The sequence below is a fragment of the Acinonyx jubatus genome, chromosome E2 (genome assembly GCF_027475565.1).
Source record: "Acinonyx jubatus isolate Ajub_Pintada_27869175 chromosome E2, VMU_Ajub_asm_v1.0, whole genome shotgun sequence".
NCBI lineage: Eukaryota > Metazoa > Chordata > Mammalia > Carnivora > Felidae > Acinonyx > Acinonyx jubatus.
The window spans coordinates 13,073,347-13,214,924 of NC_069396.1; the positions used below are offsets into that span (position 1 = coordinate 13,073,347).

Genomic DNA, 141,578 nt, shown 5'->3' on the forward strand with positions numbered 1-141,578 from the left:
GTTGTTATGTCTATTACTGACACATTGCACTGAGGGCTACATCTTATTAAAAATGTTCCTTGAGTATCGTTGCTACTCAGCCCAAGGGATTCTACAGTAACTTTGGAGCTTCCCCTTCATCATGCCTGCCCTAGGAGGTAGGGTGAAACCCTTTGCCTCTGAGCTCCTTGGGGCACATTGTTTTCCTTGAGCCCCTGCCAAAGCTGCAGTTGTAGGCATCCCTGCCTTCCACTCCACTGCAGAGCAGGGATCTGCATTGCTGAGCAGCAGTGGGAGACAGCTCATCACCCCCCTGGAGGCCTCCTGGGTTCACAGAAGAAAGAGCAGGCAGTGAAGTGGGGTTGGGGGATCAGACCTGGGCCAAGTGAAGAGGGGAGAGTGACTCCAGGGGGAGAGGACCAAGGGAAGGAGAGAGATTTGGGGGAGGAGGCAGGGTAGTGGGAGCTGAGTAGGGAACTGCTGGTTATTCATTCACTCGACAAAGTGTTTTAACCATCTACAATGTCTTAGGCACCGTTTTGGGGGCTGACAAATCAAAGACCATGCTTTAATGAGGCAACATGGGAAGAACAATAAAAATAATCATAGTTATGGTTAATATTTTTTGAGTATTTACTATGGAGTCAACATTTATCTTATCCTCACAAAAATCTCAGGCATTTGATGCTATTATTAACCTGTTGTATAGATGGTGAGAAGACAAAGAGTAGCCAAGTGACTGGCCAAGGTTACACAGAGTTTGAGCAGGGTCCCTCATCTCCTTAGAGATTGATGCCAAGGCCTCTCAGTCTTCTTACTGACGACAGTGATTTGGAAGGCACATTCTTGTAAGAAAAATTCAGACAATAGCAATGAAACTCAATTTTTCTTTGCCCATGCCCATACCTAGCAGTCTTCACCCCAGGCTGTGTTCCCTTCCAATCCAGTTACGAAAACTATGAGTCCATATACATTATTTTTGATATGAGTGGGCTTCTTGTACATAAGGTTCTACAACTTGCTTTTTCTCCCCTTAACAAAATGTCTTGAACACAGTTTCCTATTGTAAACACAGTTCTACTTCCCTCTTCCTAATTGCTGCATAGTATTCCATGGCATGGATGTACCCTAGAGAAAAGGTGTTTCCAGTTTTCCGCTATTACAAACAATGCTGCCATTCACAACTTTTCCAAAGCTCCGCAGATCTTCTTCCTACTGCAGAGTTGGAAAGTTTCTTCCGGAAGAACCCATGTGATGAATCCCGCGAAAGCACTAACCAACTGCCAATCCAACAGTAGCTGCTTATGCTTAGGCAACAATCTGTTATTATTCCGCCTACTCCCCCCTACCCCCCTGGATTTTATTGTCTTGCGAGAAAAGCAGCTGCCTCAGGTCCTGGCTAGTGGGTTAAACAGACCCCAAACGTGGAACCTTCAGCCACAGAAAACGAGCCTGTGTCTTAAAGGCATATTCGTTCCTCTGGGAGTTGTAGTTTTGCTGGGCAACGGAACCACCTTCTCGCCTCACCTCCCATCTAGATCTGAAGACTCGCCCTTTAGGAAAGCGCTGCCCTAACCAGATTTGCGTACCTGTGCAACAAATAGCTCGGGGTTAGTTTTTTGGGGGAGAACAAACCAGGACCGGCGGAAGGACGAAACTACATTTCCCAGGGTGCGCCGCGAAGGAACGAGCAGCCACGCCTTAAAGAGCCCACTGCGTCCGACAGAGGCAGATACCTCGGCCCGCGCTGGTCCCGGCCTCGCACACCCCAGTGATCCCACAGTTTTTCGGCCCACGCTCTCGGATCGGTAGGACGGAGCTAGGCCAGTGGCCTCCCTGTTCCCGACAGGGAGGAGTTTCCGGGAACTCTGCCGGCGTCCCTGGGCGCCCACGTCTATAGGGGGCATCTGCAGGTCCTCCTCCTCCTCCTTGGCCTGGGTCTTTTCAGTGGGAGCTCCGGGACGTGGCAAGTGCTGGGGCACTTGGGGACACCTGGGACAGGGAGGGATACGGGCCCCAGAGGCCCCTCACCCCTGAGACAAGTGGGACGCTGGATGCCGGCGCTGCTGACTTTGCTTTGAGGCCGCGTCTCCTGCCTCCGTTTACCCGACCTGGGCTAGTCAGTATGCACAAATCTCAATTAGAGGACGTCTGTATAATTTGCAAAGTGGTTTTATTACTAGTCATCTTCTTTCTGCCTTTTTATTTTCTAGAAGGCAAATTAGATCCCTTCATAAGACCGTCCCACCACACCCCCCCCGACTCCCCCCTCCCCCACCTTTAAAGTTCTAAAATGCAAAATCCCTGTTCCACCTATCTTCAAAAAGCATAACTGGAAGAGGTTATTCTGTCCCTGGCTCCCCTTCCTTATCCAATTTTGGAATGAGGAAAACTGGCTGAAGACATTAAACTTGGCCTTAATAGATGAAGTTTTATCACAGTGGGCAGAATATTGGAATAGAGGTCTAAGTTTTCTGTAAATGTTAGGTATGGCAGAGGGCATAGACTCTAGACTCCAGGAGAGATGTCTTGTTTTCGACAGGGTGGTTAAGAACATGAACCTTGGTGTTGGACACACCTGGCCTGCCTGTGCTATTGGTGTATGGCTTTGAGCAGGCTATTCTTGTCTTTCAGCTAGTTTCCTTATCTCTGTCACGGGTGTGGTAAGATGCAATTCAGAGGGCTATTGAGTGAGTCACGTGAGCTGATTCTGCAATGCCTTTGGCCTTGGTCCCTAAAAAAAAAAAGTTGATGTGTTATCATAAAATACTCTTTTGGCTGATCTGGCAAGGCACGCTCCTCCGCCTGGCTTGATTTCCCTAGGCCCTCCCTGGTCTTTACTTCTTCATGGGCATCTTTGACTAGGAGATTATTTCAGAGCCATCACTCCCCCCTGCCACCAGCTTCAGGGTCAAGTTAAACTGCTGTTTCCTTTCCCTGCTGGAGAGAACTACCCCTTCAGCGTGCCACTTCGTTTACATTTTATTTAATACTGGTAACATTCCTAGGAGGTTGGTATCTTTGGCTTACAAAGGTTAGGTAACCTGCTCAAATCACACAGGAAGAGACACAGTTGGGAACAGAGCCCTGAGGGCTGATTCCCAGTCCTAGAAGGCTCTTCTGCCTAGTAGAGTGCAGTCCAGATAGGGCTACCCTCCTCCCTCTGGCCATGATCTGTCACCTGTCCGTGTCTCCCAGTCATTATGCTGAGACCAACACGGGGCTCAGACTTCCTGGGTCATTGGACTCTCCTTGGGGCGTTTCTTCCTTGCTCTCTTTCAGCCCCTTTGCTTGGGACCAAATATCATTACCACCATCACCTGCATATAAATTGGAGCAACCCAGGCCCCAATCGTGGCTGCAGCATCCATTAGCCTCTGTAAAGTGGAAGTGATAATAATTATCCTGCGGGGGTGTTGTGAGAATGAAAAGTCATAATGTCTTAACCGTGGACCAGAGTGAGGAGCTCAGTCCCAGTGCTTGTTATCATTAACATCCTCCTCATTCCATTATCACCTTGTATTTAGACTTTATCGTAATAGCTAATATACACTGAGCACTTTACTCATATTTGTTCTTTCCTTGTCCCTACAAAGTGGGTTCAGTGTAGTGTTTAAGAGAATGGACTCTGGAGAAAGTATCAGGTTCAAATTTGGCTGTGCTACTTGCTAGCCGTGTGACCTTGGACAGGTTACTTCATCTCTCTTTGCCTCAGTTCCTTAATCTTTGAGGATAGAGTGTACTTGCCTGACATTAAGTTAGAAGTTCTTACGGTGATTTTTCTTTTTCCTTTGAGAGAGATGATATTATATTCCCCATGTTGGTTCAGGTCCTTGGAGAAGCAGAGACCGCAATGGGACTAGACTTACAAGAGATTTATTGGGGAAGGGCACAAAGGGGAGGTAGCTAGAGGATGCAGGAAGAGCTGTTAGGCTGCTTCGTGTGAAGAAGCACCAGAAGGGAGGAAGGGAGGGTGGGAGGGAGGGAGGGAGGAAGGAAGGAAGGAAAGAAAGAAGGAAGGAAGGACGGATGGACAGAGGGAGGGGCAGGGTTGGAAGGATCTCTGATTGCCTTGCAGTGTCTGTCGGATTGATGGGGACTCCAGGAACTACGGTTGCCTGTCGGAGGATCCTCATCTTGCAGGAATGAGTCTGTGTTCATGTCCCTGCTGCGCGGAGTCACTGGTTGGGAGCAATTGGTAGGAAGTGTGGCCTCCATGTGAACAAGCTGGGGAGCATTTGTCAGTTCTCTCTGCTGCAGGAGGCCTGCGAGGATTAGGGGTGCCAAAGATCACACAGTGAGTGCCAAGCTGGAATCCCTCGAGGCTCCTTTATTGGAAAGGCCAGATGGACATCTTAGAGAATGCCTTTTCCTCAGGTGGCTGGCCAAGATCTCTACCTCAGATTTCCCTTCTGGATTCCCTCCCGGACTTAGCAGGGAACAGAGAAATTTCTGTTAGCGGTGGAGGCTTTCCCTGAAAGCTGGTGGGAGCGTGTCAAGTGGTGGTGTTTGTCAGCCCTAACCATAGGCTTGAGGGTCTGGCTTACGTAAGAGGGTGCTGTTGCTGTTGGCTCTTAGTTGGTGCTTGGGCTGACTAGTGGACACACACTCTGGGCACCCCCATCATTCCCATTCCGAGCTTTGGAGGTTGGAGGCAGGAGGAGGGGATGGGCTGCCTTGTGGGACAGCAGCTGGATCCCTGCCAGAGGTGGATGGCAAGGTACTTTTGAGCACTTGTCTACAGGTAGTCTTGGGTCCTCTGAAGTCAAATTAATTTCCCAACTGGTAGGAGAGGAATTTTGAGGAGGATAGTAGAGGGTGAAGCCATAACTTTGGCCCACCTTCCCCTCTCTTGCTCAGAGTGCCCTGGAGAAAGATGGCTGACCGGTGGGTGGTAGCCCCCTTCTGGCTCGGAGCTTCTGGGGAGGGGGTCTCCTCTGAGGTCCTTGTAGTGGGCACTGTAGGCACCCTGCCCTCTGCCCTTGAACAGGCTGGTGCACCCCTCCCACAGGTGCCCTCTTCTCCAGGGAATTGCCCTTGGCTTCAGGAGCCTGGGAGGCTAGAACCTCCCTCTCTTCCCTCCTCCTAGCTCACAGCCAATAATTGAATGTTGAGGGGCAGCCCTTTGCTTTAAGGTGGGACCCACTGTCAATCCCATCTTGCTTCCCTCACTTCCTCTGCTGAGGAAATCACATGCATCCACAGTGACAAAGTCAAATGTAATATAACGTAGCAATCCCATTCCCGGGTGTACGTTGGCAGAGGTGAAGTCTTATGTTCACACTAAACCTGCGTACAACTTTTTTTTTTTTTTTAAGAGAGAGCACGAGCAGGAGAGGGGCAGAGAGAGAGGGAGACAGGATCTGAAGTGGGCTCCACACTGTCAGCAGTGAGCCCGATGTGAGGCTCGACCTCACAAAACTGTGAGACCATGACCTGAGCCGAAGTCGGATGCTCAACCAACTGAGCCACCCAGGTGCCATACAAATGTTTATAGCGGCTTTGTTCATGATTCCTCAAAGCTGGGGATAGCCCCAAATGTCCTTGGATGGATGGAGAAACAGACCATGGAGGTCACTTCCTGCAACGGACTGTTGTTTGGCAAATAAAGAGAAAGGAGTAGTGATATGCACAGTCAACTTAGATGAATTCTAAAGGCATTATGTTGAGTGAAAGAAGCCAATCTCAAAAGATTACATTCCAGCCAAGGCTGTGAAGAACAGAGTGTGGTTGTCAACGGTGAGGGATGGAGGAGGGCGTGACCAAGGGGATAGCATGCCGGAGGTTTTTCTGGGTGTGGAAAGTGGTGGTGGCCACAAGAATCTATACATGTGTTAAAAGTTCATTGAACTATCAATTTCAGGGTAAGATAAATGTTTTGAGATGTCCACACACACCTGTATCTCTGCCGCAGGGAACCCCCTCAAGTTTGGCCAGAATGACGCAGCCGAAGGGGGTTGATTGGACGGTCATCATCCTGACGTGCCAGTACAAGGATAGTGTCCAGGTCTTCCAGAGAGGTAGGGACCCCCTCCTTCCCACTTTACCCCTGATGGAGAACCCCCACGATATCCCCACAGCCTCAGGAGCCAGGAAACCTGGGTTCAGGCCCAGATTCTGCTGCTTTCTAGCCATGAGACCTTAAGACACATTGTATCGTTTCACTGAGACTCAAATTTTTTCATCTGTTAAATGGGATTGGTTGTACTTACCTCACAGAGTTGGGCGAAGATCTAAGGAGCTACTCCATGAAAAGCTACTGAGTGCTCACTCTGGCAGCACAGGTACTGAAAATAGAACCACACAGAGAAGGTCAGCATGACCGCTGCTCAAGGGTGCCATGCAAATTTGTGAAGATTCCATATTTTTTACAAATATCAAATCATTGTGTTGCACGGCTAAAACAAATGTAATGTTGTGTGTCAATTATACCTCAATTAAAAAGAAGCCCCTAGGTCAAAGAAAATAAAATAATGGCTATCAGTAGATTTGCTCTAGGTGCTTTGGACCAGGGTGGGGAGGCTGGGGGCCAGTCTCAGCTTGTGTTCTGACCACAGAGCTGGAGGTGCGGCAGAAGCGGGAGCAGATCCCGGCCGGGACACTGTTACTGGCTGTGGAGGACCCTGAGATGCGCGTGGGCAGTGGAGGAGCCACCCTCAATGCCCTGCTGGTGGCTGCGGAACACCTGAGTGCCCGGGCAGGCTTCACCGTGAGTGCTCATGAAGTGCCATCCTCTGGCACATGTCCCGGTCAGAACGGGGATGCGGGCTTCAAACAGATTGTTTCCGAGGTCACATGCTCCTGGGGCTCCATTGCCTGGCCAGTTCAGCATTTGGTATTAGTTTCTGTGCATGTAGATTGGGTAGATTTATCAGGAGGGGGGAGAAGGCAGGGCCAGGCTTTTTAGTGGTTTTAGAACATCGGAGCCAGTATCTCAGAATTGGGCTTTCTGGCGTCTCTTGAAAACTTCCTGGCTCTCCTTTCCACATGGCATCTCTTTGCTGGAACTGGGATAAGGCTGCCTGCTTTGTGCAGGGCCCAGGGGTCAGTGTTCCCACCAGGTTCACCTTCCAGACACACACAGCCACTTCACTCAGTCACCTGGCCCTCATGGCACCCTGACGTAGGGAGTGAGGGTGGTCATAGGAATGGACATGCTCTGATGATGGAGGTGGCCCTGGCAGGGGAGGCCACCACTGTGTGGTTGCCGTGGAGCTTGACTTACTGTGAGTCACCCAGTCAGCCCCACATCCTTGCTTGTAGCTTTTCCCAAAAAGCAGGGGCAGAGAAGTGGCCCAGGTAGAGGGCCACTAGGCTTCTTTATCCAGGAGGGGCCAGAGCTGCCCCTTGCTTGCCTATGGCCATTGGTCTTGACCTTGTCTTTTCTTCCTTTGGTACCTGAGGGGATTTGTGTTGGGGTCTCTCCCTGGACAAGAGGACAACATCCTTGGGTACCATCTGCCCAAGCTTCTGTCAACGGGGCTCTTCCACTTCTGACAGGTGGTGACATCTGATGTCCTGCACTCGGCCCGGATCCTTATCCTGCACATGGTTAGTAGAGGGCCTTGTAGTTCTTCAGGGGCCATGGAGAAGGCTGGAAGCATCAATCCTCGGGGTTAGAAAGTTGTTCTACCATTGTGTGTGTGCAAGGTGTTCCTTGTGCAGATACAGAAGAATCAGAATCGGAATTGATCCAAATGTCCAGAAATAGGGAACTGGCTGAATATAAGCAGTATATCCTCCTGGTGGAATGTTAGACAATGATTTAAAAGTCCAGCTGGGGCGTCTGGGTGGCTCAGTCGGTTAAGCATCTGACTCGTGATTTTGGCTCAGGTCGTGATCGTGAGGTTCATGGAATTGAGCCTTGTATTGGCTCTGCTCTGACAACACAGAACTTGCTTGGGATTCTCTCTTTCCCTGTCTCTGCCCTTCCCCCACTTGCGTGTGTGTGCGCGCATGCTCTGTCTCTCTCAAAATAAATAAACTAAAAAAAAAAAAAAAATTCCAGCTAACTCTACACATTTACCTGGAAAGAGACTTACTAGCTCTGTGACCTTGGACAAATCACTTGACCCTTTATTTCTAGGTCTTACCTTCCTCATCTGTAAAATGAAGATGGCAACAGTTTGTACTTTGTGTGGATGTGCTGAGATGATCCATGTAAATGCTGAAATGGGGCCTGGCCTGGCTCACTGTGATCATTCAATGGATGTATTTTCATTGTTAAGGGGAAAAGGCCAGCCACACAAGTTTATATAGAATGATCTCAATTTTTTTTTAATGTTTACTTATTTTTGAGAGAGAGACAAAGCATGAACAGGGGAGGGGCAGAGAGAGAGGGAGACACAGAATCTGAAGCAGGCCCCGGGCTCTGAGCTGTCAGCACAGAGCCTGACATGGGGCCCGAACCCACGAACCATGAGATCATGATCTGAGCTGAGGTCGGACACTCAACCAACTGAGCCACCCAGGCGCCCTGATCTCAATTTTATAATTGGAATTTTGTGTGTGTGTTTTTAAACTTTCTTCAGCCATTCTTTTCCTTTTTTTTTTTTTTTAAGATTTTTTTTTAAAGGCCTGAGGAGACTGGAAGTTTTATTTATTTTTTAAAGTTTACTTATTTATTTTGAGAGAGAGAAAAAAAGAGAGAGAATGAGTTGGGGAGGGACAGAGACAGAGGGAGAGAGAAAGTCCCAAGCAGGCTCCGTTCTGTCAGCACGGAACCTGATCTGGGGCTTGAACTCACAATCAAGGAGATCATGACCTGAGCCAAAATCAAGTGTCGGATGCTTAACTGACTGAGCCACCCAGGGGCCCCAAGATTTTTAAAAATAATCTCTACACCTAGCGTGAGTCTCTAACACACAGTCCTGAGATCAAGAGTCGCAGGCTCCACTGACTGAGCCAGCCAAGACCCCTTTAATTGGAATTTTGATGAAGATGAATGTCAATCCACATGCAAGAAATAATACAGAGAGAGAAGCCTTTGTAAACTTTGCCCATATCCCCCCAGTGGTAACAAATTCAACAGCTATAGTGTAACCACAGTCAGATATTGACATTGATACAATTCCTAAACTTTTCCCTTAGTTTTACTTGTAGTGTGTGTGTGTATGTATTAGTTACTGTTGTCTCTCCACCTTCTCATGATCTCATTGAAAAAAATTAAAGAAAAGTCTAAAAGGATGTACCTCAAAATGAGGGCAATGGCTGTCATCCCTGAGGAACTGTTTTCTTTGGGCACATCTGCATTTTCTAATTTTTCACCATAATCATATAATTGAAAACATTTTAAGAAAAAAATAAAACGAGAAAACGCTTTTTAAGTTACTGATTTATTAGGTAGGCTCCATGCCCAACACTCGAACTCACGACTCGGAAATCAAGAGTTGCGTGCTCCACTGACTAAGCCAGCCAGGCACCCCGAGAAAACACATTTTTAAAAGTCTTCTAGGTTGATGGCTTCCTGCCTTTGCACAGCTGATAGGCTGTCCCCAGGCTCTCTGCCCCAAGGGTTCTTTTCCTGTCCGTGCTCCCTCCTTAGGGCCGAGACTTCCCTTTTGACGACTGTGGCAGGGCCTTCACCTGCCTCCCTGTGGAGAACCCCCAGGCTCCGGTGGAGGCTGTGGTCTGCAACCTGGACTGCTTGCTGGACACCATGAGCCATCGGGTAAGGCTGGCCATAACCACAGGGCCTCATCCCAGAGACAGCCACACCCCTCCCACTGCACCAGCAGCTGTATATTCTGTGCTGGCGCAGACAGGAGACGCCAGGAAGAAAGGCTTTGGAGGTGCCCAGAGTTAGAGCTTCTGAAGGTTAGTCTCGGCCACATTGGTGGGGAGGTGTGGCCCTCAGAGGATGGGGGAGGGTTGGCATCAGCGCCATGGGTCAGGGGAGGCCCTGTTACCTCGGCAGACAGGGTCTTTCTGGACAGGATGGCTGCTGGAGTGCATAGAACAGGCCAAGACTGGGCTGTGTGGGAGCAGAGGAAGGGTTGGTCCAGGCCACCAGCTGCATTCTGTCTCTCTCCACAGCTGGGCCCAGGCTCCCCACCGGGTGTGTGGGTTTGCAGCACCGACATGCTCCTGTCTGTTCCTCCAAACCCAGGTGAGTCTGAGAAGCCTTGGGACTGCCTTCCCTGGCCACAGCCAGATACCTTTCTTCACTTGGTCTCTGGGCCTGGCCTGATGCCCTGTTCAGAAAGGAAACTGTAGGGTGTGGAGAATGAAGCCCAGACTGAGTTAGGGCTTCCCCTTCTGGGCCTCAGTCTTCTTGGCTGTAGGATGGAGACCCCCAGCCCTGCCCCTTCTGCCCTGCAGGGCTCTGTGGAAGAATTTGGGGAGGGGAGGTATTGTCATTCTCCCAGAGGAATTGAATGCCCATTTGGCTTTGGAAACGATATTCCCTTTAGAGTTGTCTGGATGCCCCTGCCCCGTGCTCTTGCCTCCACCTGGTTGGAGACCCCTGTCTTGGGTTGAGGCCCCTGGGGGAACCTCCTAACTGCCCCATTCACAGGGATCAGCTGGGACAACTTCCGGGGAGCAAAAGTGATTGCCCTTCCAGGGAACCCAGCCTATGCCCGGAACCATGGCGTTTACCTCACTGACTCCCAGGTAGGGCCCCTGGGGCAGCTGTGTGGGCAGATTGACCATCTGGGTTGGCCTCCTGGTCCTATGCTTGGGGAATCCTCTCATCCTGGACTTTCTAGCCTGGTCTGGATTTGGAGGAGGTCCCCTCTGAACAGCCCTTGTGCTCACTTAGTCTTTTGCCAAACATGAATTGCACACTGACCCTGTGCTAGGGTCTGTGCTCGAGGCTGTGAAAACATGCAAAGCCTGCCCTCTACCATCAGGGGTGGGAGTCTTCAGTGCTTGTGTCCTTGGGAGCACCCTGGTACCTGTCAGACTTCCATCCTAGGTTTTCGTTTGGAGAACACCTTGCGGTGCCCTCCTTGCTGGTCCTTTCTTGCTCCTTTCCCTAACTCTGTTTTCTCCCCACATAGGGCTTCGTTTTGGACATTTACTACCAGGGCACCGAGGCAGAGATACAACGATGTGCCAGGCCGGATGGGCGGGTGCCACTGGTACAGCTGCCAGACCCACGCTAGGTTCTTTGGAGACCTTATGGGACGAGGAAGGGAGGGTTTGCCTATCTGCACTCCTTCTGGAAGATTCTGGGGCAGGCTAGAACCAGGATCCAAGTAAGGTCTAGAACTGGCATTCAGGGGAGCTGGTGGAGCCAGAATCTGAGGCAGGTGTGGCAGAAAGGCTGGAACCAGCCTGTGAGTAATTTCAGGAACACATTTGGGAGGAAGTCTAGAATCTGATTTGGGGGATCCTTCTAGAATGAAAGGCAAGGATAGGAACATTGGGTAAGGGTCTGGGACTGGACCTTGAGGAAGATGGGGAACTATTTCTCATTCTCTGTCTCTAGTTCAGGGAGGCCTGACAATTGGGGTGGGGGTCCCAGAAGGTGGATGTTGAGGGGTCCCTTGGTGGGAGCCCACTCCCATTAAGCCTGGATCCTGGGTGCTGGAGTGGCCCAAAGACAAAAGACCCTGCCTGGTATGGCAGCCAGCCTTGCTTGGCCCATCTGCATGAGTCCTTCCCAATTCAGGGCCCAGGCTGGCCCCAGAGTCCCACAACCTGACTTGACCTCTCTAGGTCTCAGGGATCGCCTTCTTCTCTGTGGAGACTGCTGAGCACCTCCTGGCCACCCATGTGAGCCCGCCCTTGGATGCCTGCACCTACATGGGCTTAGACTCTGGAGCCCGGCCTGTCCAGGTGACTGGGGGTATGGGCTGGGGACCCCTGGCCTTGGGTAGAGGCCCTGACACTGGCAGCCTGGTGGTCCCTTTCTTCTCTGGGTCAGTGTCTCTGGGAATGGGACTGCCCCAGCTCAATCTAGGAACCTTCTCAATAGATGTGCTTCCTACCCCTGCCCCAGCTATCTCTCTTTTTCGACATCCTGCTCTGCATGGCCCGGAATGTGAACAGGGAGGACTTCCTGGTGGGGCAGCCTCCACAGATGGGCCAAGGTGACATGGACATCGGAAGTTACCTGCAGGGTGCCCGGGCTGAACTGTGGAGGGAGCTTCGTGACCAGCCCCTCACCATGGGTGGGTACTACCTCTTGGCTCTCTGGGGAGACCACGGGAGTGAGGACCCCCCCAGGATGAGGCAGCTGCCTGCCTGGCCCCCAGGCTTCTGGACCATGCAGGCCTAGTGCATGCCAGACAATTACCCGCTCCGAATCCAGAGCCTGTAGCCCTCTTCCCTTCTTCCTTTGTCTTGTTCCTGGGGTCCAGTTCCAGTCTTTCTGCTTTCTAGCTGTGTGACTTGGACAGGTTGCTGAGTCTCTCTGGATCTCAGCTTCCCCATCGGCACAATGGGCTCATTGCCATGCCTGCCTTCCCCTGGCCTGGTTAAGAGGTGTCTTCGGTGGGAGGCCTGGCCTGGCATCAGAGCTGCAGCAGGCATGGGGTTGGGGTCGGTACTTGTATCTTTACAGCTTATGTCCCTGATGGCAGCTACAGCTACATGACCAGCTCGGCCAGTGAGTTCTTACACAGCCTCACATTCCCAGGGGCTCCCAGGGCCCAGGTAGTGCACTCCCAGGTGGAGGTAAGACCTGCCTGGAGGGAGGGCCAGCAGAAGTGCCTGCTGGGTGCCTGTGGACAGGTGGGATGGGGGCTCCAGGAAAGGGAAGGAATAGCCCATCCTTGGAATAGAGTAGGTGTAGGTGTTATTATCCCCATTTCACACATGAGGCACTGGAGGCTCAGAGAGGTTAAGTAGCTTGCTTAAATCCACAGAGCCAGTAAGTGGTCATTTCAGGATTCTACATGCAGGTCTGCCTGAGAAACTAGAGAAGACTCCCTTCATGCTTTTCTGTGGGGTCTGCTGGGGGATAAGCACATTTGAGGTGATGGGCCTGGGTCATTCCCATGGGCTGAGAAAAGTGGCAGGGAGAGCTCATAGGTGGCCCTCAGGGTGGCAGGGATAGGGGTAGCTGCACAGATGGGAGAGGATTCCTGGGAGAGCTGTCATTTGGTACCTCTGTTACTGAGTTCAGATTTGTACTGGAGGAGAACACAGGCGGAGCACGCTGCTGGGGGAGCCTCTGGAAGAGCGGCGTGAACAAGAGGGGATGGGAGTTGGCTTGAGGCTGGGGTCAGGGCAGAGGGATGTGCCTGGCTGTCAGGGCACAGGGAGCAGCAGGCATTCTGGCTGGGGCCTTGGCTGTGGGGGAGCCTGGGTCCTGGGCCCTCACAACATTCTGCTTGGCTTCCCAGGAGCCACAGCTCCTGGGTGCCAAGAGCTCCGTGGTCAGCTGCCTGCTGGAAGGCCCTGTCCAACTGGGTCCTGGGAGTGTCCTGCAGCACTGCCATCTTCAGGTGAGGCCAGGGGCAAGCAGGAGGGCAGCGCTCCAGGGGCCAGGGTCCTGTGTGTGTGTGTGTGTGTGTGTGTAGGTACTTAGGGCTGTGCTAGGATGCATACCTTTTCTCCTATCAGGGCCCTGTTCATATCGGCACTGGCTGCTTGGTGAGTGGCCTGGACACGGCCCAGTGCAAGGCACTGCACGGCTTGGAGCTGCATGACCTCGTCCTTCAGGGACACCACGTGCGGCTGCACGGCGCCCCCAGCCGTGTCTTCACCCTCGTTGGCCGTCTGGACAGCTGGGAGGTTAGGTGTCCACCCTGCCTCCCCGAGGGTTCCAGCCCATCTCCTACAAGTCTCCCTGAACACTGGCCTGAGGGATAGGTGGTGAGGAGGGTGCAGCCAGTTGTCTCAACAGGCCTTCACCACCCTCCTTGTCTGCTCTATGTGGTGGGCTTGGTGGGGTGGACCGTGTTATAGGCCAGACACTGAGGCACAGAGAGGGTGGTGACCCACCTTGGACCTCAGAGCTGGTTATGATGGATTGGGCCGAGTGCCAGGCACCTGGGCAGGAACATCGAGGCTCCAGGGCTTGACACTGGTGTCTCAGAATTTCCTTGCTTATGTGCTCGTCACTCTTGCTATCTCCTCTGGCCTCAGTGTCCCTAACCCCTTTCCTGCCTCCTCCTCTTCCTCCAGAGACAGGGGACAGGAACGTATCTTAACATGTCCTGGAGTGAATTCTTCCAGAAGACAGGCGTTCGGTAAGGTTAACGGCCCAGATGGGACTCTACAGGCCTAGGCAGCTAGGGCAGGGCATCTGCTTCTCTGAGGCTCACCCCTGCCCTTGCTCCTGCCCCAGAGCAATACCCGGCCCCCTAACCATCCCTGGGGTCCAAGGTAGTTTTGGGCAGCCTGATTTGTCCCACCATCTTTCTGAGCAACTACAGATCGCTGGCTATGCTCAGGGTTTGGGATTTTGTCCAGTGGCCTGGGAAAAGAGGCAAGGCAGCCAGGCCTCTCTCTCTGAGCTGCACACTTGTGCTGCCTCTGGAGGAGTCTGTCCTGTCACCATGAATGAGCCAGCCCCCAGCTGACAGTCAGTCAGGGCTTGGTGATCAGGCAGGAGCCCTTGCTTCCCCCCTGCTAATATGTCTTTCCCCCACATCAGAGACTGGGATCTGTGGGACCCAGACACACCCCCTGCGGAACGTTGCCTTCTTAGTGCCCGCCTCTTTCCCGTGCTCCACCCCTTGAGGGCCCTGGGACCCCGGGACATGCTGTGGATGCTGGACCCCCAGGAGGATAGGGGCAAGGCCCTGCGGGCCTGGCGAGCCTGCTGGCGTCTGTCCTGGGAGCAGCTGCAGCCGTGCCTGGACCGGGCTGCCACACTGGCCTCCCGCCGGGACCTGTTCTTCCGCCAGGCCCTGCATAAGGCGAGGCGTGTGCTGGAGGCTCGGCAGGACCTCAGCCTGTGCCCGCTGATCCGGGCCGCTGTCCGAGAGGGCTGTCCTGGGCCCCTGCTGGCCACGCTGGACCAGGGTGAGTGTGCTGGAAAGCCAGTCTCAGCGTCACCTGCCCTACCTGCTCTCTGGATCATCAACCTGAGGGTACTAGGGAGCTGTGAAACTTCAAAGTGGGGGAGAGACACAGTGGAGTGTACTTGTAAGTTTGGGGGGAAGTTTCCTCCCCATCAGTGGGGAGTTTGGTGAGAGGCTGAGGCTTGGGGCTGAGCCTCTGGGTCCTATGAGCATCAGCAAACCCAGCAAAGTTTGCACCGGGTTGGGATGTGGTTGGCTCTACCCAGAGGCCCAGGCACACTGGCTGGGGGCTCAGCCGTAGCCTGCTAGGCAACACCTCATTAGCCCCAGTGAAGCTGGTTGATGGTGGGGCTGAGACCGAACTCGGGTGGTTTGACCCTGAAGCCTGAGCTCCTAACCACTGTGGACATTCTGGGTGAGGGGGTGAAGAGGGGGCTGGGGCTGATAGGTTGAGAAGAACCTTGCTTGGCGGAGGAGCAGGGAACATTCATAGGCAAGAATATATCTTGGGTCCAGGTGAAGAGGTGTGAAGGATCTGGAGTGTTTGGGGGACTGCTGAGTAGTCTCTGGGGGCAGAGGGCCCTGGGGGCAGGCCCCCTCCCCTGCCACCCTGACTCCTGGCCGTTCAGTTGCAGCCGGTGCAGAAGACCCTGGGGTGGCGGCCCGGGCTCTCGCCTGTGTGGCGGATGTACTGGGCTGCATGGCAGAGGGCCAGGGAGGCTTACGGAGCGGTCCAGCCGCCAATCCCGAGTGGATGCAGCCCTTCTCATATCTGGAGTGTGGAGACCTGGCGGCCGGGGTGCAGGCACTTGCCCAGGAGCGGGATAAGTGGCTGAGCAGGTGGGTGCTCCAAACTTTTGGAGAAGTCCTTGGCCATCCTTGGAGGTGGAAACCCACGGAGAGGTAGGCCCCTCTTACCACGGTTACCTAGGGCAGTCAGGTCCCCAAACCCAGGCAGTCCATCCCCAGCTTGGGGTTCCACGCCACCGTCTCTCCCATCCCTCTTGGCAGGCCAGCGTTGCTAGTGCGAGCTGCCCGCCACTACGAGGGAGCTGGGCAGATTCTGATCCGCCAGGCTGTGATGTCAGCCCAGCACTTTGTCTCCATGGAGCCAGTGGAGCCGCCAGCACCTGGGCGGTGGGTGGTGGCTGAGTGCCCTGCTCGCGTGGATTTCTCTGGTGAGCCCCTTGTGGCGTGGTGGGGTGAGGGTAGCCACCCCAGGGCTGGGCTGGCTGCCTTGTGACTAACTTGGTCTTGTCTAACTGCTGAAGGTGGCTGGAGTGACACGCCACCCCTTGCCTATGAGCTTGGTGGGGCAGTGCTGGGTCTGGCTGTGCGAGTGGATGGCCGCCGGCCCATCGGGGCCAGGGCACGCCGCATCCCAGAGCCTGAGCTGTGGCTGGCAGTGGGGCCTCAGCAGGACAAGATGACCATGAAGACAGTGTGCCGGAACCTAGATGACCTGCAGGATTACTGCCAGCCCCATGCCCCAGGTCAGGGCACCTGTGACATCTGCAGGTGGGAATGGCACGCATGGCCAGCTGAGGGATGGGGGCAGAACCTTGGAGACCCTGCAGGCCATGGAGGCCTGTCCTGAGGGTGAGCCAGTCTGGTGGAGGAGCCCTGAAGTCATCCTGCCCGGGTACATGCAGGCCCAAGGAGGTAGGGCTGGCACATTTGCCTGTGCTGGGGGGACCAGAGGCCCTTTTATGGCTTGGAGATAGGGCCTCCAATACTTCTGGGGTTTTATCTCCCAGTGAGCCCTGTGCTGGGCTGGGCAATAGTGGACGTAGTTTGGGGTATCTGCTTCTACCCTTGAAGATCAAATTCCTTGCTGGTCCTTCCACAGGGGCTCTGCTGAAGGCAACCTTCATCTGTGCGGGGATCGTGCATGTTGGCTCCAAGCTTTCCCTGAGAGAGCAGCTGCTGCACACCTTTGGGGGTGGCTTCGAGCTGCATACCTGGTCTGAGCTGCCCCATGGCTCTGGTCTCGGTGGGTGGGCCCTGTCTCCCTGCTGCCCACCAGTCGCATCCCTAACCTCCAGCCTCGCCTCCGGTCCCCTCCCTGGCCTCTGCCCAGCTGAGGAGTGAGCTGGGCAGAGCTGTTTCATGTCTGGCGCTTTCCTCTGCACCCTGCAGGCACTAGCAGCATCCTGGCTGGTGCAGCCCTGGCTGCCTTGCAGAGGGCCGCGGGCCGGGTAGTGGGCACAGAGGCCCTGATCCATGCAGTGCTGCACCTGGAACAGGTGCTCACCACAGGTATGGGACTGCCCTGGGGCAGGAGGGAAGTCATGGATATTTTCCCAAGGGCTTCCAGGGTCTCCCGGGACTTGCAGACAGCCACGTATACATATGCATGGTCAAAGCTTCCTTGAAGTTGGTTAGAGCTTCCTTCTTACCACTCTGACCCTTTCTGGTGGTTTTCAACTTCAAATGTTTCTATCTCTAAGGACCTGATGCTTTAGGAGTACCTACTAAGTACTAGATTCTGTGCTGCACCTTTCATGTGTTTTATTAGGTACTCGTTATACCAGGTGCTATTTCTCATGATTCTGTCCCCACCTAGGGCTGTCTCTCAGGGTGAGGCTGGGCAGAGGTGGATTTGGAATAGGGGACAGGACTTTTAGCTTGCCTTCTGGCAACTTGCCCTGCCCATGGGCTGTGGTCCTTTGTGCCCCCCCACTACCATATGGCTGTGATCATAATAGAATGCTACTAACACCTTCCACCTCTGCACCACCGTGGCCCTTTGGAATCCATGCACAATGGAGAGCAGCTAGTTTGTCTGACTCCAGATCCTAGGGTGCTCTGGTCACCTCAGGATGCAGGGCCTCATCCACAGGACGCTGGGAAGGAAGCTGCCGCAAGGACAGATAGATGCCTGATGATGGTATCTTCTCTGGTCACTTTGTAGCCCAGTCTCCTCCTTTTGTTGCCCTGATTCACATCACATAATGGGTAGTCATTAGCAAAAAGGGCAGCCTGTTAACTTTCCTTTTGAGGTGTAGCATTCAAATCATTCATTTGGTCAATTGAAGGAGGCTCAGCCCCATTGTTGAGTTCCAGGGAGTCAGCTGATCAGAGTATCCACTCTGTGCTGGGCCTTGGGGATAAAATGAGCAAAAACAGGGTCTTTGCCCTCAGAAGGTATATGGTCTGTTGGAGACAGGCCTTACTCAATAACCACTCACATGAATGTATAATCACAAGCTGTGCCAAGTGCTCTGACGAAGAGGGGTGCAGGTAAGGAGTTCTTGACATTTGGGGCCTGATGCCTAAAGTTCCAGATGCCCCCTGCCGTTGGCAATTTGTACTTTAAATCCTTGTAGGCCCCAGGTATGAAAGGCCTATCCCAGAATTATCTCAAGTTGTGACACTTTTGTATAGCTGCAAGAGGAAGAGATCCATACCTTTCATTCCTAAAGCAAGATGTGAACAAGCTCTTTCAATTTCAATAAGAAATGCTAAAAAGCTTTCCAACATCAACACCCTTTATTAGAAAAGACAGGGTGCAGGGAACCGTTAAGCTTCAGGGGAAGTCCCATGTTATCTCTCCTTGAGGGGAGCAGTTTACTGTTAGGTCTTATCCTTTGATATGGCTTACCCCAATTCCAGTTACACAGTAGGTCTGCACCCCAACTCAGGCGTTGTGAGTTTCAAGCTTGGCTCCGTAACACTTTCCACTTGCTGGGCTCGTCCTGTTCTGAAGGCTGGGGGCAGAAGCTGCACGGCTCACCTGGCTCAGCCTGGGTCGGGAGAAGCGGGCTTCCCATGCTGGTGCTTGTCAGGGGTGCAGGACTGGGAGCCTGGGCTGGGAGAGAGAAGTTGGGACAGATAGGCTCCAAAAGTGATGGGACCCTGGGCTTGCAGGAGGTGGCTGGCAGGACCAAGTGGGTGGCCTCGTGCCTGGCATCAAGGTGGGGCGCTCCCGGGCTCAGCTGCCACTGAAGGTGGAGGTGGAAGAGATCACTGTGCCTGAGGGCTTCCTCCGGAAGCTCAATGACCACCTGCTCCTGGTATACACTGGCAAGACACGCCTGGCCCGGAATCTGCTGCAGGTGAGCCCTGGCCTCAGGAGGAAGGTGGGAGGCAAATGGCTCAGCTGGGCTCAGATCCTCATTGCATTCCTCCTGCCCCATCTGCAGGATGTGCTGAGGAGCTGGTATGCCCGGCTGCCTGCCGTCGTGCAGAATGCCCACAGCCTGGTGCGGCACACCGAGGAGTGTGCAAAAGCCTTCCGCCAAGGTGAGGTGCTTCTTGCCTGGAGCTCAGGGCATCAGGAGTGAGTACCTTGTTGCCTGTGGGTCTGAGGCCAGGAGCCTTTGCAGGCCTGGCCTGGGCCCCGTGTAGGAGGCCCCTGGGGACAGAAGCCTACTGTCTGCCCTCCACAGGGTCTCACACTTAGGTGGGTGGGAGTCCTTTCTCAGGATAACACTTGCATCATGAGGGAGGCCTCCAGCCCCACCTACCAGGAAGCAGACTGGGGCGGAGGCTCAGCCTCTTGAGTTCTGGGGAGTCAGCTGATCAGGGTTCCATGTCTGTGTCTACATGATTGAACACTGTACTGGGCACTATGCCAGCTGCTCTATGCACTTTAGTCCTCAACCCTTGAGGTGGGCTTTATCACTCCTATTTCCAGCCAGCACTGGACCTAGGTTTTTCACCAGGACACTGGTTAAGTAGTGCTTCTTGGCACATTATTCAGTCCAGAAATAGGTGTTGAGTATTCCAGCTCAGGCACACCACTCCCTTCTCTGCCCCCACCCAGGGAGCCTGCCTCTGCTGGGCCAGTGCCTGACCACTTACTGGGAGCAAAAGAAGCTCATGGCTCCAGGCTGTGAGCCCCTGGCTGTGCGGCGTATGATGGATGTCCTGGCCCCTCACGTGCATGGCCAGAGCCTGGCAGGGGCAGGTGGTGGAGGCTTTCTGTATCTGTTGACCAAGGAGCCGCAGCAAAAGGAGGCTCTGGAGGCTGTGCTGGCCAAGACTGAGGTACCTGGTGGTGCTGGGGGTGGTGATTGGTGGGGGACAGGAGCCCTCAGTGTGTCTCACCACTAAGCAGGGGCTACAGCTGCAAGTCTCCCTGATCACTTGCAGCACGAGACGTGGCCTGAGACTTGCCCAGAACCCTCTAAACACCTGTCCTTTGCTCCCAGGGCCTTGGGAACTACAGCGTCCACCTGGTAGAAGTGGACACTCAGGGCCTGAGCCTGCAGCTGCTGGGGAGTGAGACCTCAACCTGATGCCCCTTCCCAGATTTGTCCTTCTGTAAGAGGAGAAAACCTGGAGCTGCAGCAGCCTCTCCCTTCTTTCCTCCATGGGAAGGTCAGCCTCTACTCTATGCCCACCCCTTTGTGAACCTTCTCCCAAAGGAAAACAGCCAACGTGAGCTTGGGCCCAGTCCTTTCTGGAGTTTGGTGAAACTGGTGGTGCCTGGGAATAGGACTGTACCTCCTGGTTGACTGTGGCCTAGGCTTGTCCTCTGGACATAGGAAAAGTCTCAAGCATAGTGTCCAATGTGGCCTTTACAGATCCATGGCCAGCCTTGGCCTTCTCGCTCTCCATGAGGGCCTGGGAAAAGGAGGACAACCAGCTTTAGCACATGGCTGGGGTCCCCTGGTAAGGCCAATCCTGAAGAGGCTCTTTGAGGCATTTCCTGTGGCCTTCCTTGGAGGTCTGGCTTCTGCCTGAGAAGAGACTTCCTGTTCCACACTCACTCCCAGGCTGATTTGATGGGGGAGTGGGAACAGGGGTGGGGGTCTCTATTCTTGTTTGTGGTCATGAGCCAGTGCAAGTCACTGCTAATAGAGGCCTTAACTATTAACACTATGGACTATGCCACATGACCCAGCGTCTATGGACATTTGATTTCCAAAATTACAACCTTCTTGGAATAAATTCACTCTGTCCTTCAAGGTTGTCTTCCTAAAGCTTTTTTTTTGATCCTGTGAGGGGCAGTTCCCACTTGCCTTGGTACTGTGGGAAACCCCCTGGGACAATCCAGCTTCTGGTGCTGAGGGCCCAAGGAGGGGATGAGGGTCCAAGATTAGATGAGGTGCCTGCTTTCATGTGGGTACTGACTGGCTGTGCGCCACTCTGGGTGCGGGAGGAGACTGAGGCTTTAGGCTTTTGTCTGCACATTTCAGTGCAACTGGTAGACCTGTCTTGCCCTATAGCATCCAACCCTCCCTGGAAATAGCACACTGGCATTATCACCAAGGAGTGTCTTTATTCAGCATGAGCATAAACATCATAGCCTCTCCTTGGGAGTAAACCTAATTCCCCAGGTCCCCAGATATACCCAAGTCCTTTAGGGCTGGCATGGAGGCAGCTCGTTTGCTGTAGTGTCTAAGGATGAGAGAATGACCACCCGTGCAGAAGGTTGGCCTGCCTTGGCTTTCCCATGTAGTTAAGAGCCCAGGGGGATTCATTTCTCCTGGTGGGGAGAGACTGCCTGCAAAGCACCACCGAGACAGGTCTGAGTGCAGACAGCAGAGTGAATTGAGCCTTGTTTCCTGCTGCCCGCAGTGGAACAGTCGGGCTGTCAGAGCTCCTCAAGCCAGACATCCTTGCTCAGCTTCTTGGCTGTGGCCACTTAGGGAATGGGCCCTGAAGTATGATGGACCAGGTGGGCTCCCCCTGGCAGCTACAGACGCAGCCTTTTGATGTCCTCGCTGCGGAAGTCCATGCGTAGAGCCAGCACCTGGCGTACTTCAGCAGGGGTGAGGCGCCATGTCAGTGGGCCAGAGTTGGCACCCCAGTAATCTAGGATCTCAGTGACCTGTGGGGAAGAACACAGAAAGTCAGCAATGAGAGGCTATCCTGAGAGAAGGCCTTGGGCTCCACCAGAGACAGAGCAGGGGTGCCCAGGAAGAAGGTGCTCTGCAGGGCTGGACTGATGGTGGAGGCTTGGTGTGAAGAGGTAGAGAGGGATCCAGATTTTGTTTCTGCCTCTTCCCAGTCACCTATCCCTTGCTAGACCCGGAGAGCTGCACATACCCGCTCCAGATTGAGGATTGTGGCCATCTGGGAGAGCCGGGCAAACTTGTCTCGGATGGTCCAGGTGGTTACTGTGGTAAGGTAGGCAATGAGTGACCTCAGCTCCTTATCAAACTGCAGACCGCCCAACTGCAAGGGAACGCAAGCTCACTCAGTGTTCAAGGCCTGGCCCTCCAGCCACATGGAACCTGCCCCTAGTTTTCCTCAGTGATGGGCTGCAAGGCAGCTGGACCTCATGTGGTGCTTCAGTCAGCTCCAAGGCCTCAGAAGCCAGGGAAGGTTCAGGTCTGGATATGCAGGGCTTGCGGATGGCAGACAGAGGGAATGCAAGTCCTAGGGTGGCAGGACTTGTCTTCCTCAGAAGAAAAACAACAGAGCTGGGGACCTGTGCTTGCTGGACCTTACCCGGTTAAAGGTGGATTTCAGCACCACTCTCTCCAACTCGACGGCAACAAGGCTGGTCATGAGGCTGGTCAGGCTGTCATAGATGACTGGGGACAGGCTTGCCTGCACACAGAGGCTAGACATTAGCGGGAGTACTACCTAAGCCGCTCTGCCTATTATAGAACTCTTCAGTAGGGGGTGGTGGGCACAGTTACAGGAGGCCATCGGGGAGTGTGTCTACAGGCTGGGGCTTGGAAGAGTTTTCAGAGTTCCCAGTAGGAGTGTGATGAGAAGACAAAGGCTGTCGATTTGTGCAGAGGTGGGTAATTCCATAACCTGGTCCCTAGAGCCTCTGCTCACCTTGAACTCTGCCATTTGTTGCTCCAGGTTAAGGATGAACTGTTGTACCCAAGGATCATTAGCCTCATAGTCATTGAATTCTTCCTGTTGTCAAGAAACAAGCTGGGTCACTGGGGGCCTCTCCAAAAAGTACCATGCACCCCACCCTGCTTTCACCCCTTTAGGAAAACAGAGGAAGAGGTCTTGTAGCTTCTGACTCATTCAGCTAAAAAGCAGCATGGACGCCCAAGCCAGCATATACTGTTGCTACTGCTTTATCATACTTCTGATCAGCAAATGGCTCTGGGCTGCCAAAAATGTTCCTGTCAAAAATGACATCATTAGGCTAGAAAATAAAGCTCCGAAGTCTATCGTAGGTGGGACAGAAAGCCTCAATAAAAGAGGACATATCAGGTCATGGCAAACTCCCTTTAGGTGTCTCTCAGAGCCCTTCCAAGTGCAGGAACAACCTGCTTACTGGGAAGAACCTAGTCTTTGAGGGTGAGGGAAGTGGGCCAGAGAAGCATGTAAGGTCTGGTCTGTTGAGACAGCTCTGCTGCCCTCCAGCTGGGGGTTGGGAGAATGAGGGGTAATCCTGGGCCTGATGGCTGACCTCCTCGATGTTGTGGGAGACAGATAAGAAGGTGTTGATCCAAGGCTGCACCTGTGGCTTGATGGCTGTGCTGTTTAACTCCGTCAGCCCTTCCTGCGGGACAAGGCAGAGATGCGTCAGTCACAAAAGGCACATGTACCTACCCCTTCCCTTCTGCTCCATCCATCCCTTGACCACCAGGGCACTCTTCCAGTTCGCAGGCTTTCCTGTGGGCCTGTCCAAAGTCTAAAAGAGATAATGCTAATAAAAGAGGTCAGAAACAACATGTTCATTTCCAGATCTGTGCCAATTCAGGTCCAGGTCATGGGACTGGTTTGGCAAACCCAAAAGAAGAGACTTCTGAGTGCCTGGTACTAGGCAGCACCTTTGGTTAAGGCCAAGCAGTGGGTCCAAGTAACCAAGTGGTTCCATTTCCTCTGAGCACCTTTCTGGGCTCTTGGCACTGTGGGGGCCAAGTGGAGACTCAAGAGGACCAGAATGCTGGCTTGTCAGCATGACAACTGCTGAAAAATCTTCAGTCTTCAAGGGACTCACATGAGTTCAGTTTCTTGCATGCTACTCTCTCATTCCTCCTTGTTTCTTTATATATATGGAGCCCATAATAAACCAGTAACAATATGCTCAGAGCCAACACTCAGGCACAGGATTCAGTCAGCAACTGATCCTGGGGCTTACCTGCAAGAGGTCTCGGAATTTGTTGGACACGGCAGCCAAGTCAGAAAGGCAGCTGTCAAATTTGGCCTGGGCCTGCTCCCCTCCAATGCCCTGGCTGAACAGCTTGGTGCAGTCACTCTAGGAGAGAACACCTAGCTATCAGGCTTCCCAGCATGGATGGGCCATGTGGGTGCCTGGAGGGTGAAGAGGATGCCCCATGTACAACCAGCCATTTCTCCAACTTCAGCTTTCTCTAAGAGCAGCTATGGTTGATCCTACGCAATAGTCCTTGAGAGGTTTCAGAAAACAAGTGGCTAGCCACTTGACTCCCATTTCCCCCTTTGTAATATGAGAGTATTGGTAACAGGGGGTGTGAATACGAAACACAAAAACCAGAAGATTTTTCATACCTTTAGAGTCAGACATTCCTAGCTTCAAATCCTGGCTTAGCTACATATTGACTGAGTGACCTTGGTCAAGTGATTTAAAGCTTCTGAGCTTCAATTTCCCTGTTTAAAAAGTGGGAACACAAATCCTTGTCCCCATGGTAGTTGGAAGAGTTGAATGCACAAAGTGCTTAGCTCAGTTCCTGTCAAGTAGTAGACACTAAGGAGATGCTAGCTTTTATTATAGGTTCTGTTTTTTAAATAATTTGGTCTGGCTGCCCAAGGGAGATCATCATGATCACAGCTAAGATTTAAATGCTTACTGTATGCCAGGCCCTGTTTAAAGCATTTAACTTTTTTTTTTTAATGTTTTTTTTAAATTTTTTTTAAACGTTTATTTATTTTTGAGACAGAGAGAGACAGAGCATGAATGGGGGAGGGTCAGAGAGAGAGAGAGACACAGAATCTGAAACAGGCCCCAGGCTCCGAGCTGTCAGCACAGAGCCTGACGAGGGGCTCGAACTCACGGACCGCGAGATCATGACCTGAGCCGAAGTCAGCCGCTTAACCGACTGGGCCACCCAGGCGCCCCTAAAGCATTTAACTTTTATTAATTAAAGTACCTATCTTATGAAGTAGGTACTATTCCTACCCCTTTGTATAGATGAGGAAACTGAGACACAGGGAAGTTAATAATTTATCTAACACCACACAACAATTAAGTCATGGAGCTAGGATTCAAGCTGGGATTCTGGCTCCAGAGTTCCTGTTCCCAATCCCCACACGATAGCCTAGGAGTAGAGAATGCACAGGGGGAGCTGCTTGAAACTCACCACGTTTTGGTTTGCCAGGAACTGCCTGAATTTCTTGTAGTCTCCTCAGAAGTTTGTGCTGTTTTGGTCACAGCAGGAGGAGCAGTGTGGAAGAGTTACAAAGGGACTGATACAGCAGGCAGAAGCCCTCAGTTACACAGCAGCTACAATATACACTATCTTTACCTAGCCTTTTAAACTCATCTGTAAAATGGACATCACACCACCTGACCTATCTCAAAGGGCTGCTAGTGGGATTCAGAAAGAATACCTGCGAATGCAAATCTAAGTTGGGTAGAATTTATGGCAATTGTTTTTTTCAGCTCTTTGCTATCCTTTTTTTACTTGGCTAATTCTACGGGCTCAGTTCTCAATTTCTAACATTTCCCAAAATATTCCTTCAAAATCCAATATTCGAACGTAAAGGATAAAGTCTGGAATACAATCTAAGGTGACATGACTTAACAATAACAGCCACTCTGCTGAACACATACCATGTGACAGATCCTGTGCTTTTGGTACTTTGTAAGTAGCACTCTTACTTTATTCCATTTTAAGGCCTTTTTGGTGTAAGTTCCTCATCTGGTCCGGTTTTCAGTACTACTGTAAACTCCCACCTGACTGCTCTCCCTGCGCCTCCTTTAGGAAGCCCGCCAGTTACAAGGCCTTCTCCCCTGTGCTGGGTCCTGGCCTCTGCAGGCTGCTCAGCCCTAGAGCTGCCACTTATCATCAGCCTGTGCCTCTGCAGCACTGTATCTTCCTTGAAATAAGAGTCTGCTGAGGCAGCAGGACCCCGGCTTCCCTCCTCTCCCAGAGGCAGAGTTTGAGACTGGAAGAGAGTTGGGCTCTTCGTTTTCTAACACTTACCAAAGTGATTGCTCCATGCTGCTATTTATAACTGTTAATACAATTATGAACTACCACCGCATGCGTCTCACATAGCTCATGTTTTATATTACTACATTCATTTTTCACAACTCTGCGAGGCAGAGATCATTCTTCCTGTTTATACATGAAGATGCTGAGGCTCAGGGAGGTAGAGAACTTGCCTCATGCCACACAGCTGGTCAGTGGTCCAGCAGAGACATGAACTTAGGGGGATCTGACTTCTAAGCCCAATCAATTTCCAACACACTATGCAGCCTTCCTTTAAAAAAATGGTAAATGCAACAGCTTTGTACAGGGTTTGGCACACCCTATTTCATCTTAATTTCCTAACATTTTTTTGAGGACTTTATCATTTTTTTAAGTGCTTTCAACCCTTTTTTAGTTAGGCCCCCCAGTAAACCCTAATTAGGGCAGGAAGAAGATCTGTTTTGTAGATGAGAGTCCCCAAGCTCAGGGAGCTAAGGGACTTATCTGAGGTCACAGGCCAAGTATGTGCCACAAGTGCTAATTTAAATCCTCATCTTCCAGCTTGTGGGTCAGAGGTCCTCCCATGCTGATCCCCTCAAGTGCTCTAAAGGAAGGCTGGCTCAATGCCAGCGAATGCACAGGCCCTACCAGAACAAGCACGTAGGAACCCCTCTCACAGGGAGGCCTGGAGAGGCTGCAGCTACTGAAAACTGATAGGCAATTTTCTTCATACCTCCAGAGTCTTCTTCAATGTGGAGATGTTCTCACTGCAGACTTCCACGTTGTTCAGGGTCACCTGGGAGGTAAGGACAGAGAATGTGACCCACTGCTGTTTGTACCCACTCCAGTGCCAGACTGGCTGACAGCTGTAATCTTGAGGCCCAGAGGAGGGCTAAGGAACACCCACAGCAATGGCATCAGGTATGGTGCTCAGGTCTTGGATTGGGCAGAATAGTGAACCGGGCTTGCCCTTTATCCTGTGCCTGACATTAAGGCAGGAGAGTCATCTGATCTTAGGGGTAGTGACCCAAGGTTTCAGATCTTTTTGCTCCATGTTTCGGCACACAGATCTGGGAGAAGTCCTGTGACTTAAAGCCCAGGTCAGTGAGGCAAAGACTGACATTCATTTAAGAAATGCTTCCTGGGGCGCCTGGGTGGCTCAGTCAGTTAAGTGTCTGACTTTGGCTCAGGTCATGACCTCATGGTTTCTGAGTTCGAGCCCGCGTCAGGCTCTGTGCTGACAAGCTCGGAGCCTGGAGCCTGCTTCAGATTCTGTGTCTCCTTCTCTCTCTGCCTCTCCCCCGCTCACGTCTGTCTCTGTCTCTGTCAAAGATAAGTAAAGATTAAAAAAAAATTAAAAAAAAAATGCTTCCTGAAATCCACCCTCTCATAGGGTCCACAATTCCAGAAGGGAAGTCAGGTAAGAAATATCAGATAAAGATAAACACCATGCAGAAAAATAAAGCAGGGTGAGTGGACAGAAAGTGACAGGCCACAGGGCTAAAGCCAGGAATAGAGTCAGGTCTCCCTCCTCTCAGCCAAGAGCTCCTTCTTTCATAACTCTAATGCCTTATAAGCTTGATACAGAAATACCAATCATAAAAAGCAGCATGTTGCAAAAGTGATGATGAAGGCACCAATTGCTATGGTCATTTAGAGGAAAGAAACATTTTGCTCTAAGGCATTCAAGGAAAGCTCCATGGCTGAATTGTAACTGAGATGAACTTTATTCAGATCAAAAAGTCTGGAGTAATTCTGACAGATGAGGGTGAGTACATTTCTCCACTCCTATCAGTCTTTCTATAGGGCACTGTCCTGTTTGCTATTTTCTTAATGGTATTTAGGATTATCCAGTATCATTTTGTTTGTTTCTTGTTTGCCTTTCCCACTAGAATGAGGGCTCCATGAAGGCAGGGATCTATTCTGTTCTCTTTAGAACTGGATCTTTAGTTTTAACACTGCCCAAAAGAACTTTCTTGATGATGGAAATATTCTAAATATTCCATCCATACTGAACTGTCCAGTATAGTAGCCCCTAGTCATCTATGGCTACTGAGCATTTGAAATGTGGTTAGTGCAACTCAGGAACTGGATTTTTGGTTTAAACTTAAATTTAAATAGCCACCTCTGCCTACTGGCTACCCTATTGGGAAATGTAGCTCCAGAACCTAGAACAGTGCCTGATATATAAAAGTTTCTCAAATAACTATCTGTTGACTGAATGAGTAAATAAATGTGTTCTGAAGAAGGGAGAACATACACAGTTGCAGAGTGGCAGAAAACCCCAAAAAGTATTTGGGAATAAGCAGAGTCAGTACACGGATATGTGCAGAAAAACAGCAAGAGTTTGTAAAGCTGCAGAGGCGAGTGCAGTCAGACTGGGACTTGGGTGCTATGCTCTCCTGTGGACAATGGGTTGGCACTGAGGGTTATGTAAAACAGGTGAATGCCATATGAGCACAGCTGTGGCTTCAGAATACTAAGTATTACTTCTAGAGGCTGTGCAGAGCAGGAATCAGAAAGTATGAGAGGATCATACTGTCTCTGAACTGGTGTGCTGGTGGCATGACCATGAAGGCAGGGATGAGGTAGGGAGGAGCCTATTTTCAAAAAGATGAGTCAGGAACTTTAGGATTTCAGAGTAAAAGAAGAATTCGAGAACCCCAGGGATTGAGACTAGGATGGCCCTCTTGTGTTCCCTAGAGTGCTTCCCTCACCAGTGTCCTGCAGCTAATCGTGAAAGATCATGCTGCTGACAGTGCTGCTAAGGCCACTTCCATCGGGGAGGGATAAGACTTAAAGCCTTTCATTAGCATGCCACAACACAAGGCTGCTAACATCACAAGCTTCCAGAGAAATAAGTGTACTGTGATGACAGCTCAAGGATGAGGGCCACAACTTAAATGTTTCCAAAGCATTTAGGGGCATAAGAAAAATCTATCATAAAGGGAAAATGGATTTGGGTTCAAGAGGTATCGATTTCAAAGCTTCCTTGTACTGACAGTCCTTGTAAGCATGGATTCACTGGGCTTATCCCCGGCTCATGGCGAATGATATGTCAACACCGTTGGGGAATTCATCTTGACAGCCAAATGAATCAAGGTGACATAAGAAATGAGTGCTGCAGTGGGAGCGATGACATTTTAAGTACTTGGCGTCAGGAAAACTAGAAATCTGTCACTAACCATTTAGCATCACCTTTCATGTTGGCCTTATCTTTTGGGCCCTCAAACAATGAAGCTGTGCATGGCAGCCGAGAATGTGCGAAAGCACAGCAGCCAGTGTAATGGGGACTTGTGGGGCCAAGTGGAGGAAAATATCCTGCGCTAGAGGGGTAGGATAAGTGAGGCTCAGAGGCTGTCAACAAACCACCAAGCAAAGATGCAAAGCTAGGAGTTGTTTCTGAGTAGAGAAATGGAAGAATAAAAGTAAGTTCCGTAGAAAATGAAATAACAGAATGCAAACAAAATGAAAAATTTAAGTCAGTTCATGATCAAATGAAGCTGGTTGCCAAACATTTTGGCAAAGGTCTCCAAAGGTGGATTTCAGAGGTAATAATTTCTTGGAGCTGATCCTCTTTTTTGGCAACAACCAGGACATTCCAGATCAACAGAACCCATGCTCAGGGAAAATATTTTCAGTGACAGGAAGTGAGTGAGGCTGCCTAAACAGCAGTCTGAGGACCAGTTCCTATGGGTTTCCTTGCACAGGTAGGTAGATATTGGTATGTTTAGGCTTCTTTCTCTGAGAACAACAGCTGTTAACACTTTTGGGATCACAGACATTTTAAGAATCTGATAAAAGCCAAGGACCCTGCTTCTAGGAAAAAAAAAAGTACACATTTAGCATCCAACCCCAAGGTGTTCAGAGACCCCCATCTGTGGACCACTGATGGAGAGCTCTGCTATTGGATGTCTCCTTCAGGCTCTGTACCCCAGGAGCCAAGATGGCTCTGGCCAATGTGGGGGTGAAGCGGAATGCCAAGACAGCACATGCCAGAAAGGGCTGAGCCAGAATACAGCTGTATTCTTTTTGGCTCATCACAAACTGGCTGTTAACCTTGTATAAATCCCTTCATCCTTTCATGTTTCTTTCTTCCCAGCTATCACACACCTGGTAAGACTCACTGCTTCATTTTGTGTCATTCTGGGTAGCTAAGGGCTTTAAAAAAGGTCATCTTTCTGAGGATGTTGAAAGCCTAAGAAGTTTGCTAGGAAAAGAGCCCTGGTAGGTCTAAATGATCAGTCCCCACCCATGTTGTGGGACTGGCCTTACAGAAGTGGTCTGGAAGCTTGGCACAGATATTACAGTTGGCTCTGTAGCAGGTGCAAACCAAGCATGATACTGAGTGGAGCCCCTCAACAGCTTCGTAGTCCTCTTGGGAATGAGCACTTGGGAGAGCTGAGTTGCAAGGTGCCCAGCCTTCTAGCAAGGAACAGTTCATGTCCTGCGTTGGGCTGCTCAGAAATAGGTCCCTAGTTAAGAAATGGTTTCAGAACCTTCTAAGAGGAGCTTTCCTTAAAGAGGAATTTTCCTTCTATACAGACACTGGAGGAAAAGTTTCCCATTGAAGGCCAATTATACTGTGGCTTAGAGGTCATAGTTTAAACTCTTGAAATATACCAACCAGCTCCTGACCTATAGGGCTACCTACCAGGAAGGACAGCTTGGCCTCGTCAGTGCTCTCAATGCCTTTTGTGTCAAATTTGCCTTGCTGGAGGCTGCTGTGCATGATGTTCACAGCACTCGTCACCCCGCGCTGGATGTCCTGTAAGGTGGTGGCCGGGAAGCCCATCCGCAGCTTGTTACACAAAACATCCCTGTGGGTGCAGAATGGCATATAGAGACTGACAGCATTCAATCTGGCTTCCAGGACCACAGGACCAGAGGGCCCATGACCCTAACCCAGCAGCATGGCCTGCTCTTTTGGGGGATTAACCAATCCTTGAGACGATAATAGGAAAACTTGAGCATCCAGGGTATGAGAGAGACCCAACAACCCATTAATGGCACTGATGTGACAAGAACATACAGAGAAGACTGGCCAATTCTTTATTCCCTGCGAGGCTCCCAGTTATTAGCATTGAGCTCCAACAGACTCAAGAGGAGGCAGTACAGCTTAGTGAAAGGCAGTACCATACAAGTAGTTAGAGAACAGGTTTGGGGAGTCAGTTCTGGACTCTATTCCATATTCCATCATTTATGAGCTGTATGATCTGAGTCCCAGTTTTCTCATGTAAAAGAGGGCTAATGGTTGTTATCAAGACTGAATAAGAGCAAGAAATTCGAATAGTGGCTGGCCTGTAGCAATGGTAACTATGATTACTTTATTACAACTATTGCCTTCAACTGAGATGCCTATTCTCTTTCCTAGGTCTGAGGGCCAGTAACCCCTCCAATCCAGTCCAGGGAGCACAGACTTGGCCTGTAAGGTATCTGGCTGCTATACAGATGTCTGAAGTCAGGGATATTGTGCTATGGATAGAAGCTCATATCCTATATAGCACTGAACTGGAATCACATGGAAAAAAGGGAAGCAACATAGGCTTAGAAATCAGTCATAACTAGGAGCTTTTTGCTTCCTAGAAAGTAGAAAGGGAGTCAACTGTACCTGAAGTCAGACTCCAGCTCTGTGGTGGCAAGGTTGATCATGGCACAGAGACAGTCGATGCTGGAGCTAGACAGAGCCCGCCCAATGCACTTCTTAACAATGTAGAAGACATCATCCACCATGCTGGATGTCAACTGGCCCTTCTCATAGGTGTCCAGAGCCACAGCCTAACCAAAAGGCAAAGCAGCCAGTAAGAGCTCCAGTTCTGCACACCACTGTTCTAGATAGTTCTGGAACATGCTCTGGCTTTGCTCCCTTTTCTATAGCCTGTCCTTGTTTCTCCCAACATGGCTTACTCTAGTTATATCTTGGTGTCAATTTTCCTTGTCAAAATAGCTTATTTCCCTACTGATGAGTATGTTAGGAAATTAAGTACTTAGGGACTTTGCCCTGGGGACATCTGTTAACTGGGATGTAAGACATCAGGAGAGGCCCTTCCCCGAGTTTCCTCACCCACATACCTCAAAGAAGGCAGGGCACAAGTAGGCTCCCTGAGGAGCTAAGGTGTTCTTTTGTGAGCCTTGGGAAACACATCCAGCTGGGTCTTTGGAGAGCATGACAACCCCAAAAATGACCTCTTAACCATACAAAGTGGTACTGCTCAGTCAGCACCCAAGGATATTCTCAAAGCAGGACTAGGAAATGCGACATGCCTTGGCCGTTTCTTTCAGCCTGACTTCTTGGACACGAAGCCCCATTTCCAAGGGATGTGTCCTCTGTCCTACCTTATTGACAGTCTCCCTCATGAAGTACTCCTCCATGGTAATATATAAACCAATTAGCTCTTGCATGGTACAGCTCAAGAGGCAGTTATTGAGGAGTTTGTCCAGACACTTCTGGTGCTCTAGGGGACAGCCAAGAAAGAAATACTCACTTTTCTTCCCTAAGGCAAAAATACCAACTGTTTTCATTTTCCCGCATTCCTTTCTAGTCTTTGTTCCCAATCTGTACATAATTTACATAGTTATAATCATGGTACAGATACAATTTTGTATTCTGCTTTAAACCATTTTATCATATACTCCTGAAACTAATGTAACATTGTGTTGTCAACTACACTGAAATACAAAAAATGAAAAAAAGATAATATCATAAATATTTTCACAGTTTCTATATAGCTTATTTTTCTTTTAGCTTATTTTTAATGGCCGTATGATATTTTATCAGGTAGATAGTCCACATTTTAATTTTTTAAATGTTTATTTATTTGGGGGAGAGAGAGAGTGAACACAAGGTGAGGAGGGGGGCAGAGAGAGAGATAGGGAGAGGATCCCAAGCAGGCTCTGTGCTGTCAGAGCAGAACCTGATGTGGGGCTTGATCTCATGAACATGAGATCATGACCTGAACCAAAATCAAGAGTCAGATGCTTAACTGAGCCACCCAGGCACTCCAGTCCACATTTTTTTTTTTAATGTTTATGCATTTATTTTTGAGAGAGAAAGAGAGAGAGCGAGTGAGTGAAAGCAAGGGAAGGAAGGGCAGAGAGAGTGGGAAACAGAATCCCAATCAGGCTCTGAGCTGTGAGCACAGAGCCCAATAAGGGGCTCTAACTCATGAACCATGAGATCATGACTGGAACCGAAATCAAGAGTTGGCCGCTGCTCAACCAACTGAGTCACCCAGGCCCCCTGCCCCAGTCCATTTTTTAAACTCTATTTTTAGGGGTGCCTGGGTGGCTCAGTTGGTTGAGCGGCCAATTCTTGATTTTAGCTCCAGTCATGATGTCATGGTTCTTGAGTTTTGAGCCCTGAGTAGGATTCCTGGCTGATGGCTTGGATGGAGCCTGCCTGGGATTCTGTCTCCTGCTCTCTCTGCCCCTCCCCCACCCATGCTTGCACTCTCTCTCAAAATAAATTAAAAAAAAATGAACTCTATTTTTAGACACATAGGTTATTTCTAAATGTTTTGTCATTATTAGAGAACATAGTAATTGGAGATTATAGTGAATTTTTTTTTAAGATTTTATTTTTTAAGTAATCTCTATACCCATTGTTGGGCTCAAACTCACAACCCCAAGTTCAAGAGTTGCATGCTCTTCTGACTGAGCCAGCCAGGCGCCGCATGTCACTGATCTAAATTAAACACCAATCCCAAACTCAGAGCTGGTGAGGCAACGTGGTGTAGAGAAAAGATTAGAAGAAAATAATTTAACCATTCTGGGTATTAGCTTTCCTCACCTGTAAAATGAGTAAAAGGCTTCAAAGATCCAGTCCATTCCTTAACATATAGTTAAGTCTAGCTTTCCTAGTTTGCCCACAGACCTCAGATGCTAAGAAGCCCTAGTTACTTCCTTGTTAACAGATCTGTGGCTTAACCAGAAAACAATGCCAATTCTGTCCCAGCCCTCCCAGAAAATATGGGAAACACGTCTTACCTTGCTTTACTTCTTCTGGGGCCATGGAGTCCCCTACCTCAAAATCAGAGCTGATCCTTTTCCTGAGGAAACGTAAATACAGCTCACTGCGGGCATTCATTAGGGTGACCTCAGTCAGGATAGGGTCCAGTTCCCTGAGATACATGGAGCAGAAGGAATAAGTAGGAAGACACTGGATTCCCTTAGATTTAAGAGATACAGGGCAAAGAGTCCCAAACTCCCTCTTCTACTGGGCCCAGAAGGGTTAGCTCTGCCAGATGGTCATCCTGGTCTGCTGGCCCAATTATAATCAGAGACAGCTGTCAACCACATATTCCACTTACCCGTTTCACCTGAACCATTCACCTGCAAAAATGCTGTCAGGGCTAAATAAGAGACTGGGAGGTATATTTTTGTCAGTGGTTTGAATAAAAATGATCTATGCCTCACATGAAAGGAACCACAACTTCCCATCCTCTTATTTAGCTGTGGTGGGATTTTAGGCTAAACCATTAAGCTGTGTCCCACACCCATTCACCTACCCAGATGAAGAGCCAAAACAATCTTTTTTTTTCCTTTTAATGTTTATTTTTGAGAAAGAGAGAGTATGAGTGGGGGAGGGGCAGAGAGAGGGAGACACAGAATCTGAAGCAGGCTCCAGGCTCTGAGCTGTCAGCACAGAGCCTAATGCAGGGCTTGAACTCACAAACCATGAAATTATGACCTGAACTGAAGTCAGACTCTTAACCGACTGAGCCACCCAGGTGCCCCGAGCCAAAATAATCTTGAATAAAATAACAAAATTGAGGGGTACCTGAGTGGCTCAGTGGGTTAAGTGTCCAACTCTTGATTTTAGCTCAGGTCATGATCTTATGGGTTTATGAGTCGAGCCTGTATTGCAAGGAGCCTGCTTGGCTCTCTCGTTCTGTTCATCCCGTTCTCGCTTGCTCTCTCTCAAAATAAACAAACTTAAAAAAATTATTTTTTTAAAGTTTCTTTTTTTTTAATGTTTATTTTTGAGAGAGAGAGAGAGAGATCAAGCATGGGTCGTGGAGGGGCAGAGAGACAGAGGATCTGAAGTGGGCTCCGTGCTGACTGCAGAGAGCCCAACACAGGGCTTGAACTCACAAACCGTGAGATCATGACCTGAGCCGAAGTTGGATGCATAACCAACCGAGCCACCCAGGTGCCCCTATTATTATTATTTTTTTGAAATAGGCTCTATGCCCCACGTGGAGCCCAACATGGGGCTTGAACTCACAACCCTGTGACTGAGACTTGAACTGAGATCAAGAGTCAGATGTTTAACCAAATGAGCCACCCAGGCACCCCTGATGAGTAATTTTTTAAAAATGTTTATTTATTTTTGACAGAGAGAGAGAGAGAGAGAGCATGAGCAGGGGAGGGGCAGAGAGGGAGACACAGAATCTGAAGCAGGCTCCAGGCTCCGAGCTGTCAACACAGAACCTGATGCGGGGCTTGAACCCACGCAGTGTGAGATCATGACCTGAGCCAAAGTCAGAGGCTTAACCGACTGAGCCACCCAGACGCCCCTGATTTTTTTTTACGTTTGTTTATTTATTTTGAGAGAGACAGCATGAGCAGGGGAGGGACAGAGAGAGAGAGAGAGAGAGAGAGAGAGAGAGGGAGAGAGAGAGAATCCCAAGTAGGCTGTCAGCACAGAGCCTGACATGGGGCTCAATCTCATGAACCAGGAGTTCACAACCTGGGCCAAAATCAAGAGTTGGATGCTTAACTGACTGAGCCACCCAAGCACTCTGAGTAACTTTTTTTAATGTTTATTTTTTCAGAGAGAGAGAGAGAGAGAGCGAGCGAGAGAGAGCACGTGTGCAAGCATGTGCCTGGGGGAGGGGCAGAGAGAGAGGAGGACAGAGGATCTGAAGTGGGCTCTGTGCTGACAGCAGAGAGCCCAATGCAGGGTTCAAATCCATGAACTATGTATGAGATCATGACTTGAGCTGAAGCCACTTAACGGACTGAGCCAACCAGGTGCCCCTAAAAAAATTATTAAAAAAAAAATAATAACAAAGTTGAAGGACTCACACTTCCCAATTTCAAAGCTTACTACAAGCCTACAGCAATGAAGACAGTGTGGTAGTGGCATAAAGATAGGCCTACAGTTTAGTTGAGAGTCCAGAAATCTTCACATTTATGATCAATTGATCTCCAACAAGAGTGCTCAGACAATTCAGTAACAATAGTCTTTTCAACAAATTGTGCTGGGATGACTGATATCCACATTAAAAAGAATGAAGTTGAACCCCTCTTTCACATCATATACATATGTTAACTCATTTTCCACACTAAACTCCAAGAGATTTTTTCAAAACATATATCTGGTCATACTGTAATCATATGATTTCCATAGTGCTTAGGATATAGGACTCTGAATGGCCCGACTCTAAGAACAACCTCTCTGGATTCATCTCATACCAGGCTCTCCCCAACTCTTTGCATTTCAACTACACTGCTCTTCTTTCCCTGCTCTACCTGGAACACTCTTCACCTCTTATTTCTATTTACCCTTTTTTGTTTTAAGTTTATTTATTTATTCTGAGAGAGAGCGTGACAAGGGCAGGGAGAGAGGGAGAGAGGGAGAGAGAGAATCCCAGCAGGCTCTACGGCGACAGTGCACAGCCTGATGCAGGGCTCAAACCTGAGAGTCTGCAAGACCATGAACTGAGCTTAGACCAAGAGTCAGATGCTTAACTGACTGAGCCACCCAGCTGCCCCTTATTTCTATTTACTCTTAAGGTCTCAGATCTAAGGTCATTTCCTCAGAGATTTTTCCTTGAATTTCATCAGCTTAGGTTACATCCCTTAATTATATGCTTTCCTGCACCATACACTTAGTATATCATATTGATTAACAACATGAACTCTAGAGTCTGCTTGGATTCTGTTCCTGACTGCCATCTTCTCACTGTATGACTGTCAGCAAGTCACTTAACCTCTTCAGGCTTCGGTCTCCTCATCTATAAAAAATGTTTATGGATTAAATCTGTGATCCTCAAATGAAGGGATTTTACCCCCCACCCTCCACCCCTGAGACATTTGGCAGTGTCTAGTGACATCGCACTATCAGTATCTCGTGGGTGGAGGCCAAGGACACTACTAAACATCTTACAGTGAAGAACACAGTCCTCTATAACAAGGTATTATCCAGCCAAAATGCCAATAGCACAGAGGCTGAGAAACCCTGGAATAAATGACTGAATATTTGTTAAGTGCTTAGAACAATGTATACCATATAGTGAATACCATATACGTGTTAGCTATTATTATCTGTCTACTTTAGACTACAGACACCACAAATAAAGAATTAAGTTGGGTTTGCTTACTTTGCTTGCTGCCACCTTCATACTACCAAACATGAGTGCATGGCACCTAATGTGTACTCAGTAAAAATTTACTGATTGAATACATTTTTATAATGTTTGGATTTTCTTTTAATGATTATATATTACTTTTATTTATTTATTTTTTTAAATGTTTATTTATTTTGAGCGGAAGAGAGAGCGAGGAGGGGGGGCAGAGGAAGAGAAAGAATCAGGCTCAGCACAGAGCGTGATGCGGGGTTCAATCTCATAAACCATGAGATCATGACTTCAGCTGAAATCAAGAGTCAGAAGCTTAACCAACTGAGCCACCCAGGTGCCCCAAGCATTTATTACTTTTATTAGAAAATACTAAAAGCTTGAATCATAGATAAAATATTTTTAAAACATAAACCATATTGTAACAGAGCAGTCTCTGAATGATACATGATTACCAGTTCAAACTTCTATGGGCTGAAGAAAAGAGGATTATTACCTTGGTTCTATTTTTTCTGTTGTAGAATTTCTCATCAAGTTGTTCTGGACATGTCGGAACTGCAATATACCAAAAAAATGAGAATGCTCTTCCCCACCCTCCTTACACCTACCTCTTGCTGGTCACTCTAAACTTCTGGCATAGAAGAATGTTTAAGTTTAGTTTGCTTAACAAGCAAGCCAAAAGTAGGCTATCAGAATGATGAGCCAAAGATTTACTTTTGATTTAGATGCTAATGCCCCCCCCACATCCATTACTGCACTTAAAAGTGGTGTTAATGGTATTACAACCAACTACTGTCTAGTAGCGTTCTAGAAATAAAATTGTATGGGCTACTCCTATTTCTAATCCTACTCTTACATCCTCTGCTCAAAGGAAAGGACAAGTAAGTTTCAAAGAAAAAAAAAAAACCAAGTATTACTGTTAGTACCTAAGGAACTAAGGAGAAATCTGAGACAAATTACTTGACACTTACTATGACCTTAAGAAGTAAAATTCTCCTTGTATCACCTGCACATTCTGTGTTAAGAGAGCTGGTCTAATGTTTCTGTTTTGTGTTTCTTTCACGAAGCCCTTTCTACTTCTTTCGCAATCTTGTACTACGTTATCATCTTGATATCACCTCAAATCCAAAGTAAGCTGGTGACAGGCAAAATGCATGCCAGTTTGCATTCCGTATTTATTTTTCTACCTTCATCTTTTTTCATCCCTTCGCCTCCCCACTCCCATTTAATGTATTCAGTACTGCTGGCTAACATTGTTTCCAAACCCACCTGTGGCTTTCCCTTCTCACCTGCTGGTGGTAGTCCCTCTGCTTGATGAACTTGTCTACCACCTTCTCTACTTGTCTGTCACATTCCACCTGCAAGTATTTTATCAGGGTGTAAAGTCTCCCTGGCCCATAATATGTCTCCACTATTGGTTGGTGGGTCTCTACAATGCGGGCAATACCTAGAATGGAGAAAATGAGAGGACTGGATTCCAAATGTTCTTCCCACAAAATAAACTCCTTTCTTCTATCCAGGACTTATCTGGGGTCTAACTCAACCCTTTTAGACCTGTTTCACCACCCAAAATGAATACAGATGGTTCTTGCCAGTGCTAGGAGTTGCTAAGCAAATTTGTCTGTTAAATATGTACAACGCTTGATAAACTAGAAGGCATTTAAGTTACATTGAGAGTTTCAGTAGAAGCATCTTTGGAAATCAGCATTACTCTCTTCCTAGTAATTCACTTAAGTACTAAATTTACTCTTAGAGTTTGGGTCTTGAGGAATAGGGAGGATCAAAACACTTGAGAGACTCTAATTTTTGCTAATCAGATACTGAATAGGAAGTTACTTCTCTGATAAATAAATACACGGCAAACTACAGGATTAAACCGAAGGTTAGCAGGGAGAGAAGAAACACTAGGATGTGGGCATTACGTAGGAACGCCTTCAGTCTCCCTCAAGTGGAGAACGAGACTTACCTTCAAACAGAAGAGTGAGTGTGTCTGCAAAGATGACTGCAGCCCTCCGGTCACGCATGTCTGTCCCCAGCACCAACAGTAGATTCTCTTCAGCTTTACTGGCCACCTGAAAAAAGTGGAAAATCCACAGGAGTTCTTGGATCAAAAGTTGGCCTCAGTTTTCCAAAAAGATCTCCCATTGACTTTCTTTTTCCCATGTTTGCTTTGATGCTTGAAAGCCTACACAGCACACAGGAACCTCCCAGTGGGCTCGGGGTTGTCTGGGCCTCAGGCAAGACAAAGAACTTGAACACAGTGGTAACTCTTCTTCAACTCAGAGTTGTAAATAATGCTTTCCTTTTCTTTGAAGATATGTACTGCCATTAGCCAAAGGCAGAGAGTCCCCAGTTTCACTAATCTTCTCCAAGTATAACAAAGTTATTAATGGTGCTTTATTGAGCAGGACAAAGAATCTGGGTACCACAGAAGGGATTTTTAAAGGATTAAAAATAAAAGCCATTTCTAGGCCCCAGATGGCAAAGTACTGATAAAAAAAAGTGCCATAAAAACGGTTACATATATGTATAATGCATTTTCTTTTTAGCCAGCTCCATCTTTCCCTTATTTTAATTAATTTTTTAGAATGTGTAAAACACACACACTTAAACATTCATAAGGAATAAAGGAGTGTTCAGTGAAAAGCCGTTCTTCCTCTCACCTACTCCTCTTGGTCTCCTAAAATCTCTTCTCCAGAAATAACTGTTGTTAACCCTTTGAAAAATATCCTATGCTTATACAAACATGTATTTTTATTGCCACTTCTGTTATTTTTTGGAAAATGTTTATTTATTTTGAGGGAGAGCCTACACACAAGTGGGGAAGGGGCAGAGAGAGAGAGAATACCAAGCAGGCTCCACATTGTCGCTGCAGAGCCTGATGCGGGGCTCAATCTCACCAACCCTGAGATCATAACCCAAGCTGAAATCAAGAGCTGGATACTTAACCGACTGAGCCACCAAGGTGCCCTACCACGTCTATCATTTTAAGCAGAAACAAAAGTATTTAGTCTAACTTAACTATACATCAGAGCATGAAGTATGTCACCATGTATGCATCTGTCTCATTTTTTGTTTTTTTTTTTTTAATTTCTAGTCGGTTTTAGTAAATGGTAGCACCCCATCCCATGCCTCACCAGTTCAGGGTGAGAATTTTCTAATAAAGCTTTTCTAACATTAAAACTGCTTCCTTTCGTATCATCCTAAGTTCTACCCCTGAATTGAGGGGAGAGACTGGATGGGCCCTAAGTTTCTGCGGGAAATCTAAAGTGGTATGTTCCCTCTTTGTAAGGAGATGGGACAGGAAGAGCAAGTTCTAGGCCCCAAAGAAAGGACTAACAAGCAATAAGTATGTTGCTCCATCCTCGTGAGGCCTGCCTGCCCTGAAAAAGGAACTACATCCTTAACCCTTAAGTGTTTCATTACTTCTTGCAGCAGAGTCCTAGGCTTCTCTTAGAGCCCCTACCCTCCCTCTACCACCAGCGGTAGTGAGGTAGTGAGCCAGTGCACGGCTGGCCTCAGCCATCTTGTGCATGTCATGCTTCTTCTTGATCACAGGGCCCTGGTTGTGAAAAGCCTCCAACAGCTCATGGGACAACTTCTCTGGCATCAGTACCTGCTGGTGCTTCTTCTCCCGGCACTCAGTAATCATCCACTGACTCATTTTTCTTAATGCAGAACAGTGTTCCATTATAGAGAACTCTGGGAGATGTGGCAGAAGGCACTCTGACATATAGTTACAAACAATAACCCTCTGCATACATGCCTGCTGAGATTTGCTTCTTTCCATCTAAGGTGAAGGGAAAGAAGCTGAGACTTTAACTGAAATCTGTTTCTTTTTCAGGATTTAATGATAAGTGACATCACTTGCTTCATCTCAATGTGGCTTATTTTGAGCCTCAAGCCTGGTTATGAAGTCTTAAAACAACTAACCAACAACTCTGAATGCTCTTAAAAGAAGCCAGTTCTTGGCTGACAGCTTAAAAAGTGTGATTCAACTTGTCAGAGAATTTGCATTTTAGTTTTCCTACATTTTCACCTAGTTGTTGGAAATGAATGTGCATCAATAGCAGTTTCAGCCATGACTAGTATGCAGCAGGCTGGCAACACGTAAGTGTTGAATGAATGTATACATCCAGTCCTGCTACACTACAGGCAAGAGAAGAAAAGGGCAAAGTGAGAAAGAATCCACAGAAACTGGATTGATACAGCGTCCAAATCTGCAGTCAGAGAACCATACCACTAACCTACCAAGCAATCGGGGTCATACCTGCTTGCAAAGGTATTCTGAGAACTTGCTTAATCCCTCCTCATGCAGACCCAGGAGTGGGAAGATCTTGAAGAAGCGCTCCACCTGAGGCAAATCCCCTTCCTTGGTAGCAATGGCAAACTTCTCTGTTACAATGGCTTTGAGACGCTGCTCAGCTTCCTGTAGCAATTTCAGGTTGGCGTCAATCATGCTGCCTGTGCAATGGGGGGAAATTGAGAATTAATATAAAGAATGGTACTGTGTCAGGTCTATGCCACTTTGTGCACCACTATTCATTAGAAGTACATAGAGAAGTTACAATCAAGTAAAAGAAATAAGATCTATGCACAAATAACTATAACAAAACCAGTGTATGGTAAGTGTAATAAGAAAAGCGTGCACAAGTTACATTTCTGATTGAATTAGAAAAGTCTTCCCAGAAATGATATCCCATCTTTTAAAGATGAGCAGGGGTTTGATATCTGAGTAAGAGGAACATAAGAGGAACATACATTCCAGACAAAGGGAATGAGAGAAGCAAAGTAACAGAAACAAAAAGATGAAGAGAAAAAAGTACATACATGTACAGTATTGCAAGTAATACATACTCTGGCATATAGAGAACTCCATATATGTGCACAATGAATGGATTCACGAGTGAATAGTACAAAACCAGGTGAGAAGGCCTAGAATACCAGGCTAAGATTTTAATTTTATGAGTAGACAATAGGGTCAAGTGGAAAGAACCCACTGATCACAGAACAGATCTGGACTCAGTTTCTTTTTCCGTAAAATGGGAATAACAACACATACCCTAAGATGGACTACAATCTTTATAGGGTCGAATACCAGACAAGGAAATTGCCTAACAGAGGTCCTTTTCATGGTTCAGTTTGCCTTATTCAGATTATAGATGCTTATGACTACAGTAGAAATCAACAGTTTGGGATAGATACTTACCTTCTTTGCCCTGTCGGCTGAGCTCAATGACTGATTTGTCCAGGCACAAGTAGCGATGAATATGGGCAGCAGCCTGCTCATAATCTTCATTCCTCAAAGCAGTCTGAACTCCATCCATGCAGAACTTCAGGTCCAAGATATCATCAGCTCTCTGAATGGCTTGATAGAGACGGTTCTGCAAAAAGACTTGGTGCTTAGAAACAATGTCCTATTCTTTCAAAGACATCTCTTCAGAAGGTATGGAGATTCAGGGACAGAATCTGGTTAACCAGAAGCCCTCAACCACTACCACTCACAAAACTGTTATTGACAGATGATCAGTAATACTGACAGGTATCATACAATTTTATTTATGTGACCAGATCAATCATTTTAATGGAAGCAGGAACAGGGATACACCATATTTACATTTGGCTTATGTTAAATTAATAATGGAACCAGAGTGTATTTGATATTTTGGCAACGGCATTGTAAACCATGTAATAAAATAAACTAAATATATGTAAAGTATTTTTCTTTTAGAATTAAGCAAGAATTTGTTCTTAATGTTTGTTATTTTTGAGAGAGAGAGAGCGAGCGAGAGAGGGAGGGGCAGAGAAAAGGGAGACACAGAATCCGAAGCAGGCTCTGACCTGTCAGCACAAAGCACGATGAGGAGCTCGAACCCACGAACCGTGAGATCATGTCCTGAGCTGAATTCGCACGCTTAACCAACTGAGCCATTCAGGCACCCAAGCAAGAATACTTTAAAGAAACTTTAATATGTGACTTGGTCGCTGTGTGACTAGTGTTTCATGGTAAGTTATTTTAGCAGGATCTAGACAGAGTGGGAGGAATTATCCTATTTCATGGGGGCAAACTGAGGCTGGGAATGACGTATTCAAGAGCCCAGATCATATGCTATTCACTACTGTAGTCATTAATGATCTGCGGCACTTGAAATGTGGCTAGACACACTTCACATGTGGCTAGTCCAAATTAAGATGTGTAAGACACACACTGGATTTCAAAGACTTAGTACAGAAATAAGGCAAAATACCTCACAAATAGCATTTTATAGTAATCATGTTATTTTGGACATAATGGGTTAAATAAAGCATATTATTATAATTATTTTTACCTATTTCTGTTCTTTTAAAAAGATGTCTACTAGTGGGGCGACTGGTTGGTTCAGCTGGTAGAGCATGCAACTTTTGATCTCAGGGTTGTGAGTTCAAGCCCCATGTTGGGCACAGAACCTACTTAAAAATAAAAAAAAATAATAATAAAGTAGAGATGGTTACTATAAAATCTAAAATTACATATGTAGTTCATATTCTTTTCCAAGCTGGATACTTTTATTTCATTTTCTTGCCTGACTGCTATGGCTAGAAACTCCAGTACAGTATTGAAGAAAATCAAGAGCTAACATCCTTGTTTTATTCTTGATTTTAAGGAGAAAGCACCCAGTCTTTTACCAGTATGATGTTAGCTGTGGGTTTTTCATAGATTGCCTTTATCAGGTTGAGGAAATTCCCTTTTATTCCAAGTTTTATGAGTTTATGCTTTTTCCGAGTTTATCAGATGATCATGTAGTTTTGTCCTTTATTCTATTGATATGGTAGATTATATTAACTGATTTTCAGATATTAAAGCAACCCTACATTCTCACTCAGTCATAGTAAAATCCTTTTTATATGTTGCTATATTTGGTTTGCTGGTTTGTGGTGTTTTGAGGATTCTGAAATCTTTACTCATAAAAGGTATGGGTCTGAAGTGTTCTCTTCCTGTGCTATCTTCAGCACAATATCAGTATCTTGCATTAGATTTCTACTGAATGGTGCTGCTCTAATTTTTAATGTCGTGGCTTTTCTACTGCCCTTTACTAATTCGAACATCAGAAGTTCAATGGGATTACCTTAGCCAGGTCAAGCTGACGGACTTTGCTGGACACATTCTCAGCTAGATTGCAGGTAAAGGTGATCATTCCAGCTAGCTGCTTTGCATCTCCTTCAATCAACTGCAGGTTGGGACTGGAGACATATGTCAGCACACACATATCCACAGGAGGAGAAGGAATGAGTAAGAGATGGAAAGTTTTTTGTAGATGGAGATCATGTCTTCTATTCTCTTTGTACCTCCCCACAACTTTTAGTTCACTCTACTCACAGCTTTTTCTTTTTCTTTCTTTTTTTAAAAGTGTATCTATTTAGCAGCGTCTGGGTGGCGCAGTTAAGTATCCAACTTCAGCTTCGATCACGATCTCATGGTTCATGAGTTTCAGCCCCGCACTGAGCTCTCTGCTGTCAGCACAGACCCTGCTTCAGATCCTCTTCCCCTCCCCCCCATTTGCGTACTTTCTCTCTCTCCAAATAAATAAATAAACTTAAAAAAAAGTTTACCTATTTATTATTTTGAGAGACAGAGAGAGCATGAGCACCCTCATGCGCATAAGTGGGGGAGGGGCAGGCAGAGAGGGAGAGAGAAGGCATCCCAAGCAGGCTTTGTACTGTCAGCACCGGGCCCAACCTGGGGTCCAAACCCATGAACTGAGAGATCATGACCTGAGCCAAAGTCAGACGTTTAACTGACTGAGACACTCAGGTACCCCTACTCACAGCTTTCTCTAAAAAGTATTTTACTGAAAACTCAGGCCAATATTAAATAAAAAATTACTCTCTATAAGTACTAAAGACACCCCTAAATAGGTACTGCTAAAGAACTAGAGAACAGATGCTTCCAATTGCTGAGTATAAAATACACTAACCAACAATCACAGAGGGTGAAGAGGTCAAAGAGCAATTTTTATGGCTAACAAATACACAAAGTTTGTAAGAACAATGGTTCTCAAACTTGAAACATACATCAGAATCACATGGTATGCTTGTTAAAAGCGTGTCAGATTCCTGGGCTTCACACCCCCCAGTTTCTGGTTCAAGAGGTTCTGAGTAGAACCTTGTAATTTGCATTTCCAATAAGTTTCCAAATGAGTTTTGGTACTTGTTGGTCCAAGGATACTTTGACCAGTTGATTATACCCTTAAGTGTTCATTTTACCTTGAAGTAATCCTCCTCTACACTTCAAAATCAACTGGCATTTTGTAACAGAAAGTTAGGAAAAACAGGAACTTATCCAGTGGTCCTTGCTGGAATTACAATGGCTCTTGTTGAGATGGAGACTCACCCCATCCGGTGTAGAGTGACCATTTTACTTTCAATGGTGTTTTGCTGTTCCAAAAGAGCATCCAGTTCTCTCTCTACCACTTTCTGAAAAACAGACAAGCATTTTGTCATCAGAATGGTCAGAAGGCACTTTAAAAAATTATCTAACCTAACCACTTAGCTGAAGGGTGAATCCCATTCCAAATGTCTTTCCTTTCACTAAGTTCCCCTAAGGCTTTAATGAACAATACTTCATTTTTGCAGTGATCACATTGCATAATGGTTGCTACCTTCTGTATATTTTCATTCCATTTAGCAGATGAATACCACAAAGGAAGGGAACTTTTATTCAGTATCATTATCTTAGTGCCTAATGCAGGAAAGCATTTAAAATATAATGGCTAAACAAATGAAATTTCTAAGTGGCAGTTACAAAGAGTCTCTTCGCAGTGTACAGTGATACAATCAGTACCCGGAAAGAATAAGTATATAATTGTCTCAGCCAAGTTATTTACTGCATCACTGCAACTAATGTAACCTTCTTATGCTTGAGTTTCTTGATCTGTAAAATGTAAGAGTATCCCACAGGACTGTTGTGTGAGCCAAACAAGATAACAAACATAAACTGCTTAACGCAGTATGGTGGCATATTGTTCAATAATAGCCATTATTATCATCTATGCATTTCTATTAAAATAATTCAGTAGGATCCAGAGGAAAACTTCCCTGGACAGTGATCAGATACAAATACAGAACTGATATTGCTCTGTCTGGAAGATGGACTTAAATTTCCCTTAAAAATGGACTAACTCAATGAATGCAAGCTTAGGAATGTTAACAGTACTGAATTTTATGGAGTGCCTGGGTGGCTCAGTCAGTTCAGAGTCCGACTCTTGGTTTTGGCTCAGGTCATGATCCCAGGGCTCTGGGTTGGAGCCCTGCATGAAGCCCGTGTTGGGCTAGGCGCCGAGTGTGGAGCCTGGTTTATTCTTTCTCTCTCTTCCTGTGCCCCTCTCCCCAACTCATGCACTCTAAAATTAAATAAATAATAAATTCTTAACACTGAATTTTATAAAGCACATCTTGCTGAAAAATGTTATCATAGGGGCGCCTGGGTGGCGCAGTCGGTTAAGCATCCGACTTCAGCCAGGTCACGATCTCGCGATTCGGGAGTTCGAGCCCCGCGTCAGGCTCTGGGCTGATGGCTCAGAGCCTGGAGCCTGTTTCCGATTCTGTGTCTCCCTCTCTCTCTGCCCCTCCCCCGTTCATGCTCTGTCTCTCTCTGTCCCAAAAATAAATAAACATTGAAAAAAAAATTTAAAAAAAAATTAAAAAAAAAAGAAAAATGTTATCATAAACTGCTCGAGTTGGTGCAAGTTAATGTTTGAAACTATTCAAAGATATCAATAATCCCCCCTTGCTCTTGCTGAAACTGTTTGTACTCACAAACTTAATTAAAAATTTAGTTTAGGGGGTGCCTGGATGGCTTAGTTGGTTAAGTCTCTGACTTCAGCTCATGTCATGATCCTGGGGTTCATGGGTTCAGAGCCCTCCATCAGGCTCTGTGCTGACAGCCTGGCACCTGCTTCACATTTTATGTCTCCCTCTCTCTCTGCCCCTCCCTCGCTCACACTCTTTCTCTTGCTCTCTCTAAAAGAAACACTAAAAGTTTGGTTTGGGGGGGGGGGTGCCTGGGTGGCTCAGTCGGTTAAGCGTCTGACTTCAGCTCAGGTCATGATCTCACCGCTTGTGGGTTCGAGCCCCGCGTGGGGCTCTGTGTTGACAGCGCAGAGCCTGGAGCCTGCTTCAGATTCTGTGTCTCCCTCTCTCTCTGCCCCTCCCTGGCTCGTGCTGTCTCTCAAAAATAAATAAACATTTAAAAAAAATTTAAAGTTTGGTTTAGAGAACAGCTACTAAATGTTTATTAATTAATTAATTTAGAGATAAAGCGCAGGGGGGCGGGGAGAGAATCTCAAGCAGGCTCCACCCTCATCCCCATGACCCTGGGATGATGACCTGAGCCAAAATCTAGAGTTGATGTTCAGCTGACTCAGCCACCCAGGCACCCGCTACTAAAACTTTAGATCAGAGCTTGGATCTCTTTTGACTGGCAAGGAACCCAAATGATATTCACAAATATACTGACAGCATCAGGTTGCCACGGAAAATGAAGGAGGCTGTAAGGAATCTTCAAGAGAATACAGTCCATCCTCCTTATTGGCCAGAAAGCAGGGGCCCGAGGGATGAAAGTCACTTGTCCAAGATTAGACAGTCGTACCTGTCTTTAAACCTCAAGCTTCCACAAAGCTGTACACTTACCGAACTACAGTTACACCCCCAAATCTTTTCTCACAAAAATAAGTCTTAAAACGCTTCAAGTTTATTTGCAATAACTTCCTCCTTAAATATTTGAGATAACACGGTGAAAACGTTTCCTAATTTTTATATTGCTAAGTCAACGCAAGGGAGCCTTTAGTCTTATTTTGAGAAGCGAGTTGACCTACGCTGTCAGTCTAACTACTCCGGCAGAAAAACCTACATTAAGGGCCAGGCAAATAAGTGGGGTGGGGACCAGGAGTGGAGCAGACCGCCCGGATAACAGGGAAAACAAGCTTAGGGGCATCAGTCCAAGTGAATAGAGACGTCAGGTCCCGCCAAATACACTCAATTACACTCCTGCTTCTTCAGTAAGTGCTGTTTTGTTTCCCTCGGCAGAGGCACAGAGAGAACTTCCCACAGCCCGATATCCCAGACTGACAAGTCCTAAGCCCATCGCCTCTGGCTAGCCCCCCACCTCCTCGCCGCAGAGCCGTTCGTATACAGCCTCCAGCTCCTGCAGCTCGGTCAGGGAGCGAATGAGCTCGGTGGAGATTTCCGAGCAGCGGCCTCCTCCCATCCCCTCAGGCGGAGAAATCCCTGACAGCTTCTGAGGGGAATCGAGGTCCGCCATCTTGCTGTCCATTTCGCGCTTCCGGCTCCGCGAGGCCCCCTCCTCGTTTGCGCGCCAGGTCTTTTGGGCTGCCCACGAAATGCCCGATAGATTTATGGTTTGTTTTGTTTTTTAAGTCCACCTTAAAAGGTCTATTTTTTATAGTCTCCTGGGAAAAGTAACGGCCATAAGGTATGTTTAACTAATTTTTAATGCGGAGTCAAAGAAAGACAGAAACATCAAAAAAAAAAAATTACTTATACATTCTTCAGGCGCCTGTTGGGGACTGTTTTACGTCGCGGGCCCGCTTTTAGGTCCCTGCTTTAAGAGCTAATGGCGGAGCCTGGAGGGTTGAAGTTGGCGGTGGCCTAGGCCTTGAAGGAGTTCAGCATCTGTCGGATATCCACGCCATCCTTCCTGAGGCAGGGTAAAGAAGCAGCCTTCCGACTTCCCCGGGCTTGGGGAGGCAGAGAACGGCTATGTAGGAGGGTTAGCTGAACGTTTGGCAGAGGTCTTTAAAGCAGCCTAGGCCCGTAAGGTCCCGGCAAAGGACGAGGAGGAGGTGGAGGGGAACGCTTGCGTACGAAAATGGCTTTCAGGAGTCGTTTCCCACTTCCTTTTACAAGGGGGGAACGAAGCCTGGGTCAAAATAAGATTTCTAGAATTCGCCCGCTTTTTGCCCCTGGAGGAGGTGTGAGCTGGGGCAAGACGGACGTAAAGGACACACTAACTGTAAGGTGGGACGACCCAGCGTGTTAAAAGCGTAAATAACGGGAACAGTTTTTGGAGCCAAGACCCTATTTTGAATTTGTGTTTTGGTAATGGGGTAACTTTCCTCCACTGATTTTCAGTTTTATCATGTATAAAGTGGGGGACAATAATATTTATTTTGAAGACATTGCGAGTTTCAATGCGGTGATGTACCTTTGGCGCAAGAAGAAATAGGGGCAGCAATCACAGGCTCAGCTTTTAATAGTCAGAGACAGGAGATAGAAGTGGGGAAAATCACAAAATTTACCACATTTTGGCTGTTAGTGTGGTTCCTCGTATATAGTTCTTGTAGTTTTAGAATGAACTTCCTTCAAAATGCAACTTCTTCTGCTACTGATGAAAGAATAATTGGGGAACCTGAATCCAACCAGGTTTGGGGGAAATGAACTTCACAGACTGTAACGGATGTCATCAGTTATAAAGGAACTGGAAACTAAATTGAGTTCTTAAGGAGTTAGAATGTAGAGTTGGCTGGGGAACTTTTCAGGGCTTTTGGAAGGGGCCTGTACTCCCCCCCTCCCCCCTTTTTTAAATAGCATTTCTTTACATTTAGTATAGTCAATCCTGCAACATGGATCTTGTTGACAACATGATAGGGTTTCATTACAAATTTTGTTGATAACTGCAGTTTATGCAGAAATGACGTTCGAAATTTTATAACCACAGAGGATGCAAGAGAATAAATTTACTTTTGTTTGAGAATCACATTCACTTTTTTTCTTGTTTCTTTTTTTTAAATATGAAATTGAGCACATTACTACTTTTCAATTGAGAACAATTATAATCTATTCTTTGCTTCTTTTCCCTCAGACTTTAAGCTGAGAACAACTTTCCCTGGAACTTTTACAGTGTATATACGCCCTTCTGGGGATGTGGGTGTATGTCTGTGTCTGTTTGTTTTCACTATTTTGCTTCTTGTAGGTCATTTCCCCACTCTCTTTTTCCACTTTCCTTCTTCACTACCATCCTAGAAGAACATTAAAAATGTTCCTTAGTTTCAAGAAGGAAAATTTACATCTCTCAGGACCCATATCCAGAGTGGAGGATTTGATCCTTTCCTCTCAACCATTTCTGGGTTGGGCAAAAACCGTTTCTGTGACTATTATTTATGAGGACGCTTACTCATAATTTTCTTTTCTCATTTAACAAAATCAAATTTTTATGTTAATTACATAGTGATTACATTGGATTTTTCAAGATCTCTTTTTGTCTGTAAATAATTGAAAAAAATAACTTTTCTAGCAATAACTGCATAGCTGTAGTTTTAGGTAATTTTATGGTAAAGAAAGGTACATCAGTTTGCTTTTGCACTCTAGTCCTGTTGAATGAAAAGAATCCTTTTTTGTGACTGTACACTCTTTTAGAGAGGTCTGAAATAACAGGAATTGAGTGTTGTTTTAGTTTTTGATGGTGAATAGATTTAAATTTTAAATTCTAATCATCAAATATTGAGCTAGATCAGAGATGCAAATGGAGACTACACTTAAGTTACCATTTTTATCTAGCCAAGGTCTGGTTGTGGGGAAATAGGGACTCAGATTTCTGGGGCTGTAGATCGGTAGAGTTTCTTTGAAAGGTAATTTGGCAATATCTATCCACATTTCAAATGTATGAATCTCTCAGTACTGCAGTTTCACTTACAGGGATTAATCTTAATTAAAAACTAAGATCGATTAAAGATTAAAGATATATGCATACACGTATAAATGACCTCTAGAGGAGGGATTTTCTGGCAGCAACGTTCATAATAGCAAGAGATTGGGAACCTGAATGTTTATCAGTAGGGTATTGTCTAAATGATCCTTATATACCCATTCAGTGGAATACTCCACAGCTGGAAAATAAAAATGAGAAAGCCTTTTGTTTATTGCTATCTCCAAGGTAAAGTAATAAAAAGTAAGTTGCAAGATAATGTGAGTGTACAATATATAGTGCCCAACCATTAGTTAGAAAGAAGAGAAAATAATAGTATTATATTCTCACTTACAAATGCAGAAAATGTCTGGAAGGACATGATACATAAGTTAGTAAAACTGATTTTCCCTGGGGGAGTACCGAACGGAGCTATTTGCTGTGCTTTTTAAGAATTTTGAACCAAGTGCTTGTATAGCCTATGCAAAATAAATAAATGTAGAGGTGCTTAGTTTCTGTGACTGTAAAGGCAAATATTGTATTAATGGTACCGATTCCAGCGTTTTGTTAGTGGCTTGTTAGTCCCACTTGTTAGTGACCTCAGGCAGGTGATTTAATTTCTTAACCTCAATTTCCTCAGCTATGTAATTAGTGTAACAATGAGTTATTTATAGATTTCTTGTGAGATTAGAGACAAAAGTTTATAGCATAGTGCCTGGAATGTAGAATGCATTCCAGTTATAAATATGTTTGTCACTAGGCCTTACTCTCTGGGTTCTACCTTCATCCATAAGTTCTTATATAGAAATTTTTTTTTATTTAGCGTTTTATTATTACTATTTTTTTTATTTTTTTAATTAAAAATTTTTTTTAACATTTATTTTTGAGAGAGAGACACAGGAGTGTGAACGGGAGAGGGTCAGAGAGAGGAGACACAGAATCCAAAGCAGGCTCTAAGCTATCAGCACAGTGCCCAGTGTGGGGCTCGAACTCATGAACTGTGAGATCAGACCTGAGCTGGTCGGACGCTTAACCGACTGAGTCACCCAGGCTCCCCTATCATTTTTATTTTTGTTTTTATTTTATTTTTTAAATTTACATCCAAGTTACTTAGCATATAGCGCAACAATGATTTCAGGAGAAGATTCCTTAATGTCCCTTACCATTTAGCCCATCTCATCTCCCAGAACCGCTTCCAGCAACCCTCAGTTTGTTCTCCATATTTAAGAGTCTCTTAGGTTTTGTCCCCCTCCGTTTTTATATTATTTTTGTTGCCCTTCCCTTATGTTCATCTGTTTTGTCTCTTAAAGTCCTCATATGAGTGAAGTCATGGGATATTTGACTTTTCTCTGAATGACTAATTTCACTTAGCATAGTACCCTCCAGTTCTACCCATGTAGTTGCAAATGGCAAGATCTCATTCTTTTTGATTGCCGAGTAATACTCCGTTGTGTGTGTGTGTGTGTGTGTGTGTGTGTGTGTGTGTGTGTATGTGTATGTGTATGTATATATATATATATATGCCAGATCTTTATCCATTCATTGATCGGTGGACATTTGGGCTCTTTCCATACTTTGGCTATTGTTGATAGTGTGGCTATAAACATTGGGGTACATGTGCCCCTTAGAAACAGCTTACCTGTATCCCTTGGGTAAATGCCTAGTAGTGCAATTGCTGGGTCATAGGGTAGTTATATTTTTAGTTTTTTGAGGAACCTCCATACTGTTTGCCAGAGTGGCTGCACCAGTTTGCATTCTGCAGAAATGTTTGTTAAAACAAGTTTTCAAGCTGATATTTTTCTACTTTTATGTTCTCTTAGCTTGTTTTACTTGGTATAACAGGCCTGATTGTGGAGTTGTGACTGTCTCAGTGTTGCTGCCACCATGTTTCTATACAACTTGACCTTGCAGCGAGCCACTGGCATCAGCTTTGCCATTCATGGCAACTTCTCTGGTAAGATTTCCAGTTATTATCTTTATGAATTTAACATTTTCAATATTAACTGGTTTCATGTTTTAAATTCCTTATTTATTTATTTTTCAAATGTTTATTTTTGATGGGGGGGGAGTTTTGGGGGAGGGGCAGAGAGAGTGGGAGACAGAGGATCCAAAGTAGGCTCTGCACTGAGAGTGGAGAACCTGACACGGGGCTTGAACTCAGAAAACATGAGCTCATGACCTGAGCTGTAGTTGGACGCTTAACTGACTGAGCCATCCAGGTACCCCTCAAATTCCTTTTTTAAATTCAAAATTTTTTCCTGAAATATATTGTAGAAAAAAAATTTCTTAAATCCTTAGACAACATCATTTATATAATGTTGATAGTCTCTAAAACAGTTTGAAGTACTTGATCTTATCCTATCCCCAAGGGACCTTTCGAAAGTAAGGTGGCCTGATAAGTGGTGTCCTTGAGCAAATGAGAATGGAGCAAACGGGATGGAAAGGAAGGCATTTAGGCATTAGATAGTGAAGACCTGTACGAGGGCAGCAGGGACAGATATAAAGAGAAGGATATGAGTTTCTAGCCTGGGTGGCACAGAAAATTACAGTAATATTGATAACAGGTTAGTTGGGACCAGACAGGAGGTTTGGGAAGAAAGAATTTATTTATTTTATATTTTGTTTATTTATTTACTTTGAGAGAGTGTGCTTGAGTTGCAGGGTGAGGACGGGCAGAGAGAGGGAGAGAGAAAATCCCAAGCAGCCTCTGTGCTATCAGAACCTGACACAAGGACACAAGGACAGTGAGATAACGACCTGAGCTGAAATCAAGAGTCGGATGCTTAACCCGCTAAGCTATCCAGACGCCCCAGGAATTTAGTTATTTTAAACGTTCAGTTAAAAGTTGATGACAATATATCCCAATAGAATTATGTAGTAGGCAGGGAGAGATGGGTGCAAATTGGTGTTTGGAGATGTTGATTATGGTTATGAAAGCAAGGGAGCTTTCTAGGGGTGAGTTTAGAAATAAATGGTATATATTAGCAGTTTTAAAAGTTCTTTGAGTTCTGGATGGACCAGTTGGTTGAGTGTCTGACTCGATTTTGGCTTGGGTCATGACCCCAAAGTCGTGTGATTGAGGCCCTCATTGGGCTATGTGACAAGCATGGAGCCTGCTCAGGATTCTCCCTCTGCCCCTGTCCTCAACTTGTATGAGCTCTCTTTGGAAAAAAAAATTTTTTTCTTTGAAACTGCTTTTGTTAAATCATACCAATTCTAGAAATGAAATTGAATAAGAAAACTTAAAATACCAAGCCCCCAACTTACTCAGTTTTTTGTCTTGAGTGGCATTTTGATCCATCCAGGTACTTTTTGGACTAGTTCTGATTGTGATCTTTATTGTTTTGGTGATCTAGGAACCAAACAACAGGAAATTGTTGTTTCCCGTGGGAAGATACTGGAGCTGCTTCGTCCCGACCCCAACACTGGCAAAGTACACACTCTACTAACTGTGGAAGTATTTGGTGTTATACGGTCACTCATGGCCTTTAGGCTGACGGGTGGCACCAAAGACTACATTGTGGTTGGCAGTGACTCAGGTCGGATTGTTATCCTGGAATACCAGCCATCTAAGAATATGTTTGAGAAAATTCACCAAGAAACCTTTGGCAAGAGTGGATGCCGCCGCATTGTTCCTGGCCAGTTCTTAGCTGTGGATCCCAAGGGGCGAGCTGTTATGATTAGTGAGTGACTTGCTCTTTTGAGTACATCTCTGATTCTTACAGATGCTCAGTTTAGGATAACAATGCTGTGCTCTTGGCATTATGCCAATAAATTCCTTACCTGGGTAAAGTTTGGATCCTATTTCAGTTAATACCATGGTTTAAAGTTGCTTTTGCTTTTAAAAGAATGGGAAAAGTCTTAACATACCTTTTCTATTTCCTGTCTGGCTGGATTAGGTGTTTTTTCCATTTCTTTGTGTGTAGCCCAAAACCTATGATGAAACTAAATGATTTTACATTATTAGGAGTGAATATGGTTGCTTTCATCAGCCTGAAGTGATGATTCACATTCATGTCTCTTCTCTGATAAATATCTTGAAGAAAATTATGTGTATCTGATCAGGCCTCCAGAGGGCAACCCCCCCTGACAAGTTACAATACTTTAGATCTAACTCAGAGAATAAAGCCAGCAATTTTTATGAACTTTTAGTTTCCCAGTATCATTAAATCTCGGGCATGCTAAAAAGTTTTGAAGAGTTAGTGGATATTAAGGTCTGTATTAGTAAGGAGGGGGTATAAAATGCTGTTACTTATTTTACTGTGGTAGCAAAATCTTACGCTAAATATACTTAGAGTTATGTTATATAACTTATATAGTTATGTTAGAGTTAGTGCTGGCTACTAATGATTTTAAAGGAATAATTGTGATGTGAGTCTGGCTGTTGTGTAAGCCCCTCTTCATTTTCTGGAAATTTTATTTGTTTTGTCTTCTTTATCTACAGGTGCTATTGAAAAACAGAAATTGGTATATATCTTGAACAGAGATGCTGCAGCCCGGCTTACCATTTCATCTCCCTTGGAAGCCCACAAAGCGAACACTTTAGTATATCATGTGGTTGGAGTAGATGTAGGATTTGAAAATCCAATGTTTGCTTGTCTGGAAATGGATTATGAGGTAATGGGGACTTTGAATTCTTCCTCTCCTTCTCTCCCTCCTTTCCTCCCTCCTACCACCCTGCTTTGGGTTTCTTCACTCACCTCAGTGCTTTCCTGATTGGTTTCTTCATTGTGCATGTTTTATAATTCTGCTAACAGATATTTTCTGTTTTCCAAATGTCTTACTAAGATTCTTTGAAATGTTTCATAGCTCACCTAACTATATAATAATACCTTACTCTGATTTGAACAGTATCCCTATAAAAATGGTATTTATTGGAAAGAGTTGTCTAAAAAAGGAAGTGAAACTGTATGTGGGATGTTTTTTGCAGGGAGGTAGTGAAAGGTGGGGCGTACCATTCTTTGCCTTGAATGGAAGGCAGTAGGGAGAACCCTTACACAGGAGACCCAGGTTCCTGTGTAAGCTCTGCCATTAACCTAGTAGTGTGAACGTTGGTAAACTGTTGTGGGCCTCTGCTTCCCCATTTGTAGATGGAGGAATCCTGATGCCATGTTTGTGCTCATGTACTTCTCTATAGGAAGCAGACAATGATCCCACAGGGGAAGCAGCAGCTAATACCCAGCAGACGCTTACTTTCTATGAGTTAGACCTTGGTTTAAATCATGTGGTCCGAAAATACAGTGAACCTTTGGAGGAACATGGCAACTTTCTTATTACAGGTATTTTTGTCTCCGAGCTTCTCTGTACCTTTTTGCTTAGCACATTTTATGTACAAACTTAGGGGAATTTACTTAATGTAAGGGTTTGGAAACTGTAATTCATTTGTAATAAGTCTAAGTGCCTTGTCTCTGTTTTGGCGAGGTTAAAAGTTCAGAGTGGTTGACTCTTCTAATGGGGGTAAGGAAGAAAGAATGAGACAGCCCTCAGCCTGGAATATCGACTACTGTTAGGTGTGCTGATATTTTTGCTGTAGGTAGTCTTTCGCTCATTAAGAAAATTAAAACCTAATTCTTTGAAAAGACAAATGGACGAATCCAACAAGTTAAAATTGTATGTATGTGCATGAATTTGAAAACTTAGGTGAAACAGGAATATTTTTGAAAACAGTTACCAAATTGACCCAAGAAGAAATTAAGACACTTGAATAGACCATCCATTAAAGAAATTGGAGCAGTTGTCAAAGATCTTCCCCAAAAGATTTAAGGTCCAGAATTTTCAGGGACCTTAAATTTCTCCAGAGATTAGGAAAAAAAGAAACATTTGTATCACTCTATGAGCCTAAATATAACAAATACCAAAACTTGGGAAGGACAATAACAAAAAAAACTATATGCTAGTTATAAATGCCAAAACCTAAGATTGTAGTAAATTGAAGTATGTGTTTTAAATGCATCATAGCTAAGTAAGATTTTTGTAGGAGTTCAGAGATACTCTGTTAGAAAATCAGTATCAGGGGTGCCTGGCTGGCTCTGTCAGTGGAGCTCTTGATCTCGAGAGTTGTAAGTTTCAGTCCCATGTTGGGTGTAGACATTACTTAAAAATAAAATCTTAAAAAAAAAAAAAAAAGAAAACATCAGTGTGCCTTTAATTCATTATATTAAAAGACTAAAGGAAACGACTATTTTTGTGGTCAGCTAAGTTTCAGTAGGCTTGGGAAAGATCGTCATCCCACTCCTTTATGTTTTGAGTCATTTGCACTTGGATTGATGTCTAATGTGATATATGTCTGTTGTTGGGGGAGGATTTTGGAGAATAATACAACATAGCACTTGTCTTTGAGCATTAAATCTTAGAGACTATATGTTAAACAGAAGAACCTTGGAAAATAGATTATGCATCTCATTACGTGCTGTAACATTACCATGTTTTTTTGACAAGGGTTTGATTTGTTCAACAATGTTTTATTGAGTCTCTACAATCAATATGTGCGTAGTCTGTCTACTGGGACCTGGGACTGCAGTGGTGAAAAATTAGATGCGTTGTCTCCTTTATGCAAAATCGAGTTTAGTGAATATGTGTAACTAACAAAAAAATTGCCCAAGTATTTGCCAAATGCCAAGACAGGGTTGAGGAGAGAGAGGTCTCTAAACCAAGGAAAGAAAAGGAGTGTGTTAGAGAAATCTTCCTAGAGAAGTGCTGAGACCTGAGGATTAGTTAGGAGTTAGCTAGGTATGAGGAAGGAGTTTCTGATGTGCACAAGATGCACAAAGGCCCACGTGCAGCAAAGAACATGGTTCATTCAAAAAACTGGAAGCTCATTGTGATTAGAGGTAGAGGTAGTTAGTGGTGGGGAGGTACCTACTAAGGATTTTTATTTTTGTTTATTTGTTTATTTTTTAATGTTTTATTTTTTAAGAAAGAGAGTGAGTGGGGGGAGGGACAGAGGATCCAAAGCAGGCTCTGTGCTGACAGGCTGACAGCAGCAAGCCCGATGAGGGGCTTAAACTCACGAACTGTGAGATCACGACCTGAGCCAAAGTTGGACGCTCAACTGACTGAGCCAATCAGGTGCCCCTTATTTTATTTATTTTTGTGCTACTGAAGGATTTAAAGCCGGGGAATAATAACCTGTTAAAGGTGAGCATTTTGTAAAGATAACTTGCTGATGTTTTGGCTAATCAAATGGAGGATAAGACCGTAAGCTACATTAGGAAGCTGTTTCACTAACCCGAGAGATCGACAGCATGAGCAGCATGAACACTGCTAAGGAGGTAGAATCAATAGAGCTGTGGTTGGGAGAAAATGGAAGGGTGATGCCCAGGTTTCTGGTTCTATTGGTCAATAGTGGTATTCTCTTAAGATGGAGAACCCAGGAGGTGGAACAGATTTGGGAAGGAATGCGAGTTTGTTTATGAATACGATGCATTTTTAAGCTGTTGTGGAATATCCATGTAAGAGTATACAGTTGGATTATAGGTCTGAAGATGAGAACTGAGTTTTGGGCTCCAAGCAAAAAATTTTAGATTCATTATCTGATACCTGGACAGGCTGAGATTGTCGAAACTGTGCTCCATCCTTGTCTTAGGCTAGTATCAGGGAAAACAAACCATTGAATGTTTCTCAGTCTCAGCTACTTGTACCTTCATCTGAGATGTGCTGAAGGAGAGAAGGAATTGAAAACGAAATTATAATTTGTGATTATGTTAAATCATTCCTAAGTTCTGTTTTCTTCTGATAGTTCCCGGAGGGTCAGATGGTCCAAGTGGAGTGCTGATCTGCTCTGAAAACTATATCACCTATAAGAACTTTGGTGACCAACCAGATATCCGCTGTCCAATTCCCAGGAGACGGGTAAAAATTTTTGCCATAGGATAAGATATTTGTGTTTGTGAAATGAATTTATTTTTTATAATTATAGTATGATGTTTTAGTTTATGTGTTAATCAAGTTTTAGTTTCTCTGTAAATCCTTTTTTTCCCCCCCAGTGTCTGTTTTTGAGAGAGACGGAGAGGGACAGCGCTAGCAGGGTAGGGCAGAGAGGGAGGGAGACCCAGAATCTGAAGCAGACTCCAGGCTCTGAGCTGTCAGCACAGAGCCCGATACGGGGCTGGAATCCACAAACTGTGAAATCATAACTTGAGCCGAAGTTGGACGCTCAACTGACTGAGGCACTCAGGTGCCCCTGTAAATCTTATTTTTAATAAAGCTGGTAAAGTATTTTAGTAAAAGCAAAACAAATTCTTTGAGAAAAGGAATTAAAAACACAGTTTCTAGGGGCGCCTGGGTGGGTCAGTTGGTTGAGTGTCTGCCTTTGGCTCAGGTCATGATTTCACAGTTCGTGAATTCAGGCCCCACATCGGGCTCTATGCTGTCAGTGCAGAGCCTGCTTTGGATCCTCTGTCCCCTTCTCTCTCTCCCCATCTCTTGCTCTCTGTCTCTCTTAAAAAATAAATAAACATTAAAAAAAATTAAAAACATAAAAAACACAGTTTCTATTTCAGAACAATCTGGATGTTATCAGTTTGAAATTCTTGCAAATTTCTGGTTTGAAGACGCCAGACATATTTATCGGAAATAGATTGTTTTCCATTGCTTGTCTTTTTTCCTTGCGTTCCAACAGAGGAAATTTCAAAGAATAGAACAGTGAATCTCTGCTTTTTATGTAGAGGAAAAAGATTCCCCAATTTAAAATTATACTATATTTAGCTTTTTTTTCGTATGATACAGCTACTACATACTTCTTAAAACTAACAATTTAATAAGTTGCAGTCGTCGTGACACTTTAAGAGTCTCCTAAGATGTAGTTCCTAAAAACAAATTTTGCCACATAACCACACTACCAAGGTCATGCTCAAGAATTACTATTTTGTGTAATACAGTTATCTTATGTAGAGTTCATATGCCTATTTCTCTCATTGTCCACAAAAGTTCCCTTGTATCTACCTTTACTGTCTTTTAGGTTATTTTGCCTCACCTTTGTTTGCTTTTAATCTTTTATTATATTGACATTTTTTTAAGAGTCTAGGCTAATTTTCTTGAAGTTTGTCTCATCTTTTTCTGTATGGTTAGATCCTTGTTAATATTTTTGATAGAATTATTACATAAGCAGTGACACATTTCCCACTATATCACATTAGGGGCACATAATGTTAGTTTGACTCCTTGGTGATGTTAAATTGATCACTTTAAGGTAGTGTCTATCTGGGCTTCTTAATTGTGAAGGTACCTTTTCCTTTTTGTAGTTGGTGTGGAATCTGCTGGTGAATTTTGAGACTGTAAATATTCTTTTCCCCAGCATCTTTTCACACAATGCTTTTCCTCTCAGATCAGTTACTACATTGGTGGTTGAAAATGGTGTTTTATTAATTTTATTTATTTATTAAAATGTTTATTTTGAGAGAGAGAGTGAGCAGGGGAGGGGCAGAGAGAGAGAATCCCAAGCAGGCTTCATGCTCAGCACGGAGCCTGATGCAGGGCTCCCAAGACCTGGGATCATGACCTGACTTGAAATCAAGAGTCTGATGCTCAACTGACTGATCCACCCAGGTGCCCCAAGCGGAGTGGATTGTGGAGCCTGCTTGGGATTCTCTCTTTTCTCTCATTCCCTCTCTCCCTCGTGACCTCTCCCCTGCTTGCTCTTTTGCTTTCTCTAAAAAAAGAAAAAGGAGTTGGACACTTAACCAACCGGGCCACCCAGGCATCCTGAAAATGGTGTTTTACTGATTTTAATCTCAGTAGTTTACTGTGGAAATTATTAATTACTAAGTATATGCACAAATAAAGTGTAATGAACTTCTGTGTATCCAGCTTCAGCTAATTTTGTTTGATCTCTGCTTTCTCAAGCTCTTCTTTCACCCCTGGTTTTATATCTTTTTGATATATTTTTAAAATTAACATTTTTTAAATTTATATCCAAATTAGCATATAACTTTTTGACATTAATTTATAGGACCTGGGATTAAGCCTTTTAGGTCTTAGTTGATCTATGATACCTGAGTAGGAGTCCATAAATCTTAGAAAATCTGAGAAGAAATCTGTCAAGATAAATTATTGGTAAGGGGTGGTGAGTAATTTGATTTGGTTGATGAGACATTTGTTGAGCACTTAACTGCTAGGCACTGTACTTGGCTTTGGGACTGCAAAGAAGTATAAAACATGTTTTGCCCTTGAACAGCTGACTCAGTGAGGGAAATAGAAAATGTTGGAAACATGAAAAAAAAAATCTAAAATCATAGTCAAGGAGCTGCCTTAGGAAGTTGGTGTAGAATAGTGCTGAGTGGACATGTAGGAGATTTCTTCATAGCCTAAAATGATGACTCTTTAAATTTCATGTCTTTTTTCTGACATTTTTCTCTGGAGAAAGTTCTTGATGTTGCTCATTTATTCAGGATGTAGAGTGAAATTGTGGCTGCTTTTTTGTACAGAGGCTTTGTCATATATTTATAGCAGATAAGAATTTTTAGCTATTGTGTTTTACTTTTTGGCTGGCAGGCTGTTCTGGGTCAAAGCTTGTGTAGAGAGGCTCCAGGTACCTGTAGACGTTGAGTGGCCTGTATTATGGTAAGGTGCTAAATTCCCTATATAAGAAGTACTCATTTCTAAGTTGTTCGTTCTGTGTTTGACTTTGCTAGAATGACCTGGATGACCCTGAAAGAGGAATGATTTTTGTCTGCTCTGCCACCCATAAGACCAAATCGATGTTCTTCTTTTTGGCCCAAACTGAGCAGGGAGATATCTTCAAGATCACTTTGGAGACAGATGAAGATATGGTAAGCAGATCATGGAGGGAGAAGGAAAAAATGAAAAAATCCTTTTGCTAGGTTTAGTTTATTAAAAAAAATTTTTTTTAATGTTTATTTTTTATTTTTATTTTTTTAACATTTATTTTTGAGAGACAGAGCACACAAGTGGAGGGAGGGTGGGCAGAGAGACAAATAGACATGGAATCTGAAGCAGGCTCCAGGCTCTGAGCTGTTAGCACAGAGCCCAGTGTGGGGCTGGAAACCACAAACCGTGAGATCATGACCTGAGCTGAAGTCGGAGGCTTAACTGACTGAGCCACCACCCAAGCACCCCTTTTAATGTTTAATTTTTGAGACCGCGTGAGAGCATGTGTGCAACAGTGTGAGTGGGGGAGGGCAGAGGGAGAGAGCGAGAGAGAGGGAGGGAGACACAGAATCTCAAACAGGCTCCAGGCCCTGAGCTGTCAGCACAGAGCCCAACACAGGACTCGAACCCCTGAACTGTGAGATCATGACCTGAGCCGAAGTTGGACGCTTAACCAATTGAACCATCTAGGTGCCCCTTGCTACACTAATTTTAATATATTTAAATAACCTTATTTCAAAAAGTGATATTTAAAGAAAAATTTTTTTAGGTTTATTTATTTTTATAGAGGGGAAGGGGTAGAGAGGGAGAGAGAGAATCCTAAGCAGCCTCTGCCAGCGCAGAGCCTGATGCAGGGCTTGAACCCACAAACTGACATTACCACCTGAGTCAAAATGAAGAGTCAGATACTTTTTTTTTTTTTAATATATGAAATTTATTGTAAAATTGGTTTCCATACAACACCCAGTGCTCATCCCAAAAGGTGCCCTCCTCAATACCCATCACCCACCCTCCCCTCCCTCCCACCCCCCATCAACCCTCAGTTTGTTCTCAGTTTTTAACAGTCGAAGAGTCAGATACTTCTGACTGAGCCAGGCAGGTGCCTCTGAAAAACTGGTATTTCTGTGTACATTTAAGGTTTACAGAGTGTTTTTATGAACCATTTGTTCTTTAATACTACTTTGAGATAGCACAAATAATACTTTACACGTTAATAAAATGGAAACAGAATGACTTAAAAAGTGGTTGTGTAAGGTATCAAAGCTTTTTAAATTTGGAGTGGGTATATGAATGTAGGTTTTCTCCTCTAGTTAACAGATACCTGGTCTCGTAATCTCATATAAATAATATGAGATCAAGTAATGCCACTTCTAGTGAGTAATGAGAATGCTCTCCCTGTCTCCTGAAAATTGGTACTACACATGAACTGTTACTGTTTTTATCCTATGGCAGAGTTCTGTGAACAGCTGTGCAGTTTTTTATATATGTTTAGCTCAGGAATTGGCATATTTTGTTGTGGAGGCCCAGTAGTAAACCTCATCAGCTTATATGGGCCACGTAGTCTCTGTCTCAACAACTCAACCCTGCCATTGTGGCACAGAAGCATTCATAGGAAGTGTGTAAATAGGCATGGCTGGTCCTGGGCCTTAGTTTGCTAACCCCTGGTTTAGATACTAAGTATGATATTTTACTTGCTACTCTGCTTATGCTGTCTTACAATACTGGGCTACCTTCTGTGGCCTAGCTTCACTTGCCTACACAGTAGAATCTCTTTTTTTTCCATTCCAGGTTACTGAGATTCGGCTCAAGTATTTTGATACTGTGCCTGTTGCTGCTGCCATGTGTGTGCTTAAAACAGGCTTCCTTTTTGTAGCATCAGAATTTGGAAATCAGTGAGTAATCTTTTTATTACCCTAGTTTATCCTGGTTACTATAAAAGTTGGGAGGAGGGAGATGTGGCTTCAAGGGCACAGAGCTTTCTACAAAACTTTCTTCAAAAGTTTTGCCTTCCTTTTCCCCCTTTATGTTCTTTTTTAATTTTAATTTTTATTTATTATTATTTTTTTGGTTATTTTCCCCACTTCAGTTGCTTCCTTTAAGCAGTACCTGTTGGTAGCTGCAAAAATAGCTTCAGAAGTGATCTTTTCTGAGCTTTTTGCTGGACATTTCACTGAATATTTATGGAACTAACTTAACATGTCCCGTCAGTACTTCACTTGTACAAATCTAAAGTTCAAGCTCATCATTACCCACAGCTGCTCAGCCACATCAGTGACCTTCCCAGCCTCGGTTTTCTGTTAATGACTAATGGACCAGTTGTAGCAACTTGAGTGTAAAATCTCAATTTTTGTGGTTTATAGTCTAAACTAGTTCACTCGTTTACTTACTACATTTTATTGTCTTTCCTGTAAAACTTCAGCCTTTACAGTCATCTTATTAAGCAGCTAAGACATAACCCTGATGAAATCCTTTCCCTTATTCCTGTGTTATAATGTTTGATGACTTTTTATTGGCAAGTGGATAAAGTCTGAGCTCTAGCCTTGAATTTAAAGCCAGTCAGTATCTAAGTCTCCAAATTACTTACACAAGATAAGATACCATGGTTTTGCCAGTATCTGCTCACAGCATCAGTGCAAACCACTTAACCTGATGCTATTTGCTTGTAATTAAAATGAAGGTGTATCTAGGATTCTAGGATTCTGTGCCATTTCAGCCTTGTCTCTGACTGTTCTTCCTTTCTTAGACATGCTTCTTACTTATACTCACGGACTTTATTCCAGCTGTTGATTAACTCACTTTCCTTGTTTATACCTCTTGTCTCACTTTTATATTTAGCCTGCTTGGTGTATTTTCATCCACTTAAATCCCACTTTTCCAGAATAATAGTAATTCCTTGATATAATCAAATAGCTAGTCAGTATTTAAATTTCTCCATTGTCTCAATATTTTTTAGTATTTTTTGTAATGTTTATTTATTTTGAGAGAGAAGGAGCATGAGTGCGGGGGGGAGGGGGGAGAGAGAGAGAGAGACAGAGAGAGAGAGAGAATCCTAAGCTGGCTCAGCACTGTTAGCACAGAGTCCAAAGCAGGGCTTGAAATCACGAGCTGTGAGATTATGACCTGAGCCTGAATCAAGAGTCAGACACTTAACCAAGTGAGCCACCCCAGGTGCCCCCCATGCCTCAATATTTTAAAAGTTGAATCGTATACACTAGGATTGAGCAAGGCCCATACATTGCAATTGGTACATGGAAAACATTTTTAGTGGCTGCATATTTTAAGGCCATGCCCCGTATTGGTATTTAGGTTTGTACTTTTGCTATCATAAATAGTGCTGTAGTGAACATTGTAGTTGTATCTTTGTGTGTTAGCTGAATGCAACCATAGTTTAAATTCATAAGTGTGGGATGAAATTTTGATAATGCTAAATTGTCCTCACAAAGGTGATATCAGTTTACATTCCCACCAACAGTGTATATGACAGACTTTTTTATTTATTTATTTTTTCTTACTGCATGACAGTTCATAAGCTCTTGAAAATCCGAGAAGAAGACTAGTAGTTCGATCAGTAGAAAATGGGCACAGGATTTGAACATGCCTTTACAGTAAAAAAAAAAATACGCGTGGTCTAGAAGTATAATATGTAGGAAGATTTCAAACTCATTTGTAATTGAAGGAATGCCAATCATATTTGAAGTCTTTTTCTCACCTAGCAGATTGGCAAACATTAAAAACTTAGATAGTAATTTGTCTTGATAAGATTGTGGTTGGAAATAATAGTTGGATGCAGAAGGTATTATTTTCTTGCCCCATTACCTTATGCAGATAGTGTGTTTGCTAAGGTTATATATCCTGATTGTCTATTAATTGGATTTAGGGAGGCTCCTGGATGGCTCAGCTGGTTAAGCCCAACTTTTGCTCAGGTCACGATCTCATGGCTCATGAGTTTGCCCCCCCTGCCCCCCATGTCCGCCTCTGTGCCAAAAGCTCAGAGCCTGGATCCTGCTTTGGATTCTGTGTATCTCTCTCTGTTCCTCCCCCGCTTGCTCTCTCTCTGTCTCTCTCAAAAATAAACATTAAAAAAAAAAAAAAAAGATTTAGGAATAATACAGTGATTCTTTTTATTCTGAAGAATGGTAGTTAAAATTTATCCAGCACTTGTCTGTATATATCAGGCACTGTTCTAAATTGTTTTTCTTAATGTCTTGGTTTGAGTTCTCCTGCAAGCAGAGCCTTAGACAAAGACATGGGTGCAGGTAGATTATTGGGGAGCAATTGCAGGAAACAGGAGTTAAGGGATCAGTGGAGAGAGAGAGGGAAAGAGGAAAAGCCTACATAAGAGTGTGTTATTGAGATTCCTGTTGTGGGCAGTAGGAACTTGCTCCCATCAAGACCTGCTCCCATCAGACAAGCAGAATGCATCTGAGAATTGCTCACCTGAAGGTTAACAGCAATACCATTTTTCTCTTTGGGTCTGAAATTCAGTCACCTCTTGGGGCAGAGAGTGGAAAGATGGCAGTGTACAAGTAGATGCTTGTTAGAGTGAGATGCATTTTAGCTTGTGAGAAATTATCCATTGCTGCTGGAGCTGAAGTCTGCAACACTCAAAAAATGCTGATTTGGGGTATCAGAAACATGTGCTATGGGTATTAATCATAAAGCAGCCTATTTATCAAACAGTATTTACTGTGTTCTAAATAAGCACTTTGTAAATGTTAATACAGTACATAACTTCCAGTGAGACCGTGCCATTATCCCATTTATACTTTGGGGAACTGGGTCACAGAATTTGTCAAATTTGTGAATTTGTGAAAGAAATTGATCACATACCTAAGTCCCAGATGATCTGATTCCAGAGTTCCTGCTCTAAAGCACAACACCATAGTTACAGAAGCTGCTATGCCAAGATTTGGCCAAAGCAGCCTTTTCCTGTGATGGAGGTAGTGAGCCCATCCTTCTGGTTACCTGGTAATTACTAGGCACTGAAGGTATCTTTGACAAGTGGCTTTCATTATCTGTGTATACACATCTTGCTTGAGGAAGGAATTTATATTAACTTTTATATGTTTATCTTATATTCTCAGTGCTTTTGTAGGTTGTTCAAGGATAATAACCCTGTTTGGTTTTTTTTAAATTTAGTATAGAATCTGATGTGTTTACCAAAAGTGTTTAAATGCTGAGGTTTATTTGAACATTTCTTGAGTACCTTATATATTTCAGATGCTGATTTAGTCATTTTATCTTCTAAAAAGCTACGCTTGATACTTTTTTTTTTCTTTTTTTTAACATTTGTTTATTTTTGAGAGAGAGAGACAGCATGAGCAGGGGAGGGGCAGATAGAGAGAGGGAGACACAGAAGTCAAAGCGGGCTCCAGGCTCTTGAGCTGTCAGCACAGATCCTGATGTGGGGCTCGAACTCACAAACCACGAGGTTCTGAGCCGAAGTCGGATGCTTAATCGACTGAGCCACCCAGGCGCCCCTCCCTTGATATTGTTTAAAGTGCTCTGTATTGAAGGTCCTGGTATATTAAACATGACCAATAATTTGGTTTCTTTTTTAAATTGAGTTTCTTCCCAAAAGCTAAGTGCACACTCAGCATATGATGGTATATTTTTTTTAAGTAAGTTTTACACCCAACATGGGGCTTGAACTAACAGCTTTAAGATTAAGAGTTGCATACTCTACCATCTGAGCCAGCCAGGCACTTCTTGAATTCAGCAGTCTTTATTTCTTTATACCGTTCTAGTCTTTTTTTTTTTTTTTTTTTTAGTTTTTAACAATTTTTTTTATTTATTTATTTTGAGAAAGAGTGAAAGAGTGAGCAGGGGAAGGGCAGAGAGAAAGAGAGAGAATCCCAAGCAGGTTCCATGCTGTCAGCACGAGCCTAATGGGGCTTGAACTTATGAACTGTGAAATCATGACCTGAGATGAAACCAAGAGTCAGATGCTTAACTGACTGAGCCACCCAGACACCCTTTAATTTTTTTTTTTTTTTTAATTATTTTTGAGAGAGAGATGGAACGTGAGCTGGGGAGGGGCAGAGAGAGAGGGAGACAGAGTCTCTGAAGCAGGCTCCAGGCTCTGAGCTGTCAGCATAGAATCTGACATGGGGCTTAGACTCAAGAACAGCGAGATCACAACCTGAGTCACCTAGGTGCCCCTATCCCATTCTCTTCTAAGAAAGAAGACCCCACTCAAACAGATGCTGACTCGATACGCATGTTAGAATTTTGATAGGTAATTGTAAAGTGCTTTGTGAGGATTATATTTATGGCAAACACTATCTTTAGAAAGTGTTTAATTAAAGTCTTCTTTTCTTCTCCCTAGTTACTTATATCAAATTGCACATCTTGGAGATGATGATGAAGAGCCTGAGTTTTCATCTGCCATGCCTCTGGAAGAAGGAGACACGTTCTTCTTCCAGCCAAGACCACTTAAAAACCTTGTGCTGGTCGATGAGTTGGACAGCCTCTCTCCCATTTTGTTTTGCCAGGTGTGGGTCTTTCCAGTCTCTTCCACAATGAGCAGTGCCAGCCAGATGTTTCTGAATATGAATGAGTTTAAGGTTTTTTTTTTTTTTTAAATTTTATTTTTAAGATTTATTTATTTTTGAAAGACAGAGAGAGACAGAGCATGAATGGGGAGGGTCAGAGAGAGAGAGGGAGACACAGAATCTGAAACAGGCTCCAGGCTCTGTGCTGTCAGCACAGAACCTGGCGTGGGGCTTGAACTCATGGACCGTGAGATCATGACCTGAGCCGAAGTCAGACGCTTAACCAACTTAGCCACCCAGGTGCCCCAAGGTTTTTTTTTTTTTTTTTTTAATTAAGTTTTTTATTTATTTTGAGAGCACAAGTGGGGCAGGGGCAGAGAGGGAGACAATCCTAAGTAAGGTCTGCACCATCAGTGTGGAGCTTGACGCATGGCTGGAACTCAGAACTATGAACCAGAATCATGACCTGAACAGAAACCAAGAGTTAGATGCTTAACTGACTGAGCCACCGCAGGCACCCCTAAATGAGTTTAAAGTTTTAACTCCAGTTAAATTAAGACCTGGTCTAAGATTGAGGCACGGCAGCATGTCTGAGAAATCACAAGAGTGTAAGGTTGAACCATTTAAAGGTGGATATTGGGGAACTAAAATCCATTACATAAATCCTTAGGCTTTTAATTTTAAATATATAACTCATGTTCAATTTAAAAATCCAAGCTATACAAAAGGTGAATGGTAAAATTCCTACCCCTAATCTTATTTTCAACTTTCTATCCACTGAGGATGCTGCTGGTAACAACTTCTTAGGATTGCTTCCAGGCATTTTCCCCGTATCAGTGCATGTGCATGTATTTGTTTGGGTTATGTTTTTTTAATCCTAATAGGCTTATATACTTCAGTGTTCTGAAATTGACTTTTTGTCACTTAATAGTCTATGAATAACTCTTATTTTTTTTTTTGTAAGTTTATTTATTTATTTTGAGAGAGAGAGAGCCTGAGCAGGGGAGGGGCAGAGAGAGAGAGGGAAAGAGAGAGAATTGTAAGCAGGCTCTACACTGCCAGTGCAGAGCCTGATGGTGGGGCTCAATCCCACGAACCACAAGATCATGACCTGAGCCGGAACCAAGAGTTGGACACTTAACTGACTGAGCCACCCAGGCACCCCTGTCTCTTATTTTAACACTCAATTTCTTCTTAAAAATCTCTAGAGACATTAGGATCAGTCAGTAACAGAACTTCTTAAAATACATCCTCAAAGGAGGAACCCAAGGTGGCCTAGGATGGGGACTCTGTCCCCTGCTGATGGTGCACTGTTGTAGCAGGAATTTTGTTATGCATTTGTGTCCTGGATTGCTGGGGTTTGAGTGAACATTAGGCGCCACCCTACCTTGTCGGGTTGATCACACTTCTAATAGAGGTTTGCTCGTTGTATGCTGGAGAAACAAGTCTGTTCAGTCACTATTCCTGGTAAAATTAACTATTCTGAAATTAACTGCTTTTGTTCTTTCTTTTTGAGAAAGGATTAGCCCTGAGGCAATAGATAATAAATGAAATCCTAATTAAATTATGAGTGATTTTTTTCCCTTGTTTCATTGTAATTTGAGGAAATAATAGTGTAAATAGTTTGTAGATAAGATAAAATTTATAGAAAGTTCAGGTATCTACAGCAGAGCTATGGGTATTTTGTGCCATGTATATCCTTACTAGTCTGGTGAGGCAAATGGATCTCTTCTCTGAGTACTGTTTTTAAATGCATATAGTAATAAACATAAGATATAGCCAATAGAGCAAAATATTAAGTTGTGAAGAAGTAGTATATGTGCTTCCTTGTCAAGGCTTTAAATAACAAGATGGTGCATTTGAAATAGGTAAGTTAATTTATTTCAGTGAGAGATCAGTGTGAAGGCTGTATGCGCTCAACATATCTTTGTCCATGTTACAGTAAAGCTGTACTGCCTTCTAGACAATTTTCATTTGAACTGGCCAGTTTGACAAAACTACAGTACAAATGATTGACCTCTTTGTGTATTGACCAACAGATGTACTGGAAAGCAGCTGGATATCTGGGATACCAACACATAGCTTCCCCATCTGGTGGCTGAGCAGTCAGATGCAGTTACCCCGTAGTTGGTCAGCTACATCATAGGAGCATCTGTAGATAGAGTAACTTTGATAATATGTAGTGTAACAGATTTAGACTTTTTTTTAAATGTTTTTTAATTTATTTTTGAGACAGAGAGAGACAGAGCATGAACGGGGGAGGGTCAGAGAGAGAGGGAGACACAGAATCTGAAACAGGCTCCAGGCTCCGAGCAGTCCGCACAGAGCCTGACGCGGGCCTAGAACTCACATACCGCGAGATCGTGACCTGAGCCGAAGTCGGATGCTTAACCGAGTGAGCCACCCAGGCGCCCCAGTAGATGTAATTTTGAAGTAGTGATGAGTGGGATAATTGGAGAAATATAAATTTTAACATTATGAATAAGTATGATTTTTGTTGGTGACAGTCACAGATCCTGATAATATTATAGTTTATATTTTTAGCTGAAAGGAAATGGTAAATTTCATTTGGAGGTTATATAACATTCATTTCACTAAGTAAGGAATGCTCTGCTAATTTAAGTATTGGTACAAGCCTTTTTTTCTTAAAGTTGCTGCTGCAAACTGATTTGTTTTTTGGAACGTGGGGGCTTTTTCCCTTGATTCCCCCAGGGCTAATAGCCAATATGTAAGTTTAGTAAATTAATAAGTATTTTGTCCCTGAGAATAATCAAATTCTGTGTGAAAACTTGGTACAAGTAGACATTTTTTGTCTTTTTCACTGTGCAGATAGCTGATCTGGCCAATGAAGACACACCACAGCTGTATGTGGCCTGCGGTAGGGGACCCCGATCATCTCTGAGAGTCCTGCGGCACGGACTTGAGGTAAGATGGGTATTTTTAGATCATCTGCAGGGTTTGGAGAAAAGCATTGGAAAAGCAGCTTATAACTTTATTCTAATGAGATCAATGGTATATTTAATGTTTCTATGAAAGAAAAAATGTTTTCTTTCCTATTTCCATAAAAGTTAGAGTTTAAATTTCCTGTTCTATGACATGTTAGCACAATAGGCACATTTTAAAAAATTGGCAAGTGAGGATCAAAGGGGGAAAATAATCTTTACTGGTTCCAGGCTCACTAGTCATAACAGAGGATATCTGCATGGAACATTTTATTCCATTTTTTTTCTAGTCTTGGTCTGTGTTCATTGTTTTTAGATAATTATATCTTTTTACCTCAATGTATATGTTTTTGTATCTTACCAAGTTTGTTCTTTATTATGTGTTCTTAGGTTGTATTATTTTTAGTGTTTCTATAATATTCCACTATAGTGGTTGGATCAGAATTTATGTAATAAATCCTTTATTGTTGCATCTTTTAGGTGATATAGACACTCAGAACTTTGTTTTTAATTTTTTTTTAATGTTTGTGTATTTTTAAGAGAGAGAGCCTGCATGCACATATGTGGGGGAGGAGCAGAGAGAGAGGGAGACACAGAAGTAGGTTCCAGGCTCTGGGCTGACAGCACAGAGTCTGGCGTGAGCTTAAACCCACAAACTATGAGATCATGACCTGAGCTGAAGTCGGATGCTTAACCAACTGAGCCACCCAGGTGCCCCCAAAATTATCTTTTCAAATGCTACATCTTCCTGCGATTCTAGGGTTCATGCTTTTTAGCAAGTTCCTTTAACTTGGTTTTGTTAGGAGCAAAACAAAGCTTCCTATGACAGTTTGCTTCATAGTTGAGGGTTGGCATGCTATAAGCTCTCAATGGCCCACTGCCTGATTTTGTAAATTTTTATTGGAACGCAGCTAAGATGACCTTGGTTTTGAATTCTGGCTCTATCACTTAATAGCTTTTACTAAGCTTTTGTTTCCTCTTCTGTAAAATGAAGTTAAGTACCTGCTTTAAAGATTGTTGTGTGAGTTAAGTGAGGTAATGCATATAAAGAAGCACTTAGCTCAGGCTCTGGCATACAGTAACAAGTATGTTACCTATTAACACTGTTCATGTGTTTCAGGGGGTGCCTGGGTGGATTAAGTGTCTGACTCTTGGTTTTGGCTCAGGTCATGGTCTCGTGGTTTGTGGGATTGGGCTGTGCCGACAGCGCAGAGCCTGCTTGGGATTTTTTCTCCTTCCTTTCTGCCTCTCCCTCCACTTGTGTGCACGTGCTCTCGCTCTCTCAAAATAAATAAACTTTAAAAAGAATATATTTCTCTTTCAGAAATTTGAAGATTTTTTTGGCTGTGCCAAAAATATCAGGCCACCAAATTTTTAATGACTCAAATCTAATTTAGACTAATAGTTTTTAGTTATTGCTTGTTGGATCCCATTTAGCATTTGGTGAAAGCTAACATTCTCCACCAAAAGTGCGTATGTGCATTATCAGAAAGTGTTGTCTACAGTAGAAGAGATAAAGGACCCAATTAAGAATCATTGTTTTTGAGTCTTCTGCCCCCTCCCAATTTTTTAAATTAAAAAAATTTTTTTTCATTCAGTGTTTTGAGAAAGAGCACGACTGGTGGAGGGGCAGAGAGAGAGGGAGACACAGGATCTGAAGCAGGCTCCAGGCTCTGAGCTGCCAGCACAGAGCCTGATGTGGGCCTGAACTCATGGACTGCGAGATCACAACCTGAGCTAAAGTCGGATCCTCAACCGACTGAGCCACTCAGGCACCCCTGCCCCCTCCCAATTTTTTTCCAATTCTATAAAAGATCTTGATTATACAGAAAAATATTTTGAAGTTGTTGAACATTGCTTTGTTCCTGTATATCTATTTTTTAAAAATTTTTTAATGTTTATTTTTGAAAGACTGAGTATAAGCGGGGGAGGGGCAGAGAGAGGGAGACACAGAATCTGAAGCAGGCTTCAGGCTCTCTGCTGTCCTCACAGAGCCTGACATGGGACTCGAATTCATAAACCATGAGACCATGACTTGAGCCGAAGCTATTAACCAACTGAGCCACCTAGGTGCCCCCCTTGTATACCTATTTGTTGAACTTTGTTGTTTAGCTTTATTGTGGTCTCATTTGAGCAGGGTCATTGTCACTATTACACTTGGTATAGAGTATCGCACACCTAACACTTAAGTTTTATTGTTGATGAAGTTTTCCACAGTTCTCCTGTTCCATGATTAGGTATTCCTATTATTTTATCAGTAAAGTAAAAAAAAAAAAAAAAGGTAATGCCTTTAATGGATATATGTGAGTTCTTTTTATAAAATGTGGTTACACAGTATAATATATTAAGCTGTCTAATTGTTTCTCGGTGGTTTTAAAAATAACATTTTTATTTTGGAATGGTTTTATATTTACAGAAAAATTAGATATAGTACAGAGAGTTCAGGTATAATAACATACACCTAGTTTTCTCCTCTAGATCATTTCATCTCAGGTATTTCATTTCCTCTCATGTTTGAGAACTTATAGGATATTCAGAGGCTTCTTGAGTCTAATCTTTACATTTTTTAAAAAAATGTTTTTATTAATTTTTGAGACAGAGACAAAGTGTGAGCAGGGGAGGGGCAGAGAGAGAGGGAGACACAGAATCTGAAGCAGGCTCCAGGCTCTGAGCTGTCAGCACAGAGCCTGGTGCAGGGCTCGAACCCATGGACTGTGAGATCATGACCTGAGCTGAAGTCAGACGCTCAACCGACTGAGCCACCCAAGCGCACCTTGAGTCTATTCTTATGGGACGTAAAAAATCTAATAGGACAGAATAATTCCTGAAATTACTTTTTAGGATTTAGGAAATCACATAGGATCCCCTGTGAGGTCGTGATTGGGATTTCTATGAGAGCTTATAGGAGGGAGTGTGGACTGCCAGGCAAGAGGATAAGGGAAGATTTTTCCTAAAGGATGTGCCATTTGAATTGGTCCTTGAAGAGAGATGTGATTTGGCCTTAAGGGGGTTAGGAAGAGAAATGGGCTTAGATGGCTGTTTCATTCCACGTGCTGTCTTTTTGAGGAGAATGCAGGCATGGCATACCCAAAGGAAATGTATGGTTTTTGCTGCAGCAACTATCCTCCTGAACATTCCATCCCATTTTGCTAAAGTTTGTTATGGGGATCTCCAATATTTCCAAGCCTTTTTGGCTCTTAACTCTTTTTTTTGACAGAATATTTCCATTCTTTTTTTTTTTTTTGGTTAATGTTTATTTATTTTTGAGAGAACATGAGCGGGGGAGGGGCAGAGAGAGAGAGGGAGACAAAGAATCCAAAGTAGGCTCCAGGCTCTGAGCTTTCAGCACAGAGCCCAACGCGGGCCTTGAAATCACCAACCGTGAGATCATGACCTGAGCCGAAGTCAGGTGCTCAACCGACTGAGCCACCCAGGCGCCCCTGATATTTCCATTCTTTTAAAGATTTTTTTTTTTTTTTCATTAGTAAGTAATCTCTACACTCAACATGGAACTCGAACTTAAAACCCCGAGATCAGGAGTCACATGCCCTACCAGCTGAGCCTGTCAGGTGCTCCAGTTCCATTCTTTTAATCCAGCATGCAGTATGAGCACTGCTGTATCAGAATCCTGTTATCAAGTGTAGTTGTAAGCAAGGAGCTAATTTCTATGCTCATTGGATCTGTGGTTTGTGTCCTCCCCTGTCAGGTGTCAGAAATGGCTGTCTCTGAGTTACCCGGTAACCCCAATGCTGTCTGGACAGTGCGTCGGCACATTGAAGGTAAGTAGCCCTTTCCCAACAGTCAAAATGTGGGTCTGGGTAACATCGACAGTAGAAGGCTTAGGAGGTTGCATTCATAATGTTTTTATATTGCTTCATTTAACAATATACTAGAAACTTTTTCTGGCCTGACACCATGTTTCTCAGTCTCTCTCAATCAGGATGCCTGCACCTTTTTGTATGCATGAGTAAGGGGTGCATTAGGGTGGCTGTTAATACATTTACACTCCCGTATTGTAGAGCTGTCATACGTGTTGTTCTTTGACCATATTCATCCTGTTACATCTGTGTAAGAGGTGTGGTGTGAGGGAAAGTTTTTTGCTTCTTCAGTTTTCTTTAGCAGTTTTCTCCTGTTGTGCTGAAACCATGGTGAAGTTGAAGGTGTTGTCCTAGGTATTAAGAGATTTAGTTAAGCTTATTAATTAGTCCTGCTCAATGGGTGGAATTGTGCTTAAGGGAACTGAAGATTGAGATTGAATGGAATCATAATTTTTGAATGGGTGGGAAAGAGTGGATGGAGGAAAGAGGAGTCTGAGTTCTTGGATAAAAATGGTCACCTTTTCCTAAAATTTTGAAATTTAGGTAAAAATGCATAACAGTGTGACAGCAGGATATTCTTGAATCAGTTGAATTTGAGGAATGAAACTTAATTCTCATTTTCCCTTGGATTCTCTGTGGGTGTAGGTCATTTCTATTCTTAGACTTCATCTTCCTCTTGTTCCCTCCGGAATGTGGGCCTGGTGAGATCACCCTGGCCAGCATAGAAAGCTTTCTCAAGAAAACAGCTGGAAATCTTCCTGATATTTTGATGTTCTGATGTTTGATTTTATGGGAGTTGGGAAATGTGTAGGAGGGAAACCTCGTGTTATTAGTAGAATGCACATTATGGTGGATTTTGTTTTCATGTGGTTGTTTGAACCAAGTCTGAGTTGAGTAGATAGAAAAACCAAATAGGAAATTAGTAGGTTTATTTTTGCTAGAAGATAATTAGTAGATGACTGATTTTGATTTTCCCATTTTGTATAATTTCTTCGTAAAGAAACTAGTCAAATTGATGTTCACCTTTAGCTTGGTGGCTGGTTGGTATTACAACTCCTGATGAAAACATTGCCTACACTCTGAATTTTTTAAGCCTTTGAGATAAAACTTAGTATTCCTCTTTCTTGTTTTGTTTTCTAGTACTTGAACTTTATTTTAAAGTAGTTTTAGATTTACAGGAAAGTTCCCCCTCATTTTTATGATGAAGGCAGAAAAATTAGGAGTTGACTCTTTCAAGATATTGCGTTGAGGTAATAGTCTGACAGCATGGTCTCTGAGCTTCCAGTCCAGTGTTCCTTTGACTAACGCTGAAGTTGGAGTCTGTCGGTCTTGCTGGTCTTTAGGATAAGTTTTATACTCTCATCGTGCAGTCTTTCAAGTGTCCACCTTGTACTTAGTAATTAAGAAAGGATTGGATCTCTACTCTCAGAGCCCTTGCCATCTAACACAAGAAGACAAGTACACAAAACTGCTATGTGTTCTGATGTAATGAAAGGCGCACAAGCATGTTGCCAGGACAGGTTAGAGGAGAGGGAATTGGCATATGTTGGAGAATCAGAAAAGACTTTTTTGGACAATGCTTGATGAGTTAGTGATAAGCAGTATGTTGCATGATGGAACTTGTAGCTGAATTTTTTTCTTATCAAGTTTTAGGAATTGACTACATCCTGATAAATTTCACTCTTTAGAAACTATAATTTGGGTGATCACCCACAAAAACAGGTCAGGTTCTCTCTGTTCATTCTCTTTGCAGATACTCCAAGTTACTGATGTGTGACTATCCCACATGTCCGCACATGCTGTAGTGTTCAGGCAACTACTAACCTTGGCTGGTACTTGGTGATGCACACTACCAATACCAAGCCTTTTTTTCTCTTCCACAGGTGGCTGGTGAAGGTGCTGATCACCACAGGTGTGTACATACTGCTAGGGTCTACCATGGGGTCTTCTAGTTTACCCAGGGAGAGGGATTTGTACAAAATATTAAGACCGCCCTGATGGCATCTCAGAGGGTAACTTTGAAATTGGCTGTTCGTGTGCATTGTAGTGATGGCACACTCATCTGCCTATATATTAAATGGTTGGAGGCAGGAATCGGCTTCCCTTACTTTTTCCCTAAGTAGAAAGTACGACTAATGTGTCTTTCACTAAAGCTGAAAGAACCTGTAGCTAGAAAACCTTAACTCCGTACTCTCCTTTGGTGATTCATATGTTCCAGGTGTACTGACTCAAGCCCTGGAGAAAGCCACCTATTTTTGTTTTGTTTTGTTGTGTTTTTTTTAGTATAATCAGGACTGCTGAGGCAAGACAGGCACCAAATAGAGTGTAAAGTGAGAATGAGACACTGGAAGCTTAAACCATCTTTGGTCACTCAGCATCTGTGGTCCCTCAGTTTTGGAGTGAGCTGTGTTTTGAGCTACAGAGGAAAGAAGAATGCATTCCTTCCCCTGTGGGCTGCTTCAGCAGTGCTCAGATAAAAGTCCTCTTTAAGTGAGACAAAGACGCATTCTCATACCCTAATATGATGGCATTGATGTTCTTTTATGTGAAACTTGTAACTTCTGGAAAAAGGCAACATGGATGTATCTGGTCATTTCCCTTGATTTTGTTTTGAACTCCCAATTTTTTTTTAAATGTTTGTTTTTGAGAGGGAGAGACAGAGTGTGCGCGCCTGTGCATGTGAGCTAGGGAGGAGCAGAGAGAAAGGGAGAGAGAGAGAGAGAGAGAGAGAATCCCAAGCAGTTTCCACGCCATCAGCACAGAGCTCAGTGCAGGACTCGATCTCACAAACCGTGAGGTCATGACCTGAACCAAACTCAAGAATTGATTACTTACCAACTAAGCCACCCAGGTGCCCCCTGAACTCCAACTTTTAACCTGTAACTTCCTTAGGACATGAGCAATTAGCCGGCTATAGGTCCTCCTGGATATAGAATGGAAAGGGTAGAAGTTACAGGGTGCCTATTATTCCTAGGGTAATGGATATTTTGAGGAAATCTGTGATGTAAAGCTCTACTGCTTGTTGAATTGCTCAGCAAATGTATGTAAATCCCCTGAGCATCTCTCTCTTTTTGTGTCTGAACAGTATGGGGCCTTGGGTCAAAGGGAAGATAAAGTCCCAGGCAGCTTTCCTTCCTCTCTCCCTTCATTCTCTTGCATGTAAGTCAAAATTTGCGTGGTCTCTTTGCTGAAGTTCCTCCCTTTCCCCTTGATTGAAGGAAGAGACCAGAAATCCTGGCCAGTTAACAGCCCTTTGATGTTTGGCTTTAATTTGTTCTGGCATAGTTTTTAGGATATAAGGTTTCAGTAATGAGAGTGTGGGAAAAGACATAGTATTCATGTAATATTAAAATTAAGTAATTCCTGTTATTTTTACACAATAGAAACTTCCAGTTCAAGAACAGCTGGAGTAAAGCTTCCATGTTTGGCGTTGTTTGGAGATCGATTTTGGTTTTGTTGTAAACTGTTAAGACATCCATTTCAGGGGCAACCATGTCCTTACTTACATGGTCCTGGTCTTACAAAGTCATTTTATAAGGTGTCCCCAAAGCATTTGATACATCTTGACAATTGTAACTAAAATAATCTAAAACCAGCATATCTACTTGTCCATTGTTACTCCTTATGATTTAGAACTTGAACCTTATTCTGGATTCCTGGTGTAGCCGTTAGATTATACCCATTGGGAATGATCTTTGATCCTTGCCTTTCAGTCACTCAGTACACACATGTATTATTAAGGAAAAGTTTGGAAAACCTTTCTCACCCTTACTGTGTGAGTAATTTCATGTGTGAAGCAATTTCATAAAATATATTTATTTATGTATATTTCTATTTAAAAATGCTGATTACAGCCCACCAAATTGACTACGTCCTGCTCATGGGGCAGAATACTGCTGTAGGCTACACCAATGATACATCTTCAGTTGGTCTCTTTTTCTGTAAAGAACACTGATTCTGCCGAACTAAGTGAATAATCTTGGTTCACCTGAACCACCTTTGGAGCAATCAGAATCCATACTGTGTCCTTGTCATGTGTGGGATGGATCATCCCTAGGGTGTTGAGCTCTGACAAGGGCTCAGGCACGCAGGGTCCTATAGCTACTTCTATGAGTAAGGTAGCCACTCTAATTTAGTACCTTGTCTACTTGTCATTCAGTCCCCTGTTGACCTGATTTGTGTATGAGGGGGAGACAGAAAGGGGAATTGATACAGAAAATTGAGAAGTAAAATAGAAAAATCTTAACCCTTCCTTAAAAAATAACATACCTTTCTCTATTCATCATTTGAAAAGTTTTATGCCAAACATTGTACTGGGTGTGGGAGATGCATAGAGGTGTTTTATGTGTAGGATGGAATATATATGGGAAACAGGTGGCCTTTAACTGTGGGATCTGTATGAGAAACTTCTGGGAGTGCCTGTATTCAGATCCTCTGACTTGGAGAAACTCATTTGTATTTATTCATAACTGTGTTTCGTTAAATGAAAAGCAAATCCTAATAGGGTTGTTCCTGACCACTGAATAGTTGCATTTTAAAATTTTTTTTTTTTTTTAACATTTATTTATTTTTGAGACGGAGAGAGACAGAGCATGAACGGGGGAGGGTCAGAGAGAGGGAGGCACAGAATCTGAAACAGGCTCCAGGCTCTGAGCTGTCAGCACAGAGCCTGACGTGGGGCTCGAACTCATGGACCACAATCATGACCTGAAGTGAAGTCGGGCGCTTAACTGACTGAGCCACCCAGGCGCCCCAATAGTTGCATTTTTAAATAATGAGAGTAGAAAGGTTAAGGGCTGACAGTATAAACAATAAAATGCTTCCTGGTTAATGCTCTTATCTCATTTTAATTGGGATATCCTAGGATTCGCTGTTTTAAACCTGAGGGTGACAGTCTCATTGAAGCTTAAGTAATCTGTTTTATTCATCAGGTATTATGTTCCCACAGAATCGGTTTTTGGAAGAGGCTGGGGACCTTTCCTAGTTCTAACAATTATCTTTAAGAATGGCTTGTGATGGGCATCTAGCACAAATAAATAAGCTCTGAGTTCAGTATATGTAAATATTGTAGTTTTCAGAATTTCCTCCTGCCTGGTTCCCCTGCTTTGTCCTCTTGGATTTTTCCAGCAAATGTCTCAAGAAAAATTGATTTTCAGAGGTGTTAGGGGTGGGCATATGTACTCAATGTATTCAGGCCTTTGAGGAAGCAAAGTGTATCTCTAGGGTGTTACTATTTTCAATTATCCTTTGGATCATCTTGTGCTGTTTGCCACATGAGTCTGTGATGACTACACATAAAAGAAGTTCCTTGGAAGGTTTCTGAAGAGAAAACTTAGTATATCTCATTTGGCTTTGTAACTAATGAGTTCTTAGCTAACCAACTTCTCTTTGCTTTCCTTTTTGCAGATGAGTTTGATGCCTATATCATTGTGTCTTTCGTGAATGCCACACTTGTACTATCCATCGGAGAGACTGTGGAAGAAGTGACTGACTCTGGGTTCCTGGGCACAACCCCAACCTTATCCTGCTCCTTGTTAGGAGATGATGCCTTGGTACAGGTCAGGATTCCCAGAGAGTTATTCACCTTACTTTATCCTTTCATTGTGGTGTAGACTCCTGTGCTTACATTAATGAGCTTTTAACTCTTTTTTTTTTTTTTAACGTTTATTTATTTTTGAGACAGACAGAGCATGAATGGGGGAGGGTCAGAGAGAGAGGGAGACACAGAATCCGAAACAGGCTCCAGGCTGTGAGCGGTCAGCACAGAGCCCGACGCGGGGTTCGAACTCACAGATCGCGAGATCATGACCTGAGCTGAAGTCGGAGGCTTAACCGACTGAGCCACCCAGGCGCCCCACTTTGAACTCTTTTGAAGTGAACATTGCAAACATGAACTTAGGTTAATTTGACCTGTCTGGGGCCTAGTGATTCTTTTTGTCATTGACCCGATTGGTGCCTCAATGCAGTGGTGCCAGTTTGGACAGGAGTTACCCATCTGGTAAGGGTGAGGGTCATGCTGAGTACAGAGTCACATTGCTAAAGTCGGTTTCCTTCTTCTTGTTGCTGATTGTAGGTGTATCCTGATGGCATTCGGCATATAAGAGCAGACAAGCGAGTCAATGAGTGGAAGACCCCTGGGAAGAAAACGATTGTGAAATGTGCTGTGAACCAGCGACAAGTGGTGATTGCCCTGACAGGAGGAGAGCTGGTCTATTTTGAGATGGATCCTGTATGTTATTTTATCATTCATTGTGGAACTTAGTGTTAGGATCCAGAGGTAAAGATGAGAGTTGTAGTTCAGTATTCACAAAGAATTGAGGACGGAAAGTGTTCACAAGCAAATCCAGCCCAGTGGGGATGGGATAGGGAGGCTAAGTTCATGTTTTAATTCTTTTTTTTTTTTTAATGTTTATTTTTGAGAAAGAGGGCATGAACGGGGTGGGGCAGAGAGAGAGGGAGACGCAGAATCTGAAGCAGGCTTCAGTCTCTGAGCTATCAGCACAGAACCTGATGTGGGGCTCAAACCCATGAACCATGAGATCATGACCTGAGCCAATGTTGGATGCTTAACCAACTGAGCCATGCAGGTGCCCCTCATGTTTTAAATCTAACTAGAGTTATGAAGTTCCATCTTAGCAATGAAATATTTTATTCTCTTGACCTTCACATTCTACATTTCCAACATATATTGGCTAAAGGTTTTAATTTTTACAATCTGAAGCCATTTCAGAAATTTTCTTTTGCTTTTCTGTATGGAAGGATATTGGGTATACTTATCGTGCTCTCAGCAAAGTTTCTGGATGTGGTCAACCTGTATAGTCTAACTGTACCTCTGGTTGAGATTTCTTTAAGTATTTGAATTTGAATTCATATTTGAATTATCTTTTATCCAAAGTGTTCTCATGAACAGATGAATAGTTTTCTATATTTCTATTTCCTGAGAGCTAGGTTGGTTTAGAAAATTTGTAACATATTGTATTTATTAAAGACAAAAACATTGTGTTGTCTCTTGATTGTCTCATCAGTAGTTTTGCTTGCTCCTGGCCTTAGGTAGAGAAATTCTTGGTCATTGATTATAGTAAGAAAGGTGAGAGGAAGCAAAAAGGAACTTAACAGTCCTTTCCCAGGCTCAGGGTTTAGGGGCAAGTGGGAGTCGTTTGTGACCTCTCTGTCTTACTTTTGTAGTCAGGACAGCTGAATGAGTACACAGAGCGGAAGGAGATGTCAGCCGATGTGGTGTGCATGAGTCTGGCCAATGTGCCTCCTGGAGAGCAGCGGTCTCGCTTCCTTGCTGTGGGCCTGGTGGACAATACTGTCAGAATCATCTCCCTGGACCCCTCAGTGAGTGTCACCCTTGACTTCAAGGATCTTCCCATTGGAAACTGAGCTGCTGGCTCACTCCTGATGGGCATCTCTGAAATTGTCTGGGCTAGACACTGAAATCAGTATCTGCCACTTCTGATTATCATAGCAGCACACCTGGGGAGTCTGTGAAGATCCTGATGGCAGACTACTAAGTGTTGTTTTGCCTTAAGCCTTGTCTCCCGTTTGTAGTGAAAAAGAAACAAAAAAACCCAAGACTGCTGAAAAGGACTTGGACTTGGCTCCAGGGCCTTAGATGACTTTTAAGAGCTGCCTTTGCTTATTTACCTTTACCATTATCTGCTTTTACAGAAAGGAAAGCATGGTTCTCTCCAGAGCTTATTCTAAGATTTGGTTTAACTAGTGTTAACCCATTTAAAGCTCACTATAGGATTCCCCTCCACAAGAAAGTTGTTTCTTCATTCTGAGAATTAGATTTTTTTCCCCAAAATTGGTCATTTCCCCTGTTTTATTCTTTTCTCTTTCCTCCTTAGGACTGTTTGCAGCCTCTGAGCATGCAAGCTCTCCCAGCCCAGCCTGAATCCTTGTGTATTGTGGAAATGGGTGGGACTGAGAAGCAAGATGAGCTGGGTGAGAGGGGCTCTATTGGCTTCCTATACTTGAATATTGGGTTACAGGTAAGAGATCTGAGGCTCACATTGAGGTCAGGCCTGTCAGGCCTTCTTTAGCTTTTATGCACTCCTTGTTCTATATGGGCATTTGCTGTGCCTGTGGTTTCATTTTACCACCTCATGAAAAGTGAATGGTGCTGGTCTGTGTTCCACTTCTCTCCTCTCTAATTAGAACAAGTCAGGCCTAAAAAAATAAGTTATATTAATTGTATTGTATTATATTATATTATATTATGTTATATTATATTATATTATATTATATTATCACTACAAGTTATTTGCAAACGTAAGTTTCACTATTTGAGACTAGCTCTAACAGATGTGTGGGTTGTTTTCTTTTTAGGCCTCAATTTTATTATCATGCTGAATACAACTTAACAGTTCTTTAATATCTGATACCTTGTTCGTGTTCTGGTGTTTCTTGGTTTGTGTTGGTTTTGTTTTTTCCAAAAATGCTTTAATGCTTTTACCTTTGGTTCTACTTAGGATCTGCATAAAGCTATCCACAGTTTGCATTTGCATGACCTATCCCTTTGTTTCTTTTATTTTTATTTTATTTTATTTATTTATTTATTTATTTATTTATTTATTTATTTAATGTCTTGTTTATTTTTAAGAGAGAGACAGAGCGTGAATGGGAGAGGGGTCGCTCAGGCGCTGCCTCCCCCTTTGTTTCTTTTAATAACTGTCCTACCCTAGGGGTGTCTGTGTGGCTCAGTTGGTTAAGTATGTGCCTTTTGATTTCAGCTCAAGTCATGTTCTCGTGGTTGATGAGTTCAACCCTTGCATCAGGCTCTGCACTGACAGCAGTGCTTGGGATTCCCAAGCAGGCTTGGGATTCTCTCTCTTCCTCTCTCTCTGCCTCTCCCCTGCTCTCTCTCTCTCTCTCCCTTTCGAAATAAATAAAAACTTAAAGAAAAATTGTGCTACACCGTTTTTTTTTTTTTTTTTTTTTAAAGAAACCAGATCATTTGTCTTGAAGAATTTCTGCCTTTTGGATTTGGCAGAGTCCTTTCTTGTGTGTTTAATGTTACTGTTCTATTCTCTGTAATTCCTATAGACTAGAGGGTGGATCTAGAGCATGCTGTCCATTAAAAATATAACATAAGCCCTGTGTAACTTAAATATTCCTGTAGCCACGAAAAAGGAACAGATGAAGTTAACTGTAATGTTTTATTTAAACATTTTTGTTTAAAATGTCATTTCAATTTGTTATCTGTATAAAAATTAAGATAACTTTGTTCTCTTTTTTAACAAAGTCTTTGAAATCTGATATTTTTATTTTTTGAATTTTTTAAAGGTTTAATTTTTTTTTAACGTTTATGTGAGAGAGAACGAACACAAGCAGTGGAGGGGCAGAGAGGAGGGAGATGGAGGATCTGAAGCGGACTGTATGCCGAAAGCAGAGACCCCGATGCAGGGTTTGAGTTCACGAGCTGTGAGATCATGGCCTGAGCTGAAGTTAGACACTCAACTGAGTCACCACAGATGCCCCCTATGTTTGTTTGTTTAATTTTTTAATGTTTATTTTTTGAGAGAGAGAGAAAGAGAATGGGGGAGGGTCAGAAAGAGAGGGAGGCACAGAATCTGAAGCAGGCTCCAGGCTCTGCACTGTCAGCACAGAGCCCGATGTGGGGCTCGAACTCATGAACTTTGAGATCATAACCTGAGCTGAAGTGGGATGCTTAACCGATTGAGTAACCCAGGTGCCCCGATGTATATTTATTTTTGAGAGAGAGAGATAGAGTGCAAACAGAGAGAAAGGGAGACACAGAATCCAAAGTAGGCTCCACGCTCTGAGCTGTCAGCCCAGAGCCCGATGCAGGGCTCAAACTCTTGAACCCGAGAGATCGTGTCCTGAACTGAAATCAAGAGTCAGACTCTTAACTGACTGAGCCACCCAGGTGCCCCCTGATATTTTGTATCTTATACTTAAGGACACATTATCTTCTCATCAACCTTTTACCTAATAACAGTCATTGATGGCACATTGCCTAGATTCATTATGTCATTAGGAACTGGGAAATGACAATTTTCTATTTCATTCTTCATTTTATTAGCTGGAACTTTTCTCCAAAGAGGAAATTTGCCTATCCCAAAATACAGTTTGTAGAGGGAAAGGATAAGTACTTTGTTTTTTCCCCTTTGTTTATCAGTTTTCACAGTAAGGAATTGGTGCCAGAGTAGTCTCCAGTGGGGACTAATGAAGTAATTTTTTATTATTTTTTATTTTTAGTTTTTTTGGATAACCTGAACTTGCAGATTTTTATATATTTGTGCTTTAAACTATTGTCTTTTTCATTTGTGGATACTAAATTGCCTCTTTTTAGATGAGTAGAAGTTCCCTTTTGAAGTTAGGTTTTTTGTCGTTTGACTATGACCCCATTCTCTTTGGGGCCTTCCTTCTGGCATAACAGAGTGCCCTGTATACACTTGGAATATTTTTGCCCCAGCCCTGAATTAGCCAATTGTCTTAAGAGTCTTTTTTTTTAATGTCTGTTTTTAGGGAGCGAACATGCGTGAGTAGGGGAGGGGGAGAGAGAGATGGAGAGAGAATCCCAAGCAGGCTTCTTGCTATCACAGACAGAACCCAACTCAGGGACAAGCCCAGGCAAACACAGTTTGTGAGTTCACAGAGCCTGCTTGAGATTCTCCCTCTTTCTCTACCCCTTCCCCCATTGTACTCTCTCTGTCTCTCTCAAAACAAATAAACTTTAAAAAAGAATAGTTTAACATACATGGTAAAAGAATTTTAAAGGATATACAGTGAAAAATAAGTGTTTTTCATTTAGTAAATGTTCAGTAACTACTTGAATGAGCAAGTGGCTGGCTGATCATTAGGATATTCTTTAAACCAGCAAGTCATTTCCTTCCATCTATTCTGAACTTACATATTTTGTGAAGTCGCCAAGGGAGGGATCTTCCATTATGGAGAAGTTTCACCCACTCTCTCTTTTTTATTAGAATGGTGTGCTGCTGAGAACTGTCCTGGACCCCGTCACTGGGGATCTGTCTGACACCCGCACTAGGTACCTGGGGTCTCGTCCTGTGAAACTCTTTCGTGTCCGGATGCAAGGCCAAGAGGCAGTAAGTAATGAAAGTGGGCAGGCAGCATGTTTAGACGTTAGTGGCATCAGCTGAGAAAAGTTCCCTTGGTGTAAGTTTTGCTATCATTAATTCACCCATATATAGTTAGTTTGACATTAGCTCCCTCTTGTAAGTTTCTTTCATGTAGGAAGTTGTGGATCCCTTCATCCAGAGCTTTCCATGGCATTGAGCTGTTTTGGTTGTGGGTAGGTTAGGATATGGATCTGTTCAGCCCTCAGGCTGGGCAAATGGAGGTGATTGAGAGGTAGCTAGAAACCTCCCATCTGGGGTACCTTTTTCCACAAGCAACCTTGTACCAATACCAGGGTTTACCAGGTAATGTGAAAGAGATTGGGAAACATTGTGTCCTTTGTATCTAAGAATGTTACTATTGCTGGGTGCTATGCTAGTTCTTGACTTGCAGTCAGCATTAGGTGCAATAGCATGTCATTCTTGCAACTGTCCAGCCTTATGATAGTATTTGCATTTTACACATGTGGAAATGTAAAGAGATTGAATGATTAGGTCATAACAGCTAGTAGCTCATGCTTTGAGCAGGTAGTAAGCCATACATACTGCCTCTTCTCCAGGACTCTTTTTAATCTTAAGGTAGCCTTTTAGGTTTCCAAAATTCGTTGGGATATTTTGCAGACTGAAAGTTACAGGTACGGAGTTCGGTTAGCATTCCAAGTTTGTGTTTATCTCAAGCTTATTGGAGGTGTTTTTCTTTCCTCAGGTGTTGGCCATGTCTAGCCGCTCGTGGTTGAGCTATTCTTACCAGTCTCGTTTCCATCTCACCCCCTTGTCTTATGAGACCCTGGAATTTGCGTCTGGCTTCGCGTCTGAACAGTGTCCTGAGGGCATTGTTGCCATCTCCACCAATACCCTGAGGTGAGAGTTCCACACTGCAAGCCCACTGGGAAGTTCTGCCAATGGCTGGGATTCTGGTTCTGCTAGAGTGTTGGCAGAAGTGATGAAGCGATGACTTGGTGGCAGTGAGCCGACTCTTCACCGTGGGACTAGGGTGTTGGAACTGAAACCTTCATTTGGCTCAGGATTTTAATGAAGTATTGGTAGCCAAGTTTCAGTGTCTGAAGTTTTAGCTTCTGTTTAGATTTTCACGGCCAAGTTTTAATATACTGATCAGTACAGTTCACTTTCCTTAAGATTTAAGAGTCTTGTTTTCCAGGGCAGCGCCATTGGATTAGTTTTAGAGCAGGCAGGAATTGAATCTCTGATATCTTTTTCTCATTCTCATTCTGTCTTATTTGCAGTGTTACATGTTCAGTTTTAACCTCAGTATAAATTCTTTAGGCCTTTTGTAAGTTGACAGACTCCTATTTATGCTGAGTATGTTAGAGTGTGCACTATCTATATTGTTTTGACTGTCTCAAGTTTTGGGTTTGTTTTTTTCTTTTTTGGTCTTTTGCTGCCACCCATGTTCATGTCCTGGTTGTAAGTATTGGCTCGTCATAAGAGCAACTCTATCAAGAGGCTATAACTTACCAAGTGGATAACTTACCAGGTGAACTCCCAGATCTATGCAGTAGCTTTCAGGATCTTTTCAGTCATTGTTCACTCTCTCTCTAACCTCCACACACATAGATACCTTCTATTTCAGCAGAATTGCTTTACCTGCATGGTGTTTTATCTCTCTTTTTTAATGTTTATTTATTTTTGAGAGAGACAGTGAGCTAGGGAAGGGCAGAGGGAGAGAGGGAGACAGAAATCGAAGTATGCTTCAGGCTCTGAGCTGTCAGTACAGAGCCCGATGTGGGGCTCGAACCCACAACCCTGAGATCTTGGCCTGAGCTGAAGTCAGAGGCTTAACTGACTGAGCCACCCAGGTGCCCCTCCTTTGAAGGTTCTAATGTGGGTTTCAACGGTGAAAACCAGAGTCACCATAAATAGTTGCTGGCTGTTCCTGGAGTGGAAGTCCCTTCTAGGATTTGTCTATTGTGCAGAATCTTCTATATTAGAAGGCATGCTTCTTACTGCCAGCATTAGAGCTTGAGGGGTGATGCATTTGCTGTGACTGCTCATGGACTATTTTGACATCATTTTCTAGTTCCTGAATGAATAATCTATTAATTCCCTGCCTTTCTCCCCATAGGATTTTAGCATTGGAGAAGCTAGGTGCTGTCTTCAATCAGGTAGCCTTTCCGTTGCAGTATACACCCAGGAAATTTGTCATTCACCCAGAGAGTAACAACCTTATCATCATTGAGACAGACCACAATGCCTACACAGAAGCTACAAAAGCTCAGAGAAAGCAACAGATGGCAGAGGTAATGAGACTTGACTTTTAGGGTTCAATTAAAAGGCACTGAAATTTTGTTGAAAAGTTTAAACTTGTGTAATTTTTTATTATATTCTAAAGATCCAGGCTCTTTTCTGGTCCTTTAAGTAGAGCCCTTTGCCAGAATCCTTAGTTTTAGAGGTTTTTTTGTGACTTGGAACTAATATACTGACCTGGGTTTATTTAGTACTCAACTTTCTTTCTTAGAACATAGTTGTTCAGTCTTTGAGCTTCCTAAACAGTCTCTGTATGTGTTTCCTGGATTTGAGCCCAAAGAAGACAGCTTTCATATTTTCCACAACACTTCTTCTTTCCAGAAATCATTTCCCAGCAAAAAACAAATAGATCCAACCTTGTAAAACTGTATCTGGCCTGGAAGAGAGGAGACAAATAGTAGTCTTAGCATGGGAAGTTAGATGGGGTAGGTGGAAGAGTTGTGTTTTCATTTTATGTATCTCAGACCATTTGTCGGTTATTTGTCAGTTGATGTTCAGTTTTTTTGGTATTAAAAAAAAGAAGTACCTGATTTCCCCTTTAGTGGTTTCCCCTCCTCCCCTTATGTATACACCTTTCCCTTTAATCTTTGTTTTGGGAAATCTGGTTTTGGCCTACAGACTTTGCTATTGTATATAATATGAACTCTCCTTGGAGGTGTTTTTGCTACTTGACCACTTCTCACCCAGCACCCACTTCTGAACACACCAACTCTTCCTTGTTTTTATTTTCGTTTGTTTTGTTTTTGATTTAGGAAATGGTAGAAGCAGCAGGGGAGGACGAGCGGGAGCTTGCTGCAGAGATGGCAGCAGCGTTCCTGAATGAAAACCTCCCTGAATCCATTTTTGGAGCTCCTAAGGCTGGCAATGGGCAGTGGGCCTCTGTGATCCGAGTCATGAATCCTATTCAAGGGAACACACTAGACCTTGTCCAGCTAGAACAGAATGAGGCTGCTTTTAGGTAAGGAGCTCAGGACATCAGCTCCAGGGTTTTGGAGGCTCTTATGGGAATTTTCTGGCCTATAACTAATGCTTGATTCCTGCTTCTTTCTCTGTATACAGTGTGGCTGTTTGTAGGTTCTCCAATACTGGTGATGATTGGTATGTGTTGGTGGGCGTGGCCAAAGACCTGATACTCAATCCCCGGTCTGTAGCAGGGGGCTTTGTCTATACCTACAAGCTTGTGAACAATGGGGAAAAATTGGAGTTTTTACACAAGGTAGGAACCAGCCTGGATCTTAGGTCCTACTAGACTCTCCCACTTTTGCTTAAGTTGTGGGTCAGGTCTTCTGGTGACTATTTTGGGAACCAGCTCATTGATGGTGTTCCATCTGTTGGTGGCACACAGAAAATGCTGGGGTTTTCATGCTCCAGTGAAGCTCCATTGCCTGGGTGTCCCACCGGAAGCCTATGTGCTAACCATCCACAGTGGTGAAATAGATGCACACTGAATTGGCCCCTTGTTTACTAGTTTTACTAAGCAGGCAGCAATTTGTTACCAAAATCCAGCAGTTCTAAAGAATTAATACTCTCTCAAGAGTTAATATTTAACAGATACAGAGAAGTTCTGGGGATGGATGGTGGTTTTGGTTGCACAACACTGTGAATATGTTTGATGTCACTGAACTGTATGCTTAAAAATGATTAATGGGACACCTGGGTGGCTCAGTCGGTTAAGCGTCCGACTTCGGCTCAGGTCATGATCTCACGGTCTGTGAGTTCGAGCCCCACGTTGGGCTCTGTGCTGACATCTCAGAGCCTGGTGCCCATTTCAGATTCTGTGTCTCCCTCTCTCTCTGCCCCTCCCCTGTTCATGCTCTGTCTCTCTCTGTCTCAAAAATAAATAAACGTTAAAAAAAAAATAAAAAAAAATGATTAAAGTGGTAAATTTTATGTGTGTTTTAATCACAAATTTTATTTTTTTTAAAGTTTATTTTTGAGAGAGAATGCATGCATACAAGCGGGAAAGGGCAGAGAGAGAGAGGGAGACACAGAATCTGAAAGAGGCTCCAGGCTTTGACCTGCCAGCACAGAGCCTGTTGTGGAGCTTGAATTAGGAACTGTGAGATCATCACCTGAGCCAAAGTCGGACATTCATCTGACTTAGCCACAATTTTTAAGTTAAGGGAAAAAATTCCTGTTCTTTCACACAGTACATTTATGTATCTCCTCTCCTTCAGCCCTTCCACAGGGAAGTATCCTCTAAGAAACAGTTACTTCATGGAGTTGTCTTGGTGCTGAACTCATTGTGTCTCCCTTGTCAGTAGCACTCCATTCCAATCCGTCCACAAGCAGCAATCACTTCTCCAGTATTGAGTCTTCACTATTAGTTAATAGCACCATTTGAATTAGCATGGGCTCAGAGACAGCATTCCTCAGGCCTGAGGGCTTCCTTCCACCTGTGGCACTGATTGATTTGCTGAGTGATGTGCAGTGTATGGGACCTATTTACCCAAACACTCTGTTTCATAGAAACTGTTGTATGTGTGATTTATTTCTCTGATGAGCAAAAGATGATCACTCATTGTCTTCCTGACAGATGCCTGTAAAGATATTTTAGGTTTGAGAGGGTGGGGCTAGCGTATGACTGGTGTTCTGATAGCTGCATTACCTGCTTTTCTTCTCACAGACTCCAGTGGAAGAGGTCCCTGCTGCCATTGCCCCATTCCAGGGGAGGGTGTTGATTGGTGTGGGGAAGCTTCTGCGAGTCTATGACTTGGGGAAGAAGAAGTTACTCCGAAAGTGTGAGAACAAGGTAAATACGCTGGTAGAGGGCTTTAGATGCAGCTAGTGTGGAAGAAGGAAACATGGGCAGGATGGTGGACAGTAACTTAAAATCACATCTCTTTATTAGGACCTTGTAGTTCCCCAATTTCAGCCTAAGAATGAGGCCTTTGAGCCTGGAGAACGAGAGCAGTTAGGTGGCTTTCTTGATTTCTTCACATAAAGAATCAGATTCTGTCCTGCTTGCTTCTATAAGGTATTTAACTCTGAGAACTGAGCATATATTTCCTCTGTATTAAAACCAGTAGTTTTTTTCCTGTCTTCTAGCAATTTTTTGCTGACTACTATTCTCTAGGCCCTGTATGTGTTGAAGTCAGGAGCAGCTGGACTTTCTGTGTGTTCTGAACCTCAAGGTTACTCCTATTGCTGTCCGTGTTTTTCCCAGCATATTGCCAATTACATCTCTGGGATCCAGACTATTGGACACAGGGTAATTGTGTCTGACGTCCAGGAAAGTTTCATCTGGGTTCGATACAAGCGTAATGAGAACCAGCTCATCATTTTTGCTGATGATACTTACCCACGATGGGTCACTACAGCTAGCCTTCTGGACTATGACACTGTGGCTGGGGCAGATAAGTTTGGCAACATTTGTGTGGTGAGTTGATGTTTACTTGGCTTACGTTGATGTGTGGAAAAGCTGGCATAGTTTTCACTGGTAAAACCAAGGACCCAGGACTGTGATTTCTAATATGGAAAGTAAAAATGAGTATACATTCAATCCTACTAAGGCTGCCTCTGAAAATGAAACTGTTATGTAAGCTTTCTTATCATTTTTTAATTTTTTTTAATTTTATTTATTTTTAAAGTTTTTTTTTAAAGTAATTACTGCGCTCAATGTGGGGGTCAGACTCACAACCCCCAAATCAAGAGTTATACACACTCTACTGACTGAGCTAGGCAGCCGCCCCATTCTTGTCATTTAGAACCTCCTCTCCTCCATCCCTCTACCACCTACCAGTCCACCTTCTTCATCCTCATTGGAATATGATTTTTTTTAATGTTTAGGGTTTTTTTTTTTTTTTTGAGAGAGAGTGAGTGAGCACAAGTAGGGGAGGAGCAGAGAGGGAGAGAGAGAATCCCAAGCAGGCTGCGCACTGTCAGCACAGAACCCAGTGTGAGACTCAAATTCGGGAACTGTGAGATCATGACCTGAGCCAAAATCAGGAGTCAGACACTTAACTGGCTAAGCCATCCCGGAACCCCTGGAACATAATTTAATAGTGATAGGTTTCATTTGAACTAATGAGTAATGTATATTTTTACTTTTATCAGAATTTTGGCCTCTCTTTTTAAAAAAAAATTTTTTTTTTTTAACGTTTATTTTTGAGACAGAGAGAGACAGAGCATGAACAGGGGAGGGTCAGAGAGAGGGAGACACAGAATCTGAAATAGGCTCCAGGCTCTGAGCTGTCAGCATAGAGCCTGACGCAGGGCTCAAAGTCACGGACCGCGAGATCATGACCTGAGCCGAAGTCGGCCGCTTAACTGACTAAGCCACCCAGGCGCCCCCCCCCCCCTCTCTTTTTTTTTTTACATTTATTTATTTCTGAGAGACAAAGAGAGATAGCGCACGGGTGGGGGAGGGGCAGAGAGAGAGGGAGACACAGAATCCAAAGCGGGCTCCAGGCTCTGAGCTGTTAGCACAGGGCCCAAAGCAGGACTCCAACTCACAAACCAGGAGATCATGACCCGAGCCAAAGTGGGACGCTTAACTGACTGAGCCACCCAGGCCCCCCAACCTTTATTCTCTTTATCTCTCTCTCTTTTTTAATGTTTGTTTATTTTTGAGAGAGAGCCAGCACATGTGCTTGGGGGAGGAGCAGAGAGAGAAGGAGAGAGAGGATCCCAAACAGGAACGCACTGACAGCAGAGAGCCTGGTGCAGGGCTTGAACTCACGAACTGTGAGATCACGATCTGAGCCGAAGTCAGAAGCTTAACCGACTGAGTTACCCTAGCTCCGGCTTCTCTTTTTAAGCCCAGTGTCACTTTCCTTATTTATGTCCTATGGCCTTTGGTTTGCTTTTGCTTAGGGCTTGATACTCTTGAGTTTCTCACTCAGACACTAGGTGCAGGAAACCAGCTCAGGCCTATGCCAAAGTTGGTGTCCCAGGCTTGCTTTCAAGGATCTGGGGCAAACATTGCTTGGTGATTCAGGTGAGTAAGTGTAGGACCCAGTCCTCTGACTTGTGTCACTTCCTTGTAGGTAAGGCTCCCACCTAACACCAATGATGAAGTGGATGAGGATCCCACAGGAAACAAAGCCCTGTGGGACCGGGGCTTGCTCAACGGGGCCTCTCAGAAGGTAGGATTACAGAAGGGGCTCGGAAGGTTGGGAGCCAGCCTGCATAATACATTCCCCATGGCCCTCACTGAGGGAACAGTTTTTAGTCACTTATCCACAACGCACATGATTCTTCTGAGTACTCTCCTGTGTATGGAAGTCCTTTTATGGCCTGTGATGGACAGATGCTAGGTTTGATGTAAAATGACCAAGTCAACATTCCATTTTTATGACTGTAGAAATAAGATTTTTTTCCAAGACATTTTAGCAGTTGAGTGGAGCATAATGAGTTTCTTGGAAAAAATTGTTAAATAGGGTCACTCCCTTTATGAATCAGCTTCTCTCTGAGATGTTCTGGGTTCTTTACTTTTCTCCTATAGGCATGTATTTCTGTAGTAAAGCATCTCTGGACTTCTTAGATCTATTTTAGAAGGCAAGCCTAATGATTGTTGCTTTTTAATAATTTTCTGTGGGTTTTTTTATGTAAACTTGATAATTTAACAAAGATTTTTTTCACTCCAATTGTTTATTAGAAATGATCTAACTTTAGCATGTTGGTGGGGACATTAATCTCAAGTAAATGTTAACATTCTGAAGTATTTTTAAGTGTTAGTGAGTTTTGGATTTAAAAGAAGATGAAATCTGCCCTTTGGAGGCACTCCTTGCTCTTGGTAATCTAGAACAGGTTGTGAGGGCACACATAGTTACTAGTCTGTTTTTGACTTGCAGGCAGAGGTGATCATGAACTACCATGTAGGCGAGACAGTGCTGTCATTACAGAAGACCACACTGATCCCCGGAGGCTCAGAATCGCTTGTCTATACCACCTTGTCAGGAGGAATTGGCATCCTTGTCCCATTCACATCCCATGAGGTAAAATCTCCCACACTCTTCTGGCCTTTGCTTTGGCAAGGTTGTTTCTTGGTGCTGAATCAGCCTAAGAGGACAAATCTTATGTCCCCACTTGCATCTAGGCATGTTCTGGAAATTTTATAAAGTGACAGATGTGCCTAGGAAGATAAGAATCCTGATATCCCCCTCCCACCCCTGTGGGAAAAGCCATTTGTTTTCATATTGTACCTGGGTTTGGTCCAGTTATGATGTGGATATAGCATTAGTCAGAGGCCAGAGCCCCAGAACAAAACCCCACAAGAGTAGGAATGATGGATGATGAGTACTGTGCATTTAATCTGCCTCCTTGAGTCAACTCTGGGATTGGCTAAATTGGATTTATGTCATTCCAGCTAAAGAAGCTGGGATCAGGAATCTGACTTCACAAATCATTCTTTACATACAGTGTTCTCTTGTGTTCTGTAAATACAGGTGGGGTTTCTTTCAGGTATTCGCTATCTTGTAGCAGGAAAACCTGTGATTGTCAAAGGAGCAATTTGTTAGCAAGTAGTTAATATCTGTGTGGTAAAAAAAAAAAAAAATCAATGGCTTGTCTGTTCATTTTGCTTCTGGAAACCATAGACTAGTAGTTGAAATCACTTTTTTCTTTTAGTGACAGATTCTTTGTTTCTTCCACCAGGACCATGACTTCTTCCAGCATGTGGAAATGCACCTACGGTCTGAGCATCCCCCTCTCTGTGGGCGAGACCACCTCAGCTTTCGTTCCTATTACTTCCCTGTTAAGGTAAGGTCTTAACCTTACTACACACCAGAACCTGGGGGTCTTGTTGGAAATCTGAGTTGAAAAGGGGGATCTTTAGCCCATTTAACTTGTCTTTTCTGTGGACCTCTGTCTTTTAAAAATCAGAGCAGTCCTGAATTAAAGGGGTGGATTGATGGAGGCAGTAATGGGGGAAAGGAATGACTAGTGATATTCAGGGACCTCTTCCCCTGGGGCAGACCACAGCCAGAGAAAAGCCTTCACCCAGTTTTGCTAATCTGAACAGAGGCTACTGAGGATGAACTTAAAATAGCATTCCTGGCTCTGTAAATGGTTCAGATATCAGAGAGAATAAAAGCTTTCCTTGCAGATGCTCTAGCATATGTCACTTTCTGTGAGCGTCTAACCTTTTTATTCCTTACTTTTCTATGTCTTAGAATGTGATAGACGGAGACCTCTGTGAGCAGTTCAACTCCATGGAGCCCAACAAACAGAAGAATGTCTCTGAAGAACTGGACCGAACCCCACCTGAGGTGTCCAAGAAGCTTGAGGACATCCGGACCCGTTATGCCTTCTGAGCCCTTTCCCTGTGGGGCTTGTGTCAGAGACTCTCTGTTTTGTTTCCCCTACCACCTGGCTCTGAACCCATGTGGCAGAAGGGTGGCTGGTTAATTAAGACTTTGTAATATTAAAGCTAGTATGTCTTTCGTATCCACTCTTTCCCTGGAGTGACTGGTTCCCCCTAAAATTGGCACTGAAATTTGCTATGCTTCTTTTTGCCTAGTACGTAATACATTGCCCCCAGGTTCTGGTGTGTAATAAGATGTTGGCGATTCCCCCAAGCTTTCCCTGCACTGAAATTTCTGGCTCTCTTGTTTACTTTTGTACACACCCTTAGTTTTTAACCAGTTTTCCTGTAAATATAGTTTTGTACAATGTTATCTTTGTGGGTGGGAGGTGGGGAAGAGATGTGGGGAAGGCAGGCAAGCTGAGGTGGGGACCAGGTTGAATATAGTATAACTCCTGAGTTCTGCCACTCTGAAATCTAACCAGAAATACAATGTAGTTTTTAAGGTGGCTGGAGTCCATGTGTCTTTTCTGGGGGTGAGAATTTAGGTGGGAGATTTAAACCTGAGTTGGAGCAGGAAGAATGGAGTATCCTTCTTTCCAGCTACCTGCTTGTACTTCTGGTTCCCTGTGGCCTCACTCCTGGCTTTGTGGTGGTTTTTTGGCTTCCTGTAGTTCTTTCTGCTATGCAGATGAAACTTGGGCTTAATAATAAACATGGGGTCAGCCACACCTCTTCCCATTGAATATTGAGGAAGGGTGGCTGATTTCTTCTCTGGTGTTTTATTTTATTTTTTTAGTGTTTGTTTATTTTTAGAGAGAAAAGGTATGCCTGTGCATGGTAGGGAGGGGCTGAGAGAGGGAGACAGAATCCTAAGCAGGCTCTGCGCTATCAGCACTGTCAGTGCAGAGCCTGACGTGGGGCTCTGTCCCATGAACTGTGAGATCAGTATGAGCTGAAATCAAGAGTCAGACATTTAACTGACTGAGCCACCCAGGTGCCCCTCTTCTCCCCTGTTTTAGCTTCTTCCTACTTTGAGGTCTTAAGAGTGAAGGATTCAGCATGCATTCTAGCTGGGTAGTCTCTTAACAGATGCTCCCTTTACTTCTACAGCTCCTGAAATGATCGTTTGCCTTATGAATCCTAGGAAGGATCAGTAAGTACAGAAGAACCCAGATCTAACCTGCCCATGGGAACAAAGTCAGTATATGTGGTCTCTATTTAAAGGCTCATGGATAATGACAAGGGAGGGGTGGGTACTATCTGCAGCAGTCATCTTAGGCAAGCTCTGACAGGCCTTTGGAGTATGAAGAGGCAGCACTGGTAGCTAGTCAACTGCAAATGTGCTGGTGTCAAATGTTACAACCTACACCTGGGAAACCAGCTCTAATCGTCCAGGTAGTCTTCCAGCTTCATTGAACCTGGAATGACCCAAGCTCGCTGCTGTTCCCAGTATTTCACAGAGTAAAACACTCATTCACGTGCATGTGCTCAGCCACTTCCATGAACGGATTCTCTGTGGCTAGCACTGGGTTAGAATCAAATCAAGGTGATTAGATAAAATCTTTGACCCTGAGCAGCGCACAATCCAGTGCAGAGAGTTCCTGATGCTGTCCCTGGAAACTCTCTTAAGTATGACTAAGTTTTAGAGTGGTCAGTAGAGATCCAGATATTGCCAGGAATTGAATCCCTAAACAACACTTTGTCAGTTATCTCACTGATTCACGTAACAGAAGACAATACTTTTGAATTACATTTTTATGACCTAATTCCAGGGCTTATTCTTCCTGTGGCCCCTACCCAAAGCCATTCTGTTTAGTCTGTCAGATTGTATGATACTGACATGCAGTAGTCTGGGAAACTTGGCAAAGATGTTTGGGTAGCAACCTATTCCGTTTCTTTTCTGAAGTACTTCCTATAGTCATAGAGGGTTTATATGTAAGAGAGGAAAAGATCTCTGTAGAATTGCGAATTGTCTTGGGTTGCTAATGACATAGATGGTAGTTCATTAGCTATATAATCACAGCCAATGGCATAAGGACACTGCATGCCATGCAAAGTCACATGGGGGTTCCACTCAACAACCAGGTAAACAACTGGGGGCTTTGGGAGGGAGACGGGCTTTTTAGTATCAAGAAGGTGGGGTGCCTTCTGGTTCCTTTGGGAATATGTGATTGGTTTGAGTAAATCCATAGACTCTGGTGAACTGAAACCTGCTGCCCAGAGAGAAGCAGGAACTGTGTCTGGTCCTTTGATAAGGAGGGTTGTTTAGCTTAGGGAACCTTACCCATAAGAGCAGAGCTGGGAAGGAAACTTGGCAGTTGGGCCATTTGAAGCTCTTTTGATTTTATGGTATATAATATGAACCTTAATTTTAGGTCTTTTACCACAGCTGGGAATGAATGGTCATCTGATTTTTGCCCCACTAGAGAGCTACAGGTGAGCCAGGCAAAGGTTTCATATTAAGAGAGTCTGTCCTTTCCCTTTTGTCTATAACCCAGAGTCTAGGGAAAATGATACAAACTCAGTGGGATTGTCACAGAAATGTGGGTGCATTTTGCAAAAGGTTAACTAGTAGATGACAGCACATAATGAGCTAACATTCTGAGCATTGTACTGATAATGAGCACAGTAAGAAATGTACAGGGCCTGCTCAGTTGAACTTGATAGCCTAATAAGGAAATAATCAGTCAAAATGTGTTTATAGTATAACTAGAGAACTAGAATCAGGTGACATGTCTGATCTGGCTTGGGCAGAAAACAGCTGAGTGAATTTTGGGCAAACCATTTAAAACTTATGAGCCTTGATTACCCCAGCTGTAGAAAGTAAAGGAAGAGAGGTCATACAACCTTCATGGAAGTCCCTTACTGTGTTACTCAACCTTAATTGAGACAGGATCATGGTTCCTAAGAATCCTAGCACTTACCAAAAAGGCAAAGTGACTTTGTGTCTCCTGGGAGTACAAATTTTGTATTATTTTTTTCTTAAATGTTCTTAATCATGAAGATCATCCCTTAGGCCACTCAGTGTATATTCCTGGGCAAGTCTAGACATGAACTCACAGGCCTGAGTTCAGTCAAGTATTTGCCTCTCTGATTAGTGGTCAGGCAGGTTGGCATCTTACCCATAACATGGAGATAAACAGGGTTGATGTGAGAATAAAATGAGAGCATTTATCTAAAATACTCAGCACCCAGCCCAGCATATTGTGGGTGCTTACTGAGCCAAACATGAGCTCTTAACATTTGGGGCGTAGGTCAGGAAGACAATAAAGTCTTCCATTTTCCTTTAGGAGTCACCGAATAACCATAGACTAGTCTCCTTACTTCCCCCACCCCATACACACGCTGTGGTGTTTTCTTTCCTCCTTACACTGCTGTGCTTTTGATATGTCTGTTGACTCTCACATTTTCTGTTGTAGCTAAATGGGTGCTGGATGAGATAGAGTTTTGAGGGCTATATAGATAACATTTCAGTTCTATGACTGAGGGGCCTTCTCTGGACTTGATTTCTCTGCCAGGATTCTAATAGCTGGTAAGATTTTTTTTTAATCCCTCTAGTTTTATTGAGGTATAATCATTACTGTATAAGTTGAAAGTGTACAGCATAATGGTTTGACTTACATACATTGTGAAACAATTACATTCATCGTCTCATCTCATAGAGATACAATGAAAAGCAGCAAAAATATATATCACATAGCCGTGTTAACTAGTCCTACATTACATTTCTAATACTTATTTCCTCTTATACCTGGAAGTTTATACCTCTCGACCACCTTGTTCCAGTGCCACTGCCACTCCTCCACTTCAACTTCAGATCTCATCTCTTTTTAGGAGTTTGATGTTTTTTCTTAGACTCTACATGTGAGATCATACAGTATTCTTCTGTCTTATTTCACTTAGAATATTGCCCTTAAGGTCCATCCATGTCACAAATGGCAAGATTTCCTCGTGTCTTTTTTTTGATGACTAATACTCCATTGTGTACGTATGTACCACAACTTCTTTTATTTTTTGTTTTTTATTTCCCAGTGTTACATTAATTTCAAATGTCCGATACAGTGATTCCACAAGTCTATACATTACTCAGTACTCATCACCATAAGTGTACAACTTGTAATCCTTTCACTTCTTTCACCCATCCTCCCACCCCCTCCCCTCTTGTAACCCTCAGTTCTCTATAGTTATGAATCTCTTTCTTAATTTGTCTCTTTTTTTCCGTCACTCATTTGTTAAGTTCCACAGATGAGTGAGATGATAACGGTATTTGTCTTTCTCTCACTGACTTAATTTTGCTTAGCATTATACTCTCTTGCATCCGTGTTGTTGCAAATGGCAAGATTGCATTCTTTTTTTTTTTTTTTTAATGTTTGTTTATTTTTGAGAGAGAGAGAGCACGAGCAGGGGAGGGGCAGAGAGAGAGACGGACAGAATCAGAAGCAGGCTCCAGGCTCTGAGCTGTCAGCACAGAGCCCAACGCAGCGTTCGAACTCACAAGCTGTGAGATTGTGACCTGAGCCGAAGGCAGAGGGTTTACCAACTGAGCCACCCAGGCGCCCCTTGGATACTAATCTCTTACCGAATATGTCGTTTGTAAATATCTTCTCCCATTCAGTAGGTTCCCTTTTAGTTATGTAGATTGTTTCCTTTGTTGTGCAGAAGCTTTTTATTTTGATGTAGTCCCAATTATTTTTGCTTTTGTTTCTCTTGCCTGAGGAGATAATCTCTAGAAAAATGTTGGTATGGCAAATGTGACAGACATTACTGCCTGTGCTCTCTTTGGGGATTGTTATGGTTTCAGGTCTCACATTTAGATCTTTAATGCATTTTGAGTTTATTCTTGTGTATGGTGTAGGAAAGTGGTCCATTTTCATTCTTTTGCATGGATCAGCACCCATTTGTTGATCTACCACAACTTCTTATTCATTTATCCATTGATTGTTGTTTCCATGTCTTGGCTATTGTAAATAACACTACTGTGAACATATGGGTGCAGATACCTTTTTGACTTAGTGTTTTCGTTTCCTTTGGATGTATTCCCAGAAGTGGAATTGCTGGATCATAGGGCAGGTCTATTTTCAATTTTCTGAGGATTCTCCATACTGTTTTTCATAGTGGCTGTACCAGTTTACAATCCTACCAACAGTACACAAAGGTTTCCTTTTCTCTACATTCTTTCTGGCATTTGTTATCTTGTCTTTTTGATGGTGGCCATTTTAACAGGCTTGAGGTGATACCTCATTGTAGTTTTGATAGGCATTTGCCTAATGACTAGTGATGTTGAGCATCTCTTCATGTGTCTGTTGGCAGTCTTTCCATAATATATCTACATTGGGAAATGTCTATTAAGTTCCTTTGCCCATTTTTAAAAATTGAAGTATGATTAATATATAGTGTTCATTAGTGTCAGGTGTACAACATAATGATTCAGAAATTCTATACATTATTCAGTGCTCGTCAAGATAAGTGTACTCTTGATCCTCTTTTTATCACCCACCCTCCTATTCCCCTCCCCTCTGGCAACCACCAGTTATTCTCTGTATTTAAGAGTTTTTTTGGTCTCTTTTTTTTGTTTAGTTGTTTCTTACATGTGAATGAAGTCATGGTATTTGCCTTTCTCTGATTGACTTATTTCACTTAGCATTATACTCTCTACGTCTATCCACATTGTTGCAAATGGCAAGATTTAATTCTTGTTTATGGCTGAGTAATATTCCATAGTATACATATACCACATCTTTATCATTCGTCTGTTAATGGATGTTTGGCTTGCATCTGTATCTTGGTTACTGTAAATAATGCTGCAGTAAACAATAGGGGTGCATGTATCTTTTTGCCCGTGCTTTAATTGGATTATTTGTTTGCTGTTGAGTTGTATGAGTTCTTTATATATTTTGGATGCTAACCCCTTATGTAGATAACATGGTTTGCAAATAATTTTTCCCGTCCTTTTGGTTGTCTTTTTACTTTGTTGATTTTTTCTTTCTGTGCAGATGCTTTTTAATTTGATGTAGTCTCACTTATTTTTTGTTTTGTTGCTTGTGGGTTAGGTGTTATATCCAGGAGTTGTCACCATTGAGTTTCCTTTGCCTATCCATAAATTTGCTTGTTGTCTGCAAGCAGAATTTCTGGATCACAGGCACAAGGAATTAGGCTTGAATATGTTGAGCTCAGGAATTTTGTCTAGTTCATAGCTGTTGCTCCAGAATGTACAAAATGTGTTTAATAAATACTTGGTGATGGGATGAGGCTAAATTACAAATCCCATCTATGTAGGTATTAAGGGGGGGGCTAATGAACTCTTTTGATTTAACTGAGCAGCCAGATAAATGGGGACCTCTGTGTGTAGCCTTGCAAAATACATCAGAGTCTGCCATGCAGTTCCGAAGGGATAATGTCAAGACCCTGAGGCATTTGCCCTTAGGTACTAGGATCACTCTCATCTTGCTGCTCTGTTAAGTCCCTGCAACCTGAGTCTAAGAAAGACAGAAAAGTTTTCAGCTGCCTCATCTTTCCCTGACCTCACGGGTAGGGGTTCTGCAGATGTTGTTTCCTTTGGAAGATCTCTTGCCAAGAATAGCATTCCTTGGGGGGAGGGGGTTCAAATTGGACTATGGCTGGAATGTTGCTTTTCTTGGTTTTTTTGAATGTATTGCTAGCAAGACTGCTGTGGCTGGGAAAGGCTGTTGGAGTTCACTTCTCTCATGGGGAGAGTGCTGGTCACCAGAATGTGTGTTGCTCCCGTGATGCAGCCTCTCTTGAGTTTCTCATCAGTGGGAAGCCAGAACTGTTGGGAGCATTCTTCAGATGTGATCAACTTGGCTTTCAATTTTTAAAAAATATTTATAAATTCTGTTTCTATTTAAAGTAGAAATGACATGTGTTTGCCTGAGTCATCTACTTGCTCATTTGCATATGGAATATTGTGTGTGAATATTTTGTTTATTGTACCTTTAAAATACATTCAAGGGCTATATCAAGAGCTCAGAAGAACCGTCTCTGCTGCTGAAGTCAAACCTTATCCAAAAAAATTAACAGGTGAGGGCCAGATGGCTTACTCTTGGTTACGTGGTAGGGAGGTCAGTGAACATCTGTGGTCAGTGGCTGATTTACATGTGGCGATCTGATAGCCCAGTGTGTGGGGTTTATGTGAAGTTGAGTGAACTGAAATCCACAGGTACGTACTACAGAGCAGTCAGAAGAGTCCTCTTCACCAATCCATAAGCGCATGGCCAGCTGTTTCTGTACAAGCTTGAAAACCAGCATCAGAAGACATGACCAAAAAAAAGACACAGCCAACTCACTGTAAGATACTGCTATAAATTTATTTATTCCACCAGTATTTACCAAGCACCTACTATGTGCCACCTCTTTGCAGGTCTGCTCTGTACCCAGAAGTTGAAGAGTTTTTATAACCTGTCAGTTTTGGTGAGTTTGCCAAAGAGCCTTGTGACAAGTTTCTGAAGAGCTTCAGTCTCTGTCTCTGGTCTCCTCAGATAAAATAGGCATAGCCTTGCGACTTCTGGGAAAAGTCAGAAGATCCCAACTCTGAAAAATGAGGAGGTGGAGGGTGGGCAGCCAAACATTTCTGGTACAGAAACAGAAGGAAACCTGTATTAGCATCATCTGAGTTCGTCAGAATAGGTTGCTGGATTTTACCCCCAGATTTAAAAAAAAAATTTTTTTTTTTAAATGTTTATTTTTGAGAGAGAGACTGTGTGAGCAGGAGAAGGACAGAGAGAGGGAGGCACAGAATCTGAAGCAGGCTCCAGGCTCTGAGCTGTCAGCACAGACCCTGAACGCAGGGCTCAAACTCATGAACCTCTTAATCTCTGCTGTTATCTAGGCAACTGTATATTTCACAGTCTGGTGGTCATCAGACGTGGAAATCATTAGGTTGGGTGGGTAGTGAGGGAACATTGTTTCCTGTCCAACATGAAGCCAAATAAATAAATAGACCAAGATTGTAAATTCCAGTTTGGGTACAAAAGGCTGGGAGACTGAATTTGAAGTAGCTCGAGGCTCCTGTTAGCACCATCCAACCCCACCTTCACCCCCCAAATCCAGAATCTGTTAATACCCAGTGGGTTTTGTCGTAATCCCAGAGGCAAATCCATCTCTGTTCCCTACCTGTAACTCTGCCTTCTAAAGCCTGGTCCTCACATTTTTCAGTTTGCAGGCCTACCCAGCAGAACGTGTTCCTTCTTCTGATAGCAAACAAAATCTCAGTGAATGGGAGTTGCTTTGAATTAGCTCATTTGGGAAGAGTTTTCACACATTTAATAATTTGAGGCCATAAAAAGACATGATGGTCAAGAGAAGCATCAACATTTACTGTGGGTTATCAGGGCCTAGTGCTGTTAAACACAAGGCAGGCTGGGGAACCTCTAACCTTTAAGGAGCTGATGCTGCAGCTAGAGAAAGGCCACTTCACCATGGAAAGCAGAATCAAGATCCTGCCTGCCAAATGCCAAGCAGGAGGTCAGGAGTAAAGGCTAGAGAAAGAGGCCTAAACAGAGTCCTGTGACCTGGGTTCACCAGTCTCTGAGCATGTCTCAGTTTCCTGTCTGTAAAGTATAATAAAACCAACCTTCAGGGGTTATGGTAATAGCAAAGTGCTTTTGCTGAGCTTCCAGGGGATCTGAGGAGGCATGGCCACTGAACTTGGGTCTTGAAGCCTGGGGAGCCTAGAGCCATCTCCATCTTGAACTACAGTCTTATGTGCAATGCTTTGAAAGGAAGGGACATCATTCCAAGCCAAGGAATCCCAGAGAGGGCACAGTGGAGTTAATTCAGGCTTCTATGAGGCTTGAGTGAGGTCCTGTGGCTAGACCCCATCATCTCCACTCTGTCCTGCCCTCCCAGCAGGCCACCTGACTGGTATGAATCAACTTGGCATAGTTCTGCCAAGGCCTTGTAGAGGGTATGGTCAGAGTAGCCATAGCGTTAGGGATGAAGGTGGGTAATTAGCCAAGTGCATTCCAGTATGGGCCTTGTCCTGCTGGAAGTTCAGGGCCAAACCAGGAATCCAGTTTTGTCAACCCAATTGAGAAATCATTTGAACAGCTACTCGTACCAGGCATTGACATTCGGAATAAGACGTACTAACATCTTTTAGGGTAGCACTTCTCAAATGAGATGCTATGGAATCCTAGATGTTAAGGGGCCCCTTAATAAAGATTCTGTGCTCACGTTCAGAGAAACTACAAATTATTGTCTTGGATAGTTTGATGCTTTGAACACAGTCCTTTCCCGTGTCCCCTGATTCCTGCTTGTAATGTCCACTGGTGGAGGAGCTAAAGGATCCCTTGGGGGGTTGCCCCACCCCTAACTACTAAATCAGGGAGCTGGCTGTGAAAACTAGGTGGAGATGGAGCTGCCCCACTGGTGCCCACAGAATTCTGCTGGGCAGAGCCATTCTCTGCTTTCGGTCTGACTCAGGCAAAGTGAAAGTACCCTTATTCTTGGAGATGGGGCTGAGTAAAGGGCTTCACTTCTGTGTCCTCAGGAACTCGCTGTGCTGTGTGTACTACCATGAGTTACACCAGAACAGTTGTGTCAGGAAGCCCTAGCTGTGTGATCTTAGGTTAGATACTTCATCTCTCTGGGCTCATATCTCCCATCTGTAGACTGGGTAATTGATTAGTTCTCAACACTGGTGATATTTATCAAAGGCCTTTTCTCCCTCTGTTTGTTGCTTCTGCCTACACGTGCACTCCAGTCACTACCACATCACCCAGTTTTACTAAGTTTTGTAAGAAGAGGTTTTTTTTTTTTTTTAATCAGAGTAAGTGTGTTCTGGAGAGGAGCTGGGGCAGGCCCAACCCTCCTGGGAGCCAAAACTTGATGTGGGGACTCCTGCCATTAATATGCCAGGCGCCGTCAGTCAGGAAACAGTTCCTGGCTGTTCCTCTGGGTTTGTGGCCCCCTCCTATCCGCACTCCCAAGGCAGGCTGGGGACACGTGGCCCTGCCCCGCCCTTGCTGGCTTCAGTTTCTCAATCGGGAGCGAGCGAGGAGCGGCAGTGGCCTGCTTTCCCCGCCCTTCCCATCAGTCGGGAAGCCGGATTGTGGGCTGGGGGAAGCAGCACCCTCTCACCTGGCACCCTCTGCCTCCTGCTCCTAGGCACTTGCTCCTACTCTCGAGCCCCTTAAAATCAGCAAAGCCCGAGAAGACCACGTCCTTCTGGGTGAACAGGTAAGAAGGCATTCATTTTTTTTCTCACGTGGTTTTCTTTTTCTGACTTCAACTTAGCTGCTGCTGCTTTCACAGATCACAGCAAGAGGGATTTGAGAAAGACTTGAAAAAGTCCCAGCCAAAAAGCTGTGAACTGTTTCTCTGAAATGGTGTGAATTCTCTGCTCTGTATTTCTTTAGACTTGCAGGAAAAAAGATCCAAATAACCATAAAGCAAGTTACTTCTCTCTGTTTGCTTCTGAGTTTTGTAAATCAACAGAGCCACATTTTTAAGTGGTTGTGGGTTACTGGGGTCTGCTCCAGTGCATATTGCTCTAGGTCTTTAGATTTTTATGTACCATGCATGAATTATGTGTGCGAATTACCTTATCAAAAATTAATTGATTTAAAAGAAAGGGAAAAAATGGCATGAGTGAGCCTTCCTCGTTTGGATGGTATTCTGAAATGAAAATGAGTTCTTTTATTCTTTGCATTTATTTTAAATTTGCAAAAACCAACTAACTACTTGTCATTTTAAAGGTATGTCATTTTAAAGGTATGTGGTATTCGCTACATTAACAAACCCATCCCAGCATAGGCAGCCTTTGCCCCTCATTTGTGAAGTTGGGTTGCTTCCAGGTGTTTTGCAATTAGTATTTTGACTTTTATGGGTAATCCTGTGAAAATAACTTTTTCTGGTTTTTTTTTTTTTAGATTCCCTCCCCCCCCCCCCCCCCCCCTTCTTGGAGTTTATTCTCCATCAAGAATGAATACTGGGGGCAATGGCAAGAACATTTTTGTAGCTCAGTTCATGTTACATATGCAGGTCAGCTCACTCAAGAATTATGTGACTAATTCCTAATTTCCAGAACCATGATGGTATGAGGGGGTGGGTGAGGAACTTGTTTTCTCTGAGGATTTTGCAGGAAGGAGGCAGTCTGCATAGTGGTTAAGACTTGACCTTTGAAAGCAGGCAAGCCTGGGTGTGTATGCATAGCTGCCTGACCTTGAACTCTCACTTAATAATTGTGCCTCAATTAGTTTTCATGCAAAATAGAGATTATAAAACTTCTTGGTGATACTGGACTTTTAAGGCACTTGGCACAATGTCTGGCACTTATTAAGCACCCTTGGAAGACTCTTTAAGCCTGGGGCTTTCCCTGGGTCATTATACTAGCTGGGCAGAATTGAGAAAGTCCTCTCAAGGGCATCTTCTTGACTCCCTCTTACCCAGCCCCACTGTAACTGGAGTGAAAGTCTTCTCCCCTGCTACAGGATTTTATTGACTTAGGCCCCTATCTTTGCTGAGGCTGGAGGGCTGTATGTCAGAGGATAGCAGGTCAGGTGAACCTCTTTCTGAAGGATCCCCAGACTCTTGGTCTCTTCCTGCCACCTGATCTAGATGTCACCCTTCCATCTCCCAGCCACCTTTGTCAAAGTGCAGGTTTACAGGATCCCTGGACAGAGCGGAGAATTCTCCAGAAGTCTAGGGGCACACCTTCTGTTCTCTAGTCTAGTAAGTTATTGGGAGGCCACCTATGAGGCTCAGTGGAATAAGCACAGGCTGGTCAGGCTGGGTTCCAATCCTGGCTGTGGACAGTCATTGGACTTCTGAGCATCAGTGTCTTCATCTATAAAATCAAAATATTAATGCCTTTGCCATAGAATTACATGAGAAAACATAGGTAAGGTGTTTGGCACATAGGGGTCCGTTAATGTGGAAGGTCAAACCCATGCTCCAGAGCTTTTGGGAAGATACCAGAATTAGCCATAAAAGACAAGCAGAAGACCCATGTGCTAATTTTCTTGGTCAGCAGTTGTTTATTGGGCTAGGTGGCCATGGTGCTGGAAACTGGGGTGAGATGCATAAGACAAGTTCCATGCATGTGAAACAGGCACACAACTCGTCTCACAGGAGCAGAGGAGACTGGGACTGGGACAGCTCCCTGCTTAAGAAGGAAGAAAAGTCTATTAGGCAGAAATGGGAGAAAGCTGAATTTGGGGCAGGAGGTGGGGTAGGGGGCAGTTCAGGAGGCTGCAGGACTGGGAGAGTGGGATAGGAGGTGAGAGGAGTCAGCGGGGACCAAATTTTGAAGGTCAAGTGGGAATTTGGACTTTATCTCAATGATGTGGGGTTTTAAGCAGGGTTGGGGATGCCTTTCTGGCAGCTTTAGGGGATGGTATTAGAGGCCTGATATGGACCCAGCATTCCACCCCATCTCAAAGGCTTTAATGGTACCCCAAATAAATAAATGCACACAGTGGAATTCTTAGGATAGGCTCAGTGTGGGGGAGCCTGGCCTGAAAGTTGGCATGCTGGGTTCTGGGGTTCTCATCCCAGAGTGGGTGGTCTCCTCTTCTGCCTCAGTTGAGGGTTCAGGGCAGTTAGGCTTCCTATAGCTCTTTCCTTCTGGAAATCTGCAAAATATCTTTGGAAGCTGAAGTTACCCACTCCACCCCACCCCACCTCCTAGGCAGTACTGTCTGGTGGCTGTCTCTGTCCCAACCTTGGAAGAGGCATTTTTTTTGAAATGGGCAATATGGGGGGCACCTGCATGGCTCAGTTGGTTGAGCGTCTGACTTTGGCTTAGGTCATGATCTGACAGTTTGTGGGTTCGACCCCCGCGTCTGTGCTGACAGTGGTGAACTTGGAGCCTGCTTCAGATTCTGTGTCTCCCTCTCTCTGCATCCCCCTACTCATGCTCTGTCTCTCAAAAATAAAAAAATGTTTAAAAAAAAAAAAAAAGAAAGAAATGGGCAATATGGCCCTTTAACCCAGGAGACTCCACTGAGGTCTGGGAACTGTGGCCTCCAGCCCTGCAACAATCCCAGGGGAGTTCTGGTCTCTGGCTGTCTTACACACTTATGCATGAGGGCTCTGTCACATGATTAGGGGGTGGTGTCCCCTGGGAACTGAGCTGCATGAACCTATGTCCTGGGAACCTATGTCCGGAGCTTCCCAGGAGGCTGTTAGGAGACTCCTTTCTGTGTATCCCAGCCAGGAAGGGCGAATGGCCGCACCTGGAGAACTTTCAATTTTTCCACATCCTCACCAACATGTTATTTTCTGCATTTTGATAGTAATGATCTTAATGGGTATGGGGTGGTATTTCATCATGGTTTTGATGTGCATTTCCCTAGTGATTAGTGATGCTGAGTATCTTTTCACATACCTGTTCTCCATTTGTATATCTTCTTAGGAGAAATATTTGTTTATATTCTTTGTCCATTTTTTTTTAGTCAGGTTATTTGATTTTTTGTTGAGTTGTAGGAATTTTTATATATTCTGGATATTAACTCCTTATCACGTTTGTATATGTTTTTTCATTCCATAGGTTGCCTTTTCACTCTCTTGACTGTATCCTTTGATGCACAAAAGTTTTCAATTTTGATATAGTCCCATTTATCCTATTTTTGCTTTTGTTGCCATATCAAAGAAATAATTGCTAAGTCCAGTGTCACAAAGCTTTTTACCTGTATTTTTTTCTATGAGTTTTATAGTTTTGGATCTTGTATCTTTACAAGCATTTTAATAACTTTATTGTTTTTATCACATGTTTACTGGGGAAAATGCTAACGTTCAGAAAAGCACAGGAAGGAAAGAAAATCCCAATCCCACCCCCCTCCCCCAGACATAACCATTCCCTAATATTTTACTGGGAAACTCTCCAGACAATGCCTTTATTGCTTTCCAGCTGTAACCTGCACATGAACCACCTGGGGATTTTGTTAAATTCTGATTCCTCAAAGCCCGAGGTGGGCCCCAGTCTATATTTCTAACAAGCTCTTAGGTGATGCTATTGCTACTGATCAGGAAACCATACCTAGCTATATACACACACAGCTCTGTGTCCTATGGGATCATCTATACATGATTTTCTCATAACCTGTGTTTTCCCACCACTCAACATTTATTGCCATGGAAATGCTGATAAATACAGAGCTCCATTATAATTTATAGTGGCCATATGATCTTCCATTTTGTGGTAGGATGCTAACTCAACTAGTCCCCTTCAGGGTGCTATGAAATTATCATTGTTATAAATAATGTAGTAGGAAACATCTGTGTGACCATGTCTTTGTTTACCTGAAGGAATTATTATTACTTTGTGGTGTTTTTTTTTTAAGTTTTATTTAAGTAATTTCTACACCCAAGTTGGGCTGAAACTCACAGCCCCAAGATCAAGAGTTGCATACTCTTCCTACTGAGCCAGCCAGGCACCCCTTATTTATTTGTTTTTCTAAGAAGAAGACCAGAACTAATGCATTCAAATGTGTTACTCCTCAAAGGAGTCACCTGGATCCTTAATCTCAAGGCTCTGCCAGTCCCCCATTGGTGGAGGGCAGACCAGTGTAGGAGAGAGGCAGGATAGGTGTAGCATGGGGGTGGGACAGGCAAGGGTGTGGGAGGAGGCAGTGGTGCTAGCACAGTTGCACCCAGTCGTCAGCCTGGAATTATGGATCTAGTGATCATTTAGTACCCACAGCTCCCTGCCAGCTTTGACTTAGTCTTCCTGATTTTACAGAGGAAGAAACAGGTGTAGGGGAATACTAGTTTGTCCATGGTCACGTAGGTGCGATGTGGCACCACTGCCGGGGATGTACCAGGCTCTGTGTCTGAATGTTAGTTGCCTGGCCCTTCCTGGAGGCTCTACCCTGCCCTCTAGCCACTGTGGTCCTGGTCCCACTGCACCGGAGACTCTGAAGAGCGCTGCCTGGGTGCCTCTCCTGGCCCCCACCCCCTGCCTTCCCATCTGGGTCCTGTCGAGCAGGCCCTGAACCTCACTCTCTCCTGCAGCCAGACCAGCATGAGAGGGAACCCCCCTGAAGAGACCTCCCTGCCAAAGGCTCCATGGGCCGTGCAGGGTAAGGCCTTTGTTAGATGCTAATTTTAGAGTCTCCTGGGCCTGGGAGATCCAGGGGGCCGGGGTGTGGGCCTGGGGTGTCTTCCAGATCACTGCCTCCTCCCTAGCCAGGCTCTGAACAGAGCTCTGAGGACTGGAGGCCCCAGGGTGATCACTGACCAGTTGTACAGTAAGGATTTACTGGGATGGGGCCTGTTGAGAGTATCAGACAGTTGCAGATGGCCCTGAACTTGAATCCCAGCTCTGCCACGTGCTCTCTGTGGGACTGTGGTCAAGTCACAGTACCTCTCCAATCCCACATTCCTCAACTGTAAAGTAGGATAAAAATAGGCTCTCCTTATAGGTCTCATAAGCTTTAGGATGGCTACCATTAAAAAACAAAAACAAAAAATAACAAGTGAGGGCAGGGATGCAGAAAAATTGGAACGCTTGTGCTCTGTTAGTGGGATTGTAAAATGGTACAGATGCTATGGAAAACAGTTTGGGAGTTTCTCGAAAAACTAAAAAAAGAACTGTCCTATGGTCCAGCAATCTCAGTCCTGGTATATACCCAGAAGAATTGAAAGCTGGGTCTTGAAGAGATAGTACACCCATGTTTATAGCAGTATCATTTGCAGTAGCCAAAAGGTAGAAGCAACTCAGGTGTCCATCGGCCGAAGAATGGATAAACTAAGTGTATGTATACATGCAATAGAATATTTCTCAGCCTTAAGTGGAAGGAAATGCTGACACATGCTTCAACATGGATGAACCTTGAGGATGTTATGCTAAGTGAAATGAGCCAGACAAAGACAAATACTGTACGATTCCACTTATATGAGGCACTTACTGTTGTCAAAATTATGGAAACAGAAAGTAGAGTGCTGGTTGCCAGGAACTAGAGGGAGGAATGGGGAGTTATTATTTCATGGGTATAGAGTTTCACTTTTGCAAGATGAAAAGAGTTCTGCAGAAGGAGGTAGGGATGGATGCGTAACCATGTGAATGTACTTAATATCAGGGCACTGTACACTTAGAAATGGTTACGATTTTCTATTTTATGTGTGTTTTACCACAATTAAAAAAAATTAATGTTAATTTTTACAGGAAGAGACGGTGTGGGCAGGGGAGGGGCAGAGAGAGATGGGGACACAGAATCCAAAGCATGCTCCCGGCTCTTGAGTACAGAGCCTGACGTGGGGCTTGAACTCACAAACTACGAGATCATGAGTTGGAGCCAAAGTTGGACGCTTAACTGAGTGAGCCACCCAGGTGCCCCCACAATTTTTAAGATTGGGAAAAAGCTAGTACATGCCTCACGGGTTTTGTGAGGCAATTTATGAGAACTACTATTAGTGTGCGGTCTGGGGACATCCAAGACTTTCTGCCTTATGGACCCAGTTGTTGGAGATATGTATGTGTGTTCTTGTGGGGAGTGCAATTCTGCACGAGATGCTCAGTGTGCTCAGTTCCGGGGAGACTTCCTGGAGGACTTTCTATGCTCAGGGTGATCCTAGCGTTTGTGGGATGGGTGGATTCCAGACATTGGAAAGTCCCTGGCAGAAAAATCACTTCCACTAAAGGGCAGTTTGCAGGGAGGCAATTTCAGCCCCACCTAGAGGACTTGTGATCAGAGCTATCCAAATGTGGAGCACTCCCCATTAGTGGAGGCATGTAAGGAGAGACTTGGCAAGCTGGAGAGGAGACTCCTACATGAGGCAGTGGCGGAGGCAGAGTCTCTCCTAGGCTTTGTGCCTCTCTGATGTGATCCAGTCCAGTCTAGTTACATATAACAGGTCTATGTGAAGGTGGGACCCAAGTCAGAGGGAGTGAGGGAGCAGGCAGGTGGGAAGACTTGCGTCCAGCCCTCCCCTAAATGACAGTAATAATAGCTGCTGCCGTTTACTGTGGGCAAGCCCTGTGTTAAATGCTGAACCGGGCTTGATCTCAAATTCTCACCACAACCCTGTGCAGTGGGTGCTCCAATATCCCCATTTTATAGTTGGGAACTGAGGCCCAGGGTTTAAGTCACCTGTTCAAGGTTGCCAGTAGGTGCTGGAGCTGGGATTTAAACCTAGACAATCTGGCTTCAGCCCTCTATGCTGGGTGGAAATCTACAAAACCTACCTGCCACAAGTTGGCCTCTACCTACCCTGCTGCACCTGGCTGACAGTTCCTGGGCCCTGACAGTCTCACAGGTATGGATTCAGCAGCCACCACCTCTTCTTGCCGGGTGAATCAGCACTTTACCCTCCCTCTGACTGGCTTCTTTGTGGAGCCAGGCCCAGCTTGCCTGAGTCCCCAGGGTCCAAGGATAATACCATGCAGACAACATTCGCCTTGATTGGGAGCCAGGCTCTCTGTTGCTCAATGCCCCCCTTCTTCCATTAAATGAGACCCTCCTTAAAAACTCTCTTCCAGAGCTTAAAGTCTTTCTCATGCCTGTTGCGTACATTTTGCTTTTTTGCAGCAGTGTTTTTTCCAACCTAGCTCTCTTGGTGCCAAGACCTTGTCCACATGATTCAGTTTGTTCAAGTTCCCAGTCTAGTACCCACAAGGCAATAAATTCTGTCCCTAATGGTGGCAATGTGGTGCCTTCCTCTGTCCTCACAGCTAAGTAAGATTACAGAGGAAGCCTTAGCAGGGATGGTGATTTATCTAGAATTGACCCATTTGGCTGGGGTGGCATTCATACCTTATGAAGGCACAGGGAGATACTAAGGACATCTCTGTGCCAGGCAGGTTGCTAAGCTCTCCCTGAATTCATACAGTACCTGGGAGATAAAGGGCTGTGTCATTCCCATGTTAGAGATGAGGAGACTGAGGATCAGAGAGGTTAAAGCATGTGTTGAGAAGCCAAGATTTTTGCCTCTCTATGCTACTGCCCTTGAGGCTCTGTGTCAGTTGTTGATCTGATAGCAGTATGAGTTCCACTCACTGCCGGGTAGAATAACTACATTTAAGCTTTCTCTCCCACAGCTGCCTGGGGAGTGAGCCTTGGTAGTGCTATTTTATAGATGAAGAGAGTGATTAGGGACTTCCCAGGGAACCATAGGGGAAGGGGCACACCAGGGATGGGTGGTGGTCCTTTTGACCCCCTCCCCCCCTTGCTCTACAGGTACCTTGTCACCTCCACCACACTGGATTGCAGTCATTGTGGCTCTCCTGCTTGCCTCCTTGGAGGAGCTGTCCCAGGCCCCACTGAAGCTGTGATTCACAGAGGCCAGCAGAGCAGCTGGCCCGGTGGAGGCTGGGCTGGGGCCAGGTACTTTCCAGTGTCTTTCCACAGTTGGGAAACCTTTCTTGAATGACACTTCTGCAGAGGGTGCCTCCTGGTCCTCCCTGCCTTGGTTTCCCTCCTGGCCAAGAAAGGCCACTCTTCCCCTTTTCCCTGGAAATCACATAGGCAATGTAATTTTTTTATTAATTAAATATAATTTGTCAAATTGGTTTCTGTACAACCCAGTGCTCATCCCAACAGGTGCCCTCCTCAATGCCCATCACCCACTTTCCCCTCTCCCCCACCCCCCATCAACCCTCAGTTTGTTCTCAGTATTTAAGAATCTCTTTATGGTTTGCCTCCCTCCCTCTCTGTAACCTCCCCGCCCACCATGGTCTGCTGTTAAGTTTCTCCAGATCCACATAGGAGTGAAAACATACAGTATCGGTCTTTCTCTGCCTGATTTATTTCACTTAGCATAATACCCTCCAGTTCCATCCATGTTTCTGCAAATGGCCAGATTTCATTCTTTCTCATTGCCAAGTAGTATTCCATTGTATATATAAACCATATCTTTTTTATCCATTTGGCAATGTAATTTTTTAAATGTTTATTTTATTTATTTTTGAGAGAGTGAGCAGGGGAGGGGCAGAGGGAGGTGGGGACAGAGGATCTGAAGCAGGCTCCATGCTGACAGCAGAGAGCCCGATACAGGACTCCAACTCATGAACCATGAGATCGTGACCTGAGCCCAAGTCGGACACTTAACCAACTGAGCCACCCGGGTACCCTGGCAATGAAATTTTTGACCATCATATTGCAGTGACAAGAGTTCTGGAACTCTTAACCCAACCCTATAAGGCATGACTCTTAACCCCAGAGGAGGAAGCTGGGGCTGGTTCAGGATCTGGGACTTAAACCCTGGGCCTGCAAAGCCCTTAACATTGGCTAAGTTGGGGCACCTGGGTGGCTCAGTTGGTTAAGCCTCCTTCTCTTGATTGTGGCTCAGGTCATGATCTCACAGTTAATGAATTTGAGCTCTGTGTTGGGCTCTGTGCTGACAGGGTGGAGCCTTCTTTGGATTCTCTCTTCCTCCCTCTTTGCTCCTTCCCCACTCACATGCTCTCTCACAGTAAACTTTTTTTTAAAAAAAGAAAGTACAGAGAGTTCGATAAAGCCATCCCACCCCAGATACATAGTATCTCTTGTTATTAGCATGTATTACTAGTGTGGTACATTTGTTATAATTGATATTGATAACATGATTATTAACTAAAGTTCATAGTTACATGAGGGTTCCCTCTTGGTATTGTACATTCTCTGGGTTTTGACAAATGTATAATGGCACTCTGACAATTGTGATATCCACAATTACAGTATCATACAGGATAGTTTCACTGCCTTACAAATCTGTGCTCCACTTATTCTTCCCTCCCTCCCCACAACCCCTGACAACCACTGATCATTTTCCCATGTCTGTAGTTTTGCCTTTTCCAAAATGTCATGTAGTTAGAATCATACAGTATATAGCCTTTTTAGATTGGTTTCTTTCACTTAAACACACACACTTACAGGGGGTCACCTGGCTGGCTCAGTCTGTGGAATATGTGACTCTCGATGTCAGGTTTGTGAGTTCAAGCCTCATGTTGGACATAGGTTACATTAAAAAAAAATGTTATGAAAAAACATGCCCCCACAATATTTTTCAGATGTTCTCACTGGGGCACCCAGGTGGCTCATTCGGTCGAGCATCTGACTCTTGATTTCGGCTCAGGTCATGATCTGGCAGTTCATGGGTTTGAGGCCCGTGTCCATCTCAGTGCTGACAGTGTGGGCCCTGCTTGGGATTCTTTCTCTCTTCCTCTCTGTCTCCCCTGCCCTCTCTCAAAATAGATAAATAAACTATATAAATATCTATATATCTATATATCTATATATCTATATATCTATATATCTATATATCTATATCTCGTGACTTTCTGCCCCTGACATGGAATAGCTCTTCATTTATTTAGGTGTTCCTTGGTTTCTTTCATCATAGCTTTATAGTTTTCATTATATAGATCTTCTACATATTTTGTTTATACCAAACTATTTCATTGTTTTGGTCCTAACATAAGTGGTATTGTGTTTTTAATTTCAAATAGGTGATATATATGCACAGGAAAAAACAATTCAAGAGGTACAGACTGGTTTACAGCTTCCTCTCTGTATCCTATTCTTTAGGCCTCTATTTTCAACTATCCAAAGACATTCACTGATGCTAGGTTCTTTTTTTTTTTTTTTTTAATTTTTTTTTTTTTTTAATGTTTGTTTATTTTTGAGACAGAGACGGAGCATGAACAGGGGAGGGTCAGAGAGAGAGGGAGACACAGAATCCAAGGCAGGCTTCAGGCTCTGGGCTGTCAGCACAGAGCCTGATGCGGGGCTTGAACTCACGGATGGTGAGATCATGACCTGAGCCGAAGTCGGACGCTTAACTGACTGAGCCACCCAGGCGCCCCTGATGCTAGGTTCTTGTGGGTCTTTCTAGAAATTGTATGCACATACTCAAGCTCGTATGAATATTTACTACTAATTCAACAAACATTCATGAGCATTTGCTATGGGGCAAGCACAGGAGCTGGGGTCAAGAACAAAAGGAAGCCCTGCTCTCATGGAGCTCATATTCTTTATAGTTGGTACCACCAACTATAAGAACTCTTCGTGGCAGGTATTATTATCTCTGTGGGAGGGCTGAGGGCCAAAGGAGGACTCTCTGGGCCAACTAAATTCTCCAAGAGCCTAAGGAGAGAAGCTGGGTCCTGCCAAGAGCTAGGGGCAGGGCTGCTCAAGGCCAGAGGAAGCAAATTCTGGAAGGGAGGGCTTCTTGCCAAGGCAGATAGGTACAGATGAGGAGGGGGTGAGGAGGAAGCTTAAGGAAGCTGCTAGACCAGTCTGGCCAGAGTCCATGTTCCAAGAACTTGGAAATCCTGTTTCCAGGTGGCTGCATTAAAATTTTTTTTTAAAAATATTTATTTTTGAGAGAGAGACATAGTGTGAGTGGGTGAAGGACTGAGAGAGAAGGGGGGGAGACATAGAATCTGAAGTAGGCTCTAGGCTCCAAGCTGTCAGCACAGAGCCCAATGTGGATCTCAGACTCATGGACCTCGAGATCATTGACCTGAGCCTAAGTCAGCCACTTAACCGACAGCCACCCAGGCGCCCTCGGTGGCTGCATTTTAATTCCTTAATTTTCTTTCCTCTCTAGCTTCTTAGACACATTTTTCTGGGGACCAGCCTAACTTTGTTTGGCTGACATGAAGAAAAAGGATTTTTATCCATATAGAGACCAACACTGCCAGAGGAGTGGCCAGGGTGTCCCCAGAGGCACAGAAGGTCAGACAGGCCTGTGATGAAGAGCCAAAGAGAGGCAGTGGGCGGCTGAGGACTGAATATCTGAGTGGCAGCTCTCGGCCAAGTTGGCTTCCCCACTTGGGTCTCCCTGTCTGGTTGGAGGTAACATTTTTTATTTTTTATTTTTTAAAATTTACATCCAAATTAGTTACCATATAGTGCAACAATGATTTCAGGAGTAGACTCCTTAGTGCCCCTTACCCATTTAGCCCATCCCCCTTCCCACAACCCATCCAGTAACCCTCTGTTTGTTGTCTATATTTATGAGTCTCTTCTGTTTTGTCCCCCTCCCTGTTTTTATATTATTTTTGTTTCCCTTCACTTATGTTCCATCTGTTTTGTCTCTTAAAGTCCTCATATGAGTGAAGTCATATGATTTTTGTTTTTCTGTGACTAATTTCACTTAGCATAATACCCTCCAGTTCCATCCATGTGGTTGGAAATGACAATATTTCATTCTTTTGATTGCTGAGTAATACTCCATTGTATATATATATACCACATCTTCTTTATCCATTCATCCATCGATGGACATTTGGGCTCTTTCCATACTTTGGCTGTTGTTGATAGTGCTGCTATAAACATGGGGGTGCATGTGTCCCTTCGAAACAGCACACCTGTATCCTGTGGATAAATGCCTAGTGCAATTGCTGGGTCATAGGGTAGTTCTGTTTTCAGTTTTTTGAGGAACCTCCATCCTGTTTTCCAGAGTGGCTGCACCAGCTTGCATTGCCACCAACAATGCAAAAGAGATCCTCTTTCTCCACATCCTCGCCAACATCTGTTGTTGCCTGAGTTGTTAATGTTAGCCATTCTGACAGGTGTGGGGTGGTATCTCATTGTGGTTTTGATTTGTATTTCCCTAATGATGACTGATGTTAAGCATTTTTTCATGTGTCTGTTAGCCATCTGGATGTCTTCCTTGGAGAAGTGTCTATTCATGTCTTTTGCCCATTTCTTCACTGGATTATTTGTTTTTTGGGTGTTGAGTTTGGTAAGTTCTTGATAGATTTTGGATACTAACCCTTTATCTCATATGTCATTTGCAAATATCTTCTCCCATTCTGTCAGTTGCCTTTTAGTTTTGCTGATTGTTTCCTTCACTGTGCAGAAGCTTTTTATTTTGATGAGGTCCCAGTGTTCATTTTTGCTTTCATTTCCCTTGCCTCCAGAGATGTGTTGAGTAAGAAGTTGCTGCGGCCAGGGTCAAAGAGGTTTTTGCCTGCTTTCTCCTCAAGGATTTTGATGGCTCCCTGTCTTACTTTGAGGTCTTTCATCCATTTTGAGTTTATTTTGTGTTTGTGGTGTAAGAAAGTGGTCCAGGTTCATTCTTCTGCATGTCGCTGTCCAGTTTTCCCAGCACCACTTGCTGAAGAGACTGTCTTTTTTCCATTGGATATTCTTTCCTGCTTTGTCAAAGATTAGTTGGCCATATGTTTGTGGGTCCATTTCTGGGTTCTCTATTCTGTTCCATTGATCTGAGTGTCTGTTCTTGTGCCAGTACCATACTGTCTTGATGATTACAGCTTTGTAGTATAGCTTGAAGTCCAGGATTGTGATGCTTCCTGCTTTGGTTTTCTTTTTCTGGCTATTCGGGGTCTTTTCTGGTTCCATACAAATTTTAGGATTATTTGTTTTAGCTCTGTGAAGAATGCCGGTGTTATTTTGATAGGGATTGCATTGAATGTGTAGATTGCTTTTGGTAGTATCGACATTTTAACAATATTTGTTCTTCCTATCCAGGAGAATGGAATATTTTTCCATTTTTTTTGTGTCTTCAGTTTCTTTCATAAGTTTTCTATAGTTTTCAGTGTATAGATTTTTCACCTCTTTGGTTAGATTTATTCCTGGGTATTTTATGGGTTTTGGTGAAACTGTAAATGGGATCGATTCCTTGATTTCTCTTTGTGTTGCTTCATTGTTGGTGTATAGGAATGCAATCGATTTCTGTGTGTTGATTTTATATCCTGCCACTTTGCTGAATTCATGAATCAATTCTAGCAGTTTTTTGGTGGAATCTTTAGGGTTTTCCATATAGAGTATCATGTCATCTGTGAAGAGTGAACGTTTGACCTCCTCCTGGTCAATTTAGATGCCTTTTATTTCTTTGTGTTGTCTGATTGCTGAGGTTAAGACTTCCAATACTATGTTGAATGACAGTGGCGAGAGTGGACATCCCTGTCTTGTTCCTGACCTTAGGGGGAAAGCTCTCAGTTTTTCCCCATTGAGGATGATATTAGCATTGGGTTGTTCATATATGGGTTTTATGATCTTGAGGTTCCTTCTATCCCTACTTTCTTGAGGGTTTTTATCAAGAAAGGATGCTGTATTTTGTCAAATGCTTTCTCTGCGTCTATTGAGAGGATCATATGGTTCTTGTCCTTTCTTTTATTGATGTGATGAATCACGTCAATTGTTTTGCAGATATTCAACCAGCCCTGCATCCCAGGTATAAATCCCACTTGGATGTGGTGAATAATTTTTTTAATGTATTGTTGGATCTGGTTGGCTAATATCTTGTTGAAGATTTTTGCATCCATGTCATCAGGGAAATTGGTCTCTAGTTCTCCTTTTTAGTGGGGTCTCTGTCTGGTTTTGGAATCAAGGTAATGCTGGCTTCATAGAAAGAGTTTGGAAGTTTTCCTTCCATTTCTATTTTTTGGAACAGCTTCAAGAGAATAGGTGTTAACTCTTCCTTAAATGTTTGGTAGAATTCCCCTGGAAAGCCATCTGGTCCTGGACTCCTGTTTTTTTGGCAGATTTTTGATTACTAATTCGATTTCCTTACTGGTTATGGGTATGTTCAAATTTTCTATTTCTTCCTGTTTCAGTTTTGGTAGTGTATACGTTTCTAGGAATTTGTCCATTTCTTGCAGATTACCCATTTTATTGGCATATAATTGCTCATAATATTCTATTATTATTGTTTTTATTTCTGTTGTGTTGGTGGTGATTTCTCCTCTTTCATTCTTGATTTCATTTATTTGGGTCCTTTCCTTCTTTTTGATCAAATTGGCTAGTGGTTTATCAATTTTGTTGATTCTTTCAAGGAACCAGCTTCTGGTTTCATTGATCTGTTCTGCTGTTTTTTTTTGGTTTTGATAGCATTAATTTCTGCCCTAATCTTTATTATTTCCTGTCTTCTGCTGGTTTTGGGTTTTATTTGCTGATCTTTTTCCAGCTCCTTAAGGCATAAGATTAGATTGTGTATCTGAGATCTTTCTTCCTTCTTTAGGAAGGCCTGGATTGCTATATACTTTCCTCTTATGACCGCCTTTGCTGTGTCCCAGAGGTTTTGGGTTGTGGTGTTATCATTTTCATTGACTTTCATATACTTTTTAATTTCCTCTTTAAGTGCTTGGTTAGCCCATTCATTCTTTAGTAGGATGTTCTTCAGTCTCCAAGTATTTGTTACCTTTCCAAATTTTTTCTTGTGGTTGATTTCAAGTTTCATAGCATTGTGGTCTGAAAATATGCACAGTATGATCTCGATCTTTTTGGACTTACTTAGGGCTGACTTGTGTCCCAGTATATAGTCTATTCTGGAGAACGTTCCATGTGCACTGGAGAAGAATGTGTATTCTGCTGCTTTATGGTGAAATGTTCTGAATGTATCTGTTAAGTCCATCTGGTCCAGTGTGTCATTCAAAGCCATTGTTTCCTTGTTGATTTTTTGATTAGATGATCTGTCCATTGCTGTGTTGAAGTCTCCTACTGTTATTTATGGTATTACTATTGATGAGTTTCTTTATGTTTGTGATTAATTGATTTATATACTTGGGTGCTTCCATATTTGGGTGCTTCCACATTTGGCGCATAAATGTTTACAATTGTTAGGTCTTCTTGGTCTGTAGACCCCTTTATTATTATATAATGTCCTTCTTCATCTCTTGATACAGTCTTTATTTTAAAGTCTAGATTGTCTGATATAAGTATGGCTATTCTGGCTTTCTTTTGTTAACCGTTAGCATGATCGATGGTTCTCCATCCCCTTATTTTCAATCTGAAGGTGTCTTTAGGTCTAAAGTGGGTCTCTTATAAACAGCATATAGATGGATCTTGTTTTCTTATCCATTCTGTTACCCTGTGTCTTTTGATCAGAGCATTGAGTCCATTGATGTTTAGAGTGAGTACTGAAAGATATGAATTTATTGCCATTATGATGCTTGTAGAGTTGGAGTTTCTGGTGGTATTCTCTGGTTCTTTCTAATCTTTTGTTGCTTTTGATATGTGTATATATATATATATATATATATTCATATATTCATATATATATTCATATATATATTCATATATATATTCATATATATGAATATATATATATTCATATATGTATATATGTGTGTATATATATATATATATTCATATATGTACTTGCAGGGCTGGTTTAGTGGTCACAGACTCCTTTAATTTTTGTTTGTCTGGGAAACTTTTTATCTCTCCTTCTATTTTGAATGACAGCCTTGCTGGATAAAGAATTCTTGGCTGAATATTTTTCTGATTCAGCACACTGAATATATCCAGCCACTCCTTTCTGGCCTGCCAAGTTTCTGTGGATAGGTCTGCTGCAAACCTGATCTGTCTTCCCTTGTATGTTAGGGACTTTTTTTCCCTTGCTGCTTTCATGATTCTCTCCTTGCCTGAGTATTTTGTGAATTTGACTATGATATGCCTTGTTGATGGTTGGTTTTTGTTGAATCTAATGGGAGTCCTCTGTGCTTCCTGGATTTTGATGTCTGTGTCTTTCCCCAGGGTAGAAAAGTTTTCCACTATGATTTGCTCACATAATCCTGCCACCCCTATCTCTCTCTCTTCCTCTTCTGGGACCCCTATGATGCTGATGTTGTTCCTTTTTAATGAATTACTGATTTCTCTAATTCTTAAATCGTGCTCTTTTGCCTTAATCTCCCTCTTTTTTTCTGCTTCATTATTCTCTATAAGTTTGTCCTTTGTGTTGCTGATTCTCTGCTCTGCCTCATCCATCCTTGCCACTGATGCATCCATCCCTGACTACAGCTCAGTTAGAGCATTTTTAATTTCATTCTGGCTATTTTTACTTCTTTTATCTTTGCAGGAAGGGATTCTAATCTGTTTTCAACTCCAGTTAGTATACTTATTATCATGATTCTAAATTCTGGTTCAGACATCTTGCTTGTATCTGTGTTGGTTAAATCCCTGGCTGTTGTTTCTTCGTGCTCTTTCTTTTGGGGTGAATTCCTTTGTTTTGTACTTTTGAAGGGAGAAAAGGAATTAATGAGGTAGAAAAATTGAAATTAACAAAATTAAAATAAAAAAAATTAAAATTAAAAATTAAAAAAACACACAAAAATCTAATAGATGATGCTAGATCCTAGGTGTGTTTTGGTCTGGGTGTTGAAAGTGGTTTGACAGAGGAAAAAAAAGGGGGGGAGAAAGGAAATCGTTTGAGATTTTGAAAAAATGAATACACTGAAATAGACTAAAATGAGATGATGGGAGTAAAAAAGAATTTGAAAAAATATACACAAAAGTGAAGAATATAGTAGAAAAAAATTAAAGAAAAATATTTTTTTTTATATTTCAGTATATGAAATTTATTGTCAAATTGGTTTCCATACAACACCCAGAAAGAAAAATATTTTTAATAAAAGTTAAAAATAAATACGAGTTTTTTCATTTTCTGTATTTAAGAAAAAAGAAAAGAAATGAAAAAGAAAAAACAAAAAAGAAAAAAAGAAAAAAAAAGAAATCGTTTGAAAATTTGAAAAAGTGAATACACTGTAGTAGACTAAAATAAAATGATGGAAGTAAAATAGAATTTGAAAAAAATTTATATGAAAGCAAAAAATATAGTAATAAAAATTAAATAAAAATATTTTTAATAGACATTGAAAGTAAAAATGAAATTTTTCTCTTTCTGCATTCAAGAAAAAGAAAAGAAACAAGAGAAAAAAGAAAAAGAAAGAAAAAAAGGAAATTGTTTGAAAATTTGAAAAGGTGAGTACACTGAAATAGACTAAAATAGAATGATGGAAGTACAGTAGAATTTGAAAAAATTTACACAAAAGTAAAAAATATAGTTCTAAAAATTAAAGAAAGATTTTAAATAAAAATTGAAATTAAAAATGAATTTTTCTCTCTGTATTCAAGAAAAAAGAATTGTAAAAGAGAAAAAGGAAAAAGAAAAAAAAAAAAGAAAATTGAATAGATGAACCTGGTAACAGATTGAAGTAGGGCTGAAATTGCTTCATTTTCTCCTAGAAGTCAGTCTATGTAGCCCTTTATAGTCCATAAACTAAGCTGGCGGTGAGACTTGTGTTCTTGAAGAGCGAAGTTGGCCTAGTTGGGCAGGGCTCAGTGTAACAGGTCTGCTCTCCACTAGATGGCGCTGCTAGCCTACTGGGGTGGATTGTTGTGGCGCTCCTAGGTGCTTATGCACATGCGCGGGAGTGGTGAAAATAGCGCCACCCAGCTACCCCCGTCTGTTTCCCCCACACAGATCAGCAACCGCGCACCTGTCCTCGGTCTTCAGCTCTTGTCCACTCCCCGCTTTTTACTCTCTGTGACCAGGCCCCAGGCAGTACCTCTCTCCCATGTTTTGTCTCAGATGTGGCTGTTTTCCCCAGCCCCTTACTTCCAAAGGACTGCGGCTTTGGCTCCTTTTGCCCCTCTGCGGGAGGGTCTCACCGAGCAATGGCCAAATGAGCATTTGCCGAATATCGGCTGCACCCAGGAATGCCTGCTGGACCCTGTTGTTGCCGGTGCCCCGAGACCATGGCCAGGTGCCAGCCCGCCCCAGAAAAAGTTTGTGAGACAGTGTAGCAGCAGCGTCTCAGGGATTATGGAAAATCACAACACACATCTGGCACCAGGCTTCACTCTTAACAATCTTGCCCCAGCACCAGTGAATGTGGCTGCCTTCTGGGGTCTGCTGGGACCAGGTGGCTTCAGCAGTCTCTACCAGATGTCCTTCCAGCAGTGGAACTGCTTTTCCCTGTGTGGCCCGAGAACCTCCCGGACCCCACTCTGTTCCTGGGGATTTGCCCTTCCCACCAGAGTACCGCCAGCTATCGAGCTGCGGAGTTGTAGCCTTTGCGCTCCCCTTGTTTACAGTCTTAATGGAATTTAAACCCTCTCCTTTCTCCTTTCTCCCTTTTTAGTTTAGTCCCTGCGGCTGTTTCCAATTTTCCACTTTCTCTCCAGCTGCTTTTGGGAAGGGGTACTTTTCCTGTATCCTTCCCCAGTCTCTGTCTTCTCTCCGCCCGCAAAAGCAGTTCCCTACCTTTTGCAGCTTCTCGCTCCCCAAGTTCAGCTCTGCACGCCGCTTACCTGCTGAATTCTGTGGTTCACGTTGTGCAGATTGTTGTGTTAATCCTCCATTCAGTTTTCTAGGTGTGTAGGATGGTTTAGTGTTGGTTTGGCTATATTTCACGGACGCGAGACACACAAAAAGCTTCCCTGCTGTCCTGCCATCTTGGCTCCTCCCCTGGGGCTAACATGTTTAGACATGGCCCTGGACTCTCTGGCATCCTACTTCCCACCCGTGCCTCAAACATTAGAGCCAGTGGATGCCCTACAGCCATATGTATGCTGCCCTGCACCCATCCCCCAGCCCTGCTAAGAATTTTTGCGTCTGGTTATTTTGTGTGTGTCATACATGTAGTAATAATAGCTCATCACTGATCAGGACGAGGGCCAGTGACTGAAATTTCATTCCTGTTTTTACACATGAAGAAATGGGCTCTGAAGCCAAATCTATGCTTCTGCTGTAACACTACATTGCCTCTGTAGTGTCACAGAGCACCCTCTGTAGCGCTCCGGGTAGAGGCACATGCAATAGGAGTCCTTCTGTCCAACTTGGTATGTTTGTACATGCCTCACTTAAGCAGCTCAGATGCTGACCCTCTGGCTGAGCTGAGACCCTTCCCCTCTATTTGGCTGTGGGGTAGTTCTCTGGCTCTCGACTCTCCAAATGGTGCTGCTTAGGGCCATTTTTGACTTGGTTATAGTCTTAGGACCCACCTTGTAAAGAGGAGTTACTCCTTCACAGGGTTTGACTGATTTTATGGTTCTTACTACAAATTGTCAGGTAGGGCCAATGTAGAAAAACTGCAATATTTTATCAATGAACATGTATCAGACATATGTGCCTTTTACCAAATAGAGCTCTTTAATTCCTACAGGCAGAAAGGATTCACTTACATGATGATTACATTCTATACAAACGTAAGCAATGTGTCCTTCAGCCCCTGCTTCTATTGAATGGCACCCATTTTACTGAGTAGATGATGGTTCTTTATACATTTAGATTCCCTGGAATACATGCACCAGGGAAAGGCCTGGGAGGCCAGCGTCTTTAAGAGACAGTTCTTAAAAGGATCTAGGACTTTTTTCCATCTAGGCATGGTTCAAACTGCATGGGAGAACTGCCCCTCAGCCCCTTCCAGGCACATGAACCTCCATTAGAACCCCCCCCCGCCCACCCGCCTTAGAGGTTATCTTCCTTTGTCACGGGGCTTACGGGGCAATGGTTGGTATGTTGGTACTCTTGCCTCCAGCTTCTGCCTTTTACTCATCTTGCACATCAGTGTTCCCTAAATTAACGTTCTTATCAGGTCATTCCCCTGCTCAAGAATCTGCACTGGGTCCCTGCTGCCTGTCACATCAATAACTGCTTGGCTTTCAAGACCACCTGTAGTGTAGCCTTGTCTTGCCTGTTCAGTGTAGATTCCCATTACACCCCAACACAGCTTCTTTGCTCCAGATGAATAACCTTCCCTTTGCTGTCCAGAGTATCTGCTATGCAGGCCTCTTCTCCATGCCTTGTTCACTTTATCCCCACTTCTGCCTCCTCAGTGTCTTTTCTTTTCCCCATTATCTACCCTTCATCCTATAGCCTAATTATCTATCCCCTTTCCTTGCATGAAACCTCCTTTGACCAGCAGGCCAACTCCAGTACATTTCTTCTCCAAACACCTATGATGTTTATTGTTCACACCATAGAGACTGGCCTTTAACTATTCTGCAGATGTTCTTTTGGTCTACTTCCAAGATCACCACCTAGACTGTGATTTCTATAAGAACAGGGAACTGAATACCCGATAGTGTAGAATGGGCATATATCAGTGCCTGAATACTAGCCATTAGCAGTCAGGCATTGCGCATGGAAATATTCTGTAACCCTCAGGCAAAAAAGCAAGTGAACAACAGGGCTCTTAGTGTTACCATATTCTATAGGTTGCAAAATACACCTTTCCCTCACTTATCACATTTTAACATCTCCTTTGGAATCAGGATCAATGGCATATCATGATATAATTGATAGTTCAGTTCCTCTTCTTTGTTTCTTAGTGGAATATAAAATATTGGTGCATTTTGCAGTCAGTTGTGCATTAGACTTGATGAAAAGCACTGACTTGATGGTTACTTACTGGTTGATGTGACAATCTGTTGATAGCTGTTTCTGGATTGGACCTGGGAGAAAGCATTTAGGAGAAGTGAGGGGATGTTGGATGTTTTATTGGGCCCAGAAGCTTCCTGAATCTGAATTGATTCACCTCTTCCTCTCCTCCATTCTCGTGTTCCCTGTGTGTGCTGCTTCAGAGACTGATTCCTCACTAATTGGAATCTTAGCATCACCAGCCCTGGTGGGGTAGTGGGCCAAGAGGCTGTCTTCCCTCTCCTGTGAGGAGCCTTCACATGGGCTTGGCAGAACCAAGGTGTCTGACTAGCCAGCTCAGCTGCTCAGCTCTGAAGGCAAGAAAGCTGAGCTCCCAGCCCTGAGTAAAGCCAAACTGGGAGGGATTAGGGGAGACTGAGGGCAAGGGCCACAGCCTCTGAGGAAGCACAGAGGACCAACCCATCCATGGTGACGAGGAATGGCTCCTTTCTAGGCCCATCGGCCCTGAGCTCTGGCCCTGAGCTCTGGCCGGAGTGGCCTGCCCTGACCAGCTCAAGTCATGCATGCAGACTCTGGGTTCTGAGTTTGAAGTTGCAGGGTGCTCAGGTCACTCCGCCCCCATCCAGATCCTCATGGGCTCCATCCCCTGAAGCAGCTTCTCTTGGCCCCACAGGCAGTCTCCTCTAGCAGCATAAAGCTGCTGGGCAGGGGAATGTGGTCTTTTCCTTTTGTTTGCAGACCATCCCCTAATGCAGAGTTATCAGCAAGAGCTTTGGGGCCAGACGTAGTTAGATTTGATTACTTCCTCTCCTCTTTGTTACCATGTGACCTTGGGCAAGTTGCCAAACTTTCTGAGATTTGGTTTCCTCATCTTTTTTTTTTTTTTTTTTTGGTAGATGGCAATTTTAATAATAGCAAGGGGAACTTCTATATGAAAGCTGGTCTTTTTTTTTTTTTTTTTTTATGCGTGCATTCTTTTTTTTTCTTTAAATCCAGTATAGTCAACACCCAGTGTTAATATTAGTTTCGGGTGTACAATATATAGTGATACAACAATTGTATACATCACTCACTGCTCATCTCAGAAGTGTACTCTTAATCCCCTTCATGTATTTCCCCCATCCCCCTACCCACCTCCCTTGGTAACCATCAGTGTGGTTTCTTCATCTTTAAAATGAGGGTGAGAATTCTAACTCTGGGGTGTGTGTGTGTGTGTGTGTGTGTGTGTGCGCACGCGCTTGCGTATGTAGGGATTAAGTGACAAAAGTAACTAACATTAGCCACTATTATTATCATCGTTGTCCCATTGAAGGTAGTCCCAGCTCCGTCCTATGGGCCTTGCCCAACATTATCATTGCAAGTTTTATGGGCCCCACACATCCCTGAACCAGAGGCAGCACCATCTCCATGGCCCTCCCCCAATCCTGACAGAGAGTTCTGGCTGTTTTTCCCTCATTCTGCTGGGTTTCACCGAGAATTCCTTGTGTGTCCACTGGGGGCTGTGCCTGGTGAATGCTAGAGCTCTAGTTCCAGGGGAGAAATAAGGCAGGAGGCATGAAAAGTTCAAGGCTAAAATAACTCATGCAAGGAGAAAGAAATATAAGGGAGATTCCTTTTCAGTAAGGTGGAGGATTTGATAGTTTGTGGGGAAAAAAACTCTCTAAAACATCTGGAAACTTAGGATAGAAAACAGTTGACATGCTTTTTATGCATAGCTGCATGGAAGTAGGATAGCCCTTGGAGAAGAGACATAAAGGGAAGTTGACAGCCTGTCTGGGCAGGGAGTGAGATAGCTTTGCCTGCTCTGAGCATCTTTTGCTGGTCCGGATAAGGCAGGGATTTGCGTCTGAATAGCCATAGGGACAATGGACACAGTTTTGATCTTATATGAAGCAGAGAGGTAGAACTGTGACTCCCACATACATCTGGGACCCTTCCGGGTTTAAACTTCCAATGAAAGGCCAGAAAAAATACACTCACCTTCAAAGGCAGCGAGCAGGAAGCTCTTCTAACCTGGCCCGGGTTTCGTTGGGGAAGGCCTCTTCTGAGAAATTTATAACCACACTCCTGCCCTCTTTTGAATTTGCGATCCAACTTACACTACTCATGTGATTCTAGAGTCTCTAGGCCAGGAAATTCTAGGCTGGAAAATTCATAGAGACAGAAAGTAGAATGGTGGTTGCCTAGGGATGAGGGGAGGAGGAAATAGGGAGTTGTTTAAAGTTGCTAGGGTTTCTGCTTCCCAAGATGAAGAGTCTTCGAGGTTGGTGGCACAATATGAAAGTACTGAACACCGTAGAACTGTGTGCTTAAAAATGGTTAAGATGGTAAAAAAAAAAAATGGTTAGGATGGTATATTTTATATTAGGTATATTTTGCTACAATAAAAAAGTGATTTCGGACTGATAACTTGGGGATACCTTGCAGAAGCAAAAGCAGAACCTCTTCAGAGGGGGGGGATACACCTTCAACCCAACTTGCTTGTTGAACTTGAGTAAAAAAGCCCAAGTTACAAAATGCACTAGGAAACCAGCAACCAGGAGGGAGTAGGCAGCAAGAACAAAAAAGAGAGCTAGAGGATCATTGTCCCCAGAATGTCACTGTGGAATTATTCATAATGTCAAAAAAAAACCCAAAAAACAAAACCAAAACAAAACCCACCACCATGACAACAGCTGGAAACAAAGCAGAGTCCCTCTGGCAGGAAATTTTGCATAGCCATTAAAAGATTCAGAAGGCTTTCCCTGAGGGATTTGATTATTGAGTGAGAAAAATAAGAAATGGTCATGGGTGCTATTATGATCCCAGTTTTTGCAAAGCAACCCCATAGCAAGCAAAACGTGACCCCAACCCCACACTTGTATATATGTGTGTATTTTTCTAACAGATAGGTGAGCATGAAAAAGGGAGTGAAGGCTGCCCATCAGGGCTGCTTGTTAGGGCTGCAGGCGAAGGAAGGGAGAAGGGAGAAGGAAGAAGAGGTGGAAAAAAAAGATTTCAAGACTGTCCTGAAAATATCTATAATGCTCAGCCCTCAGCATGCCTGTTATAAATCCTACTGATGGAGGATGATATCTGAATGTGAGTGATTGTGTCTAGAGGATAAAAGAAATTATAATACTGACTTGCAGATTTGCCTATTGTGAAGAAGGAAGACAAGTTACATGGATCTGGTTATTTGATTTTATTAGGACAAACGATCAAACTTCCTCTCTATGTGTATGTATGTCCACATATATTAGTGTGAACGAGGAGAAAGATGCGGAGGGCTGGGTGTTGACACTAGTAATACCATAAAGGAGAGAAGGAGGGGAAGGAAGTGCAAGAGAAAGATGTCAGATCTGGTGTCTTTATAAGAAGAGAGACACAGAGACACAAATATAGACATCTTTGTATTGTGTTGTTTTATTCGTGGCAAATATGACAAATCTGGACAATTAAACAAATCTGGACAATTTGAAATATGACAAATCTGGACAATTAAACAAATGAGTGAGCCAATGAAAAACTTTCACACCTTGCTTTTAAGAATGTCAAGTGAGGGCACCTGGGTGGCTCGGTCGGTTAAGCGTCCGACTTGGGCTCAGGTCATGATCTCACGGTCCGTGAGTTCGAGCCCCGCGTCAGGCTCTGTGCTGACAGCTCAGAGCCTGGAGCCTGTTTCAGATTCTGTGTCTCCCTCTCTCTCTGCCCCTCCCCATTCATTCTCTGTCTCTCTCTGTTTCAAAAATAAATAAACGTTAAAAAAAAAATAAAAAAAAAAAAGAATGTCAAGTGTCTGATCTCCTGGGAGGGCCCTTTTGCAATAGTTTTCAAGAATGTAAAAGTACCTGCCTCTACCTATGTACTTCCCCCCTGGGGGGAGGGGGAGGGAGGGCACCCAGCTGTCTGTACAGACAGTCATTGCTGCACTATCTGTGGAAGTTCAACTAAATGTTGAACAGAAGACAGATTATTTAGTCACAGTCTATATACACTGGAATACTTCACAGTTTATAGAAAAAAAGAAGGGAGACAGTGCCACTGTCTTCTAGACAGGTTGAGTGAGAAAAGCAAGGCACAGAACAACATTCTGTTAACTTGCTAGGCCTGCAGGGGGTGACTGAAAACGGGCATGTTCTCTCTCACCTGTTTGGGAGGCCAAAAGTGTGAGATCAAGGGCCATGCTCCCTCTGAAGGCTTGGGAATGGGGGGCGGGGGTGGTCCTTCCTGGCCTCTTCCTAGATTCTAGTGGCTCTCGAAGTCCTTGGCTTTCTTTGGCTTGTGGATGCATCACTGTAGTTATGCCTGTTATCTTGTGTGTGTGTATCTCTCCTTAGAAGGACTTCCCTCACTGGATTTAGGGCTCCTCCTCAATCGAGCATGACCCCATCTTAACTCATTATATCTGTGAGGATCCTGTTTCCAAGTAAGGTCAAATTCTGAAGTTCCGGGTGGACAAGACCTTTCGGGAGCCACTCTTCAACACTTGAAGCACTTGTGATGTCCTAGTGTTGGATTAAAAAAAGAGAGAGAGAGAGAGAGAGGGAGATATGTTTGTTTATGTTGGACACTCTGGAATGGTAGGAGGAGGCTGAGACTATGGAAAGTGTACCTGTGAGATGTCTCTGGAAGAAAGCATGTGAAGTCCAGAAGTAGGACCATGACAGAAAAGGGAGGGAAGAGGATTTCAGTTGGAGCCCCTTCAGTCTAAGTTTGGCCTTAAGGCCCACTGTGGGAAAGGCTGGTGAGTTGGGGTAAGGAGGAGGGAAGCTGGGCGTGCTGGTAGAACGATGGCTTATCCCCTGTGCCTTCCTCTTGAGGACAGATGGGCCTGAATGCCAGCCTCTGGGCCCCTTCTGATAACAACAAAGTTTTGAAAGTTCTGGAATAACCTTCCTTGCCTAGTCTGGGTCCCCTCATGGTTCTGTTTCTCATTTGTTAGAAGGGTGGTGAAGGCCTCTTCGGGTTCCTGCTCCCAGAAGCCTGCCAACCCCTCCCTGGTCTGTGCTGCTTGCTGAGGCACCTGCTGCCTTCTCTCACCAGCCTGCTCTGTGACCATGCCTCCCCCTCAGTGTGAGCTGCTCCAGGCTGGGGCTTGTAGCTTTTCATCTGGGTTTGCAAAGCCCTGGGCACACGGGAGAGGCTCCATTACAAATGCTGCACGTGGAACAGAATTTAACCCTGATGTGGAGACTTCAGAACCTGTTTTAAAAGTTTCATGTTCTTTTCAAAAAAAATTTTTTTAATATATATTTTAATGTTTACTCATTTTTTTGAGAGAGAGATAGCATGGGGCTCAGTCCCGTTGTGGGGCTCGGTTCCATGAACAGTGAGATCCCGACTTGCGCTGCAATAAAAAATCAGATGCTTAACCATTTGAACTACCCAGGCCCCAAGTTTCATGTTCTTATACAAGGAAACATAGACATGAGTGGGGTTCATGGTGGAACCAGTCCTTTGTCAGACTGGGCATGTGTGAGTAGGGAGGAGGGGATGTGGCCTGGTGGGGAGGCTGGCTCCTCCACCCTAGCCCTGCACCTTTCCTTTCCAAGTGACTCAGGAACAGGGGCTGCACGTCTCATTCTTCCTTAGCTGTGACAATGATGCATGTTAGCAGAAAAGATACCCCAGCCCTTCACTGCATGCTTCCCTGGGTCTCCTCATGATAGGTGTAGCTGGGGATTCAGGGGGGGCTTATGTTCCAGCAGGGGAGAGAGAGATGAAGCTACAGTGAGTGATTATTTAATCACAGGTGCAAGAGTTGTTACAAAGCATGGATCCACATTGCTTGTGGAAGGTGTAACAAAACCAATCTGACCAGGAGCCAGAACGGGCCATCTGTGTGCTATGGCCTATGAAGGGCAGGGACATCCCCACCAGTACCTGTGGAAGAGCCCTACTTGAACCCAAATTCAACTAGTGTGAGGCCAAAGCTCTGCAGGAACATGGGCCTTGAGTGACTAAGACGCTGTCCACAGTGGGGACCTCTGCACACCCCCTTGTGTCGCTCCATCACTCTGCCCTCCACACCCAGCTTGAGGAGGAGTTCCCGAAGCTCCATTTCTGGATGAGGAGAGTGAGGCCTAGAGAAAGGAAATGATTTGCTCTGTGGGTCCCGAGTCAGGAAGGGGAGTCAGTAAGGAAAAGCCAAGGCTAGTTTTCATGGCACTCTGCATGGGTCTACAAGTGCCCAGAGTCCGCCCTCAGTGAACCAAAAACTAGGAACAAAGCTGCTCTGTTCACCAAGAATTCCATTTTCCTTTGTTGTTCGCCACTAGGGACATTCCTGAATTGGTAAAAAAAAAAAAAGGAGACTGGTTCAGCCCACGTTCTTGCAGTTGATGGGCCATGCAGGGTCAAAGTCCCAGACTTTAAGGAACTCCCAGCTCAGAGATGAGGCAGACCAGATGCACAGGACACTGATCAGGCAAAGGACAAGGGGCACCAGGGGCCTGGGAGCACAGAAGGACAGCTCCCTTGGAGAGGGGACAGCTGGAGCAAGCAGGAGGCAGGCAGTCTTAGGGGTCAAGGGTGACATGAGAATCTGGGGTGGAGGTGTGGGCATGGGGCAGGGAGGTGGGAGGGCTTGCATGTAAAGAGGGAAGGGCATTCTGCTCAGGGAACAGCAAGTTCAAAGGGATTGAGGCCAAATATCATGGAGGGGTACTTGCTGCAGAGGTGGGGGCCTGATCCCCTGGCGATCCTGGGTCTGTGGAAAAAGGCATCATGAGGGTCTTGTTCTGTGAAACGGGAAGGCTGTCCTATAGGAGGAGGCTGTTCGAAACCTTTTGAGGACAGACTGAGAGAAGCAGAGAGCCCTCTTCTTTACCCTCAAATGCAAGTGTCTATATGAAATATTTTTAAGGGTTTTTTTTTACTTCTAAAAAAATTGTTATAAGTATACATAACAAAAATTAGCAATGTAAGCATTTTTGAAAAGTTAACAATTCAGTAACATTAAGTCCACTTACAATGTTGTGTAACCATCACCACTTTCCATCCATTAAGCAGTAACTCTCCCTTCCCCCCTCTCCCCAGCTCCTGGCAACCACCATTCTTTCTGTCTCTATGAGTTTGCCTGTTGTAGGTACCTTGATTTATATGCAATGTTTAAAGAATAGCATATCGAGGTGAAATTGATGCATAAGAAACTATACAAAAGTGCGCAATTTGCTAATTTTGGATATTTATACTGGAACCCAGATAATGATTATATCAATCGCTGCCAGAAGTTTCCTTTCACCCTTTGAAAATCCTCTCTCCCCATCCTCCCTCCCCAGACAGCCATTAGTCTGCTTTCTGTCCCTATAGATTAGCTTGGATTTTCTTGAGTTTTAAACAAATGGAATTACACAGTATTACTCTTTGGGAGATGTCTGGTTTCTTTCAGCATAACCATTTTGAGCTTCATCCATGCTGTGTGTGTCAGTAGTTCATTCTTTCCATTGCTGAGTAGTTTTCTGTTGTATAGATCTATCATAATTGAAATAATTTCTTAAATATAATTTATTGCCAAATTGGCACATTTACACACATTTACAGTGTGTAAAGTGTGTTGTTAAAATTTTTTTTAAATGTTTATTTTTGAGGGAGAGAGAGAGACAGAGTGTGAATGGGGGAGAGTCAGAGAGACAGGGAGACACAGAATCTGAAGTAGGCTCCAGGCTCTGAACTGTCAGCACAGAGCCTGACGCAGGGCTTGAACTCATGAACTGCGAGATGATGACCTGAGCCAAAGTCAGATACTTAACTGACTGAGCTACCCAGGTGCCCCATCATAATTTTTTTTCTTTTAATCCATTCACCCGCTGATGTACATTTAGGTTGTTTCTAGCTTTTGGTGTTAGTAAATTGAAATGCAGTTGGTTTTTTGTTTTTTTGTTTTTTTTTTTTTTTATGTGGATCTTGTGGCTTGAAACCTTGCTGAACTAGTTTCTTGGTCATTTTGTTCCCAATTTTAGGGGATAAACATTGAGGTTTTCACCATTTAGCTGAAAGTTTCTCTCATACATGCCCTATTTCAAGTTGAGGAAATTGCCTTCTATTCATTCATAATTTGCTGACAATTTCTACTGGGTGTGGATGTTGGATTTTGTCAAAGGGGCCAATATCTATTTACTGCCATCTACTGAAGATGATCATCTGATTTTTCTTTTTTAGCTTACTAACATGGGGAATTTACAATGATTGATTTTCAAATGATGAATGAACCTTTCATTCCTGGTACTGCATGAGACTAGGAGGTTAGAATGTGGAGATCATAGCTCTTGTCCCCCAGTGAGACCCAGCTTTGGGCATAGTCATCCCCATATAGGACGGAAGGAGGGAGGGAGAGGGCAATGGGCAAGGTTGGGGAGAAGAGAAAACTGCCAGACACATCAGTCTTGGCCTGCCCAGGTGAGCAGCCTCAGGTGAACAGCTTCCGGGGAGCCTCTGGCTAACTGGGGGTGCAGGAGGCTCTACCCCACAGCGTGTGCAGGTGGGGCCAGGCGGCCACTGCTCTTCCTCTATCTTGCCTGGGAAGATACCAGGGACTTGCCCTAAGCATAGTGTGCTGCCCTTGAGTTTCCTGGAGCCCCAGACTCTGCCTCTGCTGTCAAGCTGAGCTGATAGTGGCCGGCTGTGGGTTTTGGCCAGTCTGTGCACCTCGTGAGGGGTCCTCTGGTGCAGTGGGCAATGGCCCGCCAGGCCAGGGACGTGTATGCAGTTCCTTCTCTGTGAAGTGCATATAATGATCTTTCTTTTCTGGGCTGCTGTATTCAGTGAACCCATGGTGACAAACCACTTAAATGAGACTAAAGTGTCCGAGGCTGGGATTTGAACCCTGATGCCCCTGTTCATTGGCTATGTGTCCTTTGGCCAGTGGCTGACTCTCTCAGCTTTATTCTCCTCATTTGTAAAACAGAGATAATGATACTGCAAGATGTGGGGGGTACCCATGATAATTTGGTATCATGCAGATGAGCAAGTGTGCATTGAGCAGCGGTGCCCTGCACCTGGAAAATGTAAGGTAATTTCACAGGTGAGCAGAGCCGTTGCAGCTGTGGTAGCTGTTGGTAGAGACTGTCCTAGAGCTTGAGGAACCACAGAGGGGGCCAGAAGAGGGAATGGGGTCTTGCAAAGGGACAGGAACTTATCCTGCCCTGGCTTGAGTTTGCAGTGGTGTGTGTTTGGGCCTTGTGCTCTAAGGCTGGCACTCTCGGCAACCCTGCCAGACTGGCATGATCATTGTGCCCCACTCAGGTATGGGTGGGGACAGGGTGGCTCAGCGCTAGAGCTAGGATTGGAAATCAGACACCCCTAGTCATTTTGAGAGGTCTGAAAGGGGAAGAATCTCCCCAGGATTGTTGCTAACACTGGCTCCAAATTGAGAGGGTGATCTGAGAGAGGGAGCTGGGGGAGGAGACAGGAACCAGGTAGCCAAGGAAACTCTTGATGGATTCTTTCCTTCCTCATCCTGCCCGGTTTTCCTCCTGCTTCTGGAGTACAGAGTATTTAACTGACCTAGGCCTTCTCTGATGGTATTTCAGCGTCTGGTCCAAATGTCCAGTTCATTCACTCAGACGTTTTTCACCAGATGTTATGGTCTCCTATGTGCAAAGCTGGCATCAGGCTCCAGGGACATAGTGGTGAGAACAGAACTAGGTTCCTCCTCGAGGAAAGACAGATAACCCACAAATGAACACAGTTAAGGTAGTGACACAGTGGCCGGTACTATGCAGAAGTACCACAGAGGTGTGGGACAAGGAATGACCTGAGGTGGGCAGAGAAGGCCTTTCTATACAGGTGATGTTTGAGTTGACAAGAAGGAGTCAGCTGGGCAAAAAATCTGGGCTGGAACATTTAGGCAGAGGGAATGGGCAAAGTCCTTCACGAGTCAGTCTGATTTGTGGCGGGGCAGTCAGTGTGGGGACAGTGGGTGGAGCTGAGGGAAGGGTCACTTTGTAGCCTGCTGGGAAGTCAGGGGAGCAGTTAAGATGTACTCTAAGTGCAGATTCCAAAATTCTTCTGGAAATGAAAACAAAACAAAACAAAACTTGTATTCTTCCTTTACTTTCTCCCTTTTGTGATTTTTGGGGCCTCTTTTAGAAACACATCTGAGGTGCTCTCTAAACAGGAGGCAAGGGTTAGCGCCCACCAGATCCCCTTCACCAATGGCTGTAACCAATTTCCCAGCTGCTGTGGGGTGGGAGGGCCTGTAACAACAGCAGAACTGCCTCTTTCTCCAAGCCATCTTGCCAGAGATACTTGGGAGGTTACACCCCTCCACAACCCAGGGGGGCCACTGACTGAGTGAGGGCCCAGCCTTCTTGTCTCAGCTGGAGAGGGTACTCTGTGGTGCTATTTAAAAATGCTTCAGAGCCTCTGGGACTGACCTTCTCTATCCTGCTCCCAACACTTCCTCACAGGTTTCTCCTGAGAGCAAGCTCTCAGCGACTCATGTGATGCTGAACCCCTGTCTCAGGCTCTGCTTCTGGGGAAGCCAACCTCAGGCAGGCCATTGGAAACCAGGTATTCTTTGGTTTAGAAATTGGGGCTCAGGGATCAGAGGACCAGGGGATCATTGTTCCTTCCAGCTCTGAAAGTCTCTAAAACGGTGTGATTTACTCAATCACACAAGTTAGTGGCAGAGCTGGTCCACAAACCATGCACAGTCTGGAGGAACCAGGGTGGGGTGGGGCCTGCTGGTGAATGTGGTGCAGAGGCCAAGGCCACAACTGTGCTTTACTGGCAGTTGTGCTCCCAGATCAAGCTTCATCTCAGGTAAGTCTCTGTCTACCTTCATTAGTCCAGAGACCTTAGTTTCCTGAATTACACCCCTTTCCCTTTCTTTCAGCATAATTCACTCTAAAGTGAGAGAGATTGGCAGCTCAGAGACCATGTATCCTGAAAAGAAGATGTTTGTTAATCCAAATAAATCTGTAATAGAAACATATTTATTTTGAGAGAGAGCACGAATAGGGGAGGGACAGAGAGAGAGAGAGGGATCTAAAGCAGGCTCTGTGCTGACAGCAGAGAGCCCAACGTGGGGCTCGAACTAAAAAATGGTGAGATCATAATCTGAACTGAAGTCGGACACTTAACCAACTGAGCCATCCACGTACCCCCAAGTAAATCTGTAATTTGATGGGCTTTTTTTCAGGGTGATAAAGTGAGTTGGAAAAATGCAAAAAAAGCACAAGTCTATAGGTTTTGAGGTCACAAGGGAGACATATATCAGGAGATTCCTTAGCTTTCCCAGGGATCTGCTTCTCTCCACCCTTCTCTCCCCATAATCAGGCCACCCAAGCTGAGAAATGCTTAGTGTCTTCCTCAGGTTCCTACAGCAGGGCCTGTCGAAAGTGTGTCACTGAAAGAGAAAGTGCTAAAGCTGAAGAAATAATTTTGCTAAAAGTGCATTTTAAAAAAGAACAGACTGGTAATCTGAGCTAAGTAAACCCCCTCGTGTGTGGCTTATTTCTCAGAAAAGTGGAGGACTTTCTAGGATTTAGTAAGTTTCTACTCTATCTACTAAAGGGTTAGCATCACTCATTGGTTTGTGCAATTTTTAATTTATTTTAATTTTTTAAAATGTTTTTAGTTTTGAGAGAAAGAGACACAGAGTGTGAGTTGTGGGGGAGCTGAGAGAGAGGGACACAGAATCTGAAGCAGGCTCCAGGCTCTGAGCTGTCAGCACAGAGCCTGACGCAGGGTTCAAACCCACGGACTGTGATATCATGACCTGAGCTGAAGTCAAACATTTAACCAACTGAGCCACCCAGGTACCCCTGGTTCGTGTGATTTTTCAGGGTAGTTCTGGGGACGGCTCAGGGAGGCAATCCTGAGGAGCCACCCTGGACTCAGGCTCATCTGGCTTCTGCCCTTACCATCCAGGGGACTTTAGGCAAATCAGTTACTTTTTCTCACAGTTTTCTGTCTGTAAAATGAATGGAGGTGGCTATTCCATGAACCTTGGCACTCAGTGGGTGTTCTGCAGACCAGTATCACCCACACTTAGGAGCTTGTTTAGAAATGCAGAGCCTCAGGCCCCACTGTAGACCTTCTGAATCAGAATCTGTATTTTAACAGGTTTCTCAAGGAATCCACTCACACATCACAGTTTAAGACGCTCTGTCCCTTGACCATATTACTCAAATGTATCCTCAAACTGCCTCCACATCACCCTGGAGTAGAAGCTTGTTAGAAATACAAGTTCATGGGCCCCGGACCTACTGAATCGCATGTCTGAGGGTGGGGACCGGGAGCCTGTGTTTTCACAACCTGTCCCAGTGACTCTTAAGCACACTGACCTTTGAGAGGGACTGAAGTTCAAGTCTAAGAGGATTCTAGCCGTGGTGTGGCTGTGCAGTGTCTGTCGTCGGCAGAGCTTGTTCTGTGCTGCTTTCCTGAAACGCTCACCTACCAGCGCCTCACAGCAATTTTGTGATGTGGTTTTCTCCTTATCTTTGCTGTGTTACGAAACTGAAGCTTAAGGAAGGTGAAGCAAGTTGCTCAATGTTTTGTAATAGTGACGTTTCTGGCAAAGTCAGTGAGCTGTACGGGGTCATAAAACTCTTAGTAAATATTTAACAATTACCTGATTATAAATGACAGAGGCTCTTGGAACAGGTGCTGGGGTTGATCTTGTGGGTCTTGATCAAAGCTTAAGAGCTCATGAACTGCAGCTCGTTTACCATTCACTGTTTTGATTAGATAATACATTCATATTTTAAACATCTTATAAAAAGGGGCTGTACTGAATGTTTTTCTTTTACTCCTGTTCCATAACCACCCAGCACCCTCTCCCATGCACATGTTTTCAGTTTATTGGGTCTAATCTAACTAAAGCTGATCCTTGGGAAAGCTGAGGAATATCCTGATACATGGCTGCCCTCATAACTCCCAAAATCTCTGGACTTGCCGTATGTGCATTTTTCCAGTTCACTTTATCACTCTGACAAGAAGTCCATCAAAATACAGATGTATTTATTTATTTATTAACAAGCATCTTCTTTAAAGGATGCACTATTTCTGGGAATTTCTGAGCTGCCAGTCATTCATACTTTAGTGTGAATTATTCTAATACAGAATTTCTTTATGCAAAATATATGTGTAAAGTATATGCAAGTGTATATATTTCTATATATTATATATATTTGTATATGCTTGTATTTCCATGAAGAAATATATATATATATATATACACACACACACACATATGTGTATATATAAAAAATGCTTTGCTACCTCTGCTGAACACAGGTTTACAAACTAGAACACACACTTCATGTCTTGCTTGTCTCACTGAATATGTCATACTGTTCTATTGTGTGGTGAATACTCAGGTTGTATCCAGTCTGTTATGATAGACACTGCTTGTACATGTGGCTTTTTGCAGGTGTATATTATATATGCAGTATAGATTCCCAGAAATGGGATTCTAGGTATCTGCATTTGTAATTTCAGGAGATATTGGCAACTTGTCCTTCATCATAAGGTTAGTACCCATGTGCACCTCTGCCAGCTTTGGATGAGAAGTTACTATTTTCCCACATGTTTGCTGATGCAATAAATTGTCACATCACTGGACTTTTACCAATCTGATAGGTGAAAAATTGCCCCAACAGAGTCTTAATTTAAATTTGTTATGAAAAGTTTTAAACTCATGACATATCTTTAAGGACCATTTCTATTTCTTTTTCTGTGGTTGATTTACTCATATTCTTTCTTTGCTTTTTTTGGGGGGGGGTTTAAAATTAAACATATTTTTCAGTTTTATTGAGATATAATTAACATACATTGTATAGATTTATTTAAAAATTTTTTTTAGTGTTTTTATTTATTTTTGAGGGACAGAGGGAGACAGAACATGAGCAGGGGAGGGGCAGAGAGAGACACACACAGAATCTGAAGCAGGCTTCAGGCTCTGAGCTGTCAGCACACAGCACAACATGGGGCTTGAACCCACAAACCATGAGATCATGACCTGAGCTGAAGTCAGATGCTTAACCCACTGAGCCACCCAGGCTCCCCTACATCATATAAATTTAAGGTGTATAGCGTAATGGTTTGACTTACATACATTGTGAAACGACTACCACAATAAATTTATTTTTCATTTGTTTTTAAAAATTTAATTCCAGTGTAATTAATATACAGCGTTACATTAGTTTCAGGTGTACAATATAGTGATTCAACACTTCTATACATCACTCAGTGTCATCACGATAAGTGTACTCTTAATCCCCATCACTTATTTCACCCATCTCCCACCTACCTCCCCTTTGGTAGCCATCAGTTCTCTGTAGTTAACAGTCTTGTTTTTTTTTTTAAGTTTATTTATTTATTTTTGAAAGAGAGAGGGGGGAAAGAAAAGGAAGGAAGGAAGGAAGAAAAGAAAGAGAGAGAGAAAGAAAGAGAAAGAGAGAAAGAGAGAAAGAGAGAAAGAGAGAGAGAGAAAGAAAGAAAGAAAGAAAGAAAGAAAGAAAGAAAGAAAGAAAGAAAGAAAGAAAGGCAGAGAGAGAGGTAGACAGAGAATCCCAAGCAGGCCCATGCTGTCAGCACAGGGCCTGACATGGGGCTCCAGCTCACTAACTATGAGATCATGACCTGACCCAAAATCAAGAGTGTGATGCTTAACTGACTGAGCCACCCAGGCGCTCCAGTTAAGAGTCTCTTCTTTTGCATCTTTTATTCTTTGTTCAGCCTTTGCTTATTTTCAAAATTAGGTAGTTGCCTTTTTTATTTCTAGGAGGTGCTTATCTATTTTAGGGTGATTACCCTTTTGCCTTTGATACAAGCTCTGTCCAGTTGAGCATTTTTTTTATTTGTGGATGCTTTTTTTGTTTTGTATGTATAATTTTTATTTTTAAGCAGTCAGATTTATCATTCATTTCTTTTATGGCTTCTGAATGTTGACTTATTGGTACAAAAGTCTTCCCCACTTTAAGATAACAGGACATGTCCTTTGTTTTCTTCTGTCATTTCCACATTCGGATGTTGATCCATTTGTAATTTATCCTGATGCATGCTGTGAGGTATAGATCCAATCCCCTGCCCCATTGGCTATCTTTTCCTTGTGAAATGAGAAGCTGCTTTATCATTTTAGCTCTTTTTTCACAGTATGGGAGTCTCTTCCAGATTTTGCTAGTCTTTTGCATTGGTTTCTATTGATTCATATTCATTCATG

General features: G+C 44.0%; 4 protein-coding genes and 3 non-coding genes across 14 annotated transcripts in view; 6 read left to right on the forward strand and 1 right to left on the reverse strand.

Moving 5' to 3' along the window:
- Positions 1–1,423: 1,423 nt before the first annotated feature.
- On the forward strand, positions 1,424–20,815 carry FCSK (fucose kinase). 4 transcript variants are annotated; one of them, XM_027076178.2, is made up of 24 exons: positions 1,424–1,787; positions 5,894–5,999; positions 6,537–6,688; positions 7,480–7,530; positions 9,524–9,649; positions 10,015–10,087; positions 10,496–10,593; positions 10,983–11,063; positions 11,644–11,763; positions 11,927–12,098; positions 12,491–12,603; positions 13,275–13,376; positions 13,495–13,665; positions 14,059–14,123; positions 14,531–14,901; positions 15,530–15,740; positions 15,912–16,078; positions 16,172–16,393; positions 16,750–16,893; positions 17,040–17,159; positions 18,771–18,958; positions 19,046–19,145; positions 19,669–19,892; positions 20,057–20,815. In XM_027076178.2, exons 2-24 carry the CDS (start codon positions 5,918–5,920, stop codon positions 20,141–20,143), a joined length of 3,240 nt encoding a protein of 1,079 aa, XP_026931979.1. In that variant the 5' UTR covers positions 1,424–1,787; positions 5,894–5,917; the 3' UTR covers positions 20,144–20,815. The 4 variants fall into 4 exon arrangements, with proteins under 4 accessions (XP_026931979.1, XP_053066520.1, XP_053066521.1 ...); XM_053210545.1 differs by lacking the exon at positions 5,894–5,999 and having other exon boundaries at positions 7,383–7,530; XM_053210546.1 differs by lacking the exons at positions 6,537–6,688; positions 7,480–7,530 and having other exon boundaries at positions 1,427–1,787.
- LOC113604439 (U6 spliceosomal RNA) lies at positions 6,243–6,349 on the forward strand. The gene has a single exon (XR_003426382.1). It is a non-coding gene; the product is annotated as a U6 spliceosomal RNA (small nuclear RNA).
- Positions 20,816–21,109: 294 nt separating the features above from the next.
- On the reverse strand, positions 21,110–48,581 carry COG4 (component of oligomeric golgi complex 4). Its single transcript, XM_015081945.3, has 19 exons — positions 48,389–48,581; positions 45,617–45,699; positions 44,352–44,466; positions 42,455–42,629; positions 41,516–41,709; positions 39,212–39,317; positions 38,535–38,692; positions 37,742–37,800; positions 33,929–34,062; positions 32,279–32,397; positions 31,554–31,720; positions 30,597–30,762; positions 26,676–26,738; positions 23,911–24,027; positions 23,236–23,328; positions 22,644–22,727; positions 22,305–22,406; positions 21,900–22,028; positions 21,110–21,681 (listed from the first exon to the last, which is right to left on the reverse strand). The coding sequence occupies exons 1-19, from the start codon at positions 48,554–48,556 to the stop codon at positions 21,547–21,549; spliced, it is 2,367 nt and encodes a 788-aa protein (XP_014937431.1). The 5' UTR covers positions 48,557–48,581; the 3' UTR covers positions 21,110–21,546.
- Positions 48,582–48,798: 217 nt separating this feature from the next.
- SF3B3 (splicing factor 3b subunit 3) lies at positions 48,799–105,610 on the forward strand. Of its 4 annotated transcripts, none has more exons than XM_053210542.1 (29): positions 48,799–48,950; positions 52,747–52,880; positions 54,283–54,609; positions 55,371–55,543; positions 56,064–56,205; positions 58,665–58,777; positions 61,558–61,695; positions 63,323–63,426; positions 67,863–68,028; positions 70,858–70,953; positions 74,677–74,749; positions 80,195–80,346; positions 80,862–81,017; positions 81,974–82,129; positions 82,645–82,788; positions 85,747–85,869; positions 86,606–86,760; positions 87,983–88,157; positions 88,917–89,122; positions 89,224–89,380; positions 90,791–90,916; positions 91,331–91,543; positions 93,153–93,251; positions 93,960–94,103; positions 94,762–94,866; positions 95,280–96,566; positions 102,591–102,718; positions 102,792–102,841; positions 105,539–105,610. In XM_053210542.1, the coding sequence occupies exons 2-26, from the start codon at positions 52,811–52,813 to the stop codon at positions 95,418–95,420; spliced, it is 3,654 nt and encodes a 1,217-aa protein (XP_053066517.1). In that variant the 5' UTR covers positions 48,799–48,950; positions 52,747–52,810; the 3' UTR covers positions 95,421–96,566; positions 102,591–102,718; positions 102,792–102,841; positions 105,539–105,610. The 4 variants fall into 4 exon arrangements, with proteins under 4 accessions (XP_053066517.1, XP_053066519.1, XP_014937432.1 ...); XM_053210543.1 differs by having other exon boundaries at positions 48,812–48,950; positions 52,769–52,880; XM_053210544.1 differs by lacking the exon at positions 102,792–102,841.
- On the forward strand, positions 54,916–54,995 carry LOC113604446 (small nucleolar RNA SNORD111). Its single transcript, XR_003426388.1, has one exon. It is a non-coding gene; the product is annotated as a small nucleolar RNA SNORD111 (small nucleolar RNA).
- Positions 61,227–61,318, forward strand: LOC113604447 (small nucleolar RNA SNORD111). Its single transcript, XR_003426389.1, has one exon. It is a non-coding gene; the product is annotated as a small nucleolar RNA SNORD111 (small nucleolar RNA).
- An 11,405-nt stretch (positions 105,611–117,015) lies between the features above and the next one.
- The window catches only part of IL34 (interleukin 34), a 76,481-nt gene continuing 51,918 nt past the window's right edge, over positions 117,016–141,578 (forward strand). Inside the window, exons 1-2 of one of the 2 annotated variants that reach the window (XM_053210555.1) lie at positions 117,016–117,150; positions 122,956–123,024. The gene's annotated coding sequence lies outside the window, so the exon portion shown is untranslated. Of the gene's footprint in view, positions 117,151–122,955; positions 123,025–136,815; positions 137,174–141,578 lie in introns of those variants that run through there. The other variant, XM_053210556.1, reaches the window with a different exon arrangement.

Coding starts and splice junctions, on each gene's coding strand:
- FCSK (XM_027076178.2), top strand. CDS start 5,918: ATGACGCAGCCGAAGGGGGTTGATTGGACGGTCATCATCCTGACGTGC. Junction 12,604..13,274: donor TAGTGCACTCCCAGGTGGAG/GTAAGACCTGCC, acceptor TTGGCTTCCCAG/GAGCCACAGCTCCTGGGTGC. Junction 13,666..14,058: donor GCCGTCTGGACAGCTGGGAG/GTTAGGTGTCCA, acceptor CTCTTCCTCCAG/AGACAGGGGACAGGAACGTA.
- COG4 (XM_015081945.3), bottom strand. CDS start 48,556: ATGGACAGCAAGATGGCGGACCTCGATTCCCCTCAGAAGCTGTCAGGG. Junction 32,398..33,928: donor CCCAGAAGAAGTAAAGCAAG/GTAAGACGTGTT, acceptor GCTGTCCCCTAG/AGCACCAGAAGTGTCTGGAC. Junction 22,728..23,235: donor TCTCCCACAACATCGAGGAG/GTCAGCCATCAG, acceptor TCTTGACAACAG/GAAGAATTCAATGACTATGA.
- SF3B3 (XM_053210542.1), top strand. CDS start 52,811: ATGTTTCTATACAACTTGACCTTGCAGCGAGCCACTGGCATCAGCTTT. Junction 85,870..86,605: donor GGATGCAAGGCCAAGAGGCA/GTAAGTAATGAA, acceptor TTCTTTCCTCAG/GTGTTGGCCATGTCTAGCCG. Junction 94,867..95,279: donor CCTATTACTTCCCTGTTAAG/GTAAGGTCTTAA, acceptor TCTATGTCTTAG/AATGTGATAGACGGAGACCT.